The 144,179-nt window shown below is 40.0% G+C and overlaps 2 protein-coding genes across 3 annotated transcripts; one reads left to right on the forward strand and one right to left on the reverse strand.

The window, feature by feature from the left end:
• The first annotated feature begins 28,000 nt into the window (after positions 1-28,000).
• LOC137262310 (uncharacterized) lies at positions 28,001-93,478 on the forward strand. 2 transcript variants are annotated; one of them, XM_067800132.1, is made up of 7 exons: positions 28,001-28,278; positions 71,247-71,358; positions 77,764-77,853; positions 79,210-79,362; positions 88,581-88,676; positions 91,265-91,422; positions 92,590-93,478. In XM_067800132.1, the coding sequence occupies exons 2-6, from the start codon at positions 71,261-71,263 to the stop codon at positions 91,407-91,409; spliced, it is 582 nt and encodes a 193-aa protein (XP_067656233.1). In that variant the 5' UTR covers positions 28,001-28,278; positions 71,247-71,260; the 3' UTR covers positions 91,410-91,422; positions 92,590-93,478. The 2 variants fall into 2 exon arrangements, with proteins under 2 accessions (XP_067656233.1, XP_067656234.1); XM_067800133.1 differs by lacking the exon at positions 28,001-28,278 and adding an exon at positions 55,323-55,981.
• Positions 93,479-112,812: 19,334 nt separating this feature from the next.
• LOC137262171 (insulin-like growth factor-binding protein 5) lies at positions 112,813-119,374 on the reverse strand. Its single transcript, XM_067799955.1, has 2 exons — positions 119,020-119,374; positions 112,813-112,838 (listed from the first exon to the last, which is right to left on the reverse strand). The coding sequence occupies exons 1-2, from the start codon at positions 119,372-119,374 to the stop codon at positions 112,813-112,815; spliced, it is 381 nt and encodes a 126-aa protein (XP_067656056.1).
• Between the last annotated feature and the right edge of the window lie 24,805 nt (positions 119,375-144,179).

The raw sequence follows: 144,179 nt of genomic DNA on the forward strand, positions 1-144,179 counted from the left end.
TCATGGAGAGCTACGGAAAGGCGAGTATTAGGAGTACCAAAGGATGGTAGTCGGATAGTCGTTAGAAGAGCTACGGAATGATTTACACAAGACGGCGATCGCTCTACTTTCCTTCTGCTTTGCGCCAATTTGCAGAACGCCACTCAAAGGAGAGCTCAGAGAGAAGGCAGAGCCAATGCCAAGAATGGCTCAGAGCCCCACTACTTTGGCGACTGTATTGAACATGCTCAAAACAAACGCAGAGGGGTCGCCGTCATAGCTGACTGGTCACAAGACGCAGGGGGAAGACAGATCAATCATGGTGGTTGCAGAGTGAAGGCACAATGGTCGGCAAACGGAAATACTTCGTTACATTTGGTGTTGCCCCTGCCTATTCTGCCTTCATCGTGCGTCTGTCGAGAATCCATTGGCGTTCATTCAGTATTCACTTTGCCTTTAAACAACCACAGCGTTTGCTCTGCCTTTACTCAGTCTCCACTCTGCCTTTACTCTGCCTCCCTTCTGCATTTACTCTGCCCTTACTCTGTCTCCCCTCTGCCTTTACTCTGCCTTTACTCTGCCTTTACTCTGCCTTCCCTCTGTCTCCCCTCTGCCTCCCTTCTGCCTCCCCTCTGCCTTTACTCAGCCTCTACTCTGCCTTTACTCTGTCTCCACTCTGTCTTTACTCAGTCTCCAATCTGCCTTTACTCTGTCTCCACTCTGTCTTTATTCTGCCTCCACACTGCCTTTACTCAGCCTCCATTCTGCTTATCCAGACTACATATATATCTTGTACTGCTGATTTCCACTGTATTTGACTCCATTCTTATATTCATCTCGGATAGCTCTGCACACTTCTGGCACGAGCATGGAGATCGTGTTTCGTAACGGGCGATACTGGTACTGGAGACTTGAGTATTTATCCACAGTTGCAAGGAACCAATTCGTGTTCTGTTTGGCGATTCTTGGGCCAACCCGTTGATGGCGTTCGTCAAAAACGGCTGGCTCCATTCTCAGACAATTGTAGAATGAGCCTTCATCTTCTTGACGCATTCCTGGCACTAGTTGTTTGTAGTCCCCAAATTGCAACCATCTGTGGTGCGTCGACCACTGGCTGACCTAGAAGCTTCTCAGTGTCTTATTTGTCCTTCTGTTTATGATGGCAATGGCTATCTGGTTGAAAACCAGCTAGGCTTGTTTGTTGACCCTGCAAACAATTTGCCAAGGCACTGTTCATTGATCATACTTACTTAAGTCGCAATATGATGATTTCACTTATATCAGTGCGTTCGTATGAAACTAATGATAAACTGTCGAAGCCAGGTACTAGCCAGGTACCTAGAGAATGCCGGTTGCCTAAGTCGCCAGAGAATGCAGAGGCAATGCTGAAAGGACGCATATGATATGATGGTACACAGGAGGGCAGAGGGGAAGCATGGGGAGGCAGAGGGAAGGCAGGGAGGACGCCAAGGGCGTTTGAAGAACGCCACTTAAATGTCCAAAATTGGCAGCCGAACAAGGAAAGCACAAGGGACGTCAGAGCAGTTACACAGAAACAGGTTTGGCGACCGTTGTGCGTCCGGGGAATGTTGGAACGCAAAAACAAGACAGAGCGGTCGCCGTCCTGTGTAAAGGGAAACTTAGGAGTGCCACAGGAAATATCATTGTTAAGAGTGCCAAATGTAACACTACACACAACTTCGATAAGTCAGCATCTTCCCGGGTTTCTTCCTCAGCAACGACGGAACTGTCAGGGTGATTTCTTGAGAGGAGCAGTTTTTAATTGCAAGACTCTCTAGACAGTCTACACGAGTCCCCAGAGACCATGTACTGCCGAGAATATCAGTTCTCACTGCCAAGAAACTCAGTCTGTTCTGTCTGCCGAGGAACTCTGTCCTGTTCCGTCCCTCGTTTGGGGTCACCGTCACCGTGCTTTTATACCATACATCCGGATCACGAATCATCCGGTGGTCATTAGAAGGACTAGTGTCTATCACCGTTGAAGATTGATGGTAATCAACACACGGTAACAAGTTGTGGATTAGAGTTACATATCAGTTAGTGTCATCCTGTACAAAAGTGTCGATGAATCTTGATACTCAACATGCGATAGTAATGTTGAGTCTGGTCCAGATATAGCTGGAATATTGCTGAGTGCGGCGTAAAACTACACTCACTCATCGAGTACATTATCAGACTTACATGTACTGCAAGTATCGATATCCCAACACCCTTCCTCATTCCCCGTTCCCAACACATCTGCATGTCTGTCTAAACGGCTTAACTATCCACACTGAGGCATCATATTGATTGGAAGAGGTGGATCAGGCATGCATGTGAAGGGATGTAACTCTGGATGTCTTAGGTCCTATACTTCCTTCAGCTGCTTATCTTCAACTGTTTCCTTTATTTTGTTGTCACGTATCCCAGTTGTGGGGATCGATGTCCATGCTATTGATCACTGGATTATCTGATCCAGACGCGATTATTTACGGACAGCCGCCATATACATGTAGCTGGAATACTGCTCAGTTAGAAAGTAAATCAACCAGCCCTGATCTTGTTCCCTGGAGTTTGACAGGCGTGGTAGATATGTGGCCAAGCACGACATCTGATAAATTGACCGTGCAATATACATGACGACCATGGAAACAAGTAGGGTCATGATTTGTTTTCCACTTTGATGGATCAGGATATTGAAAAGCGACAAGTATAAAAGACACTGATTAACAGATCTCTGCACTTTTGGTGTGGAGATGTAATAGGCGTCTTTCCAGTCAAGGGACCTTTAATTATTTATGTCTAGGGCTGTGATGATATGTTAAGGGCGCAACCCATTTTCAGAGACAAACACAAACGCAAGACCTGATAAAATGCCCCTGCAATATGTATGACAACCATGGTAGACTCGTGTTTTTTCCACAGTGGGGGGAACAGGATGCTGAAAAGCAATCAGTGTTCGGTGTATACGGTAGTTAATTCATAACAACATATAGGAAAGCAGTCGGGACTTCTGAATTTGTTCGTTGTAACCGGCAATTCGTTGTAAGCGTGTACGTTATAAGTGAACTTTACTGTAACTGCAAAATGAACTGATTAACAGATCTCTGCACTTCTTGTATGAAGATGTAATTGACGTCTTTTTCTGTCCATTAAAATGACAAGCGAAATGAAATTTGTTTCTCTATATAGAGAAACAAATGTTTGTTTGCAAGCTAAGACGAACGAAAATGCTTTGGCTCCAGCAAAGACATCAAACTCACTTAGGTTTGAGTCAGGATTTAATTGTTTCTGAAATGATAATTTTTTGTCTCATCTGGCAGTTCTCAGCTTTTCCATATCTCTTCCAGGGTCCATGTAACTACCTGTCATCGCTGGACCAACTTCAACTTCTAGAATCCCTCATCTTATACCATTTCTAACAATTCAACAAAAGGATTGCATCCCCCCTACTGTTCATACCCACTTTCGATCGCCACGACCCTCAAACATCTTCAGTTCTATACAAGAAACTATTTCCCCTGGGCTACTATCCTTCTTCCAACCACCAAAACGCCCATCTTGCTCTCTCTTAATCGCTCTTCCCATCCCACTTGTGGCACGCATCTATCTCCCCCATCCTTCTAGCAACCTCCAGCCCTTCATCCCATCGGCGAGATCAGATTGTCTTAGGTGTTGGAGTGGCCATGGGGTGTGGGGTGTTGGATGAGTTGGGCGGAGTTATTCGCATTGTACGTGCTACTCCCTGAAAGTCATCATCACCCCACCCACCCCTAGGCATACATCATGAACGGTCCGTAGCGTCCCATCTCACTGGAAGCACATATGTGTTGAAAGAAATGTTGCTCCGAACGATTTCACTAGGTACTTACACGCCCGATGAACGAGTTGTCACAATATTCTCATCACGAACTCCATGTTAAATAGCTCAACATTCAAACATTCTCGACAAATTTTGCAACAATTTTCTTTTCATTTTGAAACAAAATGTCGCATAATACGTTGTCAACATTCATTAAGCCGCTTTGTTGATTTACACGTGGCAATCATCCATGAATGTGTCCATGAATATTCTTTCATCCCACTCCAAGAGTTAAGTCATCTAACCGAAGTCACATACCAAACACCTATTAATGAGACTGGGGCTGGTTAAACAGTAACACCAAGTCTGCGACACATTCAGGAAATCCCACATGTCAATGTAAACTAGACAATTAGTCTATTTCTAACATCACTGGAATCTGGTCGATGATATCCTGTTCATGCCATCACTTTGTGGGACATTGTTTTAAACCATTACATCTTTTCATTTACCTCTTATCTAGTCGGTTTAAATGTTGATGGTTGCAAACATAATTCCATATGTTCTTAAATGTATTTACTTTGTACGCTGATATCACTATAGAAGAAAAAGTTTTAAAAAATAGGTTTTTGATCCGTTTACTTCATCATGATTGAGCAAGAAAAAGCCATAAACTGATATCATTCATTTCGAATAGCTCTCCCCACTTTTGGTTTGGTCATGAGAATATAGAAGCTTAAAAGGCATATATAGAAGAATCTGAAATCAAATAATGCCTATAGAATATAAAATAGGTATCTTGGAGAAGATTATCTTTTCTACAGTGAACGTTGCCAGGTAACTGTTAAATAACCACTCTTGTTCAGGCAACAACGGAGAGTTAATGAGCAGAGATGATTTTACGTGATCTGAGGTCATAACGGAGTGTTGATCTGCTTCGATAGAGTTCTAGTAGCTAACTAACATTCTCCATGGAATTGGCAGAGAACAAACTTATGCAAATTTTAATTTTTCTCATGACCTAAGACATATTCGTTCATACCAATATGGGCGCGTGGTTACCTGAAATAGTCCTAACAGCAGAAAGGAAAGCGAAGTAGACCAATTGTGTGAGGACGATATATCCGATGTCTCTGTGGATATACTAGGGAACTCAAATTCTAAATTTGCCACTAATTATATTCATTTCGATTTCGGTGGAAATAAACAGTTGCTTTATTTGGGTTTGTTTCAATGTATTTTTACAACGAGACCCTGATGAACATAGTGAAACGCAGGTCTACTTTGTTGTAGATGTGACGATGTGATGTGTGCAACTATGTCTTCATAGAAAGTTTTATTCATGTGTTTTAATCATATGTAAACACATGAGCTGAAGAAAATATTCATAGATTTAACTGAAATATAATGGCAATATTGCATTTAGATATACTTCAAACTATAGCAGCATTCTTATTGTCTGCTATTATAACAGCTTATCGTACTAATCATTGAAAAGCATACATAGTGTATGTCTTATGAAACGGGGCGATGTGTAGCCTAATGATTAAAGCGTCCGCTCGTCATGCTGTAGATTCTCCACATTGGTACAACATGTGAAACCCATTTCCGATGTCTTCTGCCGTGATATTGCTGGAATATTGCTAAATGCGGCGTAAAACCATACCCACTCACTCCAATGAAACACGTACACTTCTTTGAGTTACAAGTTGGAAAGTCAGATAAGGAAAATATTTATGGATGAACAATTTTTTATTCAGGTGATACGGCGTTTCGACACAAATTCTTGCATCGTTGCTAGACAGCTCTGTATCGGAACGTCCCACCACCTGAATAAAGAAGCTGTTCATCCACAAGTTTCTCCTTATCTTGCAAAGAATCGTTTTTCCATCACATCTTTATTTATGCTAACGCTATTTCAAAAATGCGCTTGTGATGTAAGTGTTTGTAAGTATTAACAACATTGACAGTTTTTCATTGGGAATTGAAACCAAATAGCATTCACACTTTGTACCCACGTAGGGAACAGAATCCGATATTTTAACGTGACGAACGAAATCTTGAAGGAAAAATATTGGGCCATCGACCACTTAAAAGCATTCTGTCTGTTTTTTTTCTTTCCGAACGAACTCTTTAACCAGATGGTACAGTGAGTTAAACTCGACATAAAGACGCCATAATACTAATGTTACTATTTTGGTCTGGGGCTTTCATTACTTGACCGCTGTTTCGCTGTGTATGATGAATCGATATATCGTGGAAGGTAAATAAACCATTAGGTTTCTGGACCAGGCGTTTCCTTCTGCTACCTAACCACAACCCATGACATTTGGACATCAAATCCTATTCGCGTATATCGTTTTCATAATCCATTGTTAACAGCACACGAGTCCATGGCTGAGAAAGCACCGTCTCTTCCCTGTGTGAGCTAGAATATCATGATCACGGATTTGTATCCGGGCCTAATAATTGACATTGCTAAGAAAATGTCGACCTGCCCTTACTCTTTCACTCACTCACTCACTCACTCACATATGTCTTTCTCGTGATGTTTAGTAATCAGCTTACAGAGTGGCCTCCCTTCAGAGTGCCAGGATTGCTTGATCTAGTGGAGTCGAATCCCGGTCCACTTATGTGTCCCAGACAGTGTCTGTACACCTTTACTGCTTTTCATAAGTGTTAAATTTTATCTGTTAATTTATCCCGTATGCCGTAGTTTGTTATCTGTTAAGGAGATACCAATTGACAGCGGGGTCTATGTCAGAACCAACTACAGCCTCGACTTTAAGTCCTGATCTGCTTGCGACGTTATTGTGGACCTATATGAAACGTTAACTCACTCACTTGGAGAGATTATTATTCACATTGTGTGATAATGACCGTGAGTCGAGACCACTGGTTCACGGCTTCACAGAGTTAGGAAATACCCGTTACCTGCGTCGTTTCCATGAAGACATTTCAAGCGTTTGCGAAACATCAAGACCCTGAGAGTCCATCTACTATTTCTGTACGTTTAAGCTTTGTTTGGGTACATACGGTAACACACGCCTTCTTGAGGGTCGCTTCATCTCACGTGATCTCCGGGAAGTTAACTTTATACAGTCGCGATAACATGACTACAACATGTGATAGTACAGTTGGCTAAGAGTTAGATTGTTGCCTTGGAAGGTACTTCCTTCTGGAACGTAATTAAACATATACACATATAGCGGCATTTGAGGTTACTATCGGTGTAGAGGAGATACAAGTCTTTTTCGACTTGCTGAAACGTAAAGTCAACCATCGTGATGTCACAATAACCTATAATAAAATATGGAAGAGCTAACTTATTAAACATTCAGTCACATTTCGTTTTTTATGAAATAATATGTAGATATTTTAAAGTCTAGGTTTCTAAGAAATCGTATATGCTCGGAAGCAAAGGAAATATGATAAACGAAAAGTTTTTATTTGTTATTAATGCATTCTGAACATGAACAAGCTGTTGTTATTGTTGTTGTTGTTCTTGTTATTGCTGTTGTTGTTGTTCGTGCCGCTTAAACCATTGCTCATTAATATTCCTGCGATCCTGTTTTATATTATGCGATTTCAAAAGCAGTGTGTATCTAGATAGTTTTGTGTAAAAAAATGGTTCTACACAGACAGGTTCTGAAATCGGATTTGCCACAAACGTGTTTTAAATGCTGTTAAAAACAAGATTATTTGACCTTATATTGACATTCATGTGTTTCAGGTGCAGAAAATTGTGTACTATTCGAAGCACTCAAATGTGTTAATGAATTTATATTTTTGACAAATACGTTTATGTGGATCATTTGACTGCTCACATGCGCCAGTACAGTTCATGTGCTTAAAAACCATGATCCTGAATTGTTCCCAAGAAACCATTCCTTGTCCTCAGGGCAACAAAATAGTCTAAAAGGGCTTTCATCCCTGCTATTAATATCAGTCAAAAATTCTTTACTAAACAGAAAAAGAAACCCAGAACATAAAGAAAGAAAATGAAATATGAACGCTGACTTTTAAGAGATTTCAATTTTTTCTAAACTTATGTTTCAAATTTTTCGTTTCTTTTGCGGTTCAATATATTAGCAAACACAAAAACATCAGCCTGCACACGTACGTACACACGTAAATGTAGGTTAAATAATATCAGCATACATATAGTATTTTTTTCGTTTCATTATACAGTATTACAAACGTTCTTTGTCCAACCGTCTTTACATCAGTTACCAGTTCCAAGTGGGCGTTTTGTGGCGCTGTGAAGGTTGTATTGTCACAGTCAGTAGGAGCCCCCGGCATGGCTGCTACAAGAGCTCCACTGTTGTGTTTGGCTACTGGTCAGGATTCACAGCCCGGGGGTTCCACAACGGAACCTCATGGACCCACTGCAGATCAGACTAGCTTGTCCCCAAGAGCATCGCATCCTTGACGATACACGAGTACCACCAGTGCTCTTCAGACTCCATGTGACCTATCCACGCTGCCAGAACGCACGTATCTTTGACCATTGTGACGGTACCATTGTGACCAAAGATTGCCAGGTGTTGTCTTAGAGCCGGGGAGACGTTAATTGGTCCGCTGTGGAGACTATTTTAAAAGTTTTTTCTACGCTCATTTAGGTTGGGTCCATTTCTCCCTGGATTGTTGTATTGATGGTATACGATTGTCGCCATATGTGTCCCCTTCCTGGGTGTTGGGTCACGTGACTCAGATGTCATCAAGTTGCTGTTTTGGACTGAGGGTAATGAGGTCTAGAACCGAAGCTCATGTTTGTTAATGGTTTCTTGACAGTTTGTACATTGCTCATGAGTTTACAATGGCCGATTTTGGTAGCCAGATCAGTGATCTTTATGTTTCATTCGTTTAGATGGCATAGTCTTAATGAGGTGAGTTAGGTCTCTCATTCGAGCCAGGATCCGCTGATTGCGGATTCGAACAGTATATTTACTATCTCTAATGTTCCCGGTTTGTCACGATGTCATGTGACAACGGCAACATAGAAATACATTTCAAAAGGAAATTGTTCATCTTACCTGAATCGAACCCGGACTTCGGCGGGACGAGCGAACGCTTTAACCACTGCGCTACCCCTCCGCTCCTTATTGTAACGACTATTCGTAAACGGTAACATGCTTATCGAAATAGTAGAGATCTGTTGTTGACTTGGTGCTTCTGTAAACATTGCAGCTTTCACGACAGTCACGGGAGGTCGAAAGGGACGACGATTCTGGACAGTTAAGGCATTGGCGTAAAGCCGGACCAGGTCAACACACTTTACGTCATGGTTCTTCTGCTAACAGATGAAGGAGAATAATCAAATGAACTTGAAATTGAAAATTAAATCAATCAATTACGTCATAGAGGCAATGACATATATTTGGACATACGCGGATCCAGATTCGGGTGCACGATCATGATAGTCTGGCTGAAACGGACCCACTGAGAGAAAACCGAAAATTCGAGGAATGGTTAGGACTGGACGAACCTGGCGCTGTCATAACAAGAATAATTAGCTTGTGGAGCTAGAGAATTAAGAATTAAAATTTAAACACCATCACCACATTGAAGCTGTTGGACAGGAAGAATAACTCCCTCTGTATTTGTTTAGGATACGCTTTCAAGGAATTTTTGTCTGAATTGCCTTGGAATGTTTGTTTGGCACTGAGAAGAATTTTAGTGCTCGTACTCATAGAAAAATGGTGGAAGAAAGTTTTTGCACCATTTGTTGTCAACAACATACAAGACGTACAACATCAGAGAGCATGTCTAGATTTACGTCGCTTTTTTGCAATATTCAAACAATGAGGAACACTAGAAATGGGCTTCACGCATTGTACCCATGTGGGGAATCGAACCCGGGTCTTCAGCAGGACGAGAGGACGCTTTAACAATTGGGCTACCCCACGGCGTTAAACAGGTATTAAACAACCATTTTACTAATAACCCTAAATAGATATTTCAAATGGTATCACGGATTGTACGATAGTGTTTTCTGTCATATGAGAACATCGTCCAAATTTTGTTTTATATAATTCGCGTTTCCCTTTGGGAATATCCCAATATATTTCTACATTTATTCCAAATCTAATAACTGCACAATAATGTTGTAATGTCTGATGCGTACATAATAGTGTTTTTGTTGCAACGCTTGCGGAACACTAACTCCATCTATTTTGACACGTCTACATACAATGCATTCGGCATGCATGTATTCCGAAATTGGCAGACCTTTGCCTCCACAAAAGCTAAAATAGAGGAAGGAGATTGTTTCAGCATTTGCTGTCATCAGCATGCATAAGGTACGACATCAGTGAGTGGGTGTGGTTTTACGCCGCGCTTAGCAACATTCCAGCAATATCGCGTCAGGAAACACCAGAATAAGGGCTTCACACACTCTAACCACATGGGGATTCGAACCCGGTTTGATCGGTCGCTTTAGCTATAAGGCACACCACCGACCCTCAATGTAATGAAATCACACATTTGATGATTTTAGTTACCCAGTGCAGATAAATGAAAATATTTCCTTTAGTAAAGAGTAAACTCTTTACCCGTGAAATGGTAGTGCTTCCAAGGGTCTAAGAAAATCAGGATTATACAGTGAATATGTGGACAGGTATCTGGCAAGGAGGGAGGTCCACACGACGATGCTTGTTTCTTCAAATATAATGGAAGCTCTGAAGAAAATTGATGAAAAAGGTTAAAACATGAATTTCATATTCATAATAAAATAATAATTTATTTGGTGTAGAGCCTAATATCCACTCGACAGTTGTTCACTGGACGCTGTAATCACTGCCTGATCAACATAATCCCGGATAACCCAAGCTGTCTATGAGGCGCTGGAAGTTTATAGTCACTTGACATTATCCAACCTATTCTCCATTTTCTTCTTTGTGAACATGGGCAATTTTGAACAAACCCACTTGCCTGAGGTGATACCCATGTATCGCATGTGGAGCAAGACTGACCGCTCTTTTGTATAATTAAATTCTGTAACAGAACCTTCGAAAAGATCCGGGATCGGTAGCTAAGGAAAATGACACAAATATTTTTTTACTCCAACATTTCATGTAGAATTTTGCCCATGCTTTGGTTTCCAGACCTGAACCTTTGCCAAACAAACGTACAATAAAATATTTGTAGTTTGTGAAAGGCGAAGTGGAAGTCTTATGGCCTGTAAATTTGAAACCCCATTACCTGCAACAAGGGATGTCCTGCAACCCCGATTTTGAACAGACCCCACACTTACATTCGTACTTACACCTACAACAGACTGGAAGCGCGATCCCAATTTACATTAACAGTAAAGGTGTTCTATCCTAACAAACAGCGTTGCTTGAGATGATCGAGATCTTGGCTTAATTTCCCTCTCGGATTGTATCCGTCACGATAGAGATAGTATCAGCCAAACCAATAAAAAAGTCTTCAAACAATGACAGAACATTTCCTGTAAACAAAGCTGAAAAAACTATGGGAATTCTATGAGAAAGATGACGATGCTAGTCACGGAGAGTACAATCAAATACGGAGACAAAATCACCCAAAGAAAAGCCAGAATTTCAAAGCAATGATCAGGTTCTGCAAGGTCTTTGTGCCGTAGGGGTAATCAAATCTTGGCTGAACACTGTTTTCCTAGCTACCCAATAGCTAAGAGACAGACACTCACGTGGGCAGATACTAGAAGGTGTGTTTTGTTCAGTATTTGTGTTAGACTGTGACATTTGCATTCTTGATGTTGGGCTTTAAAGTTGTATTGTCGCTACATTACTCTATACATACTGAACAGCAAAAGAAACGCCGTCCCAGATTTATATAATGCAGCATATATAAATATTATATATATATATACACATGTATATATATATAGTGTACATGTCTGATGTGCACATAATAGTATATCTGTTGCGGCGCTTGAATGTACTACCCGGAGATGCTTTCGGAACTCTTGACTCTATTTTTATTTTGTCACAACTTCTTACAAAGCGTGCAGTATATTCCGGAACTGACAGACCGTTCCGTCTTCAAAATCAACTTTCCTTCAAAGAATGTTCCCCAATAAAACATGATATACTACTACACCAGGTCCATTCATGTTTGAAAACATTCTCTACTGGTGCCACTTCGAACCCGGAGTAGTTTGACATCCATTGCTGCTTGCGCAACTTTAACTGCCGTATGTCAGGCTTCCTTTAACGACATCAGTAAATGTGTTGGTAACATGAGACTTTGTTGATTTCATGTTAAAGATGAGGCGTTTCATGTCAAAATGCAAGTAATTCCTACATTTACAACAGTGCGCGTGTGAGTTGTCCGAATATTTCTTCAGCCGAATGAGCACACCATGGTTTTATAACCTGTTACATGTAACAATGTTGTTGAGCATGTAGTTATAGTACATGTAACACTGTTGTTCATGTTGTTATGAAAGAGTAATACTGTTGCTGTGTTGTTATAGTACAAGTGACTCTGTTGGTGTACATGTTGCTATAGAGAAGATTGCACTTCAGAAGTACATGCTGTCACACTGTAAGTATATGGAAAACATATGGTATATGGTGTAATAGTACAAGTAACACTGTTGGTGTATATGGTGTAATAGTGCAAGTAACACTGTTGAAGTATATGGTGTAATAGTGCAAGTAACATTGTTGAAGTATATGGTGTAATAGTGCAAGTAACATTGCTGATGTATATGGTGTAATAGTGCAAGTAACATTGTTGATGTATATGGTGTAATAGTGCAAGTAACACTGTTGAAGTATATGGTGCAATAGTGCAAGTAACATTGTTGATGTATATGGTGTAATAGTGCAAGTAACACTGTTGAAGTATATGGTGTAATAGTGCAAGTACCATTGTTGATGTATATGGTGTAATAGTGCAAGTAACATTGTTGATGTATATGGTGTAATAGTGCAAGTGACATTGTTGATGTATATGGTGTAAAGGTGCAAGTAACATTGTTGAAGTATATGGTGTAATAGTGCAAGTAACATTGTTGAAGTATATGGTGTAATAGTGCAAGTAACATTGTTGATGTATATGGTGTAATAGTGCAAGTAACATTGTTGAAGTATTTGGTGTAATAGTGCAAGTAACACTGTGGAACCATAAGGTATAATAGTACAGGTCGTGGAGCATAATGTATCTCCAGAAGATTCTGCCCGGTAGAAGTAGAAGTTGAATGTTCATTCCCAGCTTGTTAATTTACCCGGCTCGTTTCCCTAACAAGACAGCGTTGATGAATGAGAGCCTGGCCAGGCTTCTACGTGGAATCAGTCACTTCATTATTCGTCGACTATTCGGGCGGACGTTTAAGCCATTCTATTTCGACACAGTTAAGTTGCAGATTGAACTGCCTACCATACATCGGAATCTCATGTGGAAACAATCTTCAGAAATAGTGGCATCAGCAACAACAGGTCCAAGTCATCCCGAGCTTGCCGGATGAGATGAAAGCTCAAATTAATGCAACTTCACAACATATACCAGTTTCTGCGTTGACTTAATCCCCTATAAATTGCAGAGGCAGCACATATAGTCGATGTATCGAGAACGGAAAATCATTGTAATTACTCGAAAAACAGGTAAATGTATGGCGCATGATACCTGTCCTGTAGCTGAAACGGATGGAAAGCTTTGTGTGGGTGGTATCTGTGCCTTTCTTTCTGCTGAAGCGTTAGGTGAGATGTAGTGTGAGGACGCTGACTAGAAATGTGACCCAGCTATCTTGCAAGAATTCGCGATAAAGACACAGGATAAATTATATTGTCACTTGTTATTGCAAACAGAACTGTAATGAATCCGAATCGTAGTTGTTCCTGTATTCATTAATTTTGTATTTTATTTATTTATTTATTTATTTATTTATTTATTTATTTTGTTGCTTTTTTTTATTTATTGCTTATGTTTTTTCGGGGTTTTGTTTGTTTTTGTTTTTTTGGGGGGGAGGGGGGAGTGTGGTGTAGGAATTGCGCGCTATTTGTGTTTGTTTTAACAAACAGTGATTTGACAATCGATCGGTGACCTTTTTCTACTCTTTTCAGAACAAGGACGCCATAGTACCGTTTCAACAATTACGTAATACTCATTTGCTTCAAGTAAAATTATTTATTAATGGAGGACACACCATTCACATGAAAGGATGTTTTCTGAATTGACTTGTACTGTTTGACATTTTCTCTTGGTGAAGAAATGACTAGTTTTGCATGACGTTCACGTTTACAACTGGGCCGACGGGATACGCTTACATTTATGCGAATACCCGGTATAATCACTGTGTGATAGGGATTCGTTATTGTTCGTCGTACATATCTGTATCATTTAATGTAGGACATTAGTCCCCCTGTCTCAGGTGAGTGAGTGAGTGAGTTTTAGTTTTACGCCGCACACAGCAATATTACAGCTATATGTCGGCGGTCTGTAAATAATCGAGTTTGGACCAGATAATCCAGTGGCCAACAACAAGAGCATCAATCTGCGTAATTGGGAACCGATGACATGTGTCAACCAAGTCAGCGAGTCTGACCACCCGATCCCGTTAGTCGCCTCTTACGACAAGCATAGTCGCCTTTTATAGCAAGCATGGTTTGCTGAAGGCCTATTCTACCCCGGGACCTTCACAGGTCTGTCTCAGGTGAATATGCACATGTAAAGTTTAAACACAACACAGTGGATTACTATCGGAATGACAAAGAAACGGCTTTGGTAAGTCTGGGACAGTCTCGTGCATTTCTTCAGATTATTTTACAGCAATGATCACAAAACGGCACATGTTTGGTTGTAACTTTATAAAACAGCTTTCAAACACACACTCATTCTGCGTGATTTCATATTTCATCGCAAAAGAGTCACTCGCACAGTTCCTGAATGTTTGCTTCACGTGACAATCGCCTGACGCCGGATTAAGTTACAGTAATGTTACAGTAATGTTACTGTAATGTTGTTTATGCCATGTACTTCTCAAGACCCATTTCCCAATTCTTCGCCGGACCATAACTAACGTTAGGAACATGACGGTAATTGATATGCATTTTAGATAACACTACCATCGTGACAAGATGCTTCGGGGGAGTGCCATGTTATGTAGCGTTGACACACTTTCATCCATTTTCCTCCTCTTTTGGGATAGCTGGAGGTGGAAATACGTGTACAGCAATTGAACAGGAGCGGATTATGCCGTCGTCTTTGGAGTGAGTGAGTGAGAATAGTTTTAAGCCGCAATATTCCAGCCATATGGCGGCGGTCTGTAAATAGTCGATTCTGGACCAAGACAAGTCAGTGGCCAATAGCATGAGCATCGATACGCAACTGGGATACGAAGACATGTGTCAACACCGTTAACGTGCCTGACCACCCGATACCGTTAATTGCCTCCAGTGACAAGCATAGGTTACTGAAGACCATTTCTAACCTGAGAAGATCCAGGGTTGAATAGGTCTTCAGCAACCCATGCTTGTCATAAAAGGCGACTATGCTTGTCGTAAGAGGTAACTAGCGGGGTCGGATGGTCAGGCTCGCTGACTTGGTTGACTCATGTCTTCGATTCCCAAATGCGCAGATCGATGTTCATGCTGTTGATCAGTGGTTTGTCTATTTACAAACCGCCGCCATGTAGATGGAACATTGCTTTGAGCGGTGTAAAATTAAACTCACTTACTCAGTCTAACCTGGATCTTCATGGGCCCCTTGTCAGTGGACAATCTGGTACGTAGATGATGATGATGATGATGATGATGATGATGATGATAAGTAAATACTAGAGACAAGTAGACTGTTTGATGTTTAAGGTCACAGTCAGTTATTTTCAAGCTGTATGTCGCCGACTTATAGATAATCGCGTCTGACCGAGTGGATGACATCATGAGCATCGACATATACAACTGGGATACAATGACGCGAATCAACCAGTTCAGCTTATTTCTTACTGACCCCTGTGTTGGGCCTATCTGTTTCACTGACAGAGTCTGAGGTCCCGGAAACAACGGGAGCACAACAAAAAATGAACATAGGCGTTGCAATAAATCTACAGCTAAATGTTGTAGTGAGAGTGTGAACGGTGGAGGGTTCGAAACCAGGCACACAATATATTTGAAGTTCCTATGATTTTTATGATCCTATTCAGTAATAGCAAAACGAAAATCATTGGCACTCCTTAGGAAATCCCTTGGATTTCCTGAAGATGGCCCTGGGCAATGACTGCAGAAGCTTACTCTGTTAAAGACGAATATATTTCTCAAACTTATCTCTTGAAGTTTGATTCTGAGCATTTTGTCACTGGATAATTAACGAGACAGTGCTTGTCGTTGTACAAGCCGCAGGTCGGCAAATCTCGTTAACTATCAGGTAAAACTCGTTTCAAAATGGACGAGCGGAAATATACGTCGAGCGAAAATATGTGACGGTACAATATAACATCATATTAACTCGAAATATGTTGAACTGATTTGAAGACAAGACAAATGTTATCTTTATGTCTGTATACTGATGATAAGGGAGATGACGAGCCTGTGTCAGAACTTAACTGAAACGCAAAACGTTATTTCCGAAATCTAAAAATTGGACAAGGAATGCGCAATTGGTTTATTTCACTTAATCAAAATGGAGGTGTTGAAATAGGTATCGTCCAAGATTGATAAACCAGCGACCTGTTTCAAGCGCAAGGGCCCTGTTATCTTGAACGTAATTTCCTGTTTAGAGGTGTGTCCCTTATAGGATACCAGCTACCATGAGTTAAAATCCCATTGTGTCTAACGGGCGTCATGTATCTGTCTGCGTTCATGGTCAATCCTTGGAAGTCTCGCCATTGTTCTCGGTGCCTTTGGTTTGGGGACATTTTGATTAATGATAACGATTGGTTAAGACCATTTTTTTTATTATACGGTATTCATTTATTATATACTCATGTAAACGTAGTCTACAGGGGTGCAATGCGGATGCCATGATTGAAGTCCGCATTGCACCCCAGATTTCGTATTGAACCCTATGATTTTGTAGGGTTTTTAAATATAGAACGTCACACTGGTACATTTGGAGTTCGAAGAACGACTTGTTTCTCTGCTTCCATGACATCTCCACGTTCTACACAAAACATCCACATGCACTAGTATGACGTTCTATGTATACAGTGCACATTTCCACGCAACTAGTCCATGTTCAAAGCTCTGTTTTTCTAACCAGAAGTTTGACGGATCTGATGATGACGATGACGATGATGATGATGATGATGATGATGATGATGATGATGACGACGACGACGACGACGATGATGATGATGATGATGATGATAGTAGGTGTATCATATATTGTGAACTTCAGGCTCCATGAGGGATGGGTCACACCTTCATGGTACCTAATCCTCCATCGATCCCGTGTAGCAGCATCGAAGAAAACGCTTTTTAGGAGGAAAAAAACCCTCTCCTCGCATAACTTAGTTCATTTTGTAGGTTCCAAGGGAAATTAGTTGAGAATGTGTTTGTCTAATTTTCAGTTGACGTTAAATGGCAACGTCGCCCGAATCACGTCTTGACTGCGATGAAAGAAAATAGAGAAATTTCTTCAAAGGCAGTTGTCAACGCGCAGAAGTTCTGCAGTTTTTACAATAATTGATGGCTGCAGAAAAACTCTGAAATTTCAGAAAATACAATGTACATCAACAAACGTGAAAGTACTTCACATTCAGCTGCGTGGGCTGGTGGATAGAGATTCATAAAATACAATAAAATGCTGTGTGTTGTTTCCAGCGATAGCCATGAATGAGATAAAAGTTTGTTTGCTTGTTTAACGCCGAACTAGTCACATGATGGTGGCCTGTAAATAATCGCTTCTGGACAATACTCGACGAAACAGTGATCAACATCATGAGCATCGATCCACGATGCGATGGAATGTGTCAACAGACCAGAATGCCTCATCACCCGTTCCTGTTTGTCGGCTTTCAATGACGAGCATCCAATCTTAACCCGGATCTATTTACTATTTTTTTTAATCTATATAAACTGAGAGTTTCTTCTGAAATGTTGCTGTTAGCCAGAGTTTGATTTAAGCAGTTAGGAAGTAATATTCGTTCGATTTATGATGTTTCTTATGCAAAGGGTAGGACGTTTTATAAGAGACATATCACTCAAACACAATGCTGAAGAAACTTCGAGCCTCTCCACAAACACCAAACGAATGATTATTTTAAGTGAGTGAGTGAGTGAGTTTAGTTTTACGCCACACTCAGCAATATTACAGCTATATGGCGGCGGTCTGTAAATAATCGAGTCTGGACCAGACAATCCAGTGATCAACAACATGAGCATCGATCTGCGCAATTGGGAACCGATGACATGTGTCAACCAAGTCAGCGAGTCTGACCACCCGATCCCGTTAGTCGCCTCTTACGACAGGCTGTGTCGCCTTTCATGGCAAGCATGGTTTGCTGAAGGCCTATTCTACCCCGGGACCTTCACGGGTCGATTATTTTAAGCAATTAAATGGTCAATATGTAACTAGTACATATGGAAGAAAACAGCTGAAGACTTTTTAGTTTTATTAACACATCGAAATACTTTCAATACTGTATTTCAGATTTTTCCTTAAATTCTTTAATTTGCCTCTGTGCCTTGTTTAGTTTTTGAGTATTGGATATCAAATTATTGTTCGAATTCTGAAGATGACAAACTACGGTTCCAGGAAAAGTTTTACTTCCTCATTTGTTTGAAATGTTCCTGGAAATCTACAACAATTCGTATTTCTATAAAACCGGATAACTAAATATTAATTGCTTGATACCATCTGCATTCATACGGACTAAGACAAGATAGTGAACATAAATATATCACTCACATACGAAAAGGCAGAATTAATCGCATTTAGGCTACTCCGACGTATAGTGATCTTCATTCATAATTACGTGAGGTAGTTGTTCGAAATGTAGGATAAAAACTGTTTCATCTTCTCAGGCAGTCTCTCTGGAGCGAAACCTTCGTTAAATGATTTAGAAAGGTCAAGGTTCATCAGAGAGAAGGAATGTGCTACGACTTTTTTCTCAACTCATTTACTTATTTCTACCACTCGAACTGTACGTTCCCTGAAAAGTGTATTTGGGCGTTCGGAAAATTTAGAGAGACGCTCCATGAACGAACTTTAATGACCCCTAATTGTAAAATTGTATCATCTGAGAGAAGCAAGACGTCGATTTCGGTTGAAACGCACCCTCGAAAATTCAGTGTATTAAATTAAGTGCATGTCGGAAGAAGCTACTTTGGGGATCGGATGGTAAAGGTAAGGTCAGGTCTGACTTGGTTCACACGTGTCATCGTATCCCAGTTTCATGGATCGATGCTTATGATGTCAATCACTAGATTGTGTGGTCCATACTCGATTGTTTACAGAACGCTGTCATATCAATTTAGTGTAGTGTTAAACAACGAACAAATCAACAAAACATTGCGTTATGATATCATCTGAACATTGTGCCATATCTTCACTTTGTAAGTGATGTCACTGTAACCGTCTTATCGAACATATTCTCGCTCATGATTCAGTTTTGGTTGGATGTCTCTATCTCTTGTCGCATTCCGGGGCGATCTCAAATTCAAACTATGGTAGCGAATGGTGGTATTTATTTCCGAATGACAACTTTTGACCTGCTCTCTATGATGAGTGAATCCTATCGCAAATACACAGTTCTTGATAATGTGTTTACTCATCATAAGTGCGTAGTCAGGTCATAATTCACACAGGTTTTACTATTAAATGCTTTCCGAAGAAAGCAAACTGAAATGTATTACTTATTGCAGTAAGATGTAAAGACATTTACACATTTGTGCATGTGAGGAAAAGTGAGTGAGTTTAGTTTTATGCCGCATTCAGCAACACTCCAACATGTCCGCTTTTATACAGCTACTGCGTGTTTTTATATTTATTCCAGCCAACATTTGACGTGCTTGAAAGTGAACATACACTATCACAATTTACAGATGAAGCGATCAAAGGGAGCGAGTGCCTGACTACCACTGGGTTACCCCAGCTTTAAAGGTCTTCAAGCATTTCTTCATGTAAATGCATTTGTGATACAGCTTTACTTTCTGTTTCTGCTAAGAATTGTTTATAACGTTGAATATATCATTCTCCTGCTAAATGGTTCGGAGGGGCGGTAGGACAGTCGAGTGCTTATTGCCTTCGTTCGTCACGCCGGGGTGAGTGAGTTTAGTTCTACGCCGCACCCAGTAATAATCCAGTCATATGGCGGCGGTCTGTAAATAATCGATCCTGGAACAGATAATCCAGTGATCAACAGCACGAGCATCCATCTGACCAAATGGGAACCGATGTGTCAGCCAAGTCAGCGAGCCTGACCACCCGATGCCGTTAGCCGCCTCTTACGACAAGCATAGTCGCCTTTTATAGCAAGCATGGGTTGCTGAAGGATATTCTACCCCGGGGCAATCACGGGACGTCACGCCGGAGACCCTAGTTCGATTTCCCACGTGGGTACAATGTGTAAAGCCCTTTTTCTGTTGTGCCCAGCCGTTATATTGATGGAATATTGCTAAAAGCAGGTAAACCTAAACGTAAAATTTCGCAACAGGGCGGTCGGAATCGTTAATTGTTTGACGTAACGTTGTCGAATCCTGGGTGTTCAGCCTTGTCTGGATTATTTACAGGCGTGTGTTAAACAGAAGGAATATTGCTGGCCGTGGTGTTAAACGGCAAGTAAACAAAGTGGTTGTTTATGGACCCTAAAATTTTGAACAATGAACTGCAACAGACTTTGTGCTTTATCTCAGCCCACCTATTCGTTGCCACGTAGGACCAACGCGGACGTCCTGGTCGACAATAACTACACCAATCAAGCTGTGACTGAGGTGATGCTGGATGAGGGGGTTGAATAGGGGGCCAGGTGTGTTTTATTGCTCCTGGTTTAGCGACAGGGATCGTCAACATCAGGCAACAATAACGGTAATTGAGAGTTTCAGAGACACTGAAAAGCTCGGGACTTGATTAAGACGCTCAGCCAGGTCGGACTCTCGAGGGACCTGCAGTGTATGTTGATATCAATATAATATATCCTCATCTTAATCAGCTCTATGATGGACGCGACAGTGTTCGTCACAAAGACAGCGGATCATTGGTTTTATTAGGCTCGGGAATCATACGGATGTTGATTAGGATGTGACGGATATTAGAAAGTCATTTTACATAAGCTACTGAAACAGTTACTAGAGGTTATTAGGTGGGACTGGAAGCGATTGTGGGAAGTAGAAGTTTAGATGAAATGTACAAAGTGAGTGAGTGAGTATGGTTTTACGCCGCATTTAGCTTAATCCCAGCGACATCACGCCGAGGGAATGGACTTAAATGAACGAAGTAGAGAGGTGAGGTGAGAAGGGGGGATTTTCTCCTAAGGGAATTTAACTCGTGTGTACGTCCTTGTGTGCCTGCGTGCGGGTTTATGACACGTGCGTGTAGCATGTTTTATGAGACTGCAATTTAATCTGAGGGAGAAATTGCTTTTTGCTGCACTCAAATTCCATGGCTTTCTCTTAATATTTTACCAGACAAATTTGTGATTGACTTCACGCGAATCAGCAACTCTGTTAGGATGTGATGACATGTACTGTGGTGACATGACCACTGATCCTATAAGGTGATTTCCCGCGGCATCCTTGATATCTCCAGGGTGAACGTTCCCATGAATCTCGACTATACCCGGGATGCATCTACGGCTCAGCTCGATAAATGTATTACCTCCCTTGGTTGGATTTTTATCCAAACAGGAGTCGGGGAAGTTGAACGAACCAATCACAACTCACTTTCGCCTTTTAAATTATCTAACCGATTAAACTTGGCAATATAAACCATGCGGAAGTTGTCTGCAAGAGGTAGAAGGCAAATATATCTTTTAAAGTTTCGGACCTATCAGTTTGTCTATATGATTTACCCATAATCTGAGTCGGACTGCGAACAAACCATCAAAGCAGCGACCGCTATATTTGTTGACACTGGCAAGCTCGGTTGTACCGGCGGCAAAGCTGATTGACTACTGTGATATGAGGAGCCAGCAAAGGGAGGTAATAAAATTATCGGGCCGACCCGTAGATGCATCCATGGTATAGTGGAGACGTTATCTTAAAGTATACCCTGGAGACATCGGGGATGATCCCGCTGTGATAATCCGTGTTACAACTGGCCTTCAGTAGTGTAGGTGTGGGTACTTGGATGAATAACGGTGTTTGGCAGCTTGACTCTAGCACTTCTGTCCTGCCCCACAGCGAAGCACGTGCGATACATGTGCTCTCATCTTCGGCAAATGAATTTTGTTTAAATCTGCTTCTGTGCACCCTACACAAAATTGGTATCTCATGAGATACGTCATGTGACCTTCTTGGGTCCGGGATAATAATAATCATATTTGATAACAGCGTTCAGTGAGCAGCTAGGCAGATGGATACTAGGCGCTATCTAAATGAATTGCTGTTCAGCAACTCATGCTTGTCGAAAGCGCTGACTAACCGGATCGGGTGGGCAGACTCGCTGACTTGGTTGACACATGTCATCGTATCCCAGATGCTCATGCTGTTGACCACCGGATTGCCTGCTTCGTACTCGATTACATATAGACCGCCTCCAAGCTGGATATTGCTTTGAGCGGCGTTGAACAACAATATAGCCAGTCAATTGTTAAAGCATATACAGTCTCCGATGAAGAGCACTATTCTTAAAATCAGTCGCACCTGTACGTTGTAATTGAAAATTATTTTATGCGATTTGGGCAAAAGCGTGGCAACGAATAAAGAACAGAAATGCGTTTTTGGCGTGCCGAACCCATTGTCAAGAGGCTTTCAGCTGTCATGGAAAGAAGAAATGTTGCACATTACACTATTAGTAGATAAACCTCCAATTCTCCGTGTTTAGAAACAAGCAGTAACTTTCTGTAAAACCAGCGGCATTAAGGGCTACATGCCCGAGATAATTTGGCGGAGACTATTTACACACTAATGTGGGTTGTTGAGATAATATATACTTGCAAATACACAGTTGGTCGTGTCTCAGATGGGGTAACACACAAGAGAGCGACATTTTTACATCATCTGGTCATCATTTGGTGATATATTCTATGTGATTTTCTGGGGTCAATGGGAATAGATGCTGATATTCGTCATCACTAAGACTTGAACTGGGAGACAAGCGGACTTGTGTGAATTGATTGGTCAAGTTTCTTGATTGACAAATGTCATCGCGGCGTAAACCTATACTCACTCAGTATTATCCTCGAGTTAAAACTAATATCACTAACAATTACTGGAAATTCTAAGTCACTTCCAAGTATCCGTTATTTATTTGTAAGAGTATATATGAAGAAAAACATAGTGCAGTCGTAAATGCCAACGTAGTTTAGCGGTCCATGGAGTTACGCTGTATTTTTGCTGTGATCCCCAGGCTTATTGACTTAACCCCTAGCCCGTAAGGCTTCTCTGTCAGGCCAGCTAATTGTCCACGTATAGCAGCCTTCGGGAGAAGGGATGCATAGAATTTCGCGAAAATGACCATCTCGGCAACACGCAGACAAGAACAATAGGCGTTGGCGAGAGGGAACGTAGCCTATACATGTGGGACTTGCAACACTGACGAAATTCGTGATTTTTATTATGTGTATTTCAATTAGGCACGATTATGCCGGTGTGGACAAATAGAAAACTATGTTTTTTCAGTCCATGTAAAGAGGTCTAGTGTTAACTTCTTTGGCTAAGAAAGGGGAGGAAAGACATAGGTTGTGCAATTTTAAAGAAGAAATTTTCTCGCTTTTTTAGCCAGATAGTGCTGTCAGTTCGTGGTGTTTCATGCTGAAAGATTCCTGCAGATAATCCTGTATACCAAACATGTATGTCTCAAAACCATTGGTGGCACGGTTTTGTATGACACTATAAATACGCTTGGTTCCTTTATATGTTGAAGGAAATGGTGGAAAATATTTTACTTACTTTGAAAAATGTGAATGGACATAAACGTGTACTAGTAAGAAATCATGACTATACGCACATGAATTCGTGAGAGTAATTAAAGACGTAATTAGTTATTTAATTTAGATGTGAAAGGGTAATTATACATATTTTGCCTTGGTCATGATAGGAACAGCCAGACCAGAATTTATGTAAATTGTCTTTGAAATAGTTATATACAAAATATATGTAAAAATGTATACTACTCATAAACTGATACCTTACTCTTTAACAGTTGATTTCCAAGAAAGATTAAACGTAATTTACTTCAGATGTCATTCTGTTTATTTGAAGCATACCGTAACTCTATACGGCAGATTCGAAGAAGAGAGTAATTGATGTTCTGTTGAACATCTTGTCTTGTCCGTTGAGTTTGATTTGATGTGTATGGTTGTTCTGTCAGGAATGTTAGCTGTTTAAAGGATGAAGAGGCTTACACAACATTCCATTTTTATAGACGTCATATTCTTTCAGAGCTTACAACTATTATACACATGCCCAAAAGTTAAGCGCCACTATTTTCATAGTGTCTTGATTTCACCACTGAAGATCAGAAATACAAACTACAAATGTCAATGGCTGAATTAGCCTTCCATAGATTCTTGAACCTAAGATTGTCAAGATATGACAAGGAAAACGTTCTGCGTGTGCAACTCCATTTCCCTACCATCAGAATCTTGAAAATCAAATTTCACACACTTGATTTCATCGGTCTGTTGTGAGATTCTCCTTTCGCTGTAGAGTTAGAAAATCAGTCATGGTTAGGGGAAAGTTAACTACCGCTGAGAGATGGCATGTGATAGACATGAAATATGTTGGCCATTGCAGGCAAATGCGCCGTCATCACAACGTCATCACCCGTTTAGTTGCCAAACATAATCAAACCATTGATGTCAATGGCAGGCACAGATCTCTTTATGATAGTTACCATTGAGTATCCAAATTAGCAGATCACAAAAATAGTGGGTGGCGCTTAACTTTTGTGTATGTGTATATATAGCTCAGTGTAACTAGCTTATTGGATTCCAGGCTGTTACGTGAACATAGGACAATCAGTGGAATTGTATTGTTTTTATAAATTTATATTTCATGATTTCAAGAAAGGAAAATGGTCATGTGTTCCTTTCCGACCTTGCGTTATGTGCTCAGCTTCTTCTCATCTTAAATAGGCACCTGAAAGAGACCACGAACCGGGGGCTAACTCCCCAAAAGACCCATCCATTATGTTTCACATGTATTTGGACGATTACGTTTGGGTCATGCATTTTGTCTTTGTGTTTGGTTCTGACTTTTTTGTGCACTGATGGTGCTCACGTTATGAAGTTGCGTAATGCTCATTGATTGCTCTGCGTTCACTATCAGATGTTAACTGTTGGTGGTATGATGTTTGTTAATCTGTGCTTTAGGGTTCTTAGGGTAGCCCAGTGGTTAAAGCGTTCGGTCGTCATGCCGAAGACCCTGGTTCTGTTTACCACATGGGTACAATGTGAGATTTTGGTGTCTCCAGCAGTGACATTGTTGACATATTGCTAAAAACGCGTAAAAGTCCCTCACTCTTCTGTGCTATGTGCTTGGTACCTGGCACCAAAGCTTAATGCTTCCTGCATAATGCTTGGTACCTTTCGTATGATGTTATTGGTTGTTGTATAGTGTTTGTTTTATACATAGTGCTTGATGCTCGATGCCGCAGTGTTGGTATGCTTGGTGTTCGGTGTTTGTCAGTGTTCTTTTCCTCAGTTCTCATTAAATCACCGCTAGTGGTACAAAACTAAACACAAAGGATATATTATGAAAACGATTGGTTGGCAAATTAACCCTTTAGCTGCGTATCGAGCAATGTTAGGAGCATAATGATATGTTGTAATACTTTACTATTCGATCTTCATCACATATTTCATTATCGGTACAAACACGTTTCATGGCGTTATAGTGCTTGGCGCTACATGTTGCATGCCCTAAGAATGGTGGATGATGTTTGTGTCTTGTGGCAGTATTTAATGCAGTTAATTTTATTTAATACAGTTATACACACCCACAAAGGATCAACATGGAGCGGCATCACAAAATGATGAAACGTATAACCAATAGTTCTGAGTCTTTCGTCTTAAAATATCTAATGTTAACTTACACTGAGGTATCGAAAATTACTATTATTGTTATAATTGTCCCATTACATTTTCCACAGTCTACAACGGGTATCGGTGTCATAGCTTTCATAAAAGGTTGAGAATATCAAGCAGTTGTAAACGGTGATCTTTGAAGATTCGGGTTGCAACTGATCTTCAGTAACCCACAAGACGACTAACAGGATCGGTGGATCAGGCTCGGATGGCATCGTATCCCAGTTGCGTAGGTCGGTGCTCATGCTGTTGATCAATTGATTGTCTGATCCAGCTGGATCATATACAGACCGCCGCCATATATCTAACATATTGCTGAGTGCGGTGTAAACCTAAACTCACTCGCTGTAAGTGGTCACTCTGATCGTGTGACTGCGCATCATATCTGTGCCTCTGACGTCCATAATGGTGGTCATTACGGACTGATTTGACCTGACCCTAAATATCTTTTCAAACCGTCTGCCAGTTTCAAGCTTTGTTTCTTGTCCTTCCGTTTGTCTGTCCCATCCATGTTTTTTCAGCGACGGTTCATCTGGGCCAGACGATATTTGTCTGTAAACCGCTGACTCGTGCCAAGCTTGAGTTGTTTTACAGAATGGTTATCCCATCCAAAGTCGCTTAAAGGATTACAGACCATTTACCTCGTCTAGACTTGATATCATTTCAAATCGTTGAACGATACTGTTAGAAAACACCATTCCAACCAACTTTGTAGAATATTGCAGAATACGGCGAAGAACAACATTCATTTACACGACCTGTCACTCAAATACTCCCATCACGTCCTCCCAAAGTCCATAACGATAAATAGTCATTAGATTTTCACTCTTAATAGTGTAACCCCGTACTAGGACAGTGTAACACCATCTGTAGCAAAGCTAGTTAACTGCTCAGAGCCCCGCAAGCAAGCCAAATAAGCCCAGATGTGTCAACGTTCATGAGGGAAAGGAACGGCCCTTCTTGGTCGATAATTGCCTTCCTAAGTCAGTTTATGATATCGCGCCCATGTAAAGTGAATTTCCGTTGAGTATCATTCTACCCTGTGAAATCGTTGACACCTTTAGCATTATCTGTAAGTAGTAATCAGGATTTCTCCTTTCTCGCTCTTCTGTCTATTATGATTTGGAAAGATGGTACGTGTCCTGATTATTCGATAGGGCTGGGTATCCGAAAAACACTTATTCTAGAACACCTGGAGTTTCCCCGGTTTAGACAATTCGGAAGTCTTGTTCTATGGGGTTTGGCTCATATTCAGTCTCACTGTCCAGAATTGTTCCATAACCAAATTCACTTCCAGTCTACCTGTCTAGGGTTGTTCTGCCACCAATTTCCTGGAGAGGGGTATGTCTGTCTATCTTTAGCTCTTCTATAAACAATCTCCAAGTCTCTAGCTGTTCCGTAGTCAGTCTCCACCATACCTTCACTGGATCTGTTATTTCAACCAATCTCCATCTGTCCTCTTTCTGTGTGTGTTCTGTAACCAGTCTCCCCATATCCTCTCTCGGTCTGTTACCTCAACCAGTTTCCATGCATCGGTGTGTTTTATAACCAATCTCCTCCGTCTGTTATCTCAACCAATCTCCTTGCCTCAGTGTGTTCTGTAACCAGTCTCAAATGTAACTGTTTCACTGTGTTCTGTTACTAACATCCGTTCATTTCCCAACTCGAGGCTGTCCTACAAAAATCACATCTATCTTCGTCGCTAATACTGCCCTGTCCCGGGACTTTCATTGTGCATACCCCTCATCTCCTGGACCAACCCGTCTTCTCTACCACCTGGTATCTTTACCCCGTCACTTGGTGGATGCTAAAGAACACGTATCAGTTCTCCTCCCCAACTCGTCAGACAATAACGGCCTGTGGGTAAAGAAAGCTTTCCCTCTTGACTTTTCCGCCGAGTCTGGCCTAATGAAGAAGCAATGTTTAACTAATTACAAACAGACTTTATTACGGCAATAAGTAGCCCTGGGGATACCTTCTCCTTGCACCGCATCCCCTTCGACGTGTGCAGGGACAGCAGCATCATCAACGCTGCTGTAGCACGTCGAACCAATGGCAAACCTGGGCTAACCAGTCCTATGTCGCTCTCCAATAAAAGTGAAGACAGAACGGCCAACTGGCAAAGGGAACTAGGGTGGCCGCACGCCCCCATATTTCATCGCACCCGTCACACAGACAACAGTACTTTGTGGAAACTAAAGCCGGTGAATTTGCAGGATATTATTGTCTATGTGACGTAGAGATACTGCCGTGGTGTTAAGTGTACATAAGACACTGTTATCGTAATTCTTTCCCTGGGACCAGGCGTAAGGGTTGGTAACCACGACTGGAGAAAAACAGAACCATTTGAAACCTCTCAAGACGTTTTCAGACTAGCACCAAGGTGAGTCGCAGTATTAATGTAAATGTTCAATGTCAGTAATTCTATGAGGAATAAGTAGTAAAACGATATGTTTCTCTCTGTGCTACATCGTTCATTCATCTATCTGTTTGATGAGAAAATTCACGTACTCTCGATGACATTTTGTTGTGAAAAAAATCCCATTAGGATTTATCACTGGAAGAATTTGAACAAAGGATATAATAAGGAGTCATCAAAATTAACTGTATGGGAATTCGAATGCCCACATGCCTAAATTTATAGTAGGCATGGTTCTAACAGTTGGTCGGAGCCTCTTTGTACCTTTATCTGTTGATCTGATAAGGATATTTATGATTTTATTGAGGCCACGTACGTCATGCCATTACCCGGATAACGACAACATGACAGAGGACGTGTACATGATGACGTCATATTCCAAACTCAATGTCGCTGATGTAAAATTAGCACTTATACTTTCAAACATTGTGTCATTCTTTTTCTCACTAAAGCATAATTAAATCAATAGAAAGTCCCGTAGCTGATGTTTTTATAGAATATATCCTAAACGTGAGATGTACATAAATTTAGTAAGAAAATCATTACCAATCGAGGAAGTATCCATTATGCATGCAGCTGTATCATATACTCTAACACTGCGTCATCGACGAGGTTATCAGGCGTGTCATAACGAGACTTTCATGTAAAATTTAACCTTTACTGTGATATGATTGAGATACTGTGCAACCGTGTCAATCCGATCTGCGCAGTTCAAAATGAAAATACTTTGGATACGCAAACATCTGGATTATGTATTAGGGTTTGTGGCCAATGCCCTAAATATTATTAGATATTCACTCATCAGTTTCAAACACTGATATACGGGAATCCAGACTGAAGAGGTTCACTTTATCGAAGTTCTGTTGTATTATTTTGGGAAGAATTTGAACGAAGCACGTCGACGGCGAAAAAAGCTAAACTTATTGTCATTTGAATTCTCAATTTTAGGCTCATTGTTTTACCACGGCTATGATGGTTGGTTAAATGTGACAGAACTTTTATCAAAAACATTTCCATGTAGTAACTGACTTAAAAACAAAACCAGGTAATTGACAGTGAGACGCGCATGTCTGTTTGCAACCTGAAACTAAAATTTAACGCCCAGCGTAGTTCAAGCACCTGCCCCCAGTTTGGGCTTAAAATACTACCTCTTCTAATGATTTCCCCGAGGAAATATATTACATTCGGTATAAGTAAATAGATTATAATTTCATATTTACAGCGTTTCTTTGTTTCAGAAGTCAACAGATCTTCATCCGTTACTATATTAGTTGAATAATAGTTTTGGGTTATAGTGTGGGCACAGGTGGATTTGTATTTGACGGTTTGACTGTTTGGGGAACGTACTAGTGTTTGTCGGTTTGGGAAACTAGCTCACTTTTGGCGTCGAAGAAACTGACTGATGTTTGTTTGACTTCTCGGAAATTGACTGATGTTTGACTTTTGAGAAACTGTCTGATGTTTGTTTGACTTTTCAGAAACTGACTGATATTACTTTGACTTTTTGAGAAACCGACTTATGATTTGTTTTCAGAAACTGACTGATTTTTTTTTTACTTTTTGAGAAACTGACTGATATTTCTTTGACTTTTGGAGAAACTGACTGATGTTCTTTTTGTTGATGTTGTTGTTTGTTTGTTTTAGGGTTTTTCAAAAACTAGCTGATGTTTGTTTGACTCTTTGAGATACGAGCATTTGGGGAATTAGATGATGTTTGACTCTGGGAGAAATTAGCTCAGACCCGAATACGCAAAACGGGAATGAAGCGGAAATATGCACCAAAATATTTGTTCTTACCGAAAGTCTTAGATCCCCATAGAAAGGACAGGAAATATACATTACAAGCGGCACCTTGTTGAAGGGATATCAAAAACAGTCGAATTCACGATACATGCTGCACGAGACAAAGTAGTGTAGATTTCAGATCCTCTTTCCCATCAGGAGTACATTGGAACCATACATGTATGTTATGGAAGTGTCACTGGTTGTTAGGATATATATAGAATACTGATGTTTGTGGGGTTTCAGGGCATCCACTCAACTGGCCGCTCATGTAGATGCTTTAAATGTGAACCATGTCTTATTGGTGACAATATACACAGCCAAGTGAACTTGGTTACTTTAAGAACCGATAGTTGTCTCTGTACAAACTGTACTTGATTCTCCTTAAAATTAAACTCGTCTGGTTTGACACTCTATGAGGCTGTTTCGTGTGAAAATATTTATACTAAACCTAAACTTTACATAGAATGGGGTCAGAATTGTCCCATGGTAACAGTCATGCTTAGTTGTCTACCTTATCCGTGTCAAGATCCGCTGGTCATGGTTCGAATCACAGGTGCGAATAGAATGTAACTCCTGTTCCGTCATTTGTCCATGACCAAAGTGGTAAGTGTCTGCGATGATCATGAGTGTTTGATTTGGTTTCCCGCGACATTTATGACCATGCTCGGAATGGAAGAAATGTGAATCGTAAATCCGTTCGTAACCAAGTTAGAAAAAAATCCGTTTATTAGATTGGCTTGTGCATTTGCGTCATTGGGATCTGTCATCATGAGGAGGGAGGATGCTAACAATAGAAACATTTGGGAGTCCTTTACATTATAGCAGGGATATTTGTGTTTGACGTATATAATTATAAATAAAGAATCAAGCAATACAGAAGAAATGGATATTTGGGTTTGAAAACATGTGAAAGTGCATGTATTATATGATTTTTGTGCTATTCACATATATCATTTAAAGTCATTTTCAGCAAAACTTTACAGCACAGCGTGTGCGTGCGTGCGTAAGTGTGTGTGGTGGCTAATGGAAACTATTTAATTTGTATTATTATTATGAATACCAAATATTTGTAATTTGTATTATTGTTATTATTATTAATTATAATAACATATATAAATTCTATATCTGTTGCTTACAATTCCGTTTTCTCAATACTCTGAACCATACTCATTTTCTCAAACCATCCTCTGGAAAATCTATATCGACAAGTAGGTCAATGGTCATGCTGTTGATCCCTCTATTATTGGCCCAGAGGCAGATCGTCGTAATATAGCTGGAATATTGCTGAGTGAGGAGTAAAGCTCACTCACTCACTCATTCACTCACTCACTCACTCACAAATCAGACAATAATGTAAGCATCGTGCCAGTATGACCCATGGACTGGAAAGGGACCTAGATAATGTACTTTTAGAGAAAACTGAAATAACTATTTCAACATTCGCACACAGTGCATTCCAGTAACCACCTGCGTCTTTTAGTACAACCAAGTCAAAATGAAAACATATTTTGGATCGCACCAACAGCCTGGGAATTTGGCTTGGTTTCTATTTTAGCGGGGCGATCGGTCTTCGCAGCCATGGAACCATATGGTCGTCTCTGGCAAATCGCCTTGTGGAACCCGGCTTCGTGCAATTCGTCAATACCACAGCCAGCATGGCTTAACGTTTGCGGATGTCTGTTGTAAACCTTTGGCAAGAAAAAGACCTTTCCCCTGAGTCTACTGTTCAAATATGCGATCAACCTCCATTAGTTTTGTGGTCCTTTTATAGCGACAGGATACTTCTTGCAACTTGTCACTTAATTGTTTGAGCACAGTTCTTCAGCGACATTGGGAGGGTTGTAAAATACCTCACATCTGAGGGTCTAAAAGTCCACTGGTGTTTACTTCTTCTCAGGAGCGATGACAAGGCGTCTTGAGGCCTGCAGGTCATCCTGTGATTTTAACGCTTGTTCATGCAAGTGAACAGCTGATGATGGCTTCAGTTCTCGAGACAAAAGAGAGCATCGTTCTTGGGTCTCTCCCTGTCAAAGCCAATTAACGGGGCTGTTCATTCATAGTCATCTTATGTATTAAAGGTGATCAGTTCTAGACGAAACACCGCAAACCATGAAATCCCACATTCTAAGCTTATTGCTAAAAACCATATTGAACCATAATATTATTCGTATAAATAGTTCTTGCTAAATAAATGAGAAACAAAATCGGACGTCTTTCGCTTACGACATGATCTGTCCATGATCCATTGAATCCGTATGGCCGTTGAGATATATTTTCATTTACAAAACCGACTGCAAAATAGGACTAGAACGGGTACTCGGGTATACGAATCCGGGTCGGGCACAGATTGAATCTAGTCCTATTTCTAGGAATCGAGTAGGAGGGAACTCTGTAATGACAAGGGCAGATAATACTTTATCTTTTACATTATGGACCTTATTACTAACACCTGTCATTTATCTGCTCATAAACAGTTATTAGTTGTGAGTAAAGTACCAGCAGGAACGAAGAGGTCTTATAAGTAATGGCGTTACTCTATATATTGGGTAAACAGGCGTAAATGAAATATTTCGAGATCTGTATAATATCTTATTGCCACCCTTTTAAGTTTTCCATAATAATATCTGATAAATCGTGATAGAACATTAAGAAAGAGGCGCTATATTTCTTGCACTTCCGGGTACCCGATTCCGATTCGGGAAGTACATGGAATATCCGATTCCATGTTTTCCTATCCATCCAAGGCCTAATATAGAAACATCGTGGGTAAAGCGTTCAACTTATTATATAGGGTTCCTTCAGGAAAGAAGGGACGACATGACTATACTATAGTTCAAGCGGTATAGAAAAGAACAGTTTGTATACGTAACGAGTGCCGTGAATGAGTATGGTTTTATACCGCTTTAAACAATATTACAGAAATATTACCGCGTAAGATAACAGAAATGGGGTTCAGGCATTGTACCCGCGTGAAGAATCGAACCCGGGGTTTAGGCTCGACGAGCGAACACTTTGACCACTAGGCTAGTCTCCAGCCCCGAATAGTACGTAGACATCGCATCGATGTGTGGAGCTTACTGAAAGTGCAAAATTACCTCATTTGCATATTTATAAGCTCGTGATCCGATTGCTATACCGCATCGATAACTCGTCCATTATAGAATCGATACATATAAACCATTATTATGAATCCGGAACTTGGTTAATCTGAAGAATTTAGGAGAAAATCCCATCGAATTTCATTGTTACAAATTGGAATGCAAACGTTGAAAATCTCTCATTAAGATAAATACAGACACCACTATTCACCAACATCATCTCGTTAAAAGATTACAGGCGATCTAGGAAAAACTAGTTTTTTGTTCCATAATATCCTTTTGATAAGATGTTCATGATAGAGATACGGCATCATACAGGTTCTCGTCATCCCTTTTGAAACTCTTTCCCTAAGACGGGGGTTTAGGGATAGCACAGTGGATTCCCCACATGAGTAAAATGTGTGAAGCCCATTTCTGGTGTCCCCGCCGTGGCCTTGCTAGAGTAATGCAAAAAGCGGCGTAAAACACAACCCACTCACGTTTCAAGAGTATGAAAACTGATATTTATATTAATCGTTTAGTTCAAATATATTAGGTGAGAATTTATAGAGCCATCGGTCACATACACATACACACACACACACACACACACACACACACACACACACACACACGTACGTGCATGCATGCATATACATACACACACACACGCACACATACATACATACATACATACACACACACACGCACACATACATACATACATACATACATACATACATACATACATACATACATACACACACACACGCACACATACATACATACATACATACATACATACATACATACAGACAGACAGACAGACAGACAGACAGACAGCTGGGCAATCGAGAGACTGACATGATGTACGATGAAATGCACCATCAGTCACCAACACTGATCTCCGATATATACTCAGGGAAGCAAATAAGGGAACACATCTCCATTGCAGTGTTCCTTTATTTATTATATGCTTTTAGTCAATACGGCTCAATACAACGCTTGTGAAGAAATCTGGAAACCAACAGGAATGCTTACATAGTTAGGTGTTCCGTTGTTTGCTTCTGTCAGTATATTTAGTCGCCTGTAACAGAAGTATGCATTGACAGCAATAAATTTTACCCCGAATCCCCGGGATGGTGATGGTTAACCTTGACACATACCTAGTCATCTAAACCCCGACCATTGATACTGTGCATACCTTGTGTCTGCAGCCTTCATACTGCGACCAATATGAAGGTTCTTATAAATATGAGCTTTACCAATACATCAGTTTTAGTGAAATATTTCAAGTTCAAAGTCCAACTATTCCAAGATACGTCTAATTTATTGATTTTTCAGATGACACCAACCCTACCCACTCTGGCCAACCTCTCACCCACCCACGCCCAAACACATACCCTGCTTTGATTCATGTGTTTTAACCACGCATCTTGCGGTAAAGGCCTATGCTTGATTAACTGTATATTGTTTTTGGGTGTTGATAGACAACTGTCGTTTGTTATGATTCGTTTGGTTTTTCAAGTGATTATCAAACCTTGATGAACATCGCTCTCAAAAGTACTTCAAAGTAGGACTGGTACATTGAGTCAACAAGTCGTTGTCTTTCAGAGACACGAGCTCACACAACAAAATGATTTATTAAAGTAGCAGACGATCCTCCGCTGAGGAGGAATTTCAAAGTGACCAACCATCCAATCAGTGTTTACGACTACCCTAACAGAGTATATATAACAAATTCTCAATATCGATGCCAGTCCAAGCTTTTTGATGTCTGAGAATCCACGTCAAGGTGTTTCAAAGATTTTTTTCATTCATTCAATACATCAAACAATTTTTTGATAATGATAAAGTATTGGACATTATGTTACAATTTATGGCTCAATGCTTGACAAGATTTTCCTTTCCGCCTCGAGAGCGCGCACTTCACAGACTAACGTAATGACATTACCCGCCTGTAATATTGTCATGAAAGATGCCGTTTAAATAGGATACGATTTATATAAGGCAAAATACAATTTGATGATTGATGGTAAATTCATTGAAACAAATTGGTGATGAGGTCTGAGGTCGTTACGGGAATGTAAGTTTGCAGTCAGAGTAGGTCCGTCGCGTTATATGCTTCACTACCGCTAATTCGTCCCAAATGTCCTCGCGCGAAGATGGTGACTACGAAAATGAGCCTAGAGAAAGAAATTCGAATGTGACCTTGACAGAGACCAAATATATTTTTGATATATACAAATGCTGTTAATTAATGAGTGGAATGACTTAAAATAATAGTTTCAAAACCGACTTATACTGTAGTCAGTCTTATCTCGGCATATCATCTTGATGGTGGAGAAGACGTCCAAAGGGGTTTCGGCCAGGTACAATGGATACACCGAAGGTACATTGTCGCGTTTTGGCACATTTGAAGGCATTTTGATCCTCTTGGATGACTTGAAAATGCAACAACGCGACATGTTTTGACCTTGAAAATTGCCACGTTGTCGCATTGTTGCGCTTAGGATGAATAAAACAATACAACGGGGAACTTCAATACAACATAACAGCGATGCGAAAATGACCAAAATGCATAAACTTTAACACTGTTAGCTTGTCTTTATGAGGCCGATAATGTCCCTTGTAGGATTCCATAGGTTACCATTTTGGTGTACGTCACGGGCACGGGTATGATGCTGACAACCATAAAACATCATCGGTGTGAATCGGGGTTCATTCCAACGACCATTGGATTCTGTCATGCGCAAGGGAGGATACTCTTTACAGCGAATTGAGGTGCATTGATCCGCTGTTAATTAAATGACATAGGAGGTGGGAAATATTTTTTTAAATGAAAATCCTAGGACTGAACAAAATATGATAAAAGAATCTGTGCGACACTGATGATCAAAGCATCAAGTCACAGAGGAAAGGTCTTGTAGACAAAGACGGTAATATTACGAAGGTTACTTGCATACAAATAGATTCAGAGTGTGATTGATAAACTTTAGGTCTCACAAAGAAGGAGTGGCGTAATGGTGAAATGCTTTGATGTGAACGTTACCTCAAGTCATAAGCTAAATCCACAAATACAGTCGCTTAAGCAAACTGCGCTATAATTCATTAAACTATTGGTTGGTTGATTAACACGCTCTCTGCAATATTCCAGCTATATGCTCTGTAAACGAAGTCTGGACCAGACAACGCAGTGATCAACAGCATGAGCATCGATCAACACAATTAGGAGCATGTGTCTACCTAGTCATAGAACATGACCACCTGATTCCGTTAGTCGCACCTTGCGAGAAGCATTGGTTGTTGAAAACGAATTCTAGCCTTGATCTTGACGGGTACTGAAAAAGCGGTGATCTGTCACCTATGGCAAATGGATATCGTGCAGCGACCAGACACTTTTAAAAAAGAGTCGGGTAGGAGGGTTTCAATGTTCTTGCAAAATTGTGTGGCTACGGCAGGTACCTGGGTCCAAAATCCGACCATTACACTGGAAACATTCAGCTTCACGTCACCAAGGAATCCAAACTTTAAGAAAGTTTCCATCTGTTGGAAAGGTTATGGCCTCCGTGTTCTGGAACGCCGAGGATGTCGCTACAGTGGATTATCTCCCCAAATGCCAGACAAAACAATCAAGCATATTAGTCTGTAGTTTCGAGGCAATTAAGGAATGAAACTAATACTATGAGACGTTTGAGTCTGATGATCGTTTCTATCAGGACAATGCATTGGTGCACACATCAGTCATTGTCATGTCTGCAGTCACAGAATGTGGCCTTCAACTCCTTCAGACTCGTACAAGTTTCCTCATCTCCGACCAGCTTCCATCTGTTTCCAAATGAAACATGGAGAAAGTTCAACCCGGAACCTGTTCCGACTGTTGCGATGACAACATAGCAGCTTTGAGGATATTTATGGCAGCCGAAAAAAGGTCTTATGGGCCTAAAATTAACTAAAATATCTGTCCGGCACCTTCCCAAAATAGTTTACGCGTGGATTTGGATTATGTTTCAAATTACATCTCCTTAATGACTTCAAGTAAAAACTTTCCATGATGGAGTCGTAAGAATGTGTCAGTCACCCCCATCAAGTTGGTAAAAACAAAATATCCAGAAGGGATAGTTATGATCTGGCCGGTAGATGAGAATACCTTGAAACATGTACTTTGTTGTGAAAAGCAGAGACTGATAGGTAGATGAAGTGACTACATGATCAAGGACGGTGAGTCAACCTTGGCAACTCCAAATATTTCTTACCAGTAATGTGATCCAGCATGTTAGTGGTAGGTGTTATCCAGGGAATGTATGCTTTGGTCTCTTCCTTCATCCTAGACATGAAAGATGTACAAATAATTCACTAAACATTAATGTTTTAAGTAGTGATGCAATCCCAGACAGAATAACACATGTGACAATAATCTTCTTGTCGCATAACAAGAAATCACCTGCTGCCCCTAGACAATGGGATTATGTAGTCATTCAAGGCTCATTACAAGAGACAACAGCTCTATCACCTTGTTGATTGCATGGGGTAGCTAACTGTCCTACCTGGTTATAATGCCACCCTGTATATATTGACATGTTTTCTCCTGGACAAACGGTGACAGTATGATCAGGGTTTACTGTATTGCATGTGTGTTCTAATATGCTTGTAAAACCCAGCAAAACGTGCTCACACACCTCCCTACCGTGTTGGCATCTGCATGTCAGTTTTTGTTTCTGTATCGGAGGGATGCACCAGATGAAGATCTTTCTAGACTAAATTGGATTTACTTTCACAGCAGGTGGTTCATTCCAGAAATACTCAGAAAAAGAGCAATTAACTATGAGATGATGAATATTGCCAGGACGGAGACTGTCATATAACAGGTACATGTAACGTCGGTGGTCGCTGTTGAATATTGAATATCATACTAGTAATTTGTCAATATATAACTGGGTGAATTCCTTGACAAATGTTGTCTTTATCTTATAACGCACAGATGTACTGCGCTGTCATCTCATGACAATACAAGTTTGTTCTAGTAAACATGGCGAGGGGATATATACTCACACGCATAAGAAACGCAAGTTATTTATCCAAACGGGAAAGAAACTACCAGGCCGCCCTTGGGAAAAGAGGATTGAGCTGTGTGAAAATAGACTGATATTTTCGAAGTGCACATCGTACATCGTGTTCGCATGCATATACACTAAAATCCAAAACAAAGGTTACCCTCCTTCCTTAGCGACAGGGGTATCTCTCTTTAGCTATCGTTGTGATGCCTGGACGTTTATTTCTTGGTTTGTCTGCGGTGACCCCAGTCTCTCTGTAACAATAAGTCTTATAACCGTGATACAGTGACATCAGAGGGGGTTGACAACAGAATTGTATGTCGACACAATTTGCACAATCCCAATGGCTCTTTCCCTATCTTCAGCTGTTAACCGTGGCATATTTCTCACTCCTGTGTATAATACCATTTATTCTATAGCTAGTCTCTCTATATACTCGGCAGAATCATTCGACACGTCAAATGGACAGTACAAATACTGCTGGAATATTGCTAAGTCTTGGCGACGAATATTACTGCGTGTATGTATAAACAGAAACTGTTACTTGCAAACACAAATGTTTACAAAGGTAATTTTTAAACACTTTTCACAATATGAAAAACACGTTTTGCTTTTTTCACTAATGCAAATCAGCAGAAAATGCTTTTAAAGATTGAAATCTTAGGAATGATTATTTTATAATTTAACACACACAGAAGTGTTTCTTGTTTTAACAGCTGAAAATGGTGCCTATAAATGGTTTATCGTCTCAAGTAGAATTTTGTTTCAACCTTTCTTTTGGACATCTAAACCACTGTTATTGGTCTATCTGGACACGGTCGAAAATAGAACATTTCAATTCTTCATGCAGTTCATCTAATTTAAAATATGAATGCATTTGAGCAATTCTTTTTCGTAATATCCAATTTCAGCCTTCTTGTAAACGAATGCCTTCTAATATACCTTCAATTTCTTCCATAATTCATAACGCGAGGAGGGTATCGTTTTTTCTGGCGTTTTTCGAATTCGAATTCATACGATAAACAGTGTCACTGTACGTTTGCGGGAAACAATATAAAAGTGAGTGATGAAGGATTGTTGTTTCGACTTCGACGAATAGATGACTCGTATTTGTTCTAATGTAAAAATATTTGTAATGACTTTTTTTCAAAATGAGCGAACATATAGCTGTAACATATGTGCAGTGCAAAATTACACCCAATGAAAGGGTGATTTTATTTTCATTTGTGAATTATTCTTTCCCTCCATCAGGAATTTAATTCATTACTTCAGACGTAAGTGTAAGACAAGTATACGGCAATACAATCACAAAGGCAGACATACTTCCAGATAATTATCAGGTGGCACTGTAACAGAGTGTTTGTTCAACATTAACTAGTCTGGGTTCTACTGGGAAGCTAATAAACGGCATCCCTCATGTGTTATTGTTGCAATGTTGCCTTAAGCGCTGTAATTCTCCCCTCGTCTACCCGCGAACCGAGGCGTCCAATCTGCGTACAGGTGTTCCGACAGATAACGGAATAATAACGGTAGAATGCTGATGGCCTGCCGAATGTGGTCTGTGTGCTGTTCGTTATCTCGGCTTTGTTCTGAGGGGATCTGGACCATCTGGTTTCTGATAGGAATATACCATCACAGAGGATAGTTCCTGTCTCCTCATCCAGCGTTGAATAGACTCACCGCTTGTCTACAAACACGTTGCTTGTGAGAAGCACCTGAGAGTTTAAGCAGATAATTGGTGCAGGATTAGTGGCGACATTTTACGAGGCGACGGTTTGTGTTGGAAACAACACAACAGTACATGTTAAAAACATTTATTTAGTATCCACTTAAGTGATCATTTGACATTCATTTTACATGATCAAGGCTCGGGTTAGAGTTGGTCTTCAGCAAACCATGCTTGACGTAAGAAACGACTACGGGTGGTCAAGGTTCGCCTACTTTACGTCGTGGCATCGTATACCATGTATACGTAATCACTGAATTGTCTGGTCCAGACTCATTATTTACAGACCGTCGAGATGTGGCTGGCATATTGCTGTGTGGGGTGTTAAACGATATACGAAAGAAAACAAAGAAACTTTGTCAAGTTACTTGGAAGTACATAAAGCTTCCTATTTAGTTCTGTATTCTTTTTTTCGTATTGCATCCGTTCGCTTCCGCTTGATTGGGTACAGTTGGACGCAGTGACTTGCCTGAGCAGACATCACATGAATGTTTGATGACCTGTGCAGGGTAGGTCAAAATTCAAGCATTCCCTCAGGTATCACATCTTCAGAGTGCAATACCGACTCACGCGATCGTGGTGTATTGTGCACCGTGCTGGCATATCTAGCTGCTTCAAAATAGCCTCAATAATTTATCAAAGACGTTTAAGCACCTGCACCATGCCATAATTTTCACATTATGTAATAATATTATATTGGAGGAGGAGTTATGACGCTTTTCAACAGTGTGAAAATGAAAATATTCATGTGGTACCATGTAACCGTGTTTGCCAGATAAATACTTATCTCTAGAAATCTGCATCAATTTTACTTTTACGACAAATTTCACATTCATTCCAGTTTAACACAACCTACACTAATGGACACAAGCACTACAAGACAAAGACAAGCATATCTTAAATCTAGGTAACGTAATTTACAACGTTTCGTTAATCTTAAAATCCATCTGTTTTTACACTGACTATGTTGGATTTAAAACAAACGTTAGTTCCAGCAGAAGTCCGTTTTAGGGTACTGAGTGGACAAGAAAGGTTCCCTCAATCATCAATCTGTGTCAGAGAAGACACTTGAAAGTAGTTTAAGTGAAAAATGAAACAATAATGACAGCTGTTAGTGCTGTTTCTGTTGTTTCTGCTAACTGAATCACCTGTCGCTATTGTTCCCACCTCTCCTACGATGTATCTCTGTAAAATCACATGAAGACAATGTTTCCAAATTTTAGGCGTCAGCTATTATTATTTCGAAAGAAAGAGAGAAAAAAGAACACATATTAATTCACGAAAGCCAACGTTCCATTTACCGTCAGTATATTACATCTGTCTTGCGCCTAGACAGAGTAACATTCGATACATACGTATAACGTTCATGACTCATAAAGCACGATACATTTGGCATGGACGGTATGGTCCGAGATAACCATGCCATTCGAGAATAATGGAGTTTGTCCTATCATATCAACTGATAACAAAAATTCATTAATTAATACGATTCTTTTATTTGGTTGATTACCGATGTGAGCTGGAATCAACAATCAGTGTTAATTAGGATCCTCTGATATACTGGAACATAACTTTTGATAGCGCCGACACGTTAGGACATGACTGTCCATAGCGCCGACATCCTAGGATTTAACTGTTCATGGTGTCGGCACCTAGGTTATAACAGTTTATAACAGTGATACCCTAGGACATAACTGTTCATAGTGTCGATACGCCATTATATTACTTCACCGTGCCGACACCCTAGGACATAAGTGTTCATAGCGTCGATGTGCTATTACATTACTTCAGCGTGCCGATAGGCTAGGACACGTTAAGGCATAACGGTTCACAGCACCGAGACGCTAGGACAAGACTAATCAAAGCATCGTTCAACCAAACTCGTTCATTCATTCACGCGTTTTTCGGTAGTTTTGTTGTCAGACCGAAGTGTGGTCTGGACGAGCCCTTACATCAAACCAAGAGCGTTGCAGTGTTGAACATTCGAAGCTAAGACTCCGATTACAACGTTCACTCCCATTAACCGTCCACTCTCTCAACCCCAGCCGACATGACCCGGATGTTGTGAAGCACACGTGGGCTGTTCTATGCTTGCACGCGCCGCATCCAGCATGCTGTCAAGGGTCTTTAGCATCTCGCGTCCTTCTTTCAGATGCCAAATTGACTTGCCAAGAACTTATCTCGGACCATAAGGGCTACTTGAACTCGTAGCAGACAGGCGCTAAATCACATGAGCAACAGAGCTTTATTGGCGCAATGCCTTTCTTTCAGCTTGACAATATGCCCTTAACAGCACACTAGGCCTTCGTAGTCTTTGATCTAACCCTCTTGGTCTCGGCGTGCAATAGCATTTGCTACAAGACACACAGCAAGATTAACTCTCGTCCTAATTGGTCGGTTTCTATTAATTTATGAGCCTAAACGCTGGAGAGTTTGCGTGGACGGTTGTAATGAAGTTGCCAACGACAGCAATGGTGTTGTAATGTTTTAGTTAAAGAAGAGCGACGAAACGCCAGCTAAGTCGCGAAGGACCTTCCTTTCTTGATTGCTTCGTTAATATCGAAACTGCGGATTTGTACCCAACGAGAATTACGGCCCAATCGCCACCAACGTAGCGTTGTGTTTTAGGTATATTAAACTGACGAGGCACGATACTGCAATTTGAAATAAAATAGGACATCGCCTTAGGGCAGCGACTCCACAGGGGGTTCTCGTCAATGAGATGGGGTTAAAATTAGAGCGTTATAGGGTCAACGCAATCAGCCTACTCTTCAGTCAGCCAGCAACACACTTCAGTGCTTAGTATTCAGTTTGCTTCCTCCAACACACAAGAGTTCGTTTTTTGAATTTTTGACATCTGTTGAATCTGTTTCTCTCTAATATTTGTTAAAGCCAAATTAGAACAAATAACCCCGTGCAATAGACGCTGTTATGTAGAACGTGACATTTAGTTTATTGAAAACAGTCAAGGAAACATGAATACGTATTTGTTATGTGGCAAACTGTCTTCTTTATATAATAATGTTATGACAGGTTAAGGTCCGTTTTAGAAATCGTCTGCAAATTATTTACAAGCAACTCATGCTTGTCGTAAGAGTCAACTGATCGGATAAGGCTTTTATCTTCACTGACTCAGTTTGTGCATGCCATCATGTCCCTATTGTGGAACGATGCTCATGATCTCAACCCCTGGTTTTTCCTATCCACACTCGATTAATTACAGAATTACATCTTATGTCATTATCACATTGAATCCCCATCATAATTTCTATCTTGTGTGACGTTTGCCCGTACTTCCAAACATCCGAATTCTTTTCCTCGTATGTGTGAACGTCAATCTCGGTTTTCTCGATATTGAGCGCATCGAAATAATGCTAAATGCGACATAAAACGTAATTCATCCTGGCACTAATATGTGCACTGGGGTCATGTATTCATTCAGATAGGGTTCCAGGTGGTGAGTGCGTGAATTGAGTTTTACGCCGCCTTTAGCCAGGTAATGATTGAATGTGTGACTGACTCTACAGAGGCGCGGTAGAATAGCCTAGTGATTAAAGCGTTCGCTGGTCACGCCGAAGACGTGGGCTCGAATCCTCACATGGGTACAATGTGGGAAGCCCATTAATGGTGTCCCCGAAGTGATGTTCAGCGAACCTCACCAACTGATCCCGTTAGTTGCCTATTGCGACAAGCATGGGTTTCTGAAGACCAATTCTAACCCGGGATCCTCACGGGCCATATTCCCAACGGAGCTCAGGGTGCAATTAGCACGTGGACAAAATGAGTCTGCTCATTTCTTAATTCCCCTCAAGGTGCTTCTTTGAAATTATGGATGTGCTGTCACAAAAACTGCAAAGTTATAATGTCCATACTAACAACACCCGACTCTCGCTGTGTTTCAGTGAAAACAGCAGGCAGAATTTCTGCAATAAATCATTACTATGGAATAAGGTCTATTATTGATCTTGATGCCTGCAGACAATCTTACCTGCAATGATGATCATACTCCACCTCACCATAGAAGGTCGGCCGTGGTGGTGTTACTATTGATGCATGCAGTTTATTTGAATATGTCTGTGTGAGCATATCACTGTCTTCTTGGGAGGTTACCATGGACACGAGGATTTAACAAAAGCAGGTATACGTTTTGTGTGAACAGAACATTGCACTGATGGGACTATCTTCGTCAGTGCTGTTGTACCTTTGGAAACTCGAGTGAATTATCCATGAGTTTAGTTTCTTTAAATTGTCTCTTTCGATATAAATAGAACGACTCGTACAAGCGACAAAGGCATATTTAGTGGTGTACGGGTGTGCATGCAAATATTAAATGGCCAGTCTTAGTGCCTTTAAAATAATAGACAAAATTACGCGATAGATGTATTGCAAACGTTTAACCAAGTCACGAATGAATAATGAATGAATGTATGACTGACGGACCAACTGACTGGAGAAAGTAATGAATCATCGTTTCGCTTAACTTGCCAAGAGCACTGAGTCTCTGGTGGAGCACTTAGACATACTGTTGTTCTGTTTAATCAAATGTCTGTACCAAACAGGTACATTTAAACACTTAACCTGGCAGTAATATGATGCCACTTGATTTAAATTTCTTAGTGGGTAATCGTTTTAAGGATTAATGTAATTGACAAAAATACGATAATGTGTTTTGATTCAGTTATGGTATTATTATCCAAAAGCCCAATGCGTTTGGATGCATACATCAGTTACTTCACACAAATGTCTGATGTGCTTGGATGCATGCCTCAGCTTCTTCATGCAAACGTCCAATGTGCTTGGATGCATGCCTCAGTTACTTCACATAGAGGTCTAATGTACTTGGATGCACAACTCAGTTACTTCACACAAATGTCAAATGTGCTTGGACGCACACCTCAGTTACTTCACATAAATGTCCAATATGTTTCAATGCACATCTGAATTACTTCACACATGTGTCTACTGGGCATGGATGCATATCTCAATTACTTCACCATGTAGTTGAAAGGATACCTCATTTTCCCCCTGTGTACGGGAGTTTAAATAAGTGTACCAAAAAGTAAATTCGGATTTACAACGCTTTTAACATTATCGTAGCAATATTAGAGCAGAGACCACCATCTCTGTGATAAGACAGATGATGCATGACAATGAACGAAAGGAAATGAAATAAATATAAAATAATATTTTTGTGACATACTGTAGAAACGTGTAATGCTGCAGTCGAGGTTAATATCGTTTCAAAATACCTTATGTGACATTTGTCTGGTAATGCAAACCGATCACCTGATAAATGTTTGATGTGCTGACGCCATACATATGCGATATTCGTTCTTCCGTTTACCGGGTAGGTGAAGGCGTTGTTCTTCGCCTGCCGCATGAGGAGGGTTACTCGGTAGTATCTCCGACGTTTCATTACCATTAATCTACTTGGAGAGTTTACAATTACCTGGACCTTGGAATGCAATTTAAACGTGAGTATTATATATCCCATACTTGTGTACCGAAAGTATTGGCCTTTAGGTTGGATACTAAACATGGCTGCTCGACGACAGAATGGTGTTAAAGTACTTAGTACTAGTTGGAGAAATGGTACTAAAAGATGGACACTCTCCTTAACTATTATTCGTTGGTTGGTACAATTCAACTGAGAAGGTTGTTTGCATGGGGTACAGTTTATTATTTTATTAATGTGTTCATTTTGAAACCGACACGTGGTCTTCTCTAACCCACTCTTGTCACATGAGGTTAAAGATATCAGGATATATTGATCGATCCTCGACTCCTAACTATGATTTCAACCACCAGATTCGAATATTTACAGGCCGTTCTTATACAGTCGAAAATTACTCACAAACTAATACGTTTTTCGATGCATGACTTTATGTATGCAAGTACATCATCAGATTTAGTTGTAGTGGAATGAGTTGTATTCCCGGGGCTCATTTCACAAAGCAACCGTTACTATGGTTAACCTTAACTCCCATTCTTTAACACCTTTCTAAGGCTAAGTTAGTGACGTACGATCACAGTAGTGCTTTGTGAAATGAGGCTCAGGCCGTTATCTAAGATCGGAGACCTCCGTGTCAGGAAGCATTCGTTATTCGACCTTTCGATCTTGCTGTGTACTCAGAGCAGTTGATTGATGTCAATCACAGTGTGTGAATAGTTGAGAACATGTACTCGTTGAGATTGACCGGATAATAGCTGGACTTTAAATACTGGAAAGATAGCCTATTTGTATTCTCGTTCAGAACTGTAAGACTAAGTAAAAGGGACTATTTATGGCGCCAGAATGAAAACCGATTGTGGTTTACCGATATACACCATGTATGTTCACCATACATATTTTAAAGCGACCTTTAAACAGGAACAACTTTACAGTGAAACCCTGTTTTCCTGTAGGGACCCTTGATAGACGAATGGGTAATATGTCATTCCGACTATCCCTTCGTAAGAGTGAGTGAGTGTGTGATTAGGTGGGCGGGTCTGGTTGAGTGAGTCTTGATTCATGTCTTCTTTCCCACAGTCGTAGATCGGTTAACCATGTCATGGGGATCAGTCTGATCCAGACTCGATTATACACCAGACACAGGCGTTGTCTGGATCGAATATTACAAATTGCAGTGTATAAGTACGATTGTACCATTCCGACTATCCCTTTTGGCACAGAGGGTAATTACACCTCTCCGACTACCTCTTTACAGACAAAGATATAAAACAATTACACTTTCAGACCACTTCTTTATGCACACCCAAAGGTACGACCTTCCGACTATCCTTTATACCCATCGTGATGAGACTATCCTTTCATACTCATAAAGATAATGCTCCGTTCCTTCCCTTTATACACAAGGGGATATTGCACTGTCACACTATCCCTTTACACAATGAAGTATATTACATTATTTTGACTATCATTCTCTACTCACAATTCAGCTTCTGTAAAACTAGGCTATTTACATAAAATAGATTAGGCCTTATGTGTGCAAAGAACAAATATCCCAAACGTAGCAAAATTGTCTGGAGCAAAATATTTTCGAGTGTTATGTGTGCAATCGTAAAATATTTGCTTTAAGGGTATGAGGGGATTTTTCTCAAGACAGCCAAACAGATGTGCGATAAAATCGACATTTGAATGTAATGACGTCATGATGTAAAACTTGTATGATTCCATGGAAACTGTCTGTTCCAGATAAGAGGAATGAGGGGAAAGCATTTACGCTTGATATTGATCGAATTCATTCATAACTTATTTGATGCTGAGTATGAGGAAATAATTATCATAAACGTAACAAGTGAATAAAATATAGGGATTTTAAGAAACATTCGACTCGCTCAGGTTTCAGCTCGTACTCTATTGGTTTCCCACTTCATGGTCAGAACGTAAATGCAAACTGGAGAAATATGTTATCTAGATTATATAAACACCTTTTAATCATACGAAATCTTTGACACCGGGTGTTCTCAAGAACTAAAATGATATCCTGGGGCTGCTTCAACGAAGCACCCTTTATTAAGGTTTACCTTACCTCCCATTCTAAGGTTACCTTGGTGACTTACGATCACTTTAGTGCTTTTTGAAAAGAGGCCCCATTCTAGTATGTATGCGTTGGTAAACTTCAGCATCCGACCAATCTACCAGGCATAGTGGAACATGCTTGACACCCATTCCAATGCTCAAACTGGTGTATCGTTTCCTAGCAACATGTTTTGCATACTATTCCCCTTTAAGCTCCTTTTGTTGATTTTCACATTTGTAGCGTCTGTTGAAGACTTGTTTTATGATGTGTAATTATTATATTTTGTCTCGTGAACTGTCTCTCAAGGGGCTTTTTGTTCCGATTAGCCAGCAAAGGGCGCTGTTTGATTGGCACTGGGTCGCGAGATACACATTTGTCTCCGGTAATTAATACGTGAACTCTCCATACTGTTGGAAGGTCGTTCTATTTTTTGTAGAATTGAATTATTCGTTGTTTGTTTCTTAATGAATTCTCGGGCTGCAGATGCAGTATAACAGAGCAAGGCATGTGAATGACACAATGTGTTGTTTGTTTCTTAATGAATTCTCGGTCTGCAGATGCAATATAACAGAGTAAGGCATGTGAATGACACAATGTGTTGTTTGTTTCTTAATGAATTCTCGGTCTGCAGATGCAGTATGCAAACTTTGACACAGCCTTAATGAGGCTGACTTTTATTCTTTTTACTTTTTTTTACTTTTCTATTAGACGTTGCTATCGGTTCTGTAATATGCTCATTTCGTCGTCAAGGATGGTGTGTTTATGATGGATGCCTGGGGCTTGGCAGTATGCGCCGCACAACTTTCTGCGAACTCTTGTTATCATCACTTAGTGTATAATTTATGGCATGGGAGGGTGGTGGGGTGGGGGGGGGTTGATCAAAATGAGTTTAATGGAGTAGAGTATACAACGATGTCCCAATGCATTCCCTCCCCCTTCAAAGATTTATGTAAAAAGATTTATGTAAAAATAGTGACACGATATCAACCAAGTGACCGTGTCTGACCACCTGATCCAATAAGCCGTCTTTTTGATCAGCATAGAATGAGTCAGATTTTTGTAATTTGTAACACATAGTCATGGAAACAAACAAAGGAACACGTGAAAGTACAAGTGCTACTATATTTTTTCCTGGCTTCTGAACAAGGTATGTGTTTGTTTTTATTAGTAAAAATGACCCGCTTAAAAGCACCACCTCTCCTTCATAACTTTTGAGTGGTCCCTATGCAGACATATTTTTATGGAAATGGAGAGTTTGTGATTGAGTGCTTATTCCCATATCTCACTTCACTTCGACTTCGACTTCACACATCGTACCATGTGTGGAGTCGAACTCATATATTCAGCGTGACGAACGAAGACATTAACCACTAGGCTACCCCACTGCCATATGGCTAAAGCATTGCTGCCATTATTTATCCCAGGAGTTCGAAACCGGAATCATCATATGAAACTGATAACTCACTACTCGCTACGATAGATAGCCGGGTAACGGAGATTTTAAAGACTTTCAGCATAAATACATAATTTCACGACAAAAAAGCCTCAACAAATTACATCCACACCTTTCATCAGTTAGGGAATCAAACCAGGACAGGAGTAAGAACGGTCAAACTCTGACCTACTCTGCTTACACTAGACACGAGGCGTTCTGCTACGAGGCAGTTAAGACATCCTGTAATGCAATCTCTGTAATCGTGCACACAATTGGAAAATGATTATCGAAAATGAAATTAGCCACGCTTCTCTCTTCAGACAAAGACTAAAGTGGGCATCTGTTAAATTACATTTCTTATGATGTGTTTTGATCCTTTAGAACACAAATTAACCCAATTCCACGAAGTATCGATTGATATAACACTACAGCAGTATAGAAAGGACATTAATCCGTTTTCAGGCATGTCATCTGTTACATTTTTTACAAAGAAAAAAAGCGTTTGTCAAGAACTACTAAAAACGTCAAGGGGAGACTAGAGATGTAGTTTTATTTTCAAATGATATTTCTCTGTTATTTTATTAACTGCTGATGTTTTACATCATCCGTCTAGTGTCGTGACAAGGATTTAATATTTTAGCTTTTTATGTATGCATGTCCCTCTGGTTGGAGATTTGCGTCAGTGGTGTGACAGAGATGTCGGCTGCTGCTTGTTATAGGGTAGAAGCGAGCGGTAAGCAGAGCTCGGCGATTGTTGATTGTATGGAAGCTTCCAATCAAGGCAAAACGCCTCCTTGAAAACACACTCGCCACCCGCCGTGCTTACTTGGCACTACATCGTTACAGGCGACGATCTAACATATATCTCACTATTTGCTCTTTTCTATGCCTAATGGAACAACGCTGGCTCTTTGTTCTGGTGCAAGAAACGGCGAGAAAAAAGGAAACCTTTTCATTATTTTCTGCAGACAATAGTTAAATGGCTTCTCCTGCGGTACTGGAAGACAAATGCCCGAAGTGGGTGGCGTGGAGACAGCGTGTGTGATTCTCCTTAGACCCTAGGATATAGAGATAACATCAAAGTCGGCGAGTCAAGTGATGATGATGACAAACACGATGGCGTTACGGTATTTACATATTTAAATCACCAGAGGCAACTGAATGAAAACTGTCCGAAGTGAGCGGATAGTGAGTGGCTGATAGCTGGGCGCTCGTGTCGCTCATGTCGTTTTATTCAGACCTGTCTCTGATTAGCAGGCTAATGGTGTTTTTCATGGAACCACTCTCCCTCGAAGGGATCTCTACATATTTATCATTTCAATAGCTGTTTGTTTCAAGCCTTGTATTGAGAACAGATGTTCATACGTCGGCGATACGTCTTATGCTTCAATGTACAAAACGAATGTTGTCTTCGGTGTTCAGTCACGGACGATTTTATCTTGAAATGTCTACCGCTGAATTATTTAATGGCTGAGTTATTTGTAAAAGAAACACTGTAGTTGCAAGTGGTTTTATTGAATGTTAGATTTGGATCGGTTAAGTTATAAAGAACATTTGGCTTGTCGAACTACCAGAAAAATGGTGAAAGTTAGTTTCGCGTGCTAATCTTGAGTCACGCACTGCCAACCATTTTAATACTGAAGCAGTATAAGTTTGGGGCAGTAAGGCGAGCGCATTCTTAAACTAGCCGTGAAGATACGAGTTAGAGTTAGTCTTCTGCAACTCATCTTTGTCGTAAGAGGCGATTAACGAGTGGTCAGACTGGAGGACTGACCTGGTGCAAACATCTTATCCTATCCTGGTAGCGTAGATCCACTCTCATGACATAATACTCACTGGGTTGTCTGCTCCAGACTCGATAATTTACAGACTGCGTCTTGTAGCCTAACGATTGTTCAGTGTGGCGTTAAACAAACATGCAAATACATGTTGTCAGTGTCAACAATTTTTCGGTAACTCCTTCATTACAAACATAAGAGTTCACGTCTAATGTGGCATTGAGCTCGTTTTAAAACTAGAAAGACGTATGTAAGATATGTAATATTTGGGATTACACCTCCTTAATAAAGTACACATTTTAGTACTTTTTGAGTTGGGTGCCACTCGGGACTCTAACCAACACCCTGAGAGTCAGGCACCTAATCGCCATCACACACAGGCAGCCTTTTAACCCGGTCACCCACCACAAAGATGGAAGTCGAAAAACTATAAGTCTAGACTACGGACTTTGTGTACCCCTCTGAAAGTGTTAAATGATATTTTGTAATCATTGAAAGAAACATGTTTTCCAATATATGTTTAAAATACATATTGGAACAGGCATGTCATGCTGGGCAAATATTACCTTAACCTCAGTCTAGTCGGAGTATTATGATATATTTATGACACTTCGATCTCAGATTAGAGCGAGGTGTATGCATAAATCGAACTCGGCAAAGGAGGCGTATTGACAGATCGAGATGTGTTTTGTAATGAATCTCAGTGACATGCCACCAGTATCAACATTCATATTGCTAAGTAAATAAATACGCCTTCTCGTCTGGCCAAGAGCTGTGGTCTCATGTAGCGGATGTTTATATGTTAAGTATTAAACAGATATTCCAATAAAATGTCACAGGGATTGGTGTAATATCAGGCATGAAATCGATTGGCGACATTTAAAAAGTAACATACACTCTCACGACTGATATTGTTTCCCGTATCGACAGATCAGGGTTGCTGGATTGGCTCTTCCTGCTAAATACGTATTGACGTCGGGTCGGGGTTATATGAATTACTTATATTTGTGGTCGTGTAAACTGCAGACAGGTTACCAACAGGCCAACTGGGCGACAGAGAGCAGGTGGGTGGGTTCCTATGTACGTCAGGTTCATTCCTGAGTGTTCCTTGGGCGTCAGTCCTAATTCAATGTACTGACTTCAAGGCGGTCTTTGTTCGAAAGATAGTCATCTATCCTACAGGGGTACCCGGAAGGACGAGAATATAACTGTATAACTCTTAACGCTGCATACACTGGTTGTATTCGCGCTGGAATGAGTGAGTGAGTTTAGTTCTTAATCGCATTTACCAATATTTCATCAACATCATGGCAGGGGACAACAGAAATAGGCTTCATGCATTGTACCCGTGTTGGGCCTAGAACCACTAGGCTACACCACTGCCGCAGCTTTGGATGAAGCAATGATCCAAAGACCGACAAATAATGATGCAGTGTACGATTGCATGTCCCTTTTAACTATTACTATGTATCATTTGTATTATGCTGGGAGTGTAAACGATACAACACGACATTCACATTCGAATACATTTGGCGTGTTCATCTCGGTAATGGTATTCGAACTTGAAGGTCATTTAATGTGTCCCCTATTCATTAGCGTCAGGGGTACTTATCAGGGTAAATAAGGCTTTGATGTTTTCGATGATGTTAAGAGTTGTAACACTGGTGTCACAGCTGTAGCAGAATAAAAAGTTTCACGGAAACGTTGACGCCACTATAAAAAAAATAATTTTACAGCAAAAATGGGTGCTTTTGTTTGCATGTAGATACTTGAACTATTTTTTATCAGAAAGGTTATTCACACACAGTAACGCGAGTACCATTTTTATATTCATTTTATACCTCATTTTTTCGCCATTGTATTTGTTGTTCTCTGAGAGAGCCTCCTTTGGCCTTAAGAAACGAACGAATACAGTAAGACTGATGATCCCGGTAATCTGAGATAAATGCCTAACTCTCCCTATTATGGTCCGACAGTTTCCCCAAGACGTACATTTGTTGTATATCATTTTTATTCAAAAGGTGGATTAACAGATTTTGAGGCGCCAGCTGTGTATTTTTGATATTTCCAACGCGTTTGAAGATACCGTTTAGGCTATGTTCCACGCGCTAGGGGAAATGTGTATAAAATGGTATAATTTTAAATCACGAAAATTATCAAATTATTTTTTGTGCACTCTTCTTAAAGGAATTACTAAAACTCTCCTTTCAAGTGCGAATTTGATCCATTTTTTGGTTGCAGTGAAATACATTACACATTGCTCTGTGTATTATAAGACGACGAGAAAAGGATATTTATCGTTCATAGGTCTAATAAACCAATACTTAAATCACACGGCTAATATCCCCAAATATAATTTGGTTTATTTCTGTCGAAATGCTTTCCGTATATCAAATGACATGACGCTTATTTAGTTGGAAGATTTATCACTTGATTATAACATGTTTTCGTCTTGAGGCTACCTCCGAGAGTTGTATTACGTGGTTATATGATACACTGGTGATGTTCATTGATACAAGACTGCAATAGCCGGTTCACTGAGACGTGTGATTGGTACGGGCTGGCTTCCCTTCAGTCTATAATAATAATCCTTCAAAAGAACTATATAGCTGTGACAACGGTAATAAACAGACACGCTGGGTAATTTGATATACCATCACCTCATTCAAATAGAACACTTCTCGTTCTCGAGATGAATAATATTTAGACACCAGTTTTCTACAGAAAAACTTTGCATAATCATATGAATATCTGCCATGTTTATGACAAATTTCTGCAATTTACAGAATTCATTGTACGATTCCATATCGTGGGAATGTGATTTCGATTTACTTTCAAACAACGTTTATGCTATTTCCTCGTGCCTAAGCGTTGCTATGAGTTCCATTACGCAGACAGTTTTCTCGTAAAGCTCGTAAACAGTGGTATGTTCCCATTTAAGTTATTGTGTTTTAAGTACTTAACTCCATTATATTTTAAGTTGAAAATATTCAGATTTTATTTACTTTGTTCATAATATGTCGTTGAGTTTCCTATTCATATTACTCATAATACTTGTGATTCGGATTCGAATCTTAATCGTGTGACCGGTTTTAGCTTAACACACGTACATCAATGATAATATCAATTATGTGCAACGTTGCACATTACATGAGTAAAGGTTGCAGCTATTTGTATGTAGTAGTATGATATCAAGAAGTTAACACACAAATATAGTTATTATCAGGAGCACATGGCGTGTAGCATCGGAACCCAGATTCGAACACAGGAAGCTCACGACTGTACCATTTTCTTCCGCCTGCATTAAGCACACACGAGATTTGAGCATTATCTCCCCTGATATTTATTAGATCAGGGAACCCGGGAAGGCTTCTTGATATTCCAAAATCTGAGTTCAGCCCATCAGAGTTCAAACACCCGGGAAGATCCCGGCTAGAACTGATCTTCATCAACCCATGCTTGCCCTGAGAGGCGACTACCGGGTGAGGGTGGTCAGGTTTGCTGACTTGGTTGACACATGTCATCGTATCCCAATTGCAGACATCGATGTTCATGCTATCCATCACTGGATTGTCTGCTCCAGGCTCGATTATTTACAGACCGCTCACACATAACTGGAATTATTGCGCACTGCGGCGTAAAACGTAACTCACCAACTCACTCAAATGAAAACTCGGGGCAGTGGGGTTGTTAAAGCCTTCGCCCGACTTGTGACACGGGTTCATCTAGCGGTACAACGTGTTTAACCCATTTATGGTGTGCCCCGCCGTGATATTGCTGGAATGCTGCTAAAACCATACTCACTCACTCACTCACTTGACTCGATATTTTGTCGCCACACGTCTTCTAAACACATGACCACGTGCGCCCTTTGGAACAGTTGAAGGTCCTGTGTTCGATCCGATGTCTTATAAATCTTTGACCTGATTGTTTCAGCATTAAGGATAGAAAAAATATTGCTAGCTCGAAAACAACATCACTGTGACAATATTAATGCGAGATTAAATGGATCTTTAAAAATATATCAATATAAACATGAATATTCATCTTTGCTTAATAAAATCCCATATTAACCCAAACACCTGATAGTGAAATACAGCCTCCTTGACGACTATTATACCACAACGACTACGAAAGATATAGAGAAGAAACGTATCTAAAAATAAACGTGATGATAATGTTCTCGGGAATCAGATTAAGAGCTGCGTCAGCAAAACAGTTACTGTAAGGCCTTTCGAAAGGGCAAGCAGGATGCGGTTGTTTCCGTACTGTGGGATCGAACATGCAGTGTCCCGTGAGATTCACTTACCAACACAATCTGAATGTCGAGACCTGCTTTAAGTGCCATTTTAACACCTATAGCGCATGTAACTAACAGCCAACACAGACACACACGAGAGTATCTGACACCGTGGACTGTGATTCACAACATTTATTTTCAACATGACTACACAAAACAGCAAAACGACTATTTTTGGCCTCGATTGAACAAAAGTAACCAAGTCATAACGGTCATACTTTCCAAATACACATCTAAACACGACAGATGGTTGAGACGTTAACGTCATGTTGTTGATGTGAATGACGTAACCGAGACGTTGATATGAAAAGGAATTGCAAGATGAGAATCACCGATCCTACTTGCAGCCTCCCAAGTGTCCGGTCATACCGATCCATGTATCATATGGTCAGCAGGCTTGTGGTTATAGCGTGTAATGGCGACTGACTGCACTTCTGTGGCCCTTCAGGAAACATGCCAGACACGCTGCAATGTCAGATATTAGAATGTGAGGAGTTATTATAATCGCTAACAATCCAATAGTCGGCGTTATACACGTGTGAAGACTCGCCTGTCGATGCAGGATTGAGCAAAACGCCACTTACTGACTTCCCCTTCCGTTAGCCATAAACTCGGGGCTTGTTGACTAGAAAACAATCTTTAATGGAAATGCTGAAGAGTTCCTAAAGTGTTGGACATATTTACCTTACCGCATTGGAGAGCTGAGATGCAATTACCTGCCCTTAGTTACCGTGGGTTCCCGTGTGTAGTGACTGTGTACCCTCCCCTGCGGTAGTTGAGCCGACCCCCCACGCTCTGCCAGCCAGCTGAGGATATAAGACGAGAGGTTTGTCACACTCGGCCATTTCGTTATGCCTCGGCATTAGTGGTATACTCAGCCTCGTGTACGACAGCGCGGAAGGCACAGGATAGAAGAATACCAACTTTAGAAGGGATTATTCCAACAGGAACAAGAAGTGAAAGTGGAACTATAAGGAACTTGTCTGAAGGTAATATCCAATTTCATTCCCTTTATCCAAACGAATATGATTTTATAACACGTTTATACAGTACAGGACAAGGTATGTCTTTCAGCACTGATGTTGAAGAATTCATGATTCACTTATAACCTAAGAATGTTTTTTTCGTTTGTGAATGAAAGGCTTCAAGAGAGAACTAACAGTAAAACGATGAGTCAGTTTTAGTTCTTTAGCTGCAACAGATTAAAACTATTCTTGAATTAGCAGTATAAATGGTAGGTCGTTTTGTCCTTCTGAAACATTCGTTTTGTTCGTAATTTTCATAACTTCGTCTTCATCTGTTAAGGAATCTTCTAGTTTATGCGTTTTGGAAAAAAGGCATCTTTGGTGTCCATCTTCACCGGATGATGATGGCTACAGTGGGTCAGGGCACGGTGACATATGCCCTATATTGGCCGCTGCCGTCTCCGTTGTATGATGAAGTATGCAATAATTCTCACGGAAGCGTTGATTCTCTGTCATCTGTCACAAGATATATGTTACATCATTACTTATCATGACGACACATAGTGCATGCACATGTGATAGAACATCCATCATGTTCTACACATTTCTCTAAACTAAGTTCTATCACAACAGTCTTGCTACGACAGACACAATAAACACAATCCCACAAGAGCATACTATAATTCACAGTTTGGAGACCAAAGATTTTCACACATATTTTAATATGTTTTTCTGATCTGACAAAAAACATTTGGAAACATTTGTGGTTGTTTTGAAGAAATTCAATACATTCCATTGATATTATCAATAGAGAGTCGTTTAAAACCTAACAGCCCATGACCATGATTCTAAGAGTAAGCTAAACTTATTAGAATTTTGTGTAGGTTTGGAGATCCCTGTTTCTATGTTCAGTTTAATTAATGAAAAAGCATGTTCCTTATTTACCCCCACCTACTGTTCGATATCCTTTGTGATGATCTCGCCTTTTGATCACAGTCGCATGACGCTTCTGAGGGTCGATATAGTCATTACACATAATCTCCATGAAGTGTTCGGTCAAATGAGATTAAAGGCAACGACAATATCATCTTCTTCGCTAGTGAGCTTTCTATGCCAGTATTTAATTTGTTTGACCGTTTCGGTTTTTTATGGGTCAGTTTTAAACACGTACCACATAAAGGTGTTTTAAAAACATGGATTCTTGATACTGGCACATCATATTATTCTACAAACATGCATATATGTTCTTTGAGGTTATGTAGTGGACAATTGACTCTTTAGTTTTTTTTCCTATTGTTTGGCATTTTTTCTTCGTTTTCTTTTCATTTGTCTATATTAATTGTCATATATCTGTCTACAAGGAACGAACATGCCTTTATAATTTTATCATAAGACTATTTTCCGTAATTATTTCTGCAAACAGCAATATTTTACATAAATTCTGTTATAGTGATCAATGTATTTCTTTGACAAATATACACAGACCTTCAAAGACAGAGACAATGTTTCAACCTATTTCGGATACACAACGTATGTATTATTCCTATGAAATGTTTGGCTTTATTCAAATTTTATGTCAGTATAGGAGGACACTTGTTTAAACTCATTTAGCAGTATCGTCATGTTCTAGACATAGAATAGACTAAGGTTACTCCCAAGTAATAACTGAATCTTCGGAGACAAGTGTCTCCTGAAAACACTTGACTGGACAGTGGATTGTGTATCAGCTAGTGCCCAGAACAGTGCGAATTGCTAGAGACTGACACTGAACGAGCGTTACTCTTCCTGCTCTATGACAGAGTCCATGTGCGTATTGACATCTGATGTCTGGTTGGCACTGGTGGCTATTGTCCGGAAATATCCCTTTGTGGTGTTTGCGAGTCAAGAAGTTTGTTGGCGTCTAATACAGCAGTTGTTTGTGCATGGACCTGTACACTTATGTACGAAGGGTTCAAGGAGACAGGGCAGGGCTTGTTTCACATGCGTGTGTTTGAGTGGTGTGTGGTCTAGGATTAATTGTTAACACAACAGCATGACAGCTGTATGCAAATGAAAGTATACTCTTGAAAATTGGATTTCGCGTTAAACAATCACATGTGTTATAACACTAACTGAACTGAAAACAGTCGCCGAAATTCTACAAACGGAATGGCCGTAATGAAAGGATCACACACCCATGAAAACAACATTGGGGGCTATGTTCTGTTTTCAGAGAAGATCAAACATGTGTTTGACCGGCTAGGAAGCCAGTGTAAAATAAGGGTAACATCACACAGAAGGTTCGTATTGCGTTATCCCCGTCGATGTTCTGGGTCGTCGGGTTTGGGCAGTGGGTGGAATTTAAATATTACATCTGTAATGTAAGTTTGATTTCATCAGGATACTTGGGTGGGAATGCGTCCTCCCCAAACTATGCCAGTGAACCTCAGATCGCACTATCAATCACTGGATTTTGTAGTGCAGCCCCGATTACTTGCTGGAATCTTGCTGCAATGTCAGACAAACACACACTGCAATCTGTGTGAATGGCGGGTGCTCCTGGTACAGCAAGGTATGACCTGGTGTCATCGCAGATTTTCATTGTTCCTTCCATATGATTTTCACAGTTATTTAGCCCTTCTCACTACATGTAATCTGCTTCTGAGGATGTTCTTTTGAACTGATGTGTTGCTTTTGCTGGCGACCGATCGAAAAAAGTTCAGTCGACGGTGTAATTAATGTGAATTATTGTTTCTGTTTTCTTTGTTAAAGTTATAATTAGTTTAACAGGCTTTTTCCCGAGGAATATGACATATCTGTAACATTATCAAGCTAAAATACCAGCACGCGCAGCAGATATATTTTAAACACAGAATACGCATTCTCTCACATAGTCATGCAGTGTAAGGGTTACCTGTAATTGTTCTTGTTACTTGTACTTTGTTACACTATCAACTGCTTGCTTTTTCAAATCACATTTTTTGGACCTTGGAAGTTGTATTTCGTTCCCAATTTACTACTGAAAATACATCAATCCCTGAATGTGCCAAATTATAATGTGATTATCAATGTTTGATTGGCAAGAGAAGAAGAACAAGGTGTGAAAAACCACTGTCTTCTCTGACAGATGGAGATGAGTTATAACAAGTTTGCGTGATGCAGTAAATACGATGTTCCTAGCACTGATGACTACCAGACCACTTTGGTACGCCACGCACAAATGACCGATCTCTTGGTAGTACTGACCATCAATACATATCCAGTTATAACAGAAACTGGATTTCCTTTGATGATCGTTGAACGTTCAGTATTTTTTTCGAATATTCATGTAAGGTAGCATTGCTTGATTTGTTTATGGTGAAGTAATGGAGGGAAACAGATATTTCGAGTCATCATCATTGGACTTTTGTGATCGTTTTTGTCTATATCTGAAGAAATAAAAATTCACGAGGATGGTCAGAATTGTAAAAAAGTGAAATTTAGTTACATTCAGTGAAAAGAACCGGACTTCTTGGAGCGTTTGAAGTGAATATCTCTTTTTGGTCTTATGGCTTCCTTCAGTTGAGATCTCACAGATCTTTTCCAAACTTGATGTGGATGGTTCGGTGAAAGAGTAAAACGCCGAGAACAAATTATTTCATTCAAAGTGAAACCAACACGGTAACTGTATTATTGGTAAGATCCTATCCGTTTTGCTGTGAGTGGATGGGAATGAATGAATGAATGTATGAAAGAAATAAACTGATGAATGAATGAAAGAAAGAGATGAATGAACGAATGAAAGAGATCAATGAATGAATGAATAGCAAACTCTTTGACAAATAACTTAACTTACCAAGACAGGAAGGCGACGAGTCTATGGTGAGTCATTTGGAATGAAGTGATTCGTTCACCACAACTCACCTCTATTTCCTTCGAACCTAGATTCGGATCCCAGCCCGACAGCTTATAGACCGGGGGTCTCAAGCAGTGTAGTTCACTACACGACGAAAACAACGAGCAATGGACAGTGCTATCTCAATAAAGATCTTGAGTTCGAAACCATTGATATAGGGTCCTTGCACGTCTGTGGGACACAACTATGCTCTGTCTTGAATGACTTTGAAACATGCTCAGTTTCACGGTGATTCCTCAGTTCGTTTCTTGCATTTTGATTTCATTCCGTTACACACTGTCGTTTTCAGGCACGTAGCAAGTCAGTTTTTCTTGTAAACCCGACAAATTGCAAACCTTTATACTTAGATAGAATTGATGACTTCCAACCTTTCTTTCAACAATCATGTGTGGTACAGGAAACTAGCATACTAATGTGGCGAGGTAAATCAAATTTTACAGGCACACATGGTACAAGTTAAAATACGGGATTGTACTGAACATCATTTTGTAAGATGTGCAAAGTCCGGTGTATAGATCATGAGAGTTGGTGTTTCTTACCCAAAGGCGATGAGGAAAGGTAGAATTATAGATCATAAATAATTAAGTAGACCTTTGAGGAATGTAACATATCTCCTTCGACGTTATGGTTACTTGCCGACCGTTTAGCGTTTTCGGAATGGCCAAATTCATTATGCACTCATCAATCAATAAAGCCTCTTTGAGGTCGTAAATGCTCGGTATTCAAAACGAATGTGATTCCATAGACTGTTAATATAATTTTAGCGTGTCTGAGAAATGTGTTAATTACATCTACCCGCATATTTAACAAGATGGCATTCAGAGAATAGTCTGTTGTAACAGAGCAGTGCTTTGGAATATCTACTGTTGTTTTATTTATGTAAAACATTTTTTTTTTTGTATTTACACACACGCTGTGAGCTGAGTATGATTTTACGCCGCAACACCCAAACAATGATTTTCCACACACAGTACCCATTTGGGGAAAAACTCTGGTCTTTGCCTGGACGCTTTAACCACTGCGCTATTCCACGATGGAACAATGAAGAAATCGCAAATGGCCAGCTCGTCTGAGTTGTAATTTTGTGCTTTTGCAGCAGGATCCACCCGGATTTAACCAGGTAATGAACATTTGTTATTAGGTAAGCAACAGTCCTGTTCATTATTCGGGTGGTGGGGTAGCCCAGTGGTTAACGCTTCCGCTCGTTGCGCCGAGGACCCAGGTTTGACTCCTCCACATGGTTACAATGTCTGATGCCCGCTTTGATGTTTCCCGCTTGTAAATTGTTGGAATTTAGCTTAAAAAGAACTAAACTCACGCGCTGACGTTGTGCACATGCTCCACTTTCGATTTCCCTCCAGCATTGCCACACGGCAATAAAATCCATAAATCCATTTAAAAGAGGCGTTAAACCCTCACTCACTCACTCAGTCAGCAGGAAAAGAACAAACAAACCAGAGAACTTACTGAACTGACCTGTAAGGAAATACAACAAACAAACGGAAATGACACCCGCTATTGTTTCCACCCTTGCTCGGATAATTAATCCAAATCCAGCTTTTGACAAAACCTTCCGCTGTACAAGCATGGCGGTGGCGGTATAACCAGTTGGGCGCTATATCCAGGGAATCATATAGAGAGGAAATCTGTTCTGGCAATTCATGGCGGTATAGCCAGTTTGGCGCTATATCCAGGGAATCATATAGAGAGGAAATCTGTTCTGGCAATTCATGGCGGTATAACCAGTTGGGCGCTATATCCAGGGAATCATATAGAGAGGAAATCTGTATTATATAAATCTGTATAACCAGTATATCCAGGGGTGGTATAAACAGCAGTGAGGAAGACAACATGAACACTTAACTCTTCCCCATATTCTTTGCAATAAATGTAAAGAGTTGCCGAGCAATTGCAAAGTTTCATGAAAAGTGCGTTTGTGGCTGGAAATATGGTATGCGATCATTTTGGAAGTGACGAGTGGAGAGCTATGATATCTGACGAAAATAGCTCACAATTCACCATACTTCCGGGTAAATTTTTAATAACTTGAGACCGATATATCTTTATCAATAATAACAACGGCAGTTTTAATTGACTTCATAATGACAAATATGTCTATATCTGTGTTGAGGTTTATATGTGTCTTAATGTTTCCGTGTATGTACTAGGTAACTGGAGGATCAGATGTGATCCAATGGCACGCATCCGTTTCTGATCATACTGATCATAAGGATTTCGGGTATTGTTTAAGCTGTCAAACCATATCAATTAACCATGTCAGAATGGTTAAAGCTGGAGAAGTTGAAACAAGACATTCTTAAATATTTATTTAATATATATTCAATATATTCAATTCAACTTAGTTTGTTTTTTACACTTAAGCTTTTGATTTTTTGTTGAATATTTGTGTGCTTGTTGTAGAACGCACTATAGCTTAATGGCATCAGATGTCCGAGTCTGGACCAGACCATCCAGTGAGCAACAGCATGAGCATCGATGTACGCAATTGGTATACGATGACATTTGTGTCAACCAAGCCATCAAGCCTGATCACCGGATCCCGTTAGCCGGCTCTTGCGACAAGCATGGGTTGTTGCTAATCAGTTTTTACCCGGATCGTTAGGGGTACTTCCTGTGCTGGGAACCCCGCCACTAATATCTTGGTATATATTATTTACTTTATTATCCACGTCAGGAGAATACAAAATATTTACATCTCTGTCACATCGTTACCTTATATCATTTCTCGATGAAACCTACCTGCACTGCTTAGTTGTGTGGGACATCTCTGCACAACAGAGTTCTGGGAGTCGCATGTTACCACGTGACATGTGTTCAGACGATGGTTTGACTGTATAGCGGACTTACCTTTTCTGAAGAGACAATTACATCTTTTCTAGAATGAGGTCACAGCATTAGGTCCAACCTATTTGTATCAAACAGAATTACTTTTCATGGCAAACGGATTATAATGGTTTAATAAACTTTGTGGACGAGGCCATTTTGAAATCCAAAATGGCCGAGAATATGGCCGACTGATAATGAGACAAATGGGTTCAGAGGCCACACACACTTGTACGTCAGGAAACAATTTGCTGTATTCTATGGCTAAGTTTGTAATAAGGGGTAGTCGTTAGTATAGAATTACAGTTAACTTTGTAATCCTTTTCCGAATTTTGAGGATGCGTTGTTAGTTGAAACCCGGGTATCTGTACCGCACCGATGAAGGTACGCTTCACACAATAGCACCCGTAATCTGACTCAATTTCGCTCACATTAAATCTTTGAGTCTTGTTTTACACACTTGTCACTATTTGCCGAGTACACAAAGTTTGGGAGTAACACGCTGTACTCATCGGGAAAATCTGTGCCTCATCCACACACCCTGAATGTAGTTAAAAAGTCATACTTTTGAACAGTTTCTTTATAGTATATATACTTTTTTAGACATGGATGTGACCCCTTAGGTGCTAAGAGTGTATTTTCTTTTATGGATATGGAAAGAAATGTGTCTCTTCTATTTACAAACATGTATTTGTTTGATCTTTGCATACTGAGCTTAGTTCTGAGTGTGTCCTGAAATTTTAATTTTCAGACGTAATGACGTTGTATTATGACGTCAACGTATCCCTGGATGACGTCATGCTCACACGAAAGGATAATAATGCGGGAACAAGATTTGTATATGCATTACATGTTTCCGTAACTTAAAGATTATTCTGGTATCTGATTATTTGATGTACGGAAATGGTAACCTTTCAGACTTCCAGATTATACGTCTTTCCATGTGAACAGAAGAATACACCTAGAGTCGTATTTGACCAAACAGTTACATACGCTAACTAAAGGCCGCTTGCCTGAGAACAAGACAAAAGTCAAGTTCAAAACTCAGATTTGACACCCCTGTCCGATTTCATCATGATCGATAAACCTTTTCTTTTTTTGTTTTCATTTTAGCCAAAATATGTCTATGATTCAACTGCACACCTCTCTGCTCCTCTTCTGTGCGCTCCTCCCTGGTGGCAAATAGTGAAACATGTCAATATTTTAATGTTACTTTGTTAAACAATTTTTTATTAGTCAGTCATAATTCAAGAAACGAAAGATTCACAATGGCAGAACAATTATAACCCGTCATGCTAAATTAGAACACGTTTGTGCATGTAGTTTTTGAGTAAAGTGGCCAAGTGACCAAACACCGCCCCGAAGGTTTACTGCCAGACTATGTCATTCTGTACACTATGTTTTGCCGTGTCATTTCTCGGGGCCTATTACAGAACGGTCCAGGAGATTAACCAAACAAGAGCGTTTTGGAATCTTGATGACTTTCCCCACATAAACAATTGAGCCGTATTGAGACACAAACGCTTAAAGGTTTTGCGATTTATCGTTTTATCTCCGATAATGTCAGTGACGTGGTCTTTGTACTCAGTGGAAGCTTTGGTAGACTTCAATCACGTGTGACCATTGAGACAGTTATGTCATTTGACGGAGGAGCTAGGATGACCCGAAGATACAGTCATCTAACAGGTTACATTTGGGTTGTAAGGTTGTTGTTTTTAAATTTAAATTTAATTATAATTCTATTGGTTTCATTTTTTCCACTGCTCAGCTTGAGAAATTGCATCTTCCATTGCAATATGTCTTTGTTTTCAAAATTGATTTCACTGAAATGAATTTTCAAGTTTGGAAGAAGCCCAATCAAATTCACCGTCCTCCAGGTAAGTGTGTATCTATGTCTTTCATGCATAGTTGATGAGAATAATCTGACTGCAGTTGTTTGACAAATCAAACTGCAGTAATTTCTGTAGAGACGTCTAGTGGGTAAAGCGTTCAACCGTCACGTCAAAGGAACAGGTTCGATTCCCCACATGGTTACAATGTGTGAGGCCCATTTCTGGTGTCTGGTGATGTTGCCGGAATATTGCTAAAAGGATCGTAAAATCAGACTAATTCACCCACTCTCTCTTACATTCTGGAATCAAGTATACTGTTCCCAGTACATGTTCACCCAGAGTTCAGTGCAGTCTTATTGATCCTCTAAGCTTAACTTAGTCTATGGAGAACAGTTCACAATGACGTAATGATGAAACAGGTGCAGGGTATTTGTAGTGGAATGGAGATAAAATACCCCGGGGAATCGAGGATGGATTGTAGTAAACATGCCTAAAAAGTGGCATTTCCGTCAGATTGATTTTAGTACATCTATCTGGTGATCTTATTTTTGCTATGCCCTGCGGAAACACTGAAATATATTTTACCAAGATTTCATTATTTGCATAATGGGCACTCTAGAACATCGCAGACGAGGGTTTATTAATTGAGATTAACAGCTGCCATATTTTTCTGCATAATTCCATTAGCGAGGAGCAACAAATTGTTCATCATATATTTGTTAATTAATTCGAGGGGCGGTAGGGTGGCCTAGTAGCCTTGGCCCGGGTTCGATTCCCCACATGTGTACAATGTGTGAAGTCCATTTCTAGTGTCTACCTCCGTGGCATTGCTGGAATTTTTCTGAAAATGGCGTGAAAAAACGCACTCATTAATTCAGGCGACCTAAAATGTCAACATATACTTGGTGTATGCAGACAAACAGCTCAGCGTCACAAAACCATACATGAATTCATGAACGTAGAATAGGGTGCAAGTAGAAGCAAGTTTTACTGAGTGACACTATAAGAAATGACATTATGATATAAGATTTGGGCGCACTTTCTTTGAAGTTTCAGTGTCCTTTAATCGACCCAGTATGTTTTTAACTGAACCACTCGTCACTGGTGCTAACGGTGAGGCATGATGAACAGCTGGTGTCATTATTGTAAGGATCTGGATCTGGTGGTCAGGCCCGCTGTCTTGGTTGGCACATGTCACGGTGCTCATGATATCAGTGACTGGATTGTCTGGTTCAACTCGATTATTTGCAGACCGCCATCATATAGCTGATACATTGCTACGGGTATCTTTAAACAACAAACAAGCATGCTACAGACATCCTTCCCAGAAATCCAAACAGTTACTTGATATCCCTGAGGATCATAAATCTGTTACATGCAAAACAAACTGCTTTATCGTTCATCTGTGCACGTCCTGTAGGCCTCGTGTAATAATTTGCTATTTGTAAAATGCACCAGAAGTGTTTCAGGGAGAACCAATACTCTATTCAATATAGTTATGTGTCTATTTAAAGTGCATATGGATCCGCCATGCTGCATTGTCATGTGAATATGGAGGGACAGCATAGACGTGATGCATATCTGAGTTTGTTTCTCTGGCCATGTTGATTTGCCATGAGCACATTTGTGCAGTTCAGGTTAGTTATTTATTTAAGGCACAATTCCTTGCTAAGTGGTTCGGGATTTTCTTTCATGCTAGGACCCGGATGCTCACTCTGATGTTTCATTTCCAGTGATATTGAAATGTTTGACTATTTCCTTTAAAAAGAAAAACGAAGGCCCATGTTTGATAACACAACTATTAACAGAAACATGTTTTGCTGACGCGGCAAAATAACGGTTATTGATACATTTAAATGACAAAAGGTCTCTGGAAGAACTTGTGACCTAAACTGAGTTTAATGCTCCAAATCGTTCTTTTCTCTAAAAGTTAAACAAAGATCAACAACACTATATGGATATAAATCATGTTTGCGCCATGTACACCTTAACATGAATGGAACAGCTATGAAAGAGCTTGAAACTGCCAAAGGTAAAGCTTTGGAATCAGTTTCTTGATCAGGTGATTATTCTCAACCACTTTCGAAGTGTGGCTACGCAATGTTGAACATCACGTGAATTTTGAGATCGACGATAAATAGAATTTTTAGAATTTATTAAAAATTGTATATCTAAAAGCATTAGATTTGTGAAGGTTCGGGATAGAAAAAACTAATTTCAGTACTGACCCGTGAAGGTCCGGAGTACAATAGGCCTTCAGCGACCCATACTTGCCATAAAAGGCGACTATGCTTGTCGTAAGAGGTAAGGCTCGCCGACTTGGTTGACACATGTCATCGGTTCCCAATTGCGCAGATCGATGTTCATGTTCTTGATCACTGGGTTGTCTGGTCCAGACTCGATTATTTACAGACCGCCGCCATATATCTGGAATCGTGCTCACTCTAAAGGCATGATGAAAGTGAATTCATTATATCAGGGTGAACGTTATGTAATCCCGATCCTAAGCGAAATGTCAGTATCCAGATTTACTATGAAACATAACAAAATTATATACTTGGTACCATCATACAACCACGAAATTCATTTAAATAATCAAAAGATATTGCCGTTTTTATAATCATCACTCATAAAGGTCAATTGTAGGTTGTAGAAGTGACATTAAAATAAGTGTATGAATCATTATCGTGTACGTGTAGTGATGATTACGGGTGATACGAGTGGTCGCTAAACAATGTGCGTATTCTGCTCACCCGTGGATGGCGTCACACCGCATGTAAAGAACGAAGTGAAATAGGCAGGTGTTAGTTGTGATACTGTGTAAGTGATTGAGTTAATATTTAACGTCACATTGGCTATTATTTGTGAGAAGGCATGATCGAGAATATACAAAATCATCAAGAAGGAAGAAGGAAAGAAGAATCCATCTGACGAAGGGGCAAGGAATAGCCCAGAAACGTTGTGAAAACAATAACGAAGAAGATGACTTCCATAACTGTTTGTCATATTCCTAAATAGCAACTTCTACATGCATGTCAAGAACCTAATCAGATAAACTGTAGATAAGTTCTTCATATCCAAAATTTCCCGTGAAGATCTGGGATAGAATTGATCTTCAGTAACCCGTGCTTGTCCTAAGATGCGACTTTAGGGATCGGGTGGTCACAGTCGCTGAATTGGTTGCCACATGTTATCGTATCCCAGTTGCATGGGTCTATGCTCATGCTGTTGATCACTTGCTTGTCTGGTCCATTATTTACAGACGCCGCTATATAGATAGAATATTGCTGAGTGCGGTGTTGGACAAAAATGCACCAAGACGATTATTAAACATGGACAGCCATGTTTACTGTATCAGTACCTTCCACCTGTAGTTAACCTGGAGGATACGTACACAACCTCTCTCCACGCATTCCGGAAGTAAGCAATAATGGAACTCCCGTGAAAGAAGAGTCAACACAACCCGAACATAATACTGTAATGTGTGTATTGTTTTCACGAGTGTTGTTTAAGGTACATGTCATGGCTCTTAACTCGGCCACCGGACTTTCTGAGTTATTGGTTGTCCTACTGGAAACCTAGCACCACCATAATGTGTGTCTCAGAGTTCTTTGCAGCTAATGTTCAACGCCAACATAAGTAAGACAACACCAATATCACGTTCAATGTGTTGTTTCAGAGAAATGCGCTACACCTTTCCTGAAAACTAAACATACTGGAAGTCAATAATGTGATCGCTTGTCACTCTGTAAATACTACCGGGTTAGAAAGTGACTTCAAAAGCGAAATCATTTGACTCTGAGATTACCGATCGATCTCTGTAATAGTGCTCCAGCGATGGCCGTGTGTCCGTGTCAATTTTCAGGAACCACTATTAGCAATTACATATAGTAATATTTGTCATATACTTCCGCGGGTGATAAAATAAATCATATTTTGACAGTGCAGTTGAAAGCATCACCAACATTTCAAACGTCAAACCCTAAAGTGATTCCATTAAAAGTATTGCAGTATGACGTCATGAGGAGAATGAGTTCACACTTGTATGAATATTTGATAGGTATTCCTCTTTCTCGCTCTTTGCAAACCTAACATGTTGTTTTTATCGATGGCAATTTGAGTGGGCTACCGTGTTATACTTTCAATCAATAAATTTGATATGCCCGTGAGGAATTATTGACAAGGCATGCGTGATACTCACCCTTTAAAGTTTGGTCTGTTTTGTCTTGTTTGTCTTGTTAATATGGTGCGTGAACAGACATTGTGTTTTATTTAACATACAAGTGATCGTTTTCAGTGATATAACATCATCTTTGTCTGTTGTCACTGGCTATTCAGGATACCTCTATGGTATATCAATGCACTGAATATTGTCAAAAAGATGCCAATTATAACCATTTGATATATTGTTTAAATTCAAATAGAAAATGATTCATAATACTCTACCCAATTTATGTTAACGTTAAAACATTGTTAAATTCATTGTATTGAAAATTATTTGTAATGCTTCGAATTGGATTCCCTTGACAATATGTGCAAGTTTCGGTATTCTAATCACAGATTTAAAGTTCAACGTTGTAGTGAAATATCTCAACGGGGGAAATCTGGCAAGGATTCAATTTCAGAACTCGACTCGACCTATTTTCTACCATTTTTTGATAATTTCTGCCAGTATGTACTTTTCGCCATGAGTAGATAGATGAATAACGGATCAACGAATTATATATGTTCATCGAAAAAAGCAGGGGAACCTGAACGTTCATCTTGGATAAGAAGTATAAAAGCTAACAAATTTTCCAAGGACAGGCATCTTATGTACGCAATTTTGACATCATTTTGCATCATGCAGTTGCTAGTGTTTGTTTCTAGCATGTTTTCTATAATTAGAAAATGAAAATCGTGGATATGCAAAGGTGACGTCAGTGCCAGTCATCTTTCTGGAGCGATTACTGTACAAACAATTATGGCCATAAGGAAAGTATTATCATATTAACACTGATTGGCTCTGACATATCTCAAAATCGTTTTCAATTGTAAATTAAACATGATGTTCCCCTACATTTTTTTGAGAATATATTGCATACAGATGTGAGCTTTTACACTCTGTCTTATACACGAACAGTGTCATTAATGTCATCTACCCTTAACGTCAAATCCAAAATGAACTTTGTCACAGTTCATTTACATATAATGTCTGTGGCTTGTGGCTCGAGAAATCTTCAGAGAGTGTCAATGTATCTCTATCATTAGTGAACTCGTATCCCTTCCAAGTTCATCACCCACCAACACCACGCTGATGTGCTGTTGGCGTGTTGTATCGGATACAATCAGAGCAAGATATAATCATCTTTATCCTCGTGTCGTTCCACCTGCCTATGCACAAGCCATTTGAATTCTATCATTGTGCCCCTGCCTCATTTCCTTGGATACCCTTCCCACAATAAACTAATCATTGATCCCGGGATAGGTAGCCACACCAGCATAGTCGTCATCAACTTTATGGGGATTTGTAACCGGAAGGCATCAGAACACAGAAGAAAAGATCGCCAGGGTCTCTGCCAACAAATCAGAGTTTGGTTAATTAGATTTGCGGGGAAGTGTTGAATGAGAGGGGCTTGGATATGAGGAAGACAAACCACATGCTTGCCTTGCATGTGTCTCTGTGTGTCCTTTGTTCTCATAGGTACGCATGTACCAGTCCCGTATGCACATCACATCAAATTTGTGGGAGTAGTAACCTCCCTTATACGTTCCAGGATTATACGGTATGCATTCTCACAACTTGTAAGATCCTTTATCCACATAATATAACTTAAGAAAGTGCAGGTGTGTCGTCTCTTCGAACATTAAAGGATTTATGTCTGGACTTGTGTGTTTGATATGAAAGCAATGACAAGAAATGACACAGAGGAAACATTTGATTACTGACTCCAACCAATTGCACTTTAACGCTAGGCACTGTATTACATAAAAATTCAGTTTATTTGAATCACATTGTTCTTGATACCTTCAAGTGGAAACACAAAAGACCATGGATTATGTGCCTGTATGTTTGTCAACTGTGTCTATACTAGGTCTTTGAATGACATGTAGAATTGCCACAAGTACACATATGGAAGAGAGGTTTTATGGATGTCAGCATCTTTATCGTGGGGAAGACAACATTTAGGAGTATATCTTTACTTCTTCAGCAGGTAAATAAGGAGAGAGGATTTGGCCACTGGACACAGGGGACTGATGAAGGATAAGGATATACATACTCAGAAATGTTGTGTTTCTCATAATAAAGACGTTGACATCTATATAAAAACGCTCTTCTTTATATGTCTGCATTCCCTCGAAGTGTTAAGTCAACAAACTGTTTCTCTGCGACGAAACTGTGATATGTTAAACAAAATTCTACAAGGAAACCATCCTACTTAGAAATACAGTGTTACCACCAATAATTTAATTTGATATTTTACACAATATATATCCTACACTGGATATGCTTTTAAAATATACTGCTGGTCCTAAACATATTTAAGCGTCGCTTTTAAGACTGAAAAATATATTTATTTCATTCTATTGTACTTCATTAACGTCAACAAGAAGAGGGTTACTGTGATATCGAGTTCTTGATCCAAGATTCTCCAATGGATTTTCCTTTCGATGTATCATAGATTAACCTCTTTGAAAATTTGTCATGATATTTCTGATAATGTTAGCATTTGAAAGATTATTAATAATTATTTTACAGAACTACATACCCAGATGAAAATGACCAATGTAAACGCCGCCAGCATCGTTGTTGTCGTCTTTTTCCTCGTCATCCAGGTCGCAGCGTTAACACTAGATACAGAACAGACAAGGTACGTTCTCTTTTTTGGTTGCCTGGTGACAGTTTTTAAAGAACATTAAATTCAGAGACAGCAGGTCTCTGTGGAGCTGTGAGTATTTATTTATACAACATAATGACATTTCTTTGTGTAATTTAACAACACAATGACAGTTCTTTGTGTATTCTTGTAATTTGTTAAACCCTTTAAAATTGTCACACATTCCAAATTCGTATTGATTTCATCAGTTTTTATACACAAAACTTTTATGGACATTGCACAGCAACACAACGTGGTTCTCAACTACCTATAGATCGGGGTCTCTTAATCTCTGACAATATTTTGGAAGCACTCAGGCACCTTCCAGTTTCCATCAATTTGATTGAAAACATAAGAGCTGAAAGATGCTTAAAGATTGTTTAAATCATGTACGGATATCTCAACTGATGGTTGTGCACTGTCCCCTTCTTAAACTGCCATCGGTATCTGATCTTGCCTTCGTCTGCAACACACAAAGTCAGCCGCCTAGCCCGCTCAGCCACCGCGACTTCCAGTGGGCTAGGCGGCTGACTTTGTGTGCTGGCGATTAGGTGCCTGACTCTGAGGGTGCGGGTTCGAATCCCGGATGGGACTCAACCGAAAAAAGTACTAGAATTTGTACTTTAGTAAGAAAGTGAAATCCCAAATATGACATATGTTGCATTTGACCACTTTCTAAATGGCATCGAGTAATCATTGCCTTCGTCTGTTACATGACTCATACATGTAAAATGAACTCGAATCGAATCGAATAGTATGGTATCTAGGAAAGTAAATAAAACATACCTTTATACTATTTTGCTTACTAGTGTAAGATTTCTTAATTTGCCGCGAGGAGTTGCGTCCCCTCGGCGCTTCAGAAGCATATGATCGCTGGTTTGAATTATTCCCTGTCCACCCTGATTATGCTTCTATGTTTGATAGAACAGACCCATGCCTTTTGGTTTCAACCAACTTGTAAACGTTTGCGACTAGCATGAGCTCGGGCCTCCTGTAAAGAGTTCTCACACAAATTTGTGTCTTCATAAGCAGTCCAATATACTAAACAATGGACACTTACTCCTGTGGTTACTTATACTAAATAACTGTACCTGATAATAAACTATTTGTTATCTTTTATCACCATCACATAGAAAAATAGAAGATAAAATTAATAAAAAATAGAAATAAATATATACATGTGTGAGTCATGAGATTGTAGCCCACTCGTCTGTAACTGTTCTATCCAATGCATGTTAACAACCTTTCTCATAGAATAGGGACGCTTGGCGTATCTATTCGTTGGGTCCCAAGACCAAAAAACATGTCTCTGACCACGTACCACGCATAATAGTCACTAAAGCATAAACTCACTGCAAAGACAAATAACCGCCAGGACTTCAAACAGTCCAAGACGTATATTAGCTCTCTTTATCGACGCTCTGATGTAAATGAGACACACTACTGTAGTTGCCGACAGTTGGAATAGACATGTCTGACATTGTTTCTCTTGGCGATGTATTTTTCTCGCTCATTGCATTACGGTTCTATTGTGGAACCCATGGGAACCAATTCTCAGGCTTGAATGGCAGTTTATTTTTCTTCCTCTCACAAAATCCTGCTGTTTTGGGTACGAGGTCATGGAACGGCAATTATATCGAGGAATTTATTATCCTTCACGAGAATGTTTCCTTGTTGGTGGTTAAAAACGATTAATTTGATATTTCGATCAATCAGATCGCGGTATTACCTCTCAATGACATCTGGATTGAATAACGTGTTTAGTGTGTGTTTGGATACATGACTAACCTCCATTGTCTCATTAGAGGGATATCTTTCTTAAAATTATCTTGTTCCGAACACCGCTTGGGGGATATCACTTTATTTCGATGTTCGACGCATTGTTTCAGATTGCAGGGAGAAACTCGATACAAGACACAACAGACGAAACAAATTGCTTTATTTAGCACCCACCATGTGGAAATCGATCAAGCGTCCTGATTCTGACTATGTTACAACTTTTTCTCTTAAATTGTCCAGATTGTGTTTTATTTGTATCTTTGACGTCATTTAATTACGTTTTGTTTTAGTTTTGGTTATTTTGTTCTTTTTCTTAAGTTTGACTGTAATTTAGTCGCGTTAATTATGATAGATGATATACAGCGAGCGTCGGATTCAGTTTGTGCAGCTCTAAGCATTTTGCAACTATTTCTCGATGAAACAAAAAATGTGCTTCACAGTGTACCAATGTTGGGAGCCGAACCCCGACTTACGGAGAGAGGATCTACCGCATTACCCTTAAGGCTACCATCCGCGTTCAATCACGAAGCAATTTGTATTAAGTTTAACCTTAACTTCCATAGCTCGTCATCATCATCAACATCATCGTCATTGCACTAAATTTACCTTCGTGCCTTAAGATCACCTTAGAGCTTGTTTAAATGAGGCATTGGTCTATTCTTTATTGAAAAGCAACAAGTTGTTTCCAGATGATGCTATGATAAAACAAATTAAGATAATAACATGAAAATTAACATACTAATGTATAACATACAGAGAGGCGGTTTCGGGTCACGAAGAAATCGTATGCATCTTCTAATAAGACACAAAATGCTTTTTGAATCAGATACATTAAATAGTCGATGAGTACATAATATCGCGACTTAGGAATATACCAGACCAGCTTTGCGAAGATCGAGCTGTTCGGAAGTGTAAAAAGACTTTTATTTTGTACAGATCAGATAACAGGAATCCTTGACGCCCTTGAAGTCTCTTATCGCTAAGCCTCACATGTGCGGATCGCGTATTATATAGTGTAACGCAACGGTATATTCTGCCGTAGTTAAATGCCGCTTTAGTGCTCGATAGCGATCACTGTTCCCTCTGTTTACGTGGGTTACATTTCCCCGCCACATTATCACGTTGTTAGGAGTTTTTTCATTGGTTATCATGATCAGTCGCTGTTAGGAGTTTGTTATGGACACTTACTTATTGGTATTGCCTTCTTTGTGAGTCTTTTACGTGGACTCTAAAATGTAGTGTGGGGAGTTTTGAATTTTACATACTTCGTATCACATATACGATATGACCATGATGTGATGTTGACATTTGGGTGGTAACCTCGTTATATGAAGCACTTTAAACCTTTCGGTGCTGTTTCAAATTCAATTTAGCGCTTTTAAACCTTCTGAGGGCGCATTTCTAGATTAGAAACGCAATAGTGTTCATCAACGCTGTAATGTACAATTGATGGAAGGAAATACGACTGGTTGTATAGGCAAACGGGAATTGGAGGTGCGTATAGAAGCAATTAACCTGTTTTATTTCAAAATTTAATTATGCATTTATAGTGCAACATTTAGCCAATATTGTAGAAATGTCTCTTTAAACTCGTGGCACTGTGAGACGTCATCAGATGATATTAAGCGTCACGTGAATTTTTTAAACGTGAATTTTCAGAAATGAATTCATTTCTAATGAAAATGTGTAAATATTAGCCGCTGAATACGTTGTCAATGGCCTCAAAATGGTTATGAATGCAGAATTTGCTATTTTAATGAATTCTACTTAGTATCAAAGTATAACATATTGAGGGTAACATACTATAAATGTGATCAAACGAGAAATATGATTGATTATTGAGTCTCTGAATATAGTCTTGACTGACTTTACGGCAGCTGTTAGAAATATCGCGAGATATGTCAGGCGTTATTTCGATACTGTATATAGTTAACAACATACATTTTCAGTACCTGAATCCTCCTTTTGAATAAGAAAGTGTCTGGATATATCATGCCCAACAGACACCTAGATCTATAATTGCTTGGTAGTAGTGGGTGAGTTGGTTTAGTTTTACACCGCTTTTAGCAATATTCCAGCAAAATCACGGCGAGGGACAGAAGAAGTGGGCTTCACACATTGCACGCATGTTGGCAATCGAACTCAGGTCTTGAGCGTGACTAGCGAACACTTTACCTACTAGGCTACCCTATGTCGCTTCAAGAGAGTAGTGTAACTTATGCATGCTTAAGTAAACCTGCATTCATATACCTGTTCATACATATTTCATGCATTTTCCATATACCTTCATATGACCAACAGAGTAAGTGTTGATGTTTACCTTTCATTCGAACCACCTGAGTGTAAATATTCATGTGTACCTTCATTTGAACCACCTCAGAACAAGTGTTCCTGTCTATCTTCATTTGAACCACCTCAGAATACATGTTCCTGTCAACTTTACCCTTCATTTGAGCCACCTCAGAATGCATGTTCCTGTCAACCTTCCCTTCATTTGAACCACCTCAGAATAAGCGTTCCTGATTACCTCCATTTGAACCACCTCAGAAAATGGATCCCTGTCTACTTACCCTTCATTTGAGCCACCTCGGAATAAATGTTTCTGTCTACCTTCATTTGAACCACCTCAGAATAAGCGTTCCTGATTACCTCCATTTGAACCACCTCAGAAAATGGGTTCCTGTCTACTTACCCTTCATTTGAACCACCTCGGAATAAATGTTTCTGTCTACCTTCATTTGAACCACCTCAAGATATTTGTTCCTGTCTACCTACCCTTCATTTGAACCACTCAGAATAATTGTTTCCTGTCAACTTTCATTTGAACCATATGAACCTCAGCATCAGTGTTGATGTCTAACTTCATTTGAACCACCTCAGATTAACTGTTTCTGTCTACTTTCATTTGAACCATCTCAGAGTAACTGTTCCTGTCTACTTTCATTTGAATCATCTCAGAGTAACTGTTCCTGTCTACTTTCATTTGAACCATCGCAGAGTAACTGTTCCCGTCTACCTTCATTTGAACCATCTCAGAATAAGTGTTCCTGTCAAGACTTTTTTAAACCAACCTCAGTTCATGTCCACCTTCATTTGAACCACCTAAGTTTAAATATTCACTTCTTCATTTGAATCCTAACGTTGTTATATTCACATCTACCTTCATCTGAACTCGTGGTTGCGCGTGCGGTATCACCCGCACTTTCATTTCGTTTGCCCGATGTTTAGGCATAATTCTATATAGTTAGTCTAACTTTGAGATAAACTGAAGCGATCTAAGTAGGCGACAGAGGTCTGCTTCCCATACTACTGTATTAATCCTCTGGGAACAGCTGTCAGACCTCATTAGACCTTCTAGTCATTCAGTACGGATGTAGATTTTAATACATCATTGGGATACACTTGTAGGAAGGCCTTCGTATAGGAATATTTATTCAACAGAAACGTCCAGCACTGTAAAGCATACAAACATTACAAAACACGATGTTGCTGTGTGTACACAGTATTGAACGCTATAAGATCTGAAAGCGAAGAAAAGACGACCGCTTCATTTGGTGATTGTTATGTCTGGTAGACTTGAATATCATATCTCGACTCACATTTAGAAAAGTGACTTGGAAATCGTAGGATATATGTTGTAGACACGCCTTAAAAGTGGTGTCTTGCATTCTGATCAAATCCAATTTACATAACTGCAATGTTTTGCAATTTTATGAGCTGTGTAATAGGTTAGGTTTCAACAGACTACGACTCCTCTACGTAGTCATGCTCTTACGGAGTTCAACAAACAAGCATGGCGAGGACTGCAAAACAAATCGGTCCAAACCATCATGTTGTTTGAGATACTGTGTCTGTGATGGGCATCTACTGACAAGGTGTTGAACAGTGTCATGAAACTAATCACATAATTTACAGTTAATTTGAAGCAAAATCACTCTTTGACAATTTTGAGTGGGAAGTGACGAGTCTTGGGTCCCGATCCAGAAATGGTTCCAAGGGCCTAAGGTAAACTATGGGATTACGACAGATCGTAACGTAAAGAACGCATCGTAGAGTTGAACCTAATCAGCCTAAGGATAGACCACGTGTATCAGATGTGCTTCGATGTGGGGCAGAACTGAACTGCTAGCAACTCTTAGGAGTCCTGCTGCCAAAGACGGTCACCCTCCAAAATCTCTCCGATTTTGTGTGTTGAACACTATAGACTTGACTACACACCAAGTTTTTTAGTTTTTTGGTTTTTTTGTTTATTTTTGTTTTGTTTTTTGTTTTTTGTTTGTTTTTTGGGTTTTTTTTATTGTTTTTTTGTTTTGTTTTTGGGGGGTGTGGGGTGTCACGGTCACCCTCCAAAATCTCTCCGATTTTGTGTGTTGAACACTATAGACTTGACTACACACCAAGTTTTTTAGTTTTTTGTTTTTTTGTTTGTTTTTGTTTTGTTTTTTGTTTGGTTTTTTTTTTTGGTTTTTTTTTATGGTTTTTTTTGTTTTGTTTTTGGGGGGTGTGGGGTGTGGAGGGGGTGGGGTGGGTTTTTTTTGTTTGTTTTTGTTCTTTTTGTTTTTTGTTTGTTTTCTTTTTGTTGTTTTTCATATCATTATTGTTGCTCTTTATTTGTTTCAGCCAGCTTCAGAAACGAGACACGTCCAAATTAGACATGAGCGCGTTACGGACAGCTCTGGACGGGATGGACACAGATCTACAGAGCAAACAGTAAGTGCACAGTAAACATAACGTATATCACATATCCATATCACACCTTGGTGCAGCATGCACAGTCATTAAACCAACGCATTAAAGGAACAATACATACACATGAAAATATGATAGTGGCTCAACAGTATGAGTGAATATTCCAGCTCGTGGCGTTTATGATAACGAGCGCCTACAAAGCGTTGTTTGTGCTGATACAAGTGGAAGGCCGAATATGCTTACACTAGTCCTCGGGCTGAGATATGTTGTGCCAACACGACCACAGGTGCTTGATGAAACACAACCGTCTGAGGAACAGTCTAAAATCATTCATTCACAGAGGAAGCAAATCTGTTTTTTTTCAATACTCGCCATTGAGGAAACGTACGTGCAGTCTCAAATCTACTGAAAAGGTTATTGAAATGTTAAATCACCATATCGACCTGTTATCATCGCTAATTGATCGTGATTCATAAGCGCACACTGATGGTATAGACGGTGTTATACAACCGACGAGTTTTCAGGAGACGTTCTAGTGGTTGTTGAAATGGTTTATTCGCTGTTAGTTACCGATCCGAGGGTGTAGTGTCAGTAATGTCAATAGAAGGTTTAGTCGTGTTGTATTGATTTTCACAATACCGTATTATGACCTTCAGGAATACGATCAGTTTTCAAGAGAGCTCATGGAATTTCAGAGTTGGTATGTGCCCTGTGAAGATCCGGGTTAGAATTGATCTTCAATAACCTATGCTAGTCGAACGAGGGCGGTCAGGTTTGGTAACTTGGCTGACACGTCATCGAATCGCAGTTGCGTAGATCGATGGTCATGCTGTTGATCACCTGATTGCCTGGTCGATTATTTACAGACCGCCACCATATAGCTTGAATGTTGCTGATTTCGGCGTAAAACGAAAGTGACTCAATGCTGGTGTTATTTACAGGTATATTATGTACGATTCGTCCTTTGGATTGGATGGTACGGTTGGTTGTATGTTATCGCACCCACACCATGTCTGATGCTCTTAATATCACCCATTGGTTTGACTAGACCACCCGATGTCTTATTGACTGTTATTGCTCTTAACAAGCTGTCTCATCGTTATGAGCCTAACAGATCTCGAGGACACCGGTCGAGTTACTCGACGGCTCATGCTGTCAATCACTCGTTGGCCTGATCCAAATTAAGCACACACAAAAATATTAATGAAAGGATCTGTGAACATAGAAATAGAGGTGAAACTGTTCGTGTAGTACATCTTTTCTTACAAAGTTCAAACGCAACGACGGAAACGTCAATATGCTACATACAGATGTATGTGTTGGACGGTTTTCATTGTGACTGTTTTAGATTATGAAATACGCGTTCCTTTGCTGCAGGAAGCGCACGTGTGCAATAGGCATTAACAGCCATCACTGCGCCCTCGCCAGCATGGACGACCGCATGCTGTCTCGTGAGTGGCTCAACAACGGCTACAGCCCTGGCAAGAGGAACGGAGACATTACTCCCGCCATGCACAACGAGGCCGAGCGGTAGGTGCATTATTTGTCCTTTTTTGCATGTATGGTGTGTTTGTTTGTTTGTTTGTTTGTTTGTTTGTTTGTTTGTTTGTTTGTTTGTTTGTTTGTTTGTTTGCCTCAGTTAGCAGTCTGTAAATTATCGAGCGTCTGGACCAAACAATCAGTGATCGACATCATGAGCATCAGTTGTGATTGTGATACGGATAACATGAGTCGGCCGATCCCGTTAGTAACCTCGTATGACAAGCACTAGTTGTGAGCAGATATGTGTATGTGTAGCAGCGACATATTTATCCATAAACAATGTTTTCTCCTGGTGCGTAAGCGTCATATAAATAAGAAATGCCTTCTTTCAGTGGCATTTAGAAGCCGGACTATTTCTTATGTGATGAAGAACATTTTTATGGATCATTTGTATAATTGCATTTGCATCCACTGCAGTAAAGATGTTGTCTGTCCATAAAAAATGTTCCTCGTCATATAAAAGATACTCCAGGTATTTACGCTGGTTGAAAGCTTCAGGTACACATGCCCTTTCGGTCTAATTAAAATTAAAGGTACGCATAATGGCGGTATTTGTGTCGTCACAATGCGTATGACGTAACAGATGACACTAGAGACAGGCTAATGGTGTATGGGGGCTGAAACTTCAGCACGATAGTACAGCGCGGTACTACACAGAAATCCACACCACAACGGCACAACACAGGTTTCTCCCTAACGCATTTCAACTGTATCTTCAGAGAGAGTGTGACTGAGTGAGTGAGTTTTGCACCGCTTTTAACAATACCGTAGCAATATCATGGCAGGGGACACACATCAGGCCCCCCTGAGTAATGGAAGGAATTACGGCAAATTTGAAGGAATTGCATCTCAAACGTAAAAAAACGCAGCCCAACTCGCGAAACAATTGTAGTTTAGCGGTAATAACAGAAACACAATGCCCCTATCGGAAACAATGTCGGTAATACTTGAAACAAGCTCGGCAATCTTCGGAGATTTCTCGGCTCAGTTCCGTGATTTGTCGGTCGCGTCCTGAAACTCACACATCAAAACATGGCGTCACTCGAAGGAGCAACCGTCTCGGTGGGTTTTGTTTTTAGTTTCTACTGTTTTCATTTTTATAATTATCCATCTTTGACCACCTGTGTTGAATGCGTTTAGGTGTGAGGTGTTGTCGGAGCTATAGAATATTTTTTAAGGAAAAGATCGTCACTGCAAAACAGCGTCATAAGTCATGCCCCCGGAGGCTTCCTAATTTCAGACGTAAACAACAATTGTTTCGCGAGTGGGCTGCGTTTGTTTACATTTGAGATTTAAATTTGCCGTAATTCCTTCCATTACTTACAGGGGCCTGCACATTCTACCCCGGAACTGAACCGGGATCCTCGGCTTGACGAACTCACGTATGCATAATTCACGTATATATCATACACACCTACACAATCACGCGAGTGTGTAACGTACTTACACACGCATATGTGTACATACAACACCCACACGCATCCACACAAACTTCCACAGGAGCACACACGTCCACACACATATGCACGCACATTTTTACCACGAGGTTAAATCCCACTTCGCCTCACTTCATCCAGTAGTGATAGTCGTCTACGTCAGTGGCGAATAAAAACGTCAATTGCCAGCCGTGATTCTTAAGTCTCTGTAAATAATCATCATGCAGCCGGAGATTGTGCCACGTTTAGTACCTGCTCTTCAGAAAACAGGACGCCTTCAATTAAACAGGAAAATGTGGCTAGTTCTTTTGGGCCGGGTATTTTTTCCAGCAAACCTTTAAATAAACTGAAAAAATATTGATTTTTCCAGTTTTATGAAAACCATTGTCCAGAAGTGAAGTTTTGTTATAATTGATTGGCTTGATACTTAAACCTCAGACAGGAAGGTGTGTGGTTGTGTGTCGTGACCAAACACCGTAGCCCTATTATGAAATACTTCCAAATATGGACGTTCTGGAAAGAATTAGCGGTGTCGTGCCATTAGAGAATTCTGGAAAGGTCAGGTTCAGAACAGTCACGGTAAATCCGATGGGCTAGTACCGTCGGGTTTAGATGCCTTTGTTACGTAAACATCCTTTTTGATCCCAGTTCTAAGGTGGGATACGATATCTCTGAACGGGTCAAACTTCAAGCTGTTTCTGTCACGTCAGACCTATGCACATGTATAGCTTTGGTTTGGGCATTTGCTATAGCCTCATTATTATCCATATAGGAAAGTGGACACAGAGTAATATTTTCCGGTAAGTCACGAGGAAGGTTACAACGTAAGTTTAACGTTGATTGGCTGTTTCAGAAATTATACGATGTCATTGGTTAAAAACAACATGCCGGAACTACGTCAATCATCTTTTCAATTTATTCACTCGTTTACATTCACACTTTCTTGTACAGAAGAAAAAGAAAAATAATTTCTCAATACATAAGATGATTGTATGGACACAACTTATGTAATATTGTTATCATCCGTAGACTCGTCTTATGTATCCACCAACTTCTAAATGCCTCTCAAGAATCTCATTTACTCAGCTGACTCAGTCTTGTTTATTTATAAGTGCATCACTGTAATTTCCTGGAAATTGGCTATATCCAATAAATGTGAATGACAAAATGAAAGTTGATGACAGCACTGTGGGGAAACGTTGTCGATATTGGTCAGCCACTGAACACGTTCGGTGTATTTGTTGTGAGGATTATACAAGGCGAGATGTAAGTTCCCAGGTTTCACATCCGCGCTGGACTGAGACTGTCACGTCTCGCCTCCAAGCGAACTTCTCATATACAAATTTGGTTTGTTTACAAATATTAATACACACTTCAAGCATTCAAGTACGAGAAACGCTATGCATTATTATTATTTAAGAATCTATACAGTTAGTTGAGAAAACACACGATTCTTACGGACTGTTTAGTCTCGCGCAATTAAGACAGCGGTAATGGGATGAAATTCTTGGAATGAAGCCGCATGACACGTAGGGATAGAGGGATTCCCAACATTGCTGATTTCCTCAGAATAAAGATGCTAATTTAATTTTAGCAAATTTTAGATCGAATCAAAAGCAAGAACCACTTCGTACTCTTACGTAAACTATTTAAGTCGGGAAAGATTATCTGTCATTCGTTAGTGATTGTGTAAATGTCCCAGCTATGTGACAGTGCTGTGTAAACACTCGAGTCTAGACCAAACACAACCCAGAGACTGAGATCATTTACGTCGATCTAAACAATTGAGATGGTATGTATTAACCAAGTCTGTGAGTTTGGCTACCCAACCGTTTGTTTTGGCGTTGAACACCACACTCAGCATTACTCCAGCTATATATGGCGGCGGTCTGTAAATTACCGAGTCTGGACCAAACAGTCCAGCTATCAACAGCATGAGCATCGATCTACGCAACTGGGATACGATGACATGTGTCAACCAAGTCAGCGCGTCTGACCACCCGACCTGTTAGTCGCCTTAGAAGTGCGGATTGTTTTAAATCTAATCCTAACCCGGATCTTCACGAATGGCATTGACACATTCGCGAAACATACATGTGACGTAACTGTGGAGATTATCATCAGTTGGATTTTACTATCTACACACTGTAGATTTATTATCAGATGTCCCTACCGCACGTTGTTCAATGTACAGCGTCCTGTGAACATTGCCGGACATGTACTTGCTGACATGGTAAGCAAACTGTCTATGGCGCCAGGTGAGCTCCAGTGAGCTCGAAATTCCAGGATCGGACCCACTATGACTGGGTGTAAAACCATAGAGTGCAGACGCGTTCAGTGTTGTAACAACTCATAGTGTACAATACACAGCCCTGTGCACTTAAAAGAACCCACGAATCCAACGGTATATGACTAGATGGTCGTGACATGAATACGTGGAGTAAACGTGGACAAAGTGCTGTGACTCTGTGACCCAGTCCACCCAGCAGTACCTAGTAAGGACCGGATAGCCACATTAACTCGGTGCGCCAAGTGACTACAAGAGTTTATGATCCCAACAGAGTTTGGACTGATAGTACGACATGCGTTTTAGATTGACATCAATGGTCGAGGGGAAAACAAAGCGCAGCGCCTTTGCACAGCTCAGCTGATCTGGACATTGGCGCTATACATATCATAATAAGAATGGATGAAGCCGACTGGTCTCAAATGTGAAACTGTAAACTTCCTTTTTGCTGCTCAGGACCAGTTACTCGATACTCGCGATCGCCAGAATGTGACTCTGAAAGAAAATGTTTCCATAAAATGTCTATTATGCAATACATTTACAGGGACTGTCAAACACTTTGTCAGTGGATGAACTTCCTTAGCAGAAACGGCATATCTTAAAGACAAGATGGTATGGCTCGCTGCTCTTACCGCCGTCTCCGCCACGCCATGACATGCTTTGTCTCCGAGGTCCATCAATGGTTCGACGTCCAGGACGTCCTGGAAAATGATGCGCATAAACGTCTTTGGAATAGGCCCAAATACTGTCTGAGAAACATTCCAGCCAATAAACCTGATCTTGTCCTTTTTCATAAAGCCAATGAAGTTATTTATATCATTGAATGTTCTGTCCCTTTTGATAGCAACGTGATTGGAAGGATTCAGGAAAAGTGTGCTAAATTTGCGGACCTCGCCTTGAATTGTCTTGCTTCCATCCCAAGTGCACTGTTGTCAGGTCCTCATTGTTTTCGTTGCCCGTGATTGGGTACCTCCTGACCTCTTGGCGCAGATCAGGAGACTGTCCTGATTCTTCACCGGGAGCACAGCCCTTCTGACACTCTGAGTAATGAAGAAGGGCGCAGTGTTGGGGAGCCTTCCTATTCTCCGGTAAGCTCCCTGTGTCCCTGTGAGAAGTCTCAATCGCTGTCTGGGCTGCGTGTAGAGGGAGCGAGGACCCGGGGCTCATGATGAGCCTTACCAGTCAAACTGCGTCAGGATCAGCCGAACCCTCTCTGCTGCATACTATTTTTAATCTGAAAACATAATAAAAATAACACCCGAACCTTCTCTGCTGTATACTGTGGTTAATCTGTAAAACATAATAATACTGTATTTAATAGCGATGAGCTATGAGTGACATATATGTATATAATATAGCGTCCTGAATGTTGAATACGGATTTCACATGTATTGTTATTTGATATGCAGTCTCTGGTTTACACTGCATAATGTCCGTATGATATACATATGTGACGGATGTATTATATACCATGCATTCATTGTCATATGGTTCACATTAAGATGGAGGACAAAAAACTAACCTGCTATTGCACCTGTTGGTATTAATGTCAAGGGTGTATTCAAACTTTATATGATTATCTATAACACCAGTAATGCAATTTGCAATATACTATGCATGACTTGTTAACCAGTTCATGAGTTCAGTACATGTAATGATGCAAAATATAGCTATCGTCGTTTATGAATTTTCTGAATGTTCATCTGTTCACCATGATGGAAATATGGGGAAAATGTAGGGTTAAAGCAAACAGCAATGTTCAAACAAAAATCCCCAACAAAACAGTTTAAATGCTATCATAATTTTTGAAAAAATAGGTATGATTGTTTTTATATTGAAAAAGTTCTTTTCTGTATAAAATGTTAGGTACTACTGAGTTCAGAGATGTACATTTTTCGTTGAAAACTGATGAATGATTTGGGAAGATAAATAGAATCTCACCTTCGTGTCTACTGATAACAATTAACACTCACTGATAATGGTAAAACAATCCTCGACAAGAATCAGATATTTGTCACTTCTCAACCAGTGCTGATATATTATATATCAGTAGACACGTCGGTGAGATTCTCTGTAGATCACATTAAGCTCTCGATTAGACCAGGTAGTATGGTTGCTTGTATTTAAGTGTTCCCTCAATCTTCAGTTCCTTCTAGTATCACCACCGGCATATAGATGAAATATTGTTAACAGTCCTGTGAAATCCAATCCATTCATTCATTCATTCATTCGTTCGTTCGTTCGTTCGTTCTTTTATGCACTTACTCATTCCTTCGCTCTTGCCATCACTCACTCAATCCTTCACGCACTCGCTCACTCTCTCTTTAGCACTGACTTCACTGGTAATGAAGTAAACAGATGTCGGTGTAGAAGTGGATGGTGGTGTTTTTCTACCTCATTTAATTGCAGGTGTCTCCCCCGTCACAGACCGAACAGAATTTCCATTGATAAGCATTTGAAACATACCAGATAACTTCTGTCCAGGTCGGTGATTACATATTCATACTCGGTTTGCTGAAAGGAAGCACAACATTAGGCAAAACCTCAGATCAATTCACAACAGTCTATCGTGACATAATGACAGTTCGTTGCCGTAGTCAGCAGTCTCGGTTCGCGACTATTAACCTTTTTCAGAGAAATATTTTATCTGCAATAAGATTACCATTGATTTTCTTATTGGAGACACTCATCCAAGAACGTGACCGAATAGCGACCGTCTGTGCATTTACGATCATACCTATGTGGGCATTATGCGAACGTTTTTTACGTTTTTTGAACGATAATTTGGTTTGTGTGAAATTACAAGAAAAGACTGAAGACTGTGTTTTTTGCACCCGAAGAAGATTTTTGAAAGGACGTTTATCTTTTGAAAAGAAGAGGAAACTTTGACGGTGTCCCTTCATGTCTTGTAAAGCTTGTACTTTTTGATATTCGTCTGGAAACATATTTTACGAAAAACGATTTGAGCAAATGATGCTTTTCTGTGCGTGTTTGGGACATGAGATCAGGTCAATTCAGTGTGTATTTCGTCATGGAATACGTACTATCCTTTGTGCATTATTAGCCACGAAAATGTACCATGTGGCTGCAGTGTACAAATCATGATTTATTTTCATCGTGATTGCCCAGTTCACCTCGCTTATTCCACAGATGTATATACGTGTATGTAGTGGCTCCCCATGGTACTACGTAGACGGTTGATTGAGCGATGGTAATGGTTGTCTGGCATAGAGGTTGCGTAATGTGACTTAATTCAGTGGATTCTTAATGGAGTGTTAATAGTCAAAGATGTGTAAACAAAATTGCCTATGTTTGTAAAGTGCCTCATGCTAATGAGTGAGTGAGTGACTTTAGTTTTACACCGCACTCATCAATATTAGAGCTTTATGGCGGTGGTCTGTAATTAATCGAGTCTGAACCAATAATCCAGTGATCAAAAGAATGAGCATGGATCTTGTATGTCAATGACAATACGATGACATAAATCACAACGTTATGTTTCCATTGTGGCAACGTTATTCAGTGGACTCCTATTTACGTTTACGTTGTGGCCTGACGTTGTGATACGTCAGTTTTACGTCGCCATAAGGTTAAGTTATGTGATGGTGACGTATGTTGCATTGTCTTAACGTCTATTGCACGTTGATTAGTTTCCTAATAGTGAACAGTACTTAAGAAACAAAGGAAACGTTCACTTTCATTATGTATTTTGGTCGTGTGTTTTCAGAAGTTGTAACTGGTTAGTGAAGAAACAATCTCAAAGTGAAATGTTCTACAGAAAACTCTGTGACACCAGGTTATAAGAAACGTTGTTATAACGATGTTGGTAATCTTTATTACGTTGTGACAGAGCGTTATGAAGTGACGTTGTCCCATGACGTTACCAGTCTGCAACTTTCTCGCAACGTTTCGAAAACGTATTGTGTTACCTGGACTGGAGCTATGATTACGTATTTAGCTTCTTGTTTTGTATGCAGAGGTCCGACAAATCAACCAAATAAAGACTATTTAAGGAAGCAAGCTTTTACACCCGTAATACGCCAGTAAGTTCGACTGATCACAGCTCGACACAACAGTATTTCACTGTAGAATAAATAGGATCTCTTGTATGTCAATAACAAGAAGCATGTTTCGTTTTATTATACAACCTTTGTACTGCAGCTGTACTATTCATGAGGATGTTCAGTCTCAAAAGGGACTTTCTGATTACGTACACCATTTACGTTAACGTGAACGACGTGAAATTAGTACGACGTTGGCGTATCACATATATCTCCTACGATCACAGGTGCTCCGTCTGGAAGAAGTCTTCCAACTCCTGTCTGACCCCACAAGTGGAGGTTACTAACTCGCTTCTTCGTCCACTCTGTAGACTCACTAATTAATTGCTGCATCAGGGTTGTCCTGTTGCCAGTTCCGAGCTTCTAACACGATTACCCCAGCAAATTAAGTGTTGGCTTGCTTGATTCCGACTTGATATTGTTGTCTTCCGCTGTGATTAGGCTAGCCTTTAGCGCTGGTAGTCCGCTTAACAATACCATACACCAGGGTAATCAGCAACGTTGGACAAAGAAGATGTTCATTAATAGTGCTTCTGGAACCGGTACAGATCCCCTTTCAAAGACTCTATATTGGTTATAAAACGTTTTCCTTTAAAGATGTTACTTAACGTGCTTACATTCAGTCTTAGTTTAGATTATACCCGTAGTTTAATACTACGATGAAATGTAATTATCAGGACCTCAGACCAGATTTGTGGAGTGCAATGAGAGCACTGACTTCCTTAACACCCGGTGTCGACTGACGTTCGTATATCATAGCATAACGTTATGAATGGCTTACAGGCACTGTAAAACGCTACTGTAACACGCTACTGTATCGAACATGTTACTGTTTTAAACAACAGTAACCGACCTAATATACTGGACAAATAACTTAGGAATATTGATATTTTTATGATTGATATTTCATCAGTGTGTCAATGAATAAATCGATCATTATTCATAATTTCAAAATTTACATATATCCGTAACTATTTTTGTCCAGTATGTGTCTAATGTATATGTCGTCATGTCAGTATAACATGACTTCTCAGTCATTTCAATCATATTGTCTATCCACTTCGTGTGTGTATAGCACGGAACTGAAACATATCTAAAAATATGTAACCAAAGAATCGAATCGAGAATATTTACTGACTATCGTTGCATGTTGTGAATCCTTGTTAAACAGGTGCAATGAAATATGTTGATCATAAACATCATCAATGACTTGTATAGTTGCACTGCATCATTTGCGTAATCACCCTCTGCGGGTTAAGAGTGTTTGGTGTGAAACCTTTTCGTCAAACTCCCGTTGACATTCATATAGTAATTGCCGAGGAGATCGAGTTCCGGCTTAACGAAGTTTGATTTTTTATTAAAATGGCTGATTATATGAATTGAAAGAAAATGTTATTTTTTCAACTGATTGGCCTTTTTCAGCGAACTGGAGGAAATTTCCCTCAAACGCCAAGCTATAGCAACCCTCAAGTACCTTCTCCTCAAGATTAAACAGAAAGAACTCCAGCCGCCCCCGAGGTGAGATTATTTAGACATTCTCCAATGGTTTGTTGGCAATAATTGACTAGATTATTGATTGCATTTTACTGTCGGATTCAGCTCCATTTATTGTTAGGAATTAACTTCCTTTATTTTTACTGTAAAAGTCTTAGTTGCGGGGTTAGGGAATCATATATTCCGCGCGAGACGAATAGTGGGTAGTAAAGTCATGGATAACAACCCTGAGACAGAACGCACTGTCAATGATGAAATAAATGGCGGTACAATGAACCGAGTCGGAACACCCTATTTCTAATCAACATGCTCTGCCAGAAATTGTCTGTTTAGGATACCATATGTGGCTATGATGCAATACCTTTACCATGAGCAGACTTGAAGTGTTCATGGCTTTCCTTGCCTAGTTATGAAACTCAAGGGATTCAATTCACAAGTCAAGCGTATTAATTGATCTTACAGAACTATATTCTAACAAAGCGGTGCGATAATAAGTGTGGTGTGCTTGTGAGTGCAAATGGTATTGTTAGACGAGATTAAAATGAACAGCTGATGCATTGTTTCAAAATCTCATTAATTCTTATGAAAGACTATTTTAATGCAATTTTCAGTTTTAGAGACTCAACTGAAATTTATGACGTCAGTGAAGGTTCTTAAGAGATATTAGTGTAACATTGACGTTTATAATGATCTTTCACAGAAATGTAGACAAGAGTGAATTAATAAGCACGCAATCATAAATGTTAATAGTTTGTAGCGTTGAAAATGTACAATTGGATATAAGGTACAGGAAATTGAAAATCATGTATCATATTTCTTTATAATGAGTCACCATACATGTATGTTTCCGAAATTATATACAATATACAAGCACTACAATTATATACCCCCTAATCTGAAAATGTAAAGGTGTGTTGAAATTGTAGATAAATCATTCAATTTGTCATATTTCTGAACAATGAATGTTTATGTGTGATGTATGTGTATGTGTATGTTTCTGACACTGAAATACAACACCGCCTCTAATCTGAAAATATAACGGTGTGATAAACACCTGAAATGAATCATTGTTGTTTTTCTGCACAATACATGGCCATGCATGTCTGGTTCTGGCTTTGGAATGTAACAACACCCCTAATCTGAAAATGTAGAACTAATCAAGAAGTTTCCAATACAAACATTAGCAAGACATTTAACGCATAAATGTTTAACGAGAAGATTTATCGACAAAATGTATTTCAGTGCATGTGGCATTGTCTGTTTTTAATTACGGTCTAAGGAGCACCTACGTTATTCTGTTAAGTGTATGATAAGTTCTGGGTATATTAATGGGGTATAGAATCTGACAGCACATTGATCGAAAAATGGCGACAGACATGAGAAATGTCAAGAGTACAAGATAATTCACCGAAATCAACATCTTGTGCAGGCTATGTAACGGGATCTTTTGATGACGTATTATAATTCCTTAACATTCACTGATGTCGCCCTCTGACGTCAGAAGAAAAAGACGATGATTGTTGTATTTCACTCTATTTGAGATAACAAGTATGTGGCAAGACTGTGCAGGCACTAGTTTAAACGTTTCTTCACAAACATTTCAGCACCTTCGTCTCATTAATGGATTAACACCATTCCATGCAGAGTAACGACTGTATATTAATCATTCAAAATATATGTTTCAGGTGTATTGTAAGCTGCATATGACATAAACTTAACAATACAGCCAGCGTTGGTGTAGAAAGTAATATTTTCGTTACAAGGAAAACGATACCTACATTAAGTATCGGTAGTATGAGATAATTCCTGACAATCGTTTTGGGCTGACAAACTATAAGGCCATGAGATTAGTTGAAAGTATTTCTAACGTGACATTTTAATAATCAGGACGCTTTTCCATAAACTGGTTTATGAAATATTATGTATTTCTAAAGGACATGGAAAGTGTCAGGGTTTTATCGCTAAGTTTACATATTAAACATCAGGATGTCTTTCCATATTTATGAAACACAATGCATTTCTTAATGACATGGAAACTGTAAAGATTCTGTCGCTTCTGTTAATATATATGGGAGGGGCGGCTGATACAGGTGGGAAGATTTAAACTCAGGCGTTATTATTACTTTAAAAACAATGCCTGTATGAATGCATAAGTCTCACAATGCTCTTTCCCTTTGTCATGCTCTGACGTGTGGTTCACGTCAATACACAGAGAAAGTTAAGAAAATGTATGAGCTTCATAACTGCGTTGGATCCGAAATCCATATGTGTTCATCTATTTAATTAAGACAATTACACATCACCGCTTTGTTTTGACTACCTTCCAACATCCAGAAATGTATACTGTTGATGCCTTTAGCACACTCAAACATTATTCCTTAAACAAAATATTTGCACTATGCAAGCACATAAAAATGCAGGTTCAGCTGTAAATATGACTGTACATAACGTTTGCGCATAAGGTGTCAGTGTGTTAAAATATTACATTTTCCTCCCATTTCAGCCCTATTGTGACTACACGAAGTCACATATTCTGGAGGTTCTGAAATTACACATTTGACGTTCGTGTTATCATTGTTTCCATGCCAACATGACAATGGCCTGTGTTGCAGGAAGCGGTCGTGCAGCCTGCGACTAGGAGGTCTGTGCTTGACCGAGTCGCTGGACCGCGCAGCTAGCCAGTACTACTACCTACGTAGTCCTCACAGCCCCGGTCGGCGAAGACGTGATCTGCAGAGCCACCTCAGCAAGCCTTAAAACATCAGTCTCAGTGAGTACAGTTTACTTCATGAGGGAGTGAGTGATTAAGGTATTCTGCCGCTTTTTGCAACGTTCCAACAATATCACGGCGGGGGACACCAGAAAAGGGCTTCATACACTGTACCAGTGTCGGGAATCGATCCTGTGTCCTCGGCGTGACGAGCGAACGCTTTAAGCACTAGGCTACCCCACCATCCACTTGGTCCATGAACCGAGGGACTTCGCATGAAGGTGCAAGAAGTCGCTTTTAAGTGCCAAAGATTGCAAACATGTGTTGTTCATAAAAAGCTGCCTGAATTCGTGTTCTTCATCAAAAATAGCATCAAACTGCCCAATAGAATGTGTTCTAGATGTGTCTTACTCAAGACAAGCATGATTTGCCAAGTCGAAATTGTGTAAGGCTTGTTCAGGGCTTCATGTGACCATTTTGTATATTGTCAGATATTTGTATGCGATAACCGAAAGAAATTTTAAATACTAAATGTCAGTTTCGGTGTATTCGGGAGACTTAGGGGTGGGATGGGGGAAACAGAGGAGGGGAATTGAGATAGGGTGCGCCTAGTGGCACTTTTCACGAAAGATGTGGATTCTGCTTGTATGTGTGTGTGTGTGTGTGTGTGTGAGAGAGAGAGAGAGAGAGAGAGAGAGAGAGAGAGTGAGAGCGTCCTTCTCGACAAGTAGGTATTGTCAGTCCGTTATGAGGTATATCGATCATAGAAATATGAAATGTCATATATTATGATTATTATCCCTTGATAGGATGAATAATTGTATTAAGAGACACATAAAGCCATACATTATATTGTGTATGATATGACACATTACTCATTATACATTACTTACACACATGCATTACACATTATAATAATATGCACAATACCAACATTGCATGATCATGAGAAAGTAAAGTACAGAGTCTAGTACATTTGAGAGTTGAGTCCCATACGGGATTCGAACCCACACACTCAGAATCAGGCGCCTTATGACCAGCACACAAGTCAGCCGCCTTATCTTCTGAGCCACCGCGGCTTCCGCCAAAGTGGAATTCGGATAGTTGGTAGTCTAGACTACGGACTTTGTGGGAAACAAAATTAGTTCTACGATGTACAGGTATTTATAATCCTTTCAGCATCTTCTCACTCCTTATCCTTATCTTTGAATTCCTCCTCCTCCTCAGGTGCGGCTGAACTGGCTCACAGGTCATCAGAAGGTTCCAACTACCGTGACAGCTGAAACGCCAGCGTCTTCATCATTGCTTTCTTTGCGACATCATCGTTATCATCTAAAACTGCGTGACCTAAGACCCAAACGCCAGTCCAGTGCATCTCCAGTGCAATCTCAGAATCACAGAATTAAGAGCTTGAATCAATTTAATTTCATGATCACAGTATGCCAGAAAACAGTGAAAAGGTGATCTGTAAGATGAAGAGCGTTCATCTGTATTTTCTGCTGAGTTATTAAAGCTGTACATTTCTGTACTGAAAGGTAAACGACTGTCCTTTAGGTACATTGTCAAGGCAGATGAAGTTCAGAAAGAAACACTCCTTTCATATATTAATCAGCGATACCCCTGTCAATTAATGAAATAATGGAATTTGATTAAATGCACAAGCCTTGATTGTAGCTGCGGGACAGATCGATAGCCTTGACCTTGACGTGTGGCGTCGTGTGAAAACTGCCGGCGCCATTTTAATTTAACATTTTCCTTTAGCTCATCGGATTTCAGTGAATTGCATGTCAAATTTCCATTGTCTTAGTCTCCATAATAGAAAGCCATTTCCTCCTAACAAATGCCGCTTCCCCTACGAAAAGTGAGAGATCAAAATATTTTGATGGTAGCATCGACTGCAATGACGATTGTTTTGAAAAAAGTCATTGTCCTGTAATTGCGTGCAAATCCACGTGTTCCGTGCGAATGTTTATGTCAGATATATGTTGGTTATATGTCAGATACATATCGGCATTCCCGGTTGAAGTACTTGTTATATCCGATATATACATGATATATTACTCAAAGGGCCAGCGTCACAAAATATGTTTTGACAAATAAACAGCTTCCCATCGTCTTCCAGTTTCGTGTCATCTGTATCATGTTTACTTTGTGAAACTCCTTGGGGCTATCCACGGATGAGATCGTCAATGCAGATGTAAACGTTTTAACAAGGCAGCAGGGTGGAAGAGGTCATAGCATTTGTATGTAACGCCGAAAATGCGGGTTACGTTCCTTTTTGGGCAGAAATCATTTTACAGCATGATATAAACATAGTAACTTTGTGCTAGGTCATATCAACCCCTCACATTTGTATTCGAAAATATTTAATTATCCCTATCTTTTTCTTTTTAAAGGTGTTGCTACATTTGTCCTTGTTAACACAAAATATCAATTATCGTGCTTAAATCAGACAGGATTATATAACAACGTATATGCGCACAACAGGGATACATAATTCGTTCAAGCACGTATATAGAAAATTATTTGTGACGTAAATATTAGCTTCGCGGATTACAATAAAATATTACATCATATTCATCAAATACTTGTAGGCGTATATAACAGATGTGACTGACTTACATTGGTTGTATATAATTTACCCATTGCCCAGCCTGTTCACGTTTCTATTGAACACGAAGCTGAATCCTGTGATGTAGTCTGTGATGAGCATCCAGTATGCTATTCACATCCCAAAGCAATTTTCACTGACATCCGAGAGTAAGAAATTGGTTAGACATATCATACTAAATCGTGGATCAAACCCTTAGTACAAACCAGCGATAGATAAAAGCTGAACTGCGGTTGTATCTTTATTGCTCAAAGGCTGAACGGTCGTTTTTTTATTGAGTGATGTCACCCGATTACACCTCACGTCTTAAGTTTAACAAGTTTCAAGTGGAAGATGAGATCGGTTTGAATCACTCTACCACAAAACCGACCCCAATAGCGTGCCAATTTAAACTACAAATTAATCTACAAGGTATCGGCATGTTAATGACTAAGACATATAGGTCTGGACTGTTTTACACCCTTCTGCGTGGAAATCTGTCCTTCTAAGTCACAGAAACCAGTTGATCAACCAGAAGATGATTTCCCTGCGGTATCGCAGCTCGCTGACGAGGGCGCATCTGCTGTCACGGACGCAACATACACAATGAGCGTCGACCACGATGGTATACATGCAGACTGAACTGACATTAAGCCCAAGACTTTTACATAAAGACTTAAGGGACAGTGAAATGTGCTTTGGGAAGACATTCGCAAAAACTCTGAAATGTTACTATATCCGAGAGAAGGAAGCAGATTACAATTTTATTACAGCTCGGAATGTGATTTTTATTTTTAGCGTGACTGAAATCGGGAAACGAAATTTACTGTGTATGGTGTTGCCTTCAATTTAAGAAGTTATGCATTCTTCATGGTGCAACTATAAGTGATAAACATGGACAGGGCTCACATTGTGTTAAACACAGCAATGGTTTTGCTTAACTGATAAAACTGGTCCTGGTTTCATAAGCATACAATTCACTGGTATTGCAGATGTAGGGACACAGACACTGGCGAGTCAACACTCAAGTGAATTCCTCACTGGGACCGGTACGAAATGTCGGATTGTACAGAATGTCGGATGATTCAATGTCTCCTTGCTAAAATACTTTTCAAACAATACCACACATTGAAACTTACTTATATCATGAGATTAATGCTTCATAGCTATGTTCTGGTAAATAGAAGGAAAAGAAACCATTTAATGTATACTATGGTATATATATATATATATATATATCAGTGTTATACTTATACATTGTATATGTAGTGCCGTCAGAATACTATTTACATTTTAATGAAAATTCGTAATGGCCTACAGGGTGGCTAGCTATTTCAGGTTGACACCACTGACTCATTGGTAATTGATCTCATCAAATTCATTGATCCCTGTTCTCAGCCCATTCATCCAATACTTGACAAAACAACGGCTCCTCACATGTCCTCACATGGGTTTGTTAAAAACAGCTTGTGAAAACAAATGGCCATGCGTTCTCACATTGTTAATTAATTCCCATTTAGCAAGTACAGGGGCCAAAGGGCCATATACGAAGAGCAAAACTATGAAACGATAGATGAATCCACAACAGAACTGATTATATCATCCTTACGTTTAACAACGTCAGACAAATATCTTGTATTTGGCTCAAACTCATACAGACGGATCTACTGCTGTCAAAAGAAACCAAGTTTACAAGTTTATTGTTCAGAGCAACAACAGAGAAAAGGAAATGTTAAATTGAAAAATGTTTGTCTCAAAGGGAGATGTACTTTCAAAGGTAAATATGTGTTCAAATTATTTATGAAACATGTAGAAGTAACTGACAGTAAACATTCTGAAGGCATTATATATAATTACTACTTAACAAAAACGTTAGTAACCTATTTTTATTCCGGAAACCACCGAAAGGAATGACCAGTGTTTTCATCACGTGACCATACCACTTAGGAAGAGGACTCTCAGTGCACAACCATGAAACATGTATCACTCGGGAAGATGGCACCTTGTGTAGTGCAATGAATCATACCACTTCGGAAGAGGACTCCCAGTGTATTACCGTGAACCTTATCACTCGGAAATATGGCACTCAGTGTATTACAATGAACCATACCACTTAGGAAGAGTATACTACCATGAACCATACCACTCGGGAAGAGTGCACTACTATGAACCATACCACTCGGGAAGAAGACTCTCAGTGCACTACTATGAACCATACCACTCGGAAAGATGGCGCCCGGTGTACTGCCAATGGCCATGCCACTGGGGAAGATGACACTCAATGTACCGCCAACAATCATACCCTTGGAGAAAAGGACTCTCGGTGCACTACCATGAACCATACCATGAACCATACCATGAACCATACCATGGTAGTGCAGTTTTCAAACCTGACATACACACAAAAGGCATGTCAATGTAAGTACAAAAAGAAAAGTGTGTGTTGCTCAATGACAGCTCATATTTGCATCTTCTGAGAGACACGCGATGGCTAATTGTATTTAAAATGTCAAAGAAACCTTCCAGTGAACGTTTTGCATGCAACTAAGTAAATTTCTTCAAACATCACTCCTCTTCCTATAAACTGTTACTGACACCTCCAAAGACAGTTTATTGTTAAATAGTCAACAGAAGGGCAGACTTCAATCCATCATTCGATGCAAAGAGTGAAAAAGACAAGTTTACAACGTTTCGGCGTCTTTACATCTTACACGTGTCATGAGGAGGTGTATGGCACTATAAACACTTCCGACTGGACGTGACAAACCTCAAAAAACACACACAAAACATAACAGCTAATTCCGAAAAGAGACATAAACGCATTTTCAGATACATGTACACGTACATATGTATACATATAACGCTTGTGTTTAGTGCATTCTTTCGTCAGGTTTAGTGAATTTGTTTTTTGAGCAATATGTCAGTTTTTATTCATGTCAGATTTATTCAGATATCTACTCGAGTCCTGCTTCCTTACTGTCCTTGCATCGTATAATAATTTGTCAGTAACTTTATGTCTTCATTTTGTTCAGATATGAGGTACTATCAGTTATGGACACACAACAACGTGACCTTCTAACTGAGTGGTTATGGTTTTGCGCCGTTTTATCACCATTCCGGCGTTATCACGTCGGGGTTTCATCTCACGAAAACCTTTAACTACAGCAAGAGAACTATACACGCGTCATTGGAGCCTTGCGGTCTATCAACAAGCAAGAGTAAATTACACAGCAGTGCTGCTTACACTGGGGTTGTTATCGAGGGGAACTTTCATGCGACAGACTAAGAAACTGATGAAGGAGGAAATCCACGGCAACAAAGGATGCCGGGTGAATGAAGACCTGCAAGTCTGGGGTAATCGGGGAGCACTAGATCTACATGATGCTGTAACTGAGGTGTAATGAGGGTGTGGATTAGGACATCGTCTAGGAACAGTTACGTGATGTTCTTGTCATAGAGGATGTGTGTGTCGCGAGATAGCCAATAATCGGACCAGAAGACCCAAGGCTTACCTGTAGGGTCCTGACGCAGGTGATGTTGGGATTTATCCAGTATCTGCACGTTCATATGTAAGTCTGATATAAAGGTGCTGTATACGTGATGACGTTCACGTTGACCTCTTTGCCTCAGTGGCCACGACATTCTGTCTTGTTTCTGCCGGTAGGGAGAGAAAGGAATTGGCATCTTTAAATCAGGTGCTTTACCTAGCCATGTACATTAGATTAAATCTACAACTACAAGTTTGGTTCTGGGTATGCTGAGACTCGAAGGTGACGGCGGGGTAATCGTGCAGTTCAAGAGTTCGTCTGTCACATGGGTGACTCATTTTGTATTCCAGACATCAGTTTGTAAAAGCCCGTTTCTGGCGTTTAGTGCTGTGATACCAACTGCTCGAATATCGCCTGGTAGCGCGAAACCATACTCACTCATTTAGTGTTATGAACAAATGTGTATTACAGACTGATCAAACGGTTAGGGAATCAGTTTTCATGTGTTTCACGTAGCCACCACATTCTGAACATGGGTTATTGGTCGAGTAAATAGCAAAACCAAAACCTTAATAAAGACAAAATTATGACAATAACGTTCTTGAATCTCCTTCATTGTCGTTTATGGTGCAGGTTTTCGCGTTCTTCCCACTGGTTATAAGATGAACATTTTATGTGGCGAGGCGGTACCTTTTAGAACCGTCGGCTGGGCGATGACAAACACAGACAATAAAATGCTGCTCTTATTTGATTTTTAAAAACTTATGCGTTTTGTTGTTTCATATTTAGGTGGTGCCGTTTAAAAGAGTATGGGAATAAAAGGAAATTAACTCCCCAAATGTTGTTTTTTTTTGTTCGTGAGGTTGTCAAAATGGAGTCCCCCTGAAATTATGAAACTACCAAGATGTAACAAGTAAGAATAACAAGACAGACGTAACAGTAACAGACAGTTCGTAAACTTTCAACTGATTGTTTTCCACTGATAAATATCTATTCATACAAAATTATTAACAATGAGTACAAATACATACTATATTAGAAAATGATATTTACGATTTATCACTTAATTACGATTAATCACTTATGATGAGCACATTTTTCGAGTGTAGAATTGTTTTGGAATCTGTCAACAATCTTTAAGTGGTGTAAGTATTTGGGCTTCACACATGTTCACCCTAACCACTTTTATCATAGATATTTTAAAGTATGAATAATGAGATGAAAAAGTAAATATATATCCTGCATATACATACAAAAAGTTGAAACAATGCAAACGATATCATTTAGAAAACAGCGGTTTCAAATTTATCATTTAAACGCTAGGCCACACGGGAGCCTGGTAACCTAACTTCGTTGAGTAATGAACACTGTTTAGATATGATGAACGTTAAGTGATCGTGTTATTGAATAAATCTATGCATAACAATGAGAACACTATGCGAGTCAGCTCTGCATAATGAACATTTGGTCCCCCGAGCAAGTATATAATTACATACTGGGCCAAACTGACCAGTTTTATCAATCACATATACGCATGCATAAGTGCATAAATAAAATAACGACGGGGTAAGAAGTTATAAAATTGGATCTGTAAGGGTTATGTTCATTTAAGGGGGTTTCGTGAGGAAATGCTTCCATTTTGAAGTGAACTACATGAGCTAAGTCGGAAAGTATAGCACATTTGATGCTTTTTTGGACTAATGTCCAAAAAAAATTGGAAAGTGTTTTAATTGCGACCTACAATATGAATGTTGTTTTCATTTGTTTTTTTTTTCTTGTTTTTTTTTCTTGTTTTTTTTTATTCTCATGTATTTCACTAGTGACGGGGAATGGGGGGCCCAGATGTGTACTTTCGTTGTGGCCGGGCTCCACTGTAAATCAAACACAGGGTACGCACCAAACCGAGAACATTACCTGCATCGTACCAGAGAAATAAGTAATGTTAATGACATCATTTATAGCAATTTTTATCTGCTGACGCGATCGAATTATTTATGATTAAACTTTGAGACCTATGTGTAGCCCAAGTCACGATGGGCACCTGTTTCAAATGGACGATGCAAACTATTGGTAAACAATCTTGTTTGAGCTGTCTGACATGACATGCCATGCCAAAGACGTTTTCGATATCAATTTCCTCATTTGTTGAACATGGCATTTCGGAGCTGATTCTTGCTCCTTCATCAATGAAGTAGTCACGCAAGCAGTGTCACTTTCGAGTTGATAGATTTTGAGGGAACTGGAACGTCAAGAAGCAATAAAGTATGTTATGTCGAAACTGAAACACGTTACGCACCATATCGTACCTAAACACCCAAACACCGTGTGATAGAATTTGTTTTCTGTTTATTATAAACGCTGCACTGACCAATATTCCAGCCATGGCAGCGGTCTGTATATAATTGAGTCTGGAACAGGCAGTTGGGATCAAGCATGGGTTAGTGAGACCAATTTTAAGCCAAATATTTAAGGTACAGAGAAGAATATGAATTACGAAGAAGAACAATATTCCTGGTATAGCAGTAGGGTTATGCATTGTCACTGGTATTCCAGATGGTGACATGTGGCGAGTCTATAATACTCTACACAACAGACGTCCAAATGAGGACTGAAAGAAATGTATCGCCAGAAGTTGGCAATATACGAACTGTATAACCGTATAAATGACATATTAAGATTTCATTCAAATTACAGTAATCACCAGACCACACCTGACAGTAGATCTGCAACGATGCATCGAACGATCGATAGATTGCAAGTGTTGAGTCCCCAACAGAAATTTATCGATGATGACGAAAATTTGTATGTCTGACTATCGATAGTTTAGTAGTTGATAAATGGTCATTCAAAATTAGCATTTGGATGGCTATTTATTTGTACTAAATATTTATCTTTAAAATATTTTGTATTTTATTTTGGTATTGCTTAGGTGCAGATTTGTAGCTTCATTGGGTATACATTTTAACTGCTTCCCTAATCTGGGTTTCAAGTTTCTTTTTAGGTATTAAAGAGACTGAATCTACATCAACGTGTCTGTTTTACATATAAACTATGCATTCGTATGGGAAATGACCTCAAATGACACAATGCAAGGAGAGACAAGAAACTATTGCAAGCTTATTGCTTTAGTTGGTAGAAAGTTGCTACTGCAATAGACTGCTGCAGTGGACTACCACTGTCGCAATAGACTGTTGCAGTGGACAACCACTATCGCAACAGACTGTTGCAGTGGACTACCACTATCGCAATAGACTGTTGCAATGGACTACCACTATCGCAATAGTTGTTTCATCCTCACTAGCCACCCCTACCTGGCAGTGCTGTCCCCTGCCATTCCCAGGTCCTCTGTCAAGGACATTGCAGAAACTGAAACGAAACCTTGGTAAGAGTCACGATTAACGCCTCTAGGAACAATTTTTATTTATAACGGGCGAGTCAGCTTTATAAGGGAGGAAGCCAGGTGCGGGTATCAGACATTTAGCACTTTGCAGAAACCCGGGAGAATGGCAGTGGTGATGGCAATCCGTGGAACCATCTGTGATTCGAAAGGTTTCTGGCTGAACAAAGGTCGTAACTCAGCACAACAATTTGCAGTACCAAAGACAGTTCAACCACCCAAAAGACTAGGGACTGTATGCTGTATGCTCCTCAGTGAACAATACGGCAATTCTTTGCTGCCATTTACACTAACGGCAGGGGGTTAGACGTCATGTTCTCTCACTGCAGTCACATAGTGTGTGTCCTATACATAGTGTGTGTCCTATACATAGTGTGTGTCCCATACATAGTGTGTGTCCTATACATAGTGTGTGCCCCATACATAGTGTGTGTCCTATACTATATGCATGCCCTTTTCATCGTACAAAGACTATTTTGTATGAAACGTGACAGTTACAAATTGTATGCCTGCTTGAGTGCTGTGGAATTCCGTTATGAAACATTTTAATATGGCGATAAATTGTTCTAACAGAATTTTCGATCAAGTACAAACAAACGTGGATGAAAAAATGAAATAAGCGGATGTCAACAGGAATGTTTTCAAAACGTTTTTATACACAACTGTTCATAAAACGTTCTTCTTTCATGAAACAAAATAAAAATGACGTTGTATATGTCCACCCAGATTGCAAATAGACCACTGCACTGACAGCTTTGTAACCCCACATCCATTTACAAAAAGTCGCGAAGATTGACTATAGTGCCATAAATACGATTTCACATTATAAAATGTTCTTATAAACATGTTACCTACATTTGCTGAATCTCATAACCAGATCTAGTCACAATCAGTGAATCAGTATGGCGTCTGTCCTCCAAACGATGCAGGCTGTTGTGTCTGGGTGTTTAGATCAAACACGATGTTAAATCATTTGATTCACCGCATGTCCACACAAAAAGTTGTATTTACCTCAGAGTATGACCTCACCGGGTTATGGCATATGACCATCAAATTTCAAAGACGTCCCTCTATCTTTTGCTTGTATTATATGTATACCATACACTAACATTTGCTACACTAAGCTGTCCAAGGCTGGTGGGTGGCCAGTTTTTTTAAATTGTTCGCTAGTCACGTCAAGTCCGGATTCAAAATCCACCTGGACACAATGATGGTAAAAATTCTTTGGATCACCAGCCCCGGAGTGTTGGAAACATTACAAAACCATACTTGCTTGAAACGTTTGAATTAGAAACATATTCCAGCTTCGAGAGAAAGACCATCGCAGAAAACGATTTACGTGTCCCTTAATATTATTGCATTATTAAGCAGCTGTAAAATAGACATTCTCAAATGCTATCAAATGCAGCAACTAGTAGTTAGCAAATAGCTAAGAAAGGTTATTTCACAAAACATGATGACATAACAGTTAAACAGCCATTCACACTGATCTCATATGCAGAACTAGCAGTGAGATATGCAGATGTGAAAAGTTATGTCACAAAAACAAATTCCATTCATATTAATTCTTCACTCTGCAGTAGAACAAACCATTAGCTTAATAATATGTTCTGTCTTCGCTCAGCGGGACCGAAGATATATAATCGGAAATCATCCATCAAAAAAAAATTCTTCTGACGCACGCTGTAGATTAAAACGTGACGTCTCTCAGGTCGCGCATATGAAATCGATACTGAAAGAATGCAGGTGCTGTTCCTGCTCCTTGGCTAACTCCGTGTAGCTCATTTCGTCCACACAGACGCAACCCTCATCAACCAGTACATAAATCACTGCTCCAGATATGATGGTCGTGTAATTGAATAAGTGTAAGGAGGGGTTTTATGGGTCTAATTGTATCAGGCTCATTCAATACAACTGACTCTCCTTCGATGAACCACCGTTTAGGGCCAGGAACAAGGATTTGTTAATGGTTTATATGTGACTAAATGATATCTAACACTGTACTAGGGTGGGGTAGCCTAGTGGCTAAAGCTTTCGCTAGTCACGCCGAAGGCTTGGTTCGAATGTGTGAAGCCCATTTCTAATGTCCCTCCGTGATTTTGTTTTAATATTATGAAAAGCGGTGTAAAACTATCTCACTCATTCATTATTAATGCACGGTTGTCTGTTGTGTTAAAGTGCCTCAAACTTGACACACTGTTCCTTTGAGTTAAAATGAAATCAAAATTCTTCCGATTGACCTTACTAATCGTATTGCTATCTATTTGTATTTTTAACTGTCCTGTTAAATTTGTTTGTTCATTTGCTCGTTTCTTCTTTTGTTTAACTTGTTTCTGTTTTTTGGTTTTAGTTCACAATTCACTCATTATTTGAAATATTCTCTTATTAGCGAAAACAAAATCGCGAACGAGAGCATTGTATTTCAAGATACACCTCCTGATGCAATGGAACACTTACAAAATGTGGCACATACCTTTGTTAAATCAAATCGCAGGAAAGGACATTCATTAGATAATTTCTCATTCAAGTCCGTACAACTCTACAAAGACCATGTTTCATTATTGTGCAGAAGTAGGCTAGAATGGGGATTGGTTGGCCACATGTCTGCGTGTCATCAAACACAAACATTCAAACATTTCACCTAACTGTTCACTTGTAACACAAGCAAATGAACATCGATCTATGTAGTCGTGTTTAGGATACGATGACATGTGTCAACCAAGTCAGTGAGTCTGGATTACTGCAGACCAATTTTAATCCGGATCTTCACGGTTTGGTAGTAGTAAAGTCAAGTTCAAGATATGTATAATATTATATATATATATACGTTGTAGTACGTTGGGTAAAACCCCAAGTATTACATTGGTTTACTGAACAGATTTCCAACAAATTGTACTGATATTCAATCAACTATGCACACATGACATACCCATAGCTCATACAGTGATTAGAACCTGACGACCCTTCACCATTCACTGTTTAAGGGGTTTGCGCTTGTTCGAATGAAACTGTACAACGACAGTTGTAAGCCGTCACTAGAGACTTGGATCGAATCAAGCAAATATTAGATGCCATTAAGAAAGCATTGCTGCGATTGTACTAATTTAGTAGCTTCAATATTTATATTTGATTTTGATGGGAAGACGAGTGACATTTCCCTTATAAGATAAGTGAGGTTAGTAGAGATCGGGGCCTTGGACACAAGTGCAATCGATATGTCAGAGTTCGTATATGTGACCCTCAATGAAATCAATATACGTCAATCAAATGAATGAAATAGACATCGTTACGACGTCGGGCACACGGCACAGTACTGTGAAGCATAATGACGTGATATTCGTACCACTAGAGCAATGTTTGGACATTACAGACGGTAAACGTCAGCTCTCTGTCACATGGCAGTGTATCGGGCGTTACAGCGCGGTTAGTCTATCAGATTAATTTACTTTCATCATGTCGAGAGAGGTCGATAATTTTAGCAATGCAACGTTTTCACGCTAATGCTGTCTCATTGTGTACAACAGATGACTTGGCATGTTCAAATATCCGCCGGCTCACGGCTTTTGTCGGGACACGTAAACGTTGAGCGGTAAACGTTCCAAAGCACGCTATTTAATTGTTTCCACACCCGATCGTGATGTTAGGGTCGCGATATGTTATAACATTGAACGGTTTTACAAACTAGTCTTCATTCTGTTCTGAATGCGCGGAAACTCTTGAGATTGACACTAGCTTTGATAATTAACTGACAGAGTGATACATCATTATCCTTAGTGTAATAATTAGTGCTATTATCATTGTATTGCGTGTTTTTATACAGTCTTATTATCATTGTATGCAGATAATTACAGTAACTGATTACACAGAGGTATTACAGATATACACATTGTGTCCAGATATTTACTGCATTTGTCCACATAGCACTGCCGTAACGTGTTATGTTTGTTCCCCGACTAGTGGATGCGTATGTGTTCCCAACACCATTCTAAGCTCCTTGGGAGAAACAACCCAGACGAGGCAGTAGGGTAAACTTGTGGTAAAAGAGTACGCTCGTTACGCTGAAGTCCAGGTTCGATTCCCCACATGGGTACAGTATGTGAAAGCCCATTTCTGGCGCCGCACTCAACAGTATTCCAGTTATATGGCGACGGTTTCTAAAATCTTGAGTCTGAACCAGAGAATCAAGTGATCAATAACATGATCTCGATCATAGGGGAAATATGACATGTGTCAACCATGTCAGCAAGCCTGACCACCCGATACCGTCAGTCGCCTCTTAAAAGCATGGGTTACTGAAGATCAGTTCTAAACCGGATCTTCACGGGCAGACAAGACTTTGGGGGGTGCTATGTGTATGAAATAAGGGGGTTGAGCCATTTGTTTTAGAAGTAAGCATCCCTGTTCGTTCTAACTGAGCTCAGATGCCAAAACCTTTTGTTTGTTGTTTACCGCTGCAATCAGCAATATTCCGACTATACCGCGGCGGACAGTAAATAATCGATGCAGGACCAGACAGTACAGTCATCAACAGCATGAGACGTGATGACATGTGGTCAGTCAGGTCAGCGGGCATAAACCACCTGCTTTACGAGAAGCGCGGATTCCTGAAATGTTATTCTAACCAGAATCTTCACGAATGGCATTGATATTTTCGCGAAACATACGTGTGACGTAATTGTGGAGATTATCACCCGTTTGATTTTTGTATCTGCATACCGCAGGTCCATAAGAACAGAAGTACCTTCCGCACATAAACTCTGTCTCATGTGCCAGGCTAGTGTCCAGTGCAGGTTTCGTTTGAGTGGCTACTGCTCGGCCCACTGTGTACTCAGTGGCTTGATGTACGTAAGAAAGATTGCCCAAGGCGTTTAACCAGACCATCGGCGATAGGATAACATATTCTGCCGCTAATTAAAAACATTACTCGATTATGATTACTCGGTGAGAGGCATCAAATCTTAATAACTACTTCTGATTTGAAAAGTCGATTTGATGGCCGTATCACATCGTGGAAACTACTGCTGCAGTGAAAGCTACTTCGCGTTTGGCTCTAAAATTCAACATAGCGCGGTAAAACCTACTGGTAACCAGTTTAGTTTCTCGGTTTACAGTGTTGGTAGTTGGCACATTTTATGTACGCTTCAATTTGAGAGTAAACACTGCAAGTGCCAGAGACCCTGAGTACAATGTAAGTATGTTTAGTTTTACGCCGCTTCTAGCACATATATATTCCAGAAAGCCAACGCAGATCTATAAAATATGACAAGTCTAGATTTCCACAGCTGCTGGAAATGAAGAAAGTGTAAGGTTCCTTTTCATTATTCGTTTTGGCTGTGAGCTTTTCTCTGTAAAATCTGTTCATTTAAGAGACTAGTTGTTGTCTATCCTTTAATGGACGGCTGCCATTGAGACCCGATGATGTCATCCCTGTATCGCAGACCTGTCAGACAGAAACTGAATATGACAAGCTGTGTCCTATCAAGAGATGTGTTGGCCGTCCTTTCCCTAACCCCGACGCCACCAAACTGCCGACGTTGAACTACGCACGCGTCAGTATGCAGATCCCCTCACTGTCTGTACATACTTGTTCTGCCATCTCAACTGTTTAGATGAAAGCTCGACTCGTCAGTGAAGAACAGGCCATGCCTATCTTGTCTCCTGTACGCTAGGTGCTGTCTGCACTAGGTAAGACGTGCCTGCCGGTAACGTTGGACGGTGCAGGTCGTCGGGACCGGATGCTCCTTCAGTCGGTTCCTAACAGACCGGAAGTTAACTGGACATAAGCCAGAAATGGCCCGAGTAGTCCTGGCAGTCTGGAATCGATTCCTTAGATGGGCCAGGAGAATGTGTTTGTCTTCCTGGCGTGGCGTCACGCGTGGACGGCCGGTCCTAAGCAAACCCCTCCTGTCTCCATAATGTGGAAAGATTCCCAGCAGACACATTCAGAAGCAAGGGAATTGTCACCCCTTCTTCACTTTTCAATATCAGGAGTGTGAATTTCAGGTATCAAAAACATGCAAAAAGTGGGTGAGCTCATTGTTCGCAAAGTGCACGTACCATGTGAGATACGTGACCAAATTTCATGCAAAGTTCTTTTCTACATGTTTATTTAGGGTTATTTTTACAACTTTTCAAATAAGTTTTCACTTTATTAAATTCTGGGGTTAAGTTAAGTACTTTTCCGTTACTATATACTATTTTGAATTTTATTTTATGAGGTTTTAAGATTTAAAATATCAGCGAAGCTGGATAAAGATCAAGCTGACTAGGGTTTGCATGAGTGTGCTAAAGTAAGAAATTCTATGACATAAAGGCAACATTTTCCAAAAATGAGATAGCAGTTGTTGTTTTGAATTGATGTCGAAATTTAACTTCGGAACGAGTGGTGAAATACTGAAAAAGGTGACTGAGTGAGTTTAAGTTAACGCCGCACTCAGCAAATATTCCAACCATATGGCTGTGGTCTGAGCCAGACAATCCAACATAAACATTATGAGCACCCATCTACCTTCATCGTGCCAGTAATTCTCAATCTGTCTCACAATGTATGACAACACTGCCTTGAAAGAACACTGGTGTGGTTCAGCTCCCGAAACTAGACAATATAATTTGCATGTTTGCTCTCAGAGTTTCCATAGACCTATAATTTAAACAATGTTTTGCTGCTCTGTAGAAAATGTCAGGCTATGAAATTGCTGGACAACTGGTTACAAGCAAGTTTCCTTATGTGAAACGAGGCGACTAAACGGATCGGGTAACCCTGCCTCGTGCCATGACGGTGAGGATACGTTGCCCATGACATTAATCACTCGTTGGTCTGGCCCATCCTTGGCTATTTACAGGCCGCCCTTGTATTGGTTGAATATTGTCTGGAGCGCAATAACCACCCAGCCTCGTGGTTAACGCGTTTGCTAGTCACGCCGAAAACCCGGGTTCGATTCCCAACATGGGTGCTCCCCGCCGTGATATACTTGAAATATTGCTAAATGCGGCGTAAAGCTAAACTCGTTCATATATGTACATCTTTAGTCATTGTTTACATTTCGTCATGTGTACGCATCAGAGCAGGCAGTATTTCTGAAACGTACGTAATATCTTCATGAAAGTCTTTTCTAACTTCTATCATGGAAACTGTTCCCACGTCTCAGAATGAGGGACTATTATGTGTGCTGTCGAAAACAGAGAAAAATGTTGTTGATTTTTTTTACATTTACCTCTACAATTTATGTAGGCGATACGTACGTGAAAGTGTGAAATATCTTTTTACTAAGTTCTCTTCTAAATGGTTACAGTGGTAGGGAGATAGGAAACGTTAAAAAAGGCTTTACTGAGGGGAGATTCGTGCAGATATGAGAAAAGTCTAAAGCGACTTATCTGGAGCAGAGCATGACTTTATGCAAATTAGTGTGCGATGATATTGGATTGCAAAGGACGCTTTATTGCGGGTTTACTCTCACTCATCCAGAGTCTAAGGTCTTGTTAAAACAACGTTGCAATCTGACTTGGTGAGAGATGCCAGGTGAGTCGATGGTCCTTCGCCATACCTGACTCAGCTATCTAATTGCTATTTATAGCCTGATCTACTGTGTTAGCAGCTATTCGTTATAAGTTTTACCTGATTTTACGAGTAAACACGGTTTTTCTGGATACTCTCTTAGGCCAAAGTGAGTTATTTCGACGCATCCAATGTCCAGTTGTGCAAAATATAAGCACACAGAGTAACCGCCTAAAACAGTTTGTTTTGTTTTTGTTTTGTTTTTTTCTATTTCCCACAGTTCCCTATTTTGCGTCGAACATCAACAAACCATGTAAGCCAACAGACAGACACAGAATAATCGTAGTCTGCACAGGATGTAACAACATTCCAATGATGACAATAGTAATAATTATTTTCATATAGTGTTAGTTCCACATCACTGAGGGACATACTCAAAGCGCATCATAGTTATGTATACACAGATGGCAGTAAAGACAGTTAGTGGAAGCGTCGGAAGAGGTATATTTAAGACCAGTTTGAAACTCACTATCAAGCCACAATTCTCTAAATATCAGTGTTCCATTTCTCTCATTAATGCTAAATATCAGACCCCAGCGAATGTCGAATATGATTTATTCAGAAAAAATACGTATTAAAGATTACAATATGAAATAAAAAAAGTTCGAATGACTCAGTGCAACGTTTCATTAAATCAACGATATCGCCCTCTAACAACCTAACTTTATTTCAAGCGAACCCGGCTTTTTAACAAAGTTATGTCCCTTGAAACGCTCTTGACGAACATCCTATAACTTACGACTGAGGCCAGTTTGACCACCTGGAAAGAAAACTGACCCCATTTGTACATGTACATGTGGTGAGTTTGTTGAGGACTCGTGTTATTATCTGTTTGAATGTCCATTGTACAAACTAGTGTTGGGAATTGGTGTAAATCTCACTGATGTTTAGTTCATTACAACCGTCATACAGGTTACACAACACCAAATGTTTTCCCATAGACTTCTATAGTAACCTTATATTTTTTTTAAAAATAGCCAGGCTATCAACAGCCATTCCATGTACACATGGGCACAGTCTGGCCTCTAAGCTACAATAAAACACAAGTTGTGGCCAACTTGTCCGGCACATTTGCCAAGCACAGGAAGCGGAACACATCAACCCCCAGCTCCGCACCGAATGTCACCTACTTCAAAATATATGTACACACATAAGCATAACCCATGGTGATAAAAATGACAGCACTAAATACTTAAAATTGTGGTCAGTTTTAATAACAGGGTGGATGTGCTTTTAAAACACATACACATCTTACACTATTTCATCCAATCACAGCTGTCACAGGCCTCTGTCCGTTTGAGTTGTTTCCATACGGTCCTCGCTCGGGCAGCATGTGATATTGATATAGCGTAGTGGAACCTGTAAAGCATTGGTTAACGTCATTAGGTTTTCCTTGTTATGTTTGTTATGACGCCATAAATAAAGAGCAAAACACGTAATTCGTTTTGTATTCTTTCTTACATTTGCAAATTTCACATCATTAAAGGATAATTAGTATGTTGGGACCACATCTTTCCTGGAGTCTTTGAGATAAATTCAATCATGACTAAGAATGAGCTTGTAGTACTTATATAATGTAAGAGACCAAACCAGCCTTGAGAAAAGGTGCATGTGTTCGATTTCGAGAAAACATGGTCAGTTTCTTGGTCGTTTAGTCATTGCGACCACACTTCGATTATTTCATATAATCGGACAACGACAGAGAGTATATTTCATGTTATCTGCTAAGTGTATTTGCTCATCAGCGGGTATTTCAGTCGACCACAAACAGTGATTAGAAGGAAGTACATGTAGGCCTATCTTCAAGTAAAAGTACAAATGTAATCAAGTTAGCGCAATCGTTCATCAGTTGGAGAATTTTTCTTTTCTTTTTCTCTGTGAATAAAATATGTTGAAAACAAGGACCTACTTTTCAGCAGTTTCCAATTTTCTTGTGTGATAGTGAAAAGACACCACAAACAACTGTGGTTCCTTGTTTCTTAAGAAAGTGGTATTTACAAATGAATTTGAATTTTAAACTCGTAATAAATGATATGATACAAAAATTGTATTTTAATATTTTATGCCTAGGTTTAGGCAGTATGTCATCACACAGACGTCGCAGACCGCTCCTCTTTGAACAGGTCTTACAAGGAATTCACAATCCATCTGGCTCACAAGTACCTGTTACGTGCTCTTTGTGCTCTTCAAAACTTAGCGTATTTTTGTAACGCACGATGTGGTTGATATAATATCAAGTCCTTACCAAGTCCAATATCAAGTCCAAACTATTCTAGCGGCTGAGCCTCGTTGTGAGATTTCGACAATGTCCAAATGCCGTTTCTCAGAGCACGTTATACGATAGAGCACACTGCACGACATGTTTACAAGGATTAGATGCACTACTATATACAAATGATTGCATGTATAAAATAATATCCACTAATATTTATATCGAAGTTGCGCAATACGACGGAACTCAGTCAGCATGAAACGAGACTGTTGTGTAATCAATGTTTTGTCGATCATTAAGTTGTCTGGTCCAGACTTGATTATTTACAGATCGATACGACATGGATGGAATTTGCGAAATGCGGCGTTAAACAACATATCAGCCAACCAAACAGTCGTAAATTAAGTTATTTACAAATAGAAACACGAAACAAACAAACTATTTTTTCAAACAAAATGTCATGTAAGGCCGAGTACTATGTCAGTTAAGAAAAGGAGCTAAGACTCTGAGAATAATGCCTCGCTGTCATATCTTCTAAAAGAAACCAGGGACGGTGGAGTAGCTTAGTGGTTAAAGCGCTCGCACGTCACGTCGCACCAAAATAAGTGCAATGTTAAAGTTAATTTCTCTTGCCCCCTGCTGTGATATTGCAGGAACGGTGCGGCGCAAAACCATACTTATTCACCCGACTAGAAACAAGCATATTCATAAGGTATTATTGTTTGAAGAAGAATGTTTCATTCATATGTTCTAAATGTCATTAATAGGTAGAAGTATTAAGCATACCCTGTATTGTCATGTTGTTAGTACACTAAAAGATACATTCACCTGACATTGTGACCTACAAACGTTGCTAATGTTTTACAACGGCATCGGATCCAATATCAGTCTCCGAAAATAGTTAAATACCTCAAATTTATCCCAGCGGACATACTGAAGAATATTTACTGTTGAAATCGTTTTAGGTGGTGGTTTTACTCTAGTAAATGGTATCTGAATTTAATACCAGCTCGTAATTATCTCATTATCTCATTATCTCAAGAGTCGTTTAGTGAAGACGTATCAGCGTCTGACTTGCGTCTTCTGTTACAAACTACTGCTGACACGGTACCATTTATGGTCTTTGATGAAACATTGTCAGATCCAGTTTCCCGCAGTGTTCCTTTCTGTCGTAATGCAAAATGGCATCAGCTGGTTGGTTTACAGTAATCGCAGAATAACGAACGACTTTCGTTGATATGACTAGTTTCACATCCCCGTTGGGACAGAAGAGTACTTACAAATGCAATGCTAACAGAGACTGTGATAATAGTTGGTGGTGACAATGTTGGACATGTTGGGCGGAGACGGTCAGGATTGTGTCTCTTGATATCATCTTCTGGTTTCAGATTGAACCGTATTATAGTTCACTGTCATATGTTGGTATATGGTTGATTGTGAAGTTGTTGTTGTTGTATCGTTGTTTACTAGTCATACACATTGTGGGAACTTGTAACATGTTTAATATATGGCCACTGCCCACCAGTGGCGTGGACTGGTGTTCGTGACGTTTACCACTGGTTTACACGGGTCGATCTGACGTCACATAGGCAAGCATTCGATAGATAAATGTTGCTGCTGGTGACGTGAAATAACAGTCGTACCAGTTGGGTGAGAGACTGTACAGGATGGAACGTTGTACCTATCGCTGTGAGTGTAGTTGTGCGGAAACGATGTACCTATTGCCGTGTGTGGGGTTGTACGGGTGGGAAGGCTGCTGTGAGATTGTGTACATATCGTACTGATTCCGTCATCTCCTCCATACCCTCTCTTGTCTTAGGTACGAAGCGGACGACGAGAACTCGAATAAATTCATATATCGCAGTATTACACGAAATACTTTAATACTCTTAAGAACATTTACAACAGAAAGAAGATTTCTTTTGGAACAAACATGACGATCCGTTGATAAGCTCTGGCTATCACATATTAGGAGACTTGACAACTCTACAAGAAGAATTGGCCGTTGTCCGACTGCCCCCTGTTTCACACTGTTTCACAAGAGTCCCTTGCACTGATGCTTAAAGAAGTCCGAGAAGAGTAGTCTTCTATAAGGACAATCTGGGTCCTTATCCCATTCGTCATCCCTACTAGCTTAGCGGCTTACTTCCATGTTAGCTCTCCAGGGTGTTGAAGATGATGGGAAATCGATGATACGTGGGTGAAGTTTCAGTATTTTTCGTTCAGTTTCTTTTCTGAAAATAAGAGCAAAAGGATTATTCCAAAGATTGTTTAAACTAGAGTCGGTTGGTTTCCACGTCTATTGAACATTATTCGTATTTCATTTAAACCTCTGGGCGTTTCACGCCTTGAACTAATGTTAGGTTTCTGCAAGCGGTATTCAAAAGCAGGTATGAAGATAGGAAACACTTTTTATGGATAAACAATTTCTTTATTGCAATAGGTACGATGTTTCGGTGTAGATGCCAACGCGTGATTAAGCAAATCATTTCAATGTATCTATTGCAATAAATAGGTTGTCTGTAAATAAGTGTGCCTCTTAATATTAGTTTTACGCCACATTCAGCAGTATTCCAGCTATATTGACAATGTCTGTAAATATTCTAGTCTGGACAAGACAATCCAATGATTAACAGCATGAGTATCGATCTGCGCAATTGCGGCACGATGACATGTCACAACCAAGTCAGCGAGCCTGACCACTCGATCCCGTTAGTCGCCTCTTACGACAAGCATGGGTTACTGTAGGTCAATTCTAACCCGGATCTCCTCGGGTCTCTCATTCAGCGACATGCGGTACTGAAATACATGACGTCGTTTAAAACGCCTGGGACTGAAATTGAAGTATTTCACACTCATGGAAATATATCGATTTATGTTTAAATATATTTCACACAGGTGTAATCTAAACATAGTAAAACTCAAAGTAGTAACGATAGCAATGAGCTGTTGCCATGGAAACGATGTAGACAATGTCAGGGAGATTAAAGCAAGACTTCCTCTTGTTTGCCCGTTCTAAATGATATGTATATGTTAATATAAATTAAAATATTAACAAAACATGGCACAATAATCACTACAGAACTCTCAAAAATATCTAGAAGCCACCAAATTAATTACAGTATATAGGCTCGAACCACGTTGTATGGTAAATTACGCAAGGTGAATTTGTACCCCCTGCTTTGGGTGTAACAAAGGTTCACCCTGCACTCCAATCAGGTCCAGTCAAAGCAGTCTTATGGCCACCGGTGAACATATTTCACGAGATTAACTGAAAATCATGCCATAAAAAATTATTTTAGATATGAGTGAACTGTACTCATATCATCTGCTACAAATTGAATTATCTTGATTAGGTGGACCATGCCAACGACAAGTTTGATGAAGTATGGAGATTTCCTTGTGTCCCCATTGCACCATGGTAAACATTCAAATAAAAACTCCGTCCGCATGGGCATGGCGGTCAGGACGTTGTCAAAAGGAGCAGTAAGGTCCGAATCATGGCCAGACGAATTACTTACATCCATTGGAAATGTGAGAAATATCGCTCAATAATTGTGCACGCAAGTATGTATTTTTAAGATATATGCATACTCTATGCTTGATATGGTTGTCATGGAAACAAAACCTAAACAATGACAATGACTAATTATTCTGTAAGTAAACCTACCTACCTACCTACCTACCTACCTACCTACCTATCTGTCCGTTCATTATTCTTGTCTGCTTAATGTGTACATGAATTATCTAAAAATATATCCATAATATAAATGATACCGCAGACTAAGCACAATCCTGACCTGGATGATGGATGTGACGAGAGGAGACGGTAATACAGGTCTGTATCACAACTTCTTTCGCAGAACTAAATGGATTACACAACAATCTGTCTAAAAGAGAACAATTCAATATGCATCAATCTAATAATATCCTAATTGTGAGTTGATACAAAACATAGATGCATCAGTGTCATTCATGAAGAAGGCAATCATTTGACAAAAAAAATAGTGGCAAAGCAATATGGCAGATGATCCTTAAAATCTCCTCATGCGCAAGGCTTTCGAAGTCAGTAATAACATCATGTTTTCACTGTCTGGATTTTTTAGCATTTAACATATTCGGAGCGACCATAAGAATATCCTGAGAAGAAAAATGGCAGAAGTCAACTACTTATTTGTGGCAGATGCAACTTTGGACATAGGGATTTTATCATTTTAGTGTTTTCTATTCTGTATATGTACATATATTTTTACCAGTACATATCATTTTTATCAATGTATGTTAGTGAGAAGCCGGAGCAACAAGACAGATGTGAGTCACAGCACGACCCACGCATCTGCTTTCCAATTGTAAAGAGGAGTTTTTTCTAGCGGAGACACATAAATATATTGGTGCTTGGGGGAGAATTGGCAAATGAGTGCAAAGGCAGGTGTAGATACTCATTTGTCCCTGGTAGTGAACACAAAAATAGTCTCTGCGAGTCTAGGGGTTGACACGGAAACAGAAGAATTTTTGGGTTTTTTTATTTTGTTTTTTGGGGAGATTTGGGCTTTTTCGTTAGGAACGAGACATCTTAGATTTCAAATCGAAACAGAACGATGGATGACTCTCCCACTCGGAACGGTTGAGCGTGTGAGTGAGTTTAGTTTTATGCCACATTCAGCAATATTTCATCTATTTGGCGGCGATATGTAAATAATTGAGTCTGCATCAGAAAATCCAGTGATAAACAGCGAGGTCATCGATTTACACAACTGGGATACGATAACATGCGTCAACCAAACCAGCGAGCCTGACCACCTGATCCCGTTACTTGCCTCTTAAGACAAGCGTGGTTGCTGAAGATAGGTTCTCACTCGCATCTTCACGGATCCAGTTGGTACTGAATACTGTTAGTAGTAAATAAGTATTATGGCGTGGATCAGTCGAACATGAATAAAGATAGAGGTTTATTTTTCTACAACACAACGTCATCGGAGCTCTTATCTAGCATCACTAAAGTTCACATTACCTAACTTAATTTCTCGCAGTACATATGTTAAATGAAATGACCTATATGAATTGACCACAAACAGAACTTTTAACTTTTTAACTTTAATATTTATTTTCATAACAAGTATAATTATATAAAACATCTGTTCATGACTTCTGATTTTACATCAGGAAATGTAAATAGAGTATTTCCTTAAATGCGCATTAAAGTTCAGTTTGAATCGAAAATGGAGTTATATTTTACCCTCCTTTTGTAAGAACATATTAAAAATGGTCGGCAAGAGGAGTAGGTGCGTTAACGTATGTGTGACGATCAGCTGGAATGGATTTCACGAAAGAAAAGCGGACGAGCCGCAGGGTGCATGAACCCTCCCGTATGACTAGTGGTCGTATGAGAAACGGGTGTATGACTAATGGGCTGCAACCACAATCGCTGTCCCATTATAACGTGCCATCGTTACATTTATTTAAAATCAAAAGACTGTTGTAAAAGAATTCGCCATCTGCTCGATTCAGTCAACTGCACGGTTCCATTAATTGCTCTTAGAAATAAGCTCTCACCATGAGTTTGTTTAAGTTCTGAAAACATATTCTTATGAATTCTGTTTATATTGTGTATTGCAGTATTCCATTTGTACATGTGGCAATGGCGGTTTCTTATATGAGTGACAAACTCAAGAAATTTGTTGATGTACTGCCCGCTCACTCACATTCAGATGATCAAATCACAGAAGTGGTGATTATCACATATTTGCCCGTGAGTATATAGGGGACTACGGGAATCTTTACAAATATGGCCGTCGGTGCACTGGAGACATCGAGGAACTTCGTCAGTTTGCCCTTCCGTATATCGGGGACTACTGGGGTCATTACAGATTTACCCGTCCGTACGTAGAGGAATGTGGGATCGTTACAAATTTACCCGTCCCTATATCCGGGACTACGAGAATCTACGATAGCTCAGGACTTGCCCAACAGATGAATGAGCACACACAGAGAGAGAACTCTACTGAACGATATGAGATCATCGATGTACCTGAAGCTTAAGTAAAACCACTTGACTAAATTACCTTGATTTGATTTTGGAATCCCAGGCAGAAATTAATTCTGATTCATATGCATAAAGAAATAGATCCGCAAGGAAGGGAGCACAACTGATGTCCATCATATCGTAATGTTTTCCCCAAACATTTTTCAAAGATATACTCGTGGAAGCATATAAGGGACGTCGAAATAACCCATTTATTTCTATCGAACTGGGACTTCAGTGGGATGCATAAAGGGATATCCAGAAATGCATATTTACTCTTAAAATCGGACAAAACTTTTAAAAAATCGGATAATTATTTAAACAATAAATCAGACTGTATAAATTGTAATAAGTTCGTTCAACCACGCATGACGACGGACCGTCGACTCACCTGGCATAAAACAATACATGCGCTGTCCACAAGGACAAATGATCATCTCAAAGATATTTTGTGTGTGGGAGTGTGTTTTCTTTTATCGTTTTGTCTTTTTTTGTTCCTATCACCCGAAGATCGACGGGAATCATTTCATTTTCCTCGTCATTTCCCGAAAGGATTATCATATCTTAGCTAATATCTTTATCCCCTTGTCCGACTCCAACCATTTGAGATTACATTGTAGCTATATCCTTAATAATTTCAGTATTAAAAGTATTATTTTTCATCTATCATGCATAATAAAGCTAAGTCTCTTTTTAAACTGGGCATTTAAAAAGTGTCTTTTTTAATACAACATCCTCGCACACTAATTTGCATAAAGGAATGGGGTTAGTGAGTGTAGTTTTACGCCGCACTCAGCAATATTCCAGCTATATGGCGGCGGTCTGTAAATAATCGAGTCTGGACCAGACAATCCGGTAATCAACAACATGAGCAACGATCTGCGCAATTGGGAACCGATGACACTTATCAACCAAGTCAGCGAGCCTGACCACCCGATCCCGTTAGTCGCCTCTTACGACAAGTATGGCTGCTTTTTATGGCAAGCATGGGTTGATGAAGGCCTATATCCCATTCTGTAGTTTAATTTAATTTAGTTTAACAGATATCTCACATGTTCGCACATTAACAACATAAATTGTAAATATTTCCCACAGTACTTTTATTTGAGGTGTTGTTTTCATTAATCTGTTCTTGAGATAACCTTGTGGATTTAATTCCTGCAGAGTGACATACCAGCGTGAAATCGACATAAACCATCATTGATAGGTCATGACCTGATGGGCCACAGGAAGACTGCAGAGTAATATGCTCACGTACAAAAGAAAGTGGATATTATATTCCGTTCCCTGCAATGCAGCAAGGCTACTAAATAGTCAGGGAAATCTAATCAATACCTAGTCTGTATTATCACGTTAGTTCCTCGTTGAGACTTCACACATTATAACAACGCTTGATATGTTGGTCGGGGTTGTTGTTTTGTTGGTGCAGGTGTTGTTTTGTTTTGGTGATTTTTTGTTGGTATGTTTATTTGTTTGTTTGTTGTTGCTGTTGGGTGAGGATTTGGGGGTGGGGGTTTAGGTTGTTACGTTGTGTGACATGTGATTTATAACCTATCAGTGATTTGAAAAACATACTATTTTCTTTCTAGAAATCGAACTATAAAGATATATTCAGGTGCATCGTTACATCACTGAAGTGCATGTGTGTGAGAGAGAGAGAGAGAGAGAGAGAAAGAGAGAGTGTGTGTATGTGTGCTTGTGTGTATGAATACCACTGTTGTATTATTTACTATTTAAGCATCTCCATGGAAACAGAAATTATTCATTATCGTCCTGGAGTGAGTACGTACTACAGACCTATGCCTATGCATTGTCCATTCTCACTAATACTGCTGATTAGGATGTATTTAACTTTCCCTACAGCAAGAAAGGGTTACTTGAAAGATCAGGATGCTAGGGCAGTGGTGTTGCCTTATCCGTCCTAACTCATCACACCGATGGCGGGTGTTTGATTTCCCAAGGCACTGCTATGTGCGAAATTCATTTCTCCAGTGCGTCAATTTTACTGCTACAAGGTTGCTGAATGAAACGTAAAACAAAATCTAGTCAACCGAATTAATGCTTTTCGAACTCGACGGACCTACTAAGAACCTCACCAATTGCCCATGACAGAGAAGTCTGCTTTTTCCATGCATCTTTGGGGCGATGGAGTAGTCTGATGGGTAGAGTCTTCGTTAGTAACGCTGAAGACGTGGGTTCGATTCCCCACATGGGAACAATGCGTGAAGCCCATTTCTGGCGTCCCCCGCAGTGATATTGCTGGAATATTGCTAAAAGCACCGTAAACCTAAAAATATCACTCGCTCATGTATGTTAACTTGTTCTAAGTTGGGTTGTTTGGAACAAAATCAATATTTTTTCGTTTTCTGAGTTCAAGAAGATATGGTACTTACCAAAGATATAGGAGTACGTCTCCACACCAATGCACACAGCTCTACCTTGCAGCAAGGCGTTCAGAGGATTAGGATCCGAAATGTCAGGCCGACATTTGAGGCCATGGGCACAACGTCCCACCGTCACGCCACACGACTGTCCGGCCCGACGGGCACACACAGGGCAACACCCACAGATGCCGGGCTCCAAGACTAGTTCGCAGTGGTTGACGGGGAGAGAGCAAAGGTTAGTGTCACATGGAGGGCACTGAAACATGTGCTGCATCGTTTTGCGGTCCAACACCACCGCATCCGACTTCGGCCACGGTGCTACCAAAATTGCCACGCTCAGTACCACATACCGCAGAGGGGACATCGTTGTGAACAAAGACGACACCAGCGCCAATTGGTGCCGCGACGTATTAAAGACGGAAAGCAGGAGTCAAAGGGTGAAGTGCACACGAGTCCCAAAGTTTGACTTCAAATCATCACACTGTGAGCAATAGCTACGTGTGTAGGCACTTGTTGAGTGATCAGCTTGTGCTGTGGTGATCATTATATTTCGTTGGCTTATATCGGCGACAACATAGGCGGCTCTGGGCCAAGTGTCAGTCATCACGGGCTCCGCCCCAGCATTTCGCCACTCCTTCACATTCTCCACCTTAAATGCTCTACCACCGCTTTTCATATCTGAGGCACGTGGGTGAGCGCTCAGGATTAAGATCAATGGTTGGCGTCAATAACAACACTGTCACAACAAAAGCATATGATTGAATCGAGCGTTACCTAAAAAGTTGATCGTGGACTGCGTGAAAACAACATGCTTGGTTTCGGTAGAATTTTATGGGGGACTGATGATAAATTTGGGTTTTGTTCTTTGGGGGGTGTTTCTATCTGTTATTTGGTATTGCCGGGGTGGGGTTGGGGTTGGGTGTGTGTGTGTTTGTTTGTGTGTGTGTGTGTGTGTGTGTGTGTGTGTGTGTGTGTGTGTGCGCGCGCGCGCGCGCGTGCGTGCGTGTGTTGGGAAGGGGGGGGGTCCATTACTTAGGGTAATAACTTAACTGTACTGGTCTAATGGTGTAAGTGTTGGCTCGCCACCCGGGTTCGATTTCCTTCATAGGCACAATATGTGAAGTTGAGTACTTGTGACTCCTGCCATGATATTCCTGAAAGCCATACTCATTCACGCACCCTTTGGTTAGCGCAGTAGAGCAACTACGTAATGGCGCTTACTTTTATTTTATGGGTTACGATGTCACATTAGTAATCAAATCACCTTACCCATTCTAACCAGTTCCACGTGTGCCAGTTTTGTGCGTTAGGAAACAACAGAGCATGACGATGGCACTTACAGCGACCTGATTTCGCTGAATAAATGAAATACCTGTCTGAGCTGAACTGAACTTTCATTACTTTCCTACCGTCGTCCACAGCCATTCGAGACCAATGAAGGTCCGGGGATAGAATAGGTCCTCAGAAACCCATGCTTGTCACAAAACGCGACTTCGCTTGTAGTAAGAGGCGACTAAACGGATCGGGTGGTCAGACTTCGCTGACACGTCATCGGTTACCAGATCACTGGTTGTCTGGTCCAGACTCTACTATTTACTGACCGCCGCCATACAGCTTGACTAGTGCTAAGTGCGGCGTAAAACTAAACTCACAGCATTTGAAGAACGTATGCATACAGGAACAATACACGATGGCATTCAGAGTAAACAACAAAACATTTCCATACAATTATGAAATACAGGTTACCATGTTATTAAAATTTTTGCACAAACATTTTGCTAAAGGTGCTTAATTTTTAAAGATCCAAATCTTTAAATCAAGACAAAATTAGGAACAATTGTGATTATTGGGAAAATACGGTAGTAAAACTGTAAATATTTCTCTCTTCCTTAAACCAGTGGCAAGTGAGAAATATACTGGACAAAAATGGGTAGGGATATGTGTAAATTTTGAAATGAATAATGGTCTATTTATTCAATGACATATTGATGAGATATCAATCATTAAAATACCAATATTTCTTATTTTTGCCCAGTATATAATGAAACTCATAATCGTTTGGAACGACATAATCGTTTCGCTAATGGTGCTCTGTTCCAGTTAACTTCTTTCTGAAATCTATTCTGTATCTACTATTCACGCATCCGTCCTTGCAACACCAAATTAGTGGATGTTCTGTGGCGCTACATTACATGAAAATACCGTTAAATTGGAACCGATGATACCAAAATCCTACCAAAAGGAGTCATCTGCCCCAAGATAACTAGCAAATATCATTATTACAGTTTTAAAAAGCAACATCAAGTTAAACATTAGTGAAGAAGAACGTGTAATAAATTCGCACATGTGAATGACGTGTGTATATATCAAGTGAACTTGAGAAACCTAATTATTATCCTCTATGATGCTTATTAGGCCCGGGCAACGCCATTCGGGTTGTAATTTACTCTTCGTTTTGATTCATCATGTGGATTTAAGCAGCATATGAAATTCAAAGAAATGTCACATGGGAAATGTCACAATGTCACAATGTGACAGTTCATGAAGTGTTCTGTGGCTGTTGGTCTGTTTCAGGGCATCCCAAAAGATGTTCGATCGGGTTTAAGTCTGATGATCTGGCGGCCAGGTCATGGTCTGATTCTGGGGGAAATCTCTCGTGACACGTGCGGTATGCTCTCTCTGATGGTTGAGAATAGGAAGGAGGTGTGGATGAAAGAGAGTGATGACAGTAGCCTTATCACGTTGCCCTGAATCAACACCAACTAACTTATCCTAGTGCAGGTTATAGCTGCCCACATCATCACGCTGTCCTATACCTTTCTGGACGCAGGTCCCGGCTTCCATCGCGTCGTTCCAACAGAAATCTCGATTCATCCCTGAACCAGATTCAGCAGGCTTGAACACTGGAGCACCATTCAACGTGATTCTGACTGCTGCACATGCAAGCTTTCGTCTGTTTTTTGAGTGTTCAGGATCATACTTTCGCGTTTCCTTCAATGCAAACTGAAGAATACTGAAATGCAATTCCTAGAAGTCAAGGCCGGACTGAATTTCATTCAGTACTGGGTGACTGTTTGCTCATCCTCTTAAGCCTCTCAACATCATTCAATTCCCTTTTTCCGCTCTGGGATCTGGTACAGTGTCGCATCGGGTATAAACATTTTCATTTTAAGTGACAAATGATACGTTTGACATTTACAGACATCACAAAGGGTAATATGTATTCTATGATAGTCAACTAATTCAATTAGAACCAGCATTCATGAAAATACAAATGTCACAACAGAGAAAACTCCTACAGAATATGAAACTTAATACATACAAACTGAAAACAAGTCTTGATCATATAATGATGATAGCTGAATGGAAGTAAATATCGTCATACAAATAACAAAATGTATATAGCTGCCACTCGGAACGACGGTGTCGAATTGCTTCAGCAGTCATCTGTCTAATCTGAGTACCAGGCCTTGGGTAAATCTCTGTTCATGTAATGCTTCAAAAACAGAAAAAGTGAGTAAGCTTTGAACAAGATGTTTTAGATGAAACCCTAAGTGGTACTGATTCAGACACACGAGCGCGGGCTACATATATGAGCTGCTGGGGACCAGTGAACAACGTATTTATCTTGCCGAACACCTCAATGTCAGTTTGTACTGTTCTAAGCATGGGTATTGGATCATACACTTCAACAAGCCTCTGTGAATGAAACGATTCGAGAATCGCAGTTTGTTTTTTCTCATAGTAAAGTCGCCGCGATGGAATTTGCTTCTTAGTACCCACAGGGACTACACTCGAACGTTTTGTCAAATTGTATTAATTGAAATGCGAGGCAAATCCTTTCATAGCCATCGCTAGGTCTTGCGCCACAAAAAAAAAACAAATTTAGAGGTATCTCCTTGCGTCGATTTGCATTCGCAAAACTTCCGTCATTTCCGTGTATTCGGCGTGATTCAATGTTATTCAAGGTGAAGAAGTACTACCACTGCAACTGCAGTCGTCATCACTCCATGAGTAGGGGTGTCCAAACCTGTGAGTCAGGACTGACTTTCACTTGGTTCATAAAGCTTGTCACGGAGCAGAGCTCTAAAGATCAGAATGCCATTAATAAGAACAGATGATAATTAAAGACGTATTGAACGGTAATAGATAACTGTATATAAAGGCGTCCATATTCTCTGGAATCGCTGGAAATGTAAAAATATAGTACATGCCCACGGTTTATTAGATAAGCAGTTGTGTAACAGTAATGCACAAGGCTATTTTGTTCACACAGGTGTCGGTACATTTCTATGAAAAGCAACATTTTACTAAAACTTGACCAGGGAGTCATTATGTTATGAAGCAATACAATTCTTCATGCCATTCATGTCTTTTATCTTAATTTCCCACTAATGCATTAAGTGAGGGGCTTTTGGGTCATTTTTCGAGGAGTTTTGTCCAGAGCCGCTTTGGGTAAAGGGGCTTCTAAACAGAATCTCTAAAAGAAAAAATGACAAGATTTTGACCCTACACCCATGTGGTGTGACGATTCATGTACTTACATGTACGAAGTAAACATTTGTAAGAGCTGATATTTGATTGTCTGCGAGTATATAGTTTCTGTTTGAGATGTATCTTAGTTTTTCCCCTGGACATTGACAAATAAAATAAATAAAACAAAAACTTGCTCTGACACCCCAACCCAATAAAAAAGTGAAAAAGGACATGACATTCCCATGCGTGCCAAATTTAAGGTCCTTGAGTCATCCGCGCTATGAATCCAAATCATTTTTTTTAATTGTAAATATGTAAATGTAAATGTAAATTGTAAATATGTACCCCTAATATCGTAATTAATCGTTGGTTATTCATAGGAGATATAAATATATTTTTCTGGATTACCGATATTATATTATTTAATTGATAGTCCTCCTTAAATCCAATGGGGAAAAAAACCTGAAACATGCTAATCAAACATGTTTGAAGTATACCCTGGGCAAGCCCTTTAAACAAGTATATTGATACGGGTATATCAATGATACTATTAAATCCGTATTTAACAGATTAAAGTATCATTGATTCATATTTTATGACAAAACAGCCTATATCAATATGTATATGCGCGCAGTAAACGCTAAATGTTAGATCAAATAACAAGAGGAAATTGGATATATTCCTTGTACATCGGCATATTCCTGAATTCTTTGTTAACTACACATACAAATAGTCCAGACCCTGGTAATATGTGAATAATAATGTAATGATGTCGTGATAGATGGTATGCATGGTACTTCATTGACTGACATGTCATTATTCGATCATGAATAATCCTCAAAGTAGACACGGTAAAAAGAATATCATGAGATACTTATCGACCTCGGTTTATAAGTTTTCCAGCAAATCACAAAAGCATTTAAAAAATGATTGTCCATATGATTATGTTATGAGTGCGTTACTGAAACCGTGATTGTGTGTGATGTCGTCACGACCATGGCTTGATCTTTTATGTTAATAAAGGTCACCTTCGCCGTTTGATATTTCGGCAGATCTTTCCCGCCTGAGGGATGCATGAAAGGGGTTTCACTCCTTGACACGCATGAGAAAAGGTGTCCCTTCTTGGAACACATGGGAATCTATTACTTACTTGGGACGCATGACAAAGCGTGTCCCTTCTTAGGACGCATGACAAAGCGTGTCCCTTCTTAGGACGCATGACAAAGCGTGTCCCTTCTTAGGACGCATGAAAAAGGGTGTCTCACCATGGGACGCATGAGAAATGGTTGCCCTCCTTGGGACGCATAGGAAAGGCTATCCTTCCAAGGGACGCATGAAAAATGGTGTCTCTCCTTGGGACGAATGGGAAAGGCTGTTCCTCCTTGGGACGCATGACAAAGCGTGTCCCTTCTTAGGACACATGAAAAAGGGTGTCTCACCATGGGACGCATGAGAAATGGTTTCCCTCCTTGGGACGCATAGGAAAGGCTATCCTTCCAAGGGACGCATGAAAAATGGTGTCTCTCCTTGGGACGAATGGGAAAGGCTGTCCCTCCTTGGGACGCATGGAAAAGGGTGTCCTTCCTTGGGATGCATGAGAAAGAGTGTCCTTCCTTGGGACGCACGAGAAAGAGTGTCCCTTCTTGGGACACATGCAAAATAGTGCCCCTCATTTATTTTATTTTGTATTATTATTATGAATAAACGTCGCCTTGGACCTGTCCTTTCGTGGGACGCATGATCAGGTGTGTTCCTCTTGGGTCAGTTGCTCTGATTTATCTGGCCTGGCAATTTGTATTGTTGTTATGCTCACTGAGCTTGGTTAGTTACGACCCAAAGTTGGACATAATTTACACACATCTTTCTAAGATACTTGCAGTTGTGTTGACGATATTTACATTTCTGTATTCATTTCAAAGCTGATACTCTGACCATATGAAAATAAACGACAACACATGCAAAACACTGAGATACGTCAGCTGTTATGTATGATGTACTCACCTATTTAAAGGCTTTGCAACATTCTGTCTTTTAGCGTGATATTGCTCCAATATTTCTTTAAAAAAAAACTGCATAAAAGCACATTCAGAACACATAATCACATCAGTAATGATATTCATGGTTATGATAGATAGATAGATAGATAGATAGATAGATAGATAGATAGATAGATAGATAGATAGATAAATAGATGTGCTTCAAAGTAGATGAAATACTCACCGTAAATAAAAAATATCGTCTAGACAGCGGCAAGTATCTATTACGTTCATGAAAATATAATCTACCACTATGTCAAAATGTTGTGCCAAAAGTACGTTTCTATACAATCGATTGCGGCCTTCTGAACTTTAGCCTTCCTCCCACGTGGAGCAGAAATGACACGATATTACTAAAATACTGTTCAAAGAGCACTTAGCAGACCTCCACATGAATAATGACCTCAAGTTATTAATAGTGAAGAATACCTTTGTATTAACACCGCGGCAGGAACATGTCCCTACGCAGCCATGCAGTTACTGCGCATCGCTTGTCATGGCAGTATCCTCATCAACGTCTTATTTGCCAGAACCACATCCTCTACCTGAATAATTAGACGCGAGTCAAATGGCGAACTGATCCGCTCCTGAACTGTTGACAGCACTTTGATGAAGGAATTAGAGTCATTATGAGTGGCTGAGTTAGATGATATTGCTGAATGTTTGTTATATGAGTTAATACAGGAGGGGCCAGTCAATGAAAGACTGACGCGACGGCTTGAAACACAGGCATTAGGGTTACAGGTCGAATCATGTGGGCAGCTTATTTGTCTGGTGTGGGTTCCTTGTCTGGTCAAATTTCGAAAGCAGTCCTTTCCTGATGTATTGCACATGTTATAGTGTCTACTTCAGGACAGCCATGACCAAATATTTCTAAAGACCAAAAACTACGTAGCCAGGCTATATGATATTTAGTTATTATTGTTATTTAATCTGCATTCTTAATATACATGCTCACATCTATACTGAATGTGAATGTTGAGTCCGGTGTTCCGAGTGTCCGTGTAGGGACGACCGCGAGCAGGATTATGCCGCTCGCAGGAAAGGCCTTGGGGTTGAGTTGGAAGTCCGCTCACCTCATTGAAGTATACTTGTTTGTCATGTCTTGTTTAAGCAACTAAAGAAGTTCGAATTAAAATATGCTCCCGTCTTCATCAACATACTTATTTGTCCTCGTCAACGTAATGTTCATCTTAATCATGAGCCAATCCCCAGTCGACGCACCAACCATATATACTTCTCACGATGACGTATGAAACAAGTATTTTCAGTTTAATATCATTATCAATCTCGACACCGATTTTAGTGATTGTCAAATTGATTTACCTGATAACATTAGCAATATCACGCGAACACAGCGGCCCTCAGATGGGAAAAAACATGCAAAATGTGTGGCATGAATATGCTCTCACCTGCTCCCTGATCGGAGTAAACGTACTTGTAATCATTCAAAAACAAAGGGGTCCTAACTTTATTTTGATGGATGATAATGCCCGTCCATGCATCAAGGTGCCTGGAAATGTTGTTAATTATGTTGTATAGAGCATCATCATCACACATATGGACTGGCCTGCAAGGTCACCTGGTTTTATTCCCATTGAGCATTTTTGAGACATTATTGGAAGTCGTGTTTACGTATGGCAAGCTTTTATTAAGGTATTAAAGATATCTTGAATTGTTTTTAAGATATCTTAAACTGAACTGAAGATATCTTGAATTGAATTGAAAATATCTTGAATTAAATTGAAGATATATCGAATTGAAATAATTATTGATATTTCCAATGAAATTAAAGATATCGCGAATTGAATTAAGGATATGTTGAATCATATTAATGATATCTTAAAAAGAACTAATGATATCTTGCATTGAATTAGAGATGTGTTGAAATTAATTAAATATATCTCAAATAGAGAATATATATTATGGGATTACTGATATCTTGAATTGTATCCCAGATAATTTCCCTGTACATACATTTAACTGTCATGTTTTATTACGATGAATTTAGATAATAATAGGCCGGTAAACCGTTCAATTCTTGTATCAACGGTAGCGAGCTGGCTGGTTGACATGTTTCTACATGCGCCAAGTTTCTATAGTCCATTTCTGTATGTGTTCAGCATTGGCGGTACGCAATGCCAGCAAATATTCCCCAAAGTTAGATTTCAAAATCCAAGCAAACTTAAATTCACGATAAGCAATTCAATAGTAACTGCTGTTACAGTCATAAAGTACGTTTCTCTGGACAGACTCACCGGGTGTTTACATTACAGTTTCACTGACCCGTGTGCCAAATCACAGGGCAATGTGTTAAAGAGCTGTGGTTGTGAGACAATATTTGTACTTCATTTAAATCAAAGAAGACAATAAGAAGTGGGGAATCCATTAGCTTTATCTCTAATATCAATATGTTTATACCTTGAACGGGAATCAGGTTAGATGTATACTAATCAACATACACATACAACGATCTTATGAAAATGTGCGTCAGAAAAAGACAATCGGTATCAAGGGGGTTAAGGAAATCTGTAAATTATGACATGACATGAACGCAAATATAATAAGTAAACGTATACTCTCTCTCTCTCTCTCTCTCTCTCTATATATATATATATATATATATATATATATATATATATATATATATATATATAGTGGGGGTGGGGTGGGGGTGGGGTCGGGAGTGTTACAATTGCATACATCATTTATTGGCACGTTACAAATGAAACCCGTCATTACAACTACTCATTTCGACATTTAAATGCCTTAAATCGACCTTTTTGACAAATTTTGTCTCGCGATTCAACCAATCAGAGGGGTGGTCTCCATGATTTATGCCTATGTGGGGCACTGTAAAATTCATGTACATTTCCGAGGATAATTTGTCTTGTTTACTGGTTTGTCTAAACCCAATTTCTCAAATTGAATTTAACTCATGACGCCACGATTTTAAAAAAGATGTAGCAGAGCCCCGTGGCTAACATCCGCCAGTCTGAGAATGAATGCCATTAAGGTGTCTTTCCATCGAGTAAAAAAATCTAACGTACTTTCTACTGGAAGTAAAATACGCATTTACTTGGTGTCCTGTAGGATTTTGCAGGACATTGATTAAACGATAACAATTTCACTCTTGAAAGCGAGGTGAATTTCAAACTCCTATTGGTCATTAAGCAATTACTACAACTAGTAAGTAGTTTTGGGGGTTTGGCGGGGCTTTTTGTCGTGATCAAAACACATCTTTAACAGCATTTTCTATCTTTAAGCAAGGGAGGGTCCAGCCATCGGATTATGAAATATACCACGGGCTTCTTCAACGCTCACTTCACAAACAACCCATTGAGCAGGAACTGCGGGTCCGATGGATATTTGTGCATGGTGACACCGTCACCCGACCCTTGGCTTGAGGGCAAAGCAATGATTGCATGTTTTTGTTGACGTTGAGAAATCAGCAAAATTACGGACTTGTTACACATTTTATATACATGTGTAAAGCTAACCGAAAACTCTTCCATACATGACGTCACAGCGGTTCGCTGCAGTGCTCTGGAGACAGATGTACGTAACCTGTTTGTGGTTTCGTTAGCGGGCGAGAGGGAAGCAGACGACTTTTTGGCTACTTTTAATCTCTCGGTATTAACTATCCACAAGTTTTTCAAAGAATGAATTTGGCGTTCCACACTAAACTAACCAGAAGTCTTTTATATGTTAATGGTTAAAAGTGTATGAAAACCCCTAAAGGTTTTTCGTTCTTTTAAAGTGAAAAAACGGCGAAAATGAAAGCTCGAATGAACATTGCGCACCGCCACTGTAGAACACTATCAGAAACAGACTATAAAAATGTGGCGCATTGCCAATTATGTTAGCTCGCTAGCGTTGATACAGGAAATGACTAAAAAAACTACGAGGGGTAATAGACCACGAGAATCTGGGTAGAATTCATACAGGCGGTGTTTTCGGCCGCGATACAGGATCATGTCTTGACCGCATCTCGGCTCTCGCCATGTAAGAGCTGTACATGCATGGTCACCAACCATTTCCAACCGGAAGTATTTACGGATATGTAGACAGATGTATTTGAAGATATCTTGCAATCGTTACAATTGAAGATATCTTTAATTCATTTCAAGATATCTCTAATTCAATTCAAGACATCTTCAAATCAATTCAAGATAAGTCTTTGAAGGGCATTTAGAAGTGAAATACATAAGAATGAAGATTTTTATGGATATCAGCTTCTTTATATGAGAACGCAACGTTTCGGAGTTAATGCTTACTCCTTCATCTCAGTTCAAGAAATCTGTAAAACAATTTTAGATATCCGTAATAGCAAAAATTGAAAATACCAATATTTGAATTAGAGTTATCTCTAATTGAATTGAAGATACCTGTAATACATTTGTGGATATGTACCGATCATTTCAAGATATCTAGAATTGAATTCCAGATATGTTGAACTGAATTCGAGATATCTTGAATTAATTTTGAATACAATTATGTACACTATGATCGTAATTGTTTTGCGGATATCTTTAAAACATTTAGAGATATCACGAAATATTATCTTGATATCTCTATAACATTTTGAGATATCAGTAATTCTATTTTGGATATGTGAAATTAATTAGTGATATCTTCAATTTTTTACAGATATCTTTAAATCAGTATTGATATCTTTAAAGATAATGCAGATATCTTTAAAACAATTGAAGATATCTGTAATTCCTGAATAAATGTGAAAACGGCTTGCCATATTTACGGTCTCCATGTTCACCTTCAGACTCTGGATGACCTTGAACAGATAGCAGAACAGTCCACAACAGCAACTTTAAAGGCTCATTTGGTCAGTGCAAAGACGTGTCGAAGTTTGTGCTCATAGCTGCCATAACATACGCGTTACTGAACACTGCTTCAATGTCCAAAATTGACTTGAACGTTAATTTTTACATTTTGCTCCATCACTGCTGGACATTTTCCACAACTGTTTCCCGGGTACAAGCTTTTGGTGATTTGGTGATCTTTTTCATAGCTCAATACCAGTTCATTTCATTCTGTTAATCGTGCGTACATATGTTTCACCTTTCTATGACATCATTCCATGATTTGCAATTTCAATAAATAACAATGTAATGAAACTAAATATTTGTGTTGCTTAACTTTTTGTGAGGAGTATATATGAACGCTGTGACACATACACTGTTTTATTAAAAAAGTAGAATTTCCAAAGTATACATAGAACGTGTGTACGTATGTGTATTTAAGCACTGATTCGTGTGTGACGAGGCGGTTTTCAAATGGGAATAACATGAAAGCCTAGATGTATGCACCTAAAAACTATGTTGTGTGGAAACATCGAACAGAAATAAATGTCACACAATCAACAGTCGTATTGCAATATGGTTTACAATTACTACATGCATAGCAGTGCAAAATGGGGTTTACTACAAATTCAGGGTCAGTTAGAAATAACTGGCAGTGGTACTATAAATAAAGTATATGATAATAGGTTTCATCAAGCAGCTCCAGTGATCACGTTTTTATAACAAGGCTGCACATCCCGGGTGCAAATACGATCTTCACCGACTTTCGTCTTCAGGTTTGTGAGATAGCTGCTTCGTCCTTATATACGTAAAACAGAGTAATGTATTTACTAAGCTGTATTAATCTTTGTTCTTCTAGAGCTTCCAGATTTAATTCCCTTCTTTCCCACTCTATATATACTTCCTTTCTAAAGTTTACACTGGCTTTAAACACTCACTGTGTTATGCATATATATGGCTACATCAGAGATTAATTTCTCCACTAACTTTGGGGAGCAACCCTTATGTAGATGAACTGCACGGGAATGAAGCATCGAATCGCTGAAAAGCTTATGGAAATAGCGTCCATGTGAACAGATGCGTTTTGGTGTAAAGTTTTATTAAGAATTCGCTAATTTCCACTGACTTTTATCATTTATTGTGCCCATGGCAATAATCTTTTCAACGTTGAGAATTTATTTTACAATACTCCACTTCATGTGTCAACAGTTCGTTTAAACAGTATGGAATATTTTGCAAAATTTACTTCAGTACAGTTCACTGTTGGCTTACAGTTGGGAAGAGTTCAATGACAAAGAAGTGTTTGATGGTTGGGAAGAGTTCTATGACAAAGAAGTGGTTTATGGTTTGGGGGAATTCTATGACAAAAAAAGGTGGTTTATGGTTTGGGGGAATTCTATGACAAAGAAGTGGTTTATGGTTTGGGAGAGTTCTGTGACTTAATAGTGGTTTATGGTTTGGGAGGGTTCTGTGACAAAGAAGTGTCTTATGGTTTGGAAGGAGCTCTATGACTTAATTAGAAGAGGTTTGGGGTTTGGGGGACTTCCATAGGTTAAAGTGGTTTTTTTATGTTTGAAGAGAGGTCTGTTGTTCATAGAAACAATTATTATGGAAAACAATATTCCTGTACGATAACAAACTACGATAACAAACGAAAGGAAGCTATTGTTTTATATTACTGAAATTGATTAAATATTTTGTTCAATCACAATATCACATACCATTCAAAGAAGTCACAATATCTCCCTACCTCAATGTCTGACAAACGTTCGACTTAGTATCTGTAAAAAGCTGGTAATATTATATTAAACACACCTTCAAACGTTTGACTGTTACGCCATAACCTCGGGGTTTGCTCGACAGATTGAGTCAGTGTGTGACATTAATTCCTGGTACTTTTTGCAGTGAATATTTGGAGGGCTGGTATTGATGCGTTGGATCAGCTGAGCAACGATATCTATGTTAATGGCTACTGGCCTGTTAACCATGAACTACGGTCGTCTGTGTTTCGGTTGTTATTGCCCCTATTACTACACAGTTTACGTATTTAGCTGCTAGTATGTATCTGGCCATATATTCACCGACCAGGTGTTTGGTATAATTCCAAATTACCATGATCAGTTCCTTCGTTCGCTCGTCAAACTCATGCCTAGCTTGATAAATGCCACATAAGACCATAGTCATTAACCTAATTTCTCATAAAAAATAAATAGAAATACATTATCTCGCTGATGATTGTGATGGATGGGCAGTAGGACAGAAGTGGTGAAAGCTTTCGCTCATCATGTCGAAGACATGTGAAGCCCGTTTCGGGTGTTCCCGCGGGGATATTGTTGGAGTATTGATAAAATCTATAAACTCATTCACTCTATCAGTTCCCCACATGGGTACATGGGTGCTTTCATGAGCACCCGCTGAACATGTCTCTCCTTCGACATGGCTTTACATTTATAAAACTGTTTACGGACTAATCCTACATTTCGTAACGCCAGGCTCGGCAATACAGGTGTATGGCGGCAGTCAGTAAATTATCGAGTCTGGACCAGACAATCCAGTGATCAATAGCATGGGCATTTTGGATACGATGACATGTGTCAGCCAAGTCAGCGAGCCACCGGATCCCGTTAGTCGCCTCTTTTGACAAGCACGGGTTGCTGAAGATCAATTCCAAACTGGATCTCCGTGGTTGGGTTAGCAAACGTACTCACTCACTGGGTGGGTGTAATTCACTTAATTATAACTGAACGAACTGTTACTGCTATCACGCAATAAACCCGGGGCAATGAAACTGAATAAAGTCTCACCAAACAAAGATTTACAAGGTATGACAGCATTGTTAACGGTATAATGGACTTTGATGAAAGGTCACTAGTAGATGAATACTCGGTGCCATGTAGAAAATGGTACGAGGTGGCATATGTTCTGTTATACACACTAGTGAAGTGCATATTCTGGAACTTTTTTTATGTTGAGACCCATTTGGCATTTGAATCCACACTCTCAATCGGGCATCTAATCAGCAGCACCAAAAGTCGGAGATCTAACCTTGTATATACATGCGCGTTCGTGTAATAATGAAGATAGAAATTTCTATAAAATACACATCAAGTATGGATTTACACCCTGATAAACAAGAGCAAATACAATGTCGAATATTTCAAACATTTTGCACATCCACACATCCACACATCCACACACCCACACTCACACCCCTTCCTGCGGCCTATACACCACCATACACGTGAGCTGATACCAGCTGGGATCAGTTTCAATAACGAGAGACAGCTGCCTCTAGTTAGCGCTGACTGAATAGTACTAAATTCACAAGTAGTGTATTTCCTGTTTGTCACTAGGGAAAGACTGGACCCTGGTGAATTAGTCTCGTATGTATTCAGGGCACTGAACCGCCGCCCATTCGCTTTGCTTCTTGTTATTACATTGCGTATGTCACTGCAGCGACAAGAGAGAAGTAAGGTTGGGATGTCTTGGCCCAAGCTCCGATGCAGCCAGCGCATAGTTGCAAATTCCTCTCTCAGAAAACTGAAAACGGTGTTTTCTTATTATTAATATTCAAGCTGGCATGAGCAATGTTCAACTTGAAGTCGCCTTGTTGTTGTAAAGACTGCAGATGAAAGAAAAATGTGCCCATGGTTGGGTGGTATTTTTAACGTCTTAAAGTGTTTCGGTAATGTTTTAAGTACGGAAACATTTGTAATATACTAGTCATTGTCTTATTCGTTCACGTATTTACATGATGTAAGCTCACTAGTATTTATCCAGCTAAAAAACGCCAGCAGAATTTCTGCGTTTTGTCATCGCACTATTATATTATTACAATACTGTCGTAACTACATTTACATCAGTAAAACCAAACAGTTACCAAGAAGCTATGGCCTAATATCCATATCATACTGTCACCTGAAGAAGGGACAAGATACGTCGTGTTAGGCAATAGAAAAGTTGCCATCCATACTCGTCTTATATATTTACCGACCTCCAAATGCCTCTCAAGAATCTCAAATTATGGCCGTTCCACGTTGTCAGGGGTGATAGTACCTCAGACTCTCCACTTGCTTGGCCCGTTCCTGGGCTCAGGAGCTCTCTAAGATAGTCGCAAGTGCCATTCACTAACATTAGCTTACGACTATCTTAGCGCTAAGAGAGTTCCGAACATATAGGGATATGATGCAAAGTCTAGGAATGATGTGGACGACCACGACTCACCCGTAAGTACGTGCATGTACTGGCACATATACATTCCAAGATAACCGCAACACCTGGCTCTATACTGCCATGGTCCGCCCATCTCTCTAACTATAACGTCAACACAGGACTGTGCATCCAAGTACCTCAGGGTGAACTGAGTGACGTTGATTGACTCTATTCGCACTACTCTCACTACTCGCACTGCTCTACTCATTTTAAACACGTCTTTTTTAATTGTTCGAACCCATCTTGGTCATGGTTACATGTTTGTTTCGTTAAAATATATACATATTATGTAATAATAAGACAACACTAAATGTATGTTAATGCTGAATGCTAAAGTGTCACTGATATAGCCATATATGGCAACACCATTCACAAGAACTTCGCATGTCCCTGGTCCCATTCAGTGAACAACAGAATGAGCATCGATCTACGCAGATGGGAACCGCTGACATGTGTCAACAAAATCAGCGAGTCTGATCACCTGATCCCGTTAGTCGCGTCTTAAGACAAGTACAGTCGTCTCTTGTGGCATCCAGGTGACGCTTTACAGAAAGATTGCACAGTGATAAAAAAAACAGTGATGCTTGAAAAAGACAGAAAAGGGTATCATGATGAACAGGTTGAGGCCAAGGATTCAAAGTCAAAATATTGTCTGAATAGGTGTGTTTTAATTTATTTTTGTTTTGCAATTTCCAGTTCAACTGGAAGTTCATTCCAAAACACTCAGTTTGCAAAAACTGTTAAATATCTTTCCCCCATTTTAGTGGTTGTTCTGTGGACAGCAAGATCATTCAAAGAACTGCTGGATCGAGGAGTTTTAATGAGCTTTATATCAAATGAGGCGTCCTAGATATTCGTGAGCACTGGGGTGATTCAGGACTGAATATTGAGAGAAAACAGCTTGTGGGACACTCGTTGCTCTACAGGAAGCCAATGACTGGTGTGGTTTCCCAGTACTTCCTGGAGCCAGTGATGAGACGAGCAGAGCTTTGTAGGTTAGGGAACATCGTTGAGGCCTGCAGAGTTGGACGACAATGGTGTGCCTTCGTGGGCAGTGTGATTCTCACCGTCCCAACCTGTGCAGTAGCTTTCGTCGGGAACAGCGATTGTGTAGCCAGATGATCGCTGTGGCGTGGACCAGACGACAGTAGGGAAAGAGCTTAACTGTTCTCCCATCCGCACCGAATCCGGCCATTAATCCACAGCACTTGAAATTAGTTTTAAACCACCATGAATCTAGTTAGTACAATGGGAATTTGACACGACATTTGTCCTTCAAGTTCAATGAGGACGATGAATGATAAAATACCTCGAAATAGGGATAAGTGCACAAAACATAAATAAGGCACGTGGTTCTGAAACCTCTGTACCCAACAGGATCTGAAATCTGACGTTTTATGATCGATCGCGGAAAACATTGTCTACGAAACCATCATGTAATACTGAGCTATTTTCAAGTCTCAGTACGAGGGATGATAAACGGCTGGTGGAATAGCGCCGGCTGTTTCCTGACTAGGAGGGGTGATGTCAATATCACGGGTCACATTCGACCTCTCGTATTCAGAATCGTCTTTGATACCACCACTATTGGAGAAAAGCTAGCTTGATGAAGGCCATCACGTAACCATCAGCGTTCTGCCTCGTCCTCCTCCGCTTTGGCCACACATCGCTTCCATGCACCGGCTGTTACTCGTACGAGGGGTTCATGTACAAGTGTTTCAACGTCTCGTAGTCTGAACGTCGCATTTTTGTGTGAAACGTCACCAACAAGCAAACTTATCTCATAGGGCCTTCTTATATGCGAACGAAGCGATCAAAGGTGGGCAGCCTACTTCCCGTGCTCCGGTTGGAAAAATACTTTTAACATAAAAAAATCGACACAACAAAAACTATAGACAGCCATATCTTCATAGGGTTTCGCTATATGTTCCCTGTGACCATGTGCCATCAGACCGTATACACCAATGGATAATGCGACAACGAATGCATTTATGTTACTGCCACGGCTTCCTCTTATGTTGTTAACGTGGGTAATAAGTCTGACCGTGTGTAAACACAATGCTGTATAAGCACTACAGGCAATTCAAATAAAACCTATTGTTTTATTTTTCTCACAAAATAACTCGTTCTTACAACATCACTATAACTGGGAGCTATTAGCAATAACAATGGCAACATTTAACTGCAACAAAAACCACAAACATTGCACTTTATGACATCTAGAATAGCCGATCAAACAGCTGATGAAGGAAAGGAATGTGCCTAACCCATGTCACAGGGAGAAGTCATTTTCTGACAATGACATTTACGTTCTGAATGCTGCAGTTTTGAAAAAGTAATGTTTACTTTGTCATTGTAAGGATGGGTTGGTTTCAGAACTTATTGAGCTATTATGTGATTTTGCGATTTGTTCTATTGCCCACGTGAAAGGCACAATGTCACGTTTTTTCGACAATTATATTGGGGCACTTAAACTTGCTATTGATACACTAAAACGACTTATTATGACTGGCCTGATAATTGAAACTTCGAGTCGAGCAGCTTCCAAACAGACAGGACTTGGCATTCGTGAAATGTAAATTCAAACTGTGACACACGGTGTCTGGCACAGGGTGTCCTGGGTGTCTGTCGAACTGGTCTCAATCACAAGTTATAGGATATTTGTAAAGAACAAGAAAGAGGACGGTCGTGAATCAATTTAATGCAACGTTGCATTAATTCATTCGGACTTTGTAAAGCAATATTGTAATCTTAATACTTTTATTCTTAATAATCATATAATGGATATTTTGGTAACAATGGAAGACATGCAACATTATTTGTTTTGAGAAATGTTGCATATGGCGTGGTGGAGCCAGAAGACTCTGGGTTCACTCTAACACAGAGTGAGTGAGTTAAGTTTTACGCCGCACTCAGCAATATTACAGCAATATGGCGGCGATCTGTAAATAAGTAAGTCTGGACCAGACAATCCATTGATCAACAATATGAGCATCGATCTGCGCAAATGGGAACCGATGACATGCGTCAACCAAGTCAGCAAGCCTGACCACCCGATCCCGTTAGTCGCCTGTTACGACAAGCATCGTCGCCTTTCATAGCAAGCGTGGGTTGCTGAAGGCCTATTCTGCCCCGGGACCTTCACGGGTATCCAACACAGAGGGTACATCAGACCGCATCATAGGTGCATATATTTATAGGGGGGTCCTTTTTGTCCTGAAAGTATATTAAATGACCATGGAAACTTTCGTGGAGAGGAAGTGTTTACTACCCCGCCAATCTTTCCACACCCTTCCCCCCACCCCCTCCAACCCCAACACCCTTAGAGTGAACCCCACACACACACACACACCTTTGTATATTCCTCTGTGTATACCTCCAACGATGCTGCTATCACTTTTCAAATTCTAACCCATTACACAATTCCAAATGGTTAATGTGACCAGCTGACAAGTGTTTATAACACTGACAAATGACTTTACGTTAATAGGCTGTCAAACTTCACACAGTAAAAATATGACGAGTAGAAATTCACGTCAGGGGCAAAGGAAATGTTTGTTTAATGTGATGTCCCTCACCCACGTGACAGATTGCAAAGGCCCAGGGTGTAAGGTAGCTGGCAGCATGAGCACGATGCTTCCTGCGCCATGTCCTATGTCAGAGCAAAGCTCTTCCGCAATGTTGGAGGACCATAAATCACCTCTCAAAGTAAGAAGAAACGCTTTTAAGCAACTGATATTAATCTTTTCAGTGTTGGGCGAGAATCTGAAAATCTGGAAAATAAAAGTCAATATGAAGAAAGGGATTCCTATTGAATTTGAAAATTAGTGAGAAGAGTTCTAGGTCTTCACAAAAAGGGTTAATGGAAGGGGAATATATCCAGTCTTCAGAAACCATGCTTATCGTAAGAGGCGACTAACGAGATCGGGTGGTCAAGCTCGTTGGCTTGGTTGACGCGTCATGGTATCTCGATTGAGTAGATCGATGCTCAGTTTGTTGATCACTGGATTGTCTGGCTAGACATGAATATTTACAGACCGCCGCCATGTAGCTGGTATAGTCCTGAGTGTGACATAAAACTAAAGTTTAACTCACTTGCTCACTGAAAGATGACGTAAAACATGCGGACTCGGAGCTATGATTTGAGCCGAGGAACGGGGGCTAAGTCAGAGAGGGCCTGGATGCGGGGATCTTACAGTCACAAGCCTGTGACTGATACTTGAACAATGTCACCTGTAGCATTGTCTTTAAGCAGCCAAACACCTCTGCAAAGCTTTCTTTTGCGTTTTTTCTTTGATGTTACTACACAATCTGCACAGTTCATCTGCACAATAGGCACCATTTATGGTCTCGCAGTTCGGTAAATAGTCTATCGTAATTATGCCATGACCTTCAATTGAAGTTAATGTAAACATTTCGGGCATCGGTGAGATCACATTCCTTCACTGCATACTTTGACTGTTTGCCTGGTGATCAATATAATCATCCTAGATTTCTTACAAGTGTCTTTAGAGTATAATAAATGTTTTAACAGCATTTCCATCACGCCTGTAGTGTTGATATCAGCCATGTTGGTGACCAAGCTGAAGAAGTGACGCAGTGTTGTATACGTGCGCGGTGATGCAGTCTTCATCAGACTCAGTGTCTATGTATATTCATGGTCCAATCAAATTCGAGCATTTCATGTAGTCATGGTAGAATGACATTTTACTAAAGCAATGTGCACCAGCTAATTGTGCAATGGTCACACGCTTGTCCTGCAGTATTGTGCCAAGAACAGCACTGACATTACCTTCAGTCGTGACTTCATGGGGGCGATTAGAAGGTGGTTCTCTTCTGTGCTTTGCTTTCTGAAGTGTGTGAAATCAGCACACCAGTTTTACAAAGGGCAAGTATCACCTAATGTTTGGGTCATTCCGTTCGTAGATTCGCATGGGGGTGTAATTTTTGAATGAAAACATGATCATAGCTCAACATCCTGCTTTGTCCAGTAAGTGAATGATTTTTGTTTTATGCCTCACTATCCCCACGATATTTCAGCAATACGGCGGCAGCTATATGGCTATGCCAGGGCAGAAGACCCCAGAAATGGAAGCTACACACTGTATCGCGGGGAATCGAGCCCGGTTCTTCGGTGTGACGAGCGAACGCTTTAACCACTGGGCTACCCCTGCGCCACTATTTCTCTTAAAGACCTGATACATATTTCCATGAAGTAATTTGTTTGGTGTCATTTGTTTAGTGTCATTTGTTGTATACAGGCTCAAATAGCAGAAAAACGACGTCATCAAACACCTGCGTGACCTCATGTCGCGGAAGTCAATGACCGCGTAGCCCCGTGAGAATCGGTATGACACATCACACCATCACATCACATCACGCCATTCATTTGGACCAGTCACCGTACAGTATCGAACTCACTCAGGCGCTCCAATGACCTAATTAAACACCTGGCTCACACCCCCGTGGAACCTGTATGACACATCACACCATGGCATCACCCCATCGATTTGGACCAATCAGCATGTATCAATACTTACTGGTTTACAAACCTGTTTCATCCGGTTTTCATTTGAACTCCGCTGACAATAATCACTTAACTTGTCTTTACACCATGTTTACATGTTTCCATACTCAATCACCTTTTCTGTCGCACATCTCAAAGTGCGCGACGTTGAGGCATATGGTGCACTCTCAGCCTACAGCCGAGAGAGCTCACTCAGCCAAGGTGTCATATGATATCTCATCAGATTTTTCTCTTCCATGTTATATTTTATGCCTGCTGTGGTTTGTTTGGATCCATACACATTCAGAGATGAAACATACACATATGTAAATAGTTCGCCGGCTTAAGGACGCATTTGCCATACTACATGTTTAAGCGAATCAAAATGACTTACCGTTATGCCATAGTTACTTTCCCTATCCTTCTGGTATCCTGCCGGGGAATGCCAACATGCCAAAATTTCATACTAAACCAGTGTATCCAATGCGGGAGGTGCGAATTCAAGGATAATATTGACAAGTAAAACCCAAACTTCATATGTTTGTGACTGTATGGAATGAATCAACCACCAAGGTACATGAGATGAAAGTACACATATGTGTATCTCTCAGTTACCGCCACATATTAACGCCAACAAGTTTTGGGTAGACAGGCGCAAGTCTCTAATACGTTTTATCAGAAACCGTTCATGTACGGACCGACGCTAGACTAACTAGACAGTATTGCCATACAAATACGAGCCTCAACGAGTTTAACCTTTAGGGTCGGCTTAAAGTAATGCTAGGCTGCAATTAAACATGTGGTTACCCACATTGCTCTAGCGAGGAGGGACTATTATGTTTCGACTGTTAGACTGGCAACAGACAGTACTGCGTGTATGCGTACGAGGCCGCTCGCAGTGTTACTAGGATGGAATTATGAATTTGCTCTGGATAAATAGGATTGAATGAATGCCTCATGATAAGACATTTTAAAACAAACAAAAATGAATAATTTGAATATTCTCAAAAAGTGATGTATAGATTTTGTTCTAACTTTACTCTGTCCTATAGCTGCCCTGTACGTGCGCTTCCTTAGACTTCCATCAGGAAAGTTTTATAGTGTCGGACAACGCATTGGTGTAAATTGTTGCATGTTCCCCTGCTCAATGGACAACTCCATGGGGAGCATCCACTTGGCACACACCTTGTGACTAAAGGTGGGTATCATACATTAAGAAACACAAAAGATATATAGATTTCATGCTTTATTAGCTCCGTTTTCAAATAAGTAAAACTGTGGGATAGGAGCACGCCCAATATTCTACTGTACATGTCATTGTCCTTCATCATCATCCTGTCCTTCGCTCTCTGTCTCAGATAGGGTGTCTGTATCATCGTCATCATCATCACCATCACCACCACCACCACCACAATCATCATCATCATCATCATCATCATCATCATCGTCATCATCGTCTTCGTCGTCATTGTCGTCGTTGTCAGTCAACCATTCCACCCAAGCCTTGTATTTGTACAATTTTGAAAACATATCATTATACATATTGTTGCTATCTTTTACTTCTGTTAATATCCCTTGTGTCTTTGGGTCCCACTGCATATGGTACAGATAAGTAATAAAGTGAGCATACGTCTCCTTCAGCGCGATCCAGGTTAATTTTTTCAGTCTGGTTTGGATTACATCCTCACTAAAACCTCTTTTCGTGTACAGCTGGCGTTTCTCATCCAGTACATCTCTATTCAGCTCACGTGTACGTGAATATATTTGCCAGATACCTTGCTCTTCGCAATCAGCCATCTTACTTTTCCTGTTGTTGACAATGCTTAATGACTGATCATCATCATAATCATCCTGTTCCATTTCAGGACATTGCTTGTCGTGTAAATGTCGTTGTAAGTTATGGTTACTGCTAAACACTTGTCCACAATAGTCACATTCTGACAGGGGACGTGGTCTCTTCACATCGGCCCCCATTGGACTTTTCAGGACACCAGTTTCGCCTGTGTTTTTGCAAATCAGAGGGATCTTGAAACATGAGTCCGCAGTCATCACAAGATGGCATGGCTGAGAGCTGTTTTTCACACGTCTGCTCACGATGAACATCGAACTCTGACTGAATCGTCCTAGCTTGAAGGTTTCCTCTTAAACTGAACGCAGACAAAGTCGCAAATGGGGAGGTGTTTGGGGTTTTAGATCAACCAGCAAGTGGTTAAGGATACGGTTTAATGCCCATCCGTTCTAGAAGTTGCTTCACTAAGTAGGTTTTTCCACAGGAGGTCGGCCCAGAGACAATCATGGTACGAGGGTTGGCTGAAAAGTTCTCAGCCTGAGTGGTTTTTCCCCACCAGGTAGAGACAGGTGTTTGCCACCAATGAGGACAATCATTTAGTGAATCATAGACACAAGAACTACAAACGTACTAATAGTTTTATCTCATCTACAGCTCTTTTGGTAAACCTACCCTCTGAAATCATCAGAAATGGACAAAACTGAATACAGGGCAGTCATCAAGTACTTGCAAAAGAAAGGGATGTCCCCAACACAGATACATGCTGACATGGTCTCCACTCTAGGGGATGATGCTCCTTCATTTTCCACAGTAAAGAAGTGGGCTGCAGAATTTAAGCGTGGCAGACAAAGCCTTGATGATGACCCACGCTCAGGAAGGCCTTCAACAGCAACCACTCCAGAAAACATCACGCGAGTGCTCGATATGTTGATGGATGATCGACGATTGACTACTCGACATATTGCTAGTGTAGTGGGCATCTCTCATGAGAGGGTTGAGCATATTATTACCAACGAATTAGGAATGACTAAAGTTTCTGCAAGATGGGTGCCAAAGCTCTTGACAGCAGAACAGAAACTTGTCAGGTTCCAGACGTCCCTTGACAATTTGCGTCGTTTTGAAGCAGATCCCGATGATTTTGTGGCACGATTTGTAACCATGGATGAGACCTGGATACATCACTTTCAACCAGAAACAAAACTACAGTCAAAACAGTGGAAGCATCCTGATTCACCAGCTCCGAAGAAAGCCAAGTCTGTTCCTTCAGCTGGAAAGGTGACGGCATCAGTCTCTTGGGATTCCAGGGGTATTCTGCTCATTGATTATCTTGAAAAAGGTCAAACTATCAACGGCTGATACTATGCTGATCTACTGAACCAGTCGCGAGAAGCAATCAAAGCCAAACGACGAGGGATGATCGCTAAAGGTGTCCTCTTCCACCAAGACAATGCGCCTGTTCACAAATCAGTGGTGGCCATGTCAACAATCCGCGATTGTGGCTTTGAACTCATTGACCATCCTCCTTATTCACCTGATTTGGCTCCTTCTGACTTCCACCTGTTCCCCAAAATGAAAAAGGAACTCGCCGGTCGCCATTTTACAAGTAATGATGACGTCATTTCCGCTGTGACTGATTTTTTTTAGGGTAGCTGAAGAAGATTTCTTCCTGACCGGGATTCGGGCCTTGCAGCATCGCTCGCAAAAGTGTGTGAACTTGGAAGGGGACTATGTAGAAAAATAAATTACAAACGTGGACTTTGTCACTTTTTTTCACAGTGAGGCTTAGAACTTTTCAGCCACCCTCGTAAATGGTTGTCGCAACCTAAATTCGTCACCCACATGGAGCTGCTGCTGCTTCTGCTTCTGCTCTTGCTGCTGCTTCTGCTGCTGTTGCTACTTGGGATCCTCCCCTGAATGTTTTGTTCGAATATGAGTATACTGGACAGGAATACATGTTCACACGGCGACAGTCCTACTACAAATGACATATTTAGGCTTTTATCTCTATTTAAAAATCTGTGGGATACGTGAGAGCAAAAGTGTCTGTAGAAGTGGGTAGGTCCATCTTGACCCCTTGTTTCTCGTAATAGATCACATAATCGTCTACAATCGTAAAGGGACTGGGATAGCCCTTGGTCTTCAAGTAGTAATATTTAGTCCATTTCTTAGGATCGTCCAGATAGGGTCTCCAGTATCTCCTGCACATTTTCTTGTTGCAGTTGAATGCTGGCAGTTGGAGATGCTGAAATTTCCTGTCAACACGCTATAGGTCACTTGAAATCTGCCCGACATGTTTGGATCTTGTCTTCCGATGGAATTCATATTTGTAA

Source organism: Haliotis asinina, chromosome 14 (assembly GCF_037392515.1).
Source record: "Haliotis asinina isolate JCU_RB_2024 chromosome 14, JCU_Hal_asi_v2, whole genome shotgun sequence".
Classification (NCBI taxonomy): Eukaryota; Metazoa; Mollusca; class Gastropoda; order Lepetellida; family Haliotidae; genus Haliotis; species Haliotis asinina.

What these genes read in the sequence shown, in the direction of transcription:
- LOC137262171 (XM_067799955.1), bottom strand. Translation starts at nt 119,374, where the DNA reads ATGTCCCCTCTGCGGTATGTGGTACTGAGCGTGGCAATTTTGGTAGCA. An exon ending in GACGTACTCCTATATCTTTG is followed by an intron (nt 112,839 to 119,019) that starts GTAAGTACCATA and finishes TCTTATTTTCAG; the next exon opens with AAAAGAAACTGAACGAAAAA.
- LOC137262310 (XM_067800132.1), top strand. Translation starts at nt 71,261, where the DNA reads ATGAAAATGACCAATGTAAACGCCGCCAGCATCGTTGTTGTCGTCTTT. An exon ending in CTAGATACAGAACAGACAAG is followed by an intron (nt 71,359 to 77,763) that starts GTACGTTCTCTT and finishes TATTTGTTTCAG; the next exon opens with CCAGCTTCAGAAACGAGACA. An exon ending in ATGCACAACGAGGCCGAGCG is followed by an intron (nt 79,363 to 88,580) that starts GTAGGTGCATTA and finishes GGCCTTTTTCAG; the next exon opens with CGAACTGGAGGAAATTTCCC.